This window comes from Leucoraja erinacea, unplaced genomic scaffold (genome assembly GCF_028641065.1).
Source record: "Leucoraja erinacea ecotype New England unplaced genomic scaffold, Leri_hhj_1 Leri_68S, whole genome shotgun sequence".
In the NCBI taxonomy this organism is placed as follows: domain Eukaryota; kingdom Metazoa; phylum Chordata; class Chondrichthyes; order Rajiformes; family Rajidae; genus Leucoraja; species Leucoraja erinaceus.
Window position 1 is genome coordinate 217,739 of NW_026576608.1, and position 134,762 is coordinate 352,500.

The 134,762-nt window shown below is 47.8% G+C and overlaps 1 protein-coding gene across 1 annotated transcript; it reads left to right on the forward strand.

Annotated features, from left to right (window-relative positions):
• The first annotated feature begins 5,549 nt into the window (after nt 1-5,549).
• Nucleotides 5,550-103,034, forward strand: LOC129694490 (INSYN2B protein-like). Its single transcript, XM_055631207.1, has 3 exons — nt 5,550-7,009; nt 30,081-30,155; nt 102,461-103,034. The coding sequence occupies exons 1-3, from the start codon at nt 5,550-5,552 to the stop codon at nt 102,645-102,647; spliced, it is 1,722 nt and encodes a 573-aa protein (XP_055487182.1). The 3' UTR covers nt 102,648-103,034.
• Nucleotides 103,035-134,762: the final 31,728 nt, after the last annotated feature.

Here is a 134,762-nt window from a genome sequence, read left to right on the forward strand (position 1 = left end):
AAAAATAAATTGGATAGGCATATGGATGAGAAGGGAATGGAGGGTTATGGTATGAGTGCAGGCAGGTGGGACTAAGGGAAAAAAGTTGTTCGGCACGGACTTGTAGGGCCGAGATGGTCTGTTTCCGTGCTGTAATTGTTATATGGTTATATGGTATTATGGTACCTCATAGGTACTGCCTTCCCCACCATCAAAGGGATTAATAGGAGGCGCTGTCTCAAAAAGGCAGCCAGCATCATCAGAGACCCACACCACATGCTTGTTTCACTCCTGCCGTCTGGAAGAAGGTACGGGAACCTGAAGACTACAAAGGTTGGGATCAGGAACAACTTCTTCCCAACGTACATCAGGCTATTGAATGCTACAGATAATGAAAGTCAATAGACAATAGGTGCAGGAGTAGGCCATTATTCCCTTCGAGCCAGCACCACCATTCAATGTGATCATGGCTGATCATCCCCAATCAGTACCCCGTTCCTGCCTTCTCCCCATATCCCCTGGCTCCACTATTTTTAAGAGCCCTATCCAGCTCTCTCTTGAAAGCATCAATAGAACCTGCCTCCACCACTCTCTGAGGCAGAGAATTCCACAGACTCACCACTCTCTGTGAGAAAAAGTGTTTCCTCGTCTCCGTTCTAAATGGCTCACTCCTTATTCTTAAACTGTGTGGCCCCTGGTTCTGGACTCCCCCAACATCGGGAACATGTTTCCTGCCTCTAGCGTGTCCAAGCCCTTAACAATCTTACATGTTTCAATGAGATACCCTCTCATCCTTCTCAACTCCACAGTGTACAAGCCCAGCTGCTCCATTCTCTCAGCATATGACAGTCCCGCCATCCCGGGAATTAACCTTGTAAACCTACGCTGCACTCCCTCAATAGCAAGAAAGGCCCTGAGTGGATGTGCAGAGGATGTTTCCACACCAGGGAGAGTCTAAGACCAGAGTGCACAGCCGCATAGTAAAAAGATATTCCTTTAGAAAGGAGATGAGGAGGAATTTTTTCAGCCAAGGGTGATGAATCTGTGGAATTCATTACTACACATGGCTGTGGAGGCCATGTCTTTGGGTATTTTTCAAGGGGATTAGTAAAGGGCCCGTACCACTTGCCGATTTTTTGCGGCATGATGCGGCAGTGACGTATTGACAAGTCTTTTGGCGACACTGATATGACGCCGGCAGTCGCCGAAGAAATCGCCAAGTGGGACAGGCCATTAAGGGTGTCAAAGATTACAGGGAGAAGGCAGGACGATGGGGCTGAGAGAGATAGATCAGCCATAATTGAATGGAGGAGTGGAGTTGATGGGCCGAATGGCTCAATTCTGCTCCTATGACTTATGAACTCCAACTAAATTCTGACCTATGAACTGGCTTGACTGCTCGAAAGATTTTTGGCTTTGTTTTGATTTTTCTTACACAAAATTGGGTTTAAAATTTAGTTATTGTATTTTTATTTTAATGTTTGTTTGTTATGTTCGACTGCAGTTGTACAGGGTCTTGGTGAGACCACACCTGAAGTATTGCGTACAGTTTGTTTTGGTCCCCTAATCTGAGGAAGGACATTCTTGCCATAGAGGGAGTACAGAGAAGGTTCACCAGACTGATTCCTGGGATGTCAGGACTTTCATATGAAGAAACACTGGATAGACTCGGCTTGAACTCGCTAGAATTTAGAAAATTCTGGTTAGGAGAGCCAGTGCTGACCCGTTGGGCCCGCTGCCCCAACGATATCTTCCACCAAACTGCGCGTGTGCGTGGCTGCCGCCTTCAAAGTTGTGCCGTTGACGGCAGAAATTAAGTTAAAGTTAATAAATTGAAGGGAAAAAAAACGCTCTTGACTCAAAATTTCTCCGAGATGGGACTTTAACCAAAACCTTCAAAGTCGAGGCTATCGCAAGCCAAGTCTTGGCTGAGACAATGTGCGCAATCATTCAGCCAACGATTTGATGTCCGTTTCAGGTTATTAGGTTTGCTTGTTCGCTGTGATTATATCACAGTGTTGTTGCAAAGGAATAAGTCCTGCTCTGCTCTACCACTGCCTGTGTCTTCGCCACAGAAAATAAAAGCCATCGATCTTGTGGCCATGTACTTAAAATTGTTCATCTCATGGAAACGTTCAAAGCTGAAACTGACTGATACTTAATTGGGGTATTGCATGCAGTTCAGGATGCCCCATTACAGGGAATGTGTGGAGGTTTGGACAGGGCGCAGATCAGGTTCACCAGAATGCCGCCTGGATTAGAGGGTTTCAGCGACAGGGAGAGGTTGGATAGATCCGGATCGTTTTCTCTGGAATGTCGGGGATTGAGGGCAGATGTGATGCAAGGGTACAAAATTAGGGGAGGCATAGTGAGGTAGTCAGAACCTTTTTCCCAGGGTGGAAGTGTCCAACAACAGAGGGCATGGCTATAAGGTGAGAGGAGGAAAGAAAGCGAATAGGCACGTTGGCCTTCATAACAAGAGGAGTTGAATATAAGAGCAAAGAGGTCCTTCTGCAGTTGTACAGGGCCCTAGTGAGACCACACCTGGAGTATTGTGTGCCGTTTTGGTCCCCTAATTTGAGGAAGGACATTCTTGCTATTGAGGGAGTGCAGCGTAGGTTTACAAGGTTAATTCCTGGGATGGCGGGACTGTCATATGCTGAGAGAATGGAGCAGCTGGGCTTGTACACTCTGGAGTTTAGAAGGATGAGAGGATATCTCATTGAAACATATAAGATTATTAAGGGTTTGGACACGCATGAGGCAGGAAATGTGTTCCCGATGTTGGGGGAGTCCAGAACCAGGGGCCACAGTTTAAGAATAAGGAGTAAGCCCTTTAGAATGGAGACGACGAAACACTTTTTCTCACAGAGAGTTGTGAGTCTGTGGAATTCTCTGCCGGTGGAGGCCGATTCTCTGGATACTTTCCCGATGTTGGGGAAGTCCAGGACAAGGGGTCACAATTTCTAGTTTCACAGTTTCGAGGGGGCACTAGTTCCTGCATCTCGCCTGTCCAACCCCTTAAGAATTTTGTAAGTTTCTATAAGATCCCCCCTCAATCATCCAAATTCTAGCGAGTACAAGCCGAGTCTATCCAGTCTTTCTTCATATGAAAGTCCTGCCATCCCAGGAGTGGGTGAACAGTAGTTATTTAGTATAATTGTAAGGATTGGAAGGTAGTTGGTGATTTTGTACTATGGTGGTGAGTGTGTTACCACAATTACATGATCGTAATTAAATTAATTATTCATGATTAATTAATTAAGGGACAGAAGTTTAGGGGTAACATGAGGGGGAACTTCTTTACTCAGAGAGTGGTGGCGGTGTGGAATGAGCTTCCAGTGGAAGTAGTGGAGGCAGGTTCATTGGTATCATTTAAAAATAAATTGGATAGGCATATGGATGAGAAGGGAATGGAGGGTTATGGTATGAGTGCAGGCAGGTGGGACTAAGGGGAAAAAAGTTGTTCGGCACGGACTTGTAGGGCCGAGATGGCCTGTTTCCGTGCTGTAATTGTTATATGGTTATATGGTTATATGTTATATGATACAAAGAAAAACAAGTTCCCTTTGCCTGGCTTAGAGAATGTCAATAAGCAGGTCTTATGACTGTCTCATTCAGTGGAGAATTGTTTCAGAAGGGGAAGATTAACTCCCACATGTCAGAAACAGCTGGCAGGGAAATACCCTGTTGTCTGCACAGCCTGTCCTACACAACTATAATTAGATGTATCTCTTCAATCTGGAGGGAGGTGCTAGGATAGAATAAAATGGGTTTAGGCATATTGTGTCGTTTGCCCTTCCGTTGTTTGTACTGCCCCTCCCCCTCTTCCCCGGACCCCACACGGACTCGCACCATTTCTCCCCGTCCCATTCCCCTTACACCGACATTCCCTCCCACGGTTTCACAATACACACCCAGTCTTACACCTTTCCTCTTTTCCATCTCCGGCCTTTGGCTAACCATCTGCAGATTAAAAACCTATCCTCACCTGTACCCGCCGCTCACTCATGACGCTCTGTACTGCCCCTCTTTGGAGAATGGTGAGTCTGTGGAATTCTCTGCCTCAGAGGGCGGTGGAGGCCGGTTCTCTGGATGCTTTCAAGAGAGAGCTAAATAGGGCTCTTAAAGATAGTGGAGTCAGGGGATATGGGGAGAAGGCAGGAACGGGGTAATGATTGGGGACGATCAGCCATGATCACATTGAATGGCGGTGCTGGCTCGAAGGGCCGAATGGCCTACTCCTGCACCCATTGTCTATTGAACTTCAGCGGCAACTTTTTCACTCAGAGGGTGATCTGTATCTAAAGGGATTGCCAGAGGAAGCTATGGAAGAGAATACAATTGTGGCTTTTAAAAGACAATTGGACAGATGCATGGATAGGAAGGGTGCAGAGGGCTAAGGGCGGATGCGGCTAGTCTTGGTTGGCATGGACAATGTGGGCCGAAGGGCCTGTTTCTGCACTGTGTCGCTCTATGATTCCACGACCCTGGTGTACTAATGCCTGTCATCTCCTCTCCCTGCGCAGGTCCTGACGAGGCAGCCCCAAGGAGTTGGAGGAAGAGGAAGGAGAAGCCGAGAGGGAAACAGAGGGAAGAGCCCGCAGATGGAACCGGAAGCGTAGCCATGGAGACGGTTTAGACCGCGATGCGTACCCGGGGCGGGGCGGGAGGGAGGGGAAGATGACACAGCACCTCCCGCCCAGCCAGAGCCGCCAGTTCGACGCCGAGTCACGCCGCCCGGACTACAGCGCCCGCCACTGCCCCGGACCACCCACCGCCCCAACAGGCCCGGAGCCTGGTGCCGTGCATCGGGTTGGACAACCCCTCACCCACTCCTGGCACGACGTGGACATCGGGGAGTGAGTCTGTTGGACATTACGACTGAGCAGAGTGACCCACTGCTCCCCCACCTTTCCTTTTTACCTCGCCCTGACTTTAATTTAACCCAAATTGACTTTTTTATCTCCACTCTTGAGGTTTTTTTTCACCCTAACTTTTATTTAACCTCTGCACGACTTTTTTACCTCACATTGACATTTTTTTTAACCTCGCTCTCTTTTTTAACTCTACCTTCACTTTTATTTTAACCCCACCCTGATTTTCCTTTACCCCCAACTGACTTTTTAAACATCATTTTGACTTATTTTTGCCTCCTTATTTATTTTTTACCTCACCTTAATTTTTTTTTTCCCTCACCTCTACTCTGACAATTATTTTTACCTCACCCCGCTTCCCGGTGGAAGACGCCATCGGACACCAAGGCCTCGTCTCCATCAGTGGTGATTGTCTCTTCCCGTCATTTTGGGGGAAAGAGTGGTCCGCCATTTTGCGGGGCCATCAACAACCCCCTCCTCCTCCCCCTCCACCCCCACCGCCAGGTCTTGTCCAGTTAGGCTCCATGCCTCGCCCGTCCCGTCAGAGGCCAAGCGAAGGCCTCTGAGGCCAAACGCGGGGGGGAAAGGAATCCAACAACAACAACAACAGTTAGGGCGCTGTCGGCGAGCCGACCTCCCTCCCACAAAGCCGTGGTTGTCCTTGTGAGGGAGGGAGGGAGGGAGGCGGGAATAATGGTCAGTCGGCAGGGCAACCGTCCACTGGCTTCCAACGCTCACTCCCACTCGGAGCCCGCCATGACGGTCAGGTCGGTGCTGTTGAAGCGCGACCCCGGGCGCTCGATGGAGGGCGAGAGGATTCACCACCGCCGGCGGCACAAGATGCAGCAGGTCCGCTTCAAGGACTTGGCCGACGGGCCTGAGGAGGTGGTGGTGGGGGGGAGGACTCCCGAGGGCAATTGCCAAGGGATGCCGGCCCTGCGGAACTGGTACCCGGCCCGGCCCTGCTCCCTCACCCTCCCCATCCCCCGCAAGGCCTGCATGAGCACTGCCATCCAGACCTCGCCCAGCCTCCAGAAACACTTCCCCGCCTGCCGCGCCCGCAGTAAGAGCGTCAGCGACCTGGGCGCGGAGGACGATAAGGACGAAGGAGGGGACCCTCTATCCGACCACTGCCCCGCCCCCGAGCTGGCGGAAGGCCAGGATGCGGAGGAGGAGGAGGGGGAAGAGGACCATGAAGGGGTGGTCAAGGAGCAGCAAGAGGCAGCGATGAATGGGAGGATGGTGGAGACAGTGGCCACGTCCTGCAGGGAACACTGTCCTTCCACCCAAGATAGAGAGAAGGTTTGTGAGAAGACCTCTGAGGAGGTCTCCGAGAAGGTATCGGAGGAGGTCTCCCAGAAGGTCCAAGACTCCAACTCCAACGGTTCTTCCGCATGCCATCGCGCTAAAGATCCCACCGTTCCCAAGGCGGTCCCAGATACCCTCTTGGAGGGCAACTTCAAAGCATTTATAGCCGGGCAGCACTGTGCAACTAAGGGTGTGAGAATCCTCTCCGCCAAACCCTGCTCTCCCATCTCCAAGGTGAGTCCGCCATCATCCAAAGACAATGACACGGACAGGTACTCACTGAGCCAGAGGCCGTGCCACAAACTGAAAGCTCCGCGGCACGATTTGGACGGGGACCTTTCCGACTACGGAAAGACTATGGAGCCTAGCCCAACGAGCCCCAACCACACGCTCGCCAAGGACCAAGTTTGCACCTTCCCCAAATCCTGCTTGAAAACTCCGCTCAATCCCAAACAGCCTGGCGTCTCCCATCGGACCGACCAATCTCAGCTCTGCATCTCGGTGGTGGACCACTCGCAGCCGACCGATGTCAAGAACCCACCATCCCAGCCTCTCGCCAAGTCTCCTGTCCGATCGGGAGGAGGCCACACGGGGCCGGCACTGAAGGCTGACGTCCGACTGGAACTCGTGCTGAGTGGGGGAAACCCTCAGGCCAATGCGACAGAGCCGGCCGCTGCCGCAGGGAGCCAAGGGCCTAAGCCAGGTCGGACTACTCAATATGAAATCACTTCTCTCCAGTCCAGACTACAGAACATGGAGGATGTCCTGCAAACCAGCCAGCAGACCATCAAGGTTCTACTGGATGTCATTCAAGACCTGGAGAAGAAGGAAGCTGTTAGAGATGGGTAGGTACCTGATCTTTTGTTGACTAAGTCCTCTGGATACTTTCAAGAGAGAGCTAGATGGGGCTCTTAAAGATAGCGGAGTCGGGGGATATGGGGAGAAGGCAGGAACGGGGTACTGATTGGGGATGATCAGCCATGATCACATTGAATGGCAGTGCTGGCTCGAAGGGCCGAATGGCCTACTTCTGCACCTATTGTCTATTGTCTAAGTTAATGAGTGATAAGAGCAGAATTAGACCATTCGGCCCATCAAGTCTACTCCGCCATTCAATCATGCCCTCTCAACCCCATTCTCCTGCCTTCTCCCCATAACCCTTGACACACCTTGACTAATCAAGAAATATCTATCTCTGCCTCAAAATTATCCATTGTCCTGCTGTACCAGCTATGGCTCAATGGGCATAGATATATGCAGCTCGGGTACAGGCCATTCGGCGCAAATTGTCCATGGTGGCTTCCAGAGATAGTCCAACTTGCCTGTGGTTGGTCCATGTCCCTATAAACGTTTTCCACCCATGGGCATGAAAGATGGGTCTTTCAAATGTTGTAATTCTACCACCTCTACCATTTCTGGCAACAGATACTTTTCCCCACCACCCTCTGGGTAAAAACTTAAGAGCTCTTTAAGCCATTCCCCTTTCACTTTAGATCCAGTGGCGCAGCTGGTAGAGCTGCTTTCTCGCAGCGCCAGAGATCCGGGTTCGATCCTGAGCTTGGGTTCTGGCCGTGCGGAGTTTGAATGTTCGTGCAGGTGCAGCAGGCAGTGAAGAAAGCGCATGGTATGTTAGCATTCATAGCAAAAGGATTTGAGTATAGGAGCAGGGAGGTTCTGCTGCAGTTGTACAGGGTCTTGGTGAGACCACACCTGGAGTATTGCGTACAGTTTTGGTCTCCTAATCTGAGGAAAGACATTCTTGCCGTTGAGGGAGTACAGAGAAGGTTCACCAGACTGATTCCTGGGATGGCAGGACTTTCATATGAAGAAAGACTGGATAGACTCGGTTTGTACTCACTAGAATTTAGAAGATTGAGGGGGGTTCTTATAGAAACTTACAAAATTCTTAAGGGGTTGGACAGGCTAGATGCAGGAAGATTGTGCCCGATGTTGGGGAAGTCCAGAACAAGGGGTCACAGTTTAAGGATAAGGGGGAGATCTTTTAGGACCGAGATGAGAAAAACATTTTTCACACAGAGAGTGGTGAATCTGTGGAATTCTCTGCCACAGAAGGTAGTTGAGGTCAGTTAAGGAGTGGATGTGAATGTGGGATAACATCGAACTATGAACGGATGATCGATAGTCAGCATGGACCTAGAGTCATAGAGTGATAAAGTGTGGAAATGGGACCTTCGGCCCAACTTGCCCACACCAGCCAACAATGTCCCAGCTACACTAGTCCCACTTGCCTGCGCTTGGTCCATATCCCTCCAAACTGTCCTATCCATGTACCTGTCTAACTGTTTCTCAAGCGATGGATAGTCCCAGCCTCAACTACCTCCCCTGGCAATTTGTTCCATTCACCCACCACCTTTTGTGTGAAAAAGTTACTCCTCGGATTCCTATTAAATCTTTTCCCCTTCACCTTGAACCTATGTCCTCTGGTCCTCGATTCCCCTACTCTGGGTAAAAGACTCAATGCATCTACCCGATCTATTCCTCTCATGATTTTGTACACTTCTATAAGATCACCCCTCATCCTCCTGCGCTCCATGGAATAGAGACCCAGCCCACTCAACCTCTCCTTGTAGCTCACACCCGCTAGTCCTGGCAACATCCTCGTAAATCTTCTCTGAACCCTTTCAAGCTTGACAATATCTTTCCTATAACATGGCGCCCAGAACTGAACATGATATTCTAAATGCGGTCTCACCAATGTCTTATACAATTGCAACATGACCTCCCAACTTCTATACTGAATACTCTGACTGATGAAGGCCAAAGTTGATACTTGAAGCAAAGGGCCAGTTTCAATGCTGTATCTCTAAACTAAACTAAATCGGGCTCTGCCATCTAGTTTTATACTCCCTTACCCTGAGGGAAAGACTGTCACCTTATTTATGTCCCTTATGAATGTACATACCTTCAGCTTCCTTCACACCAGGGAACATTTATTGTCACGTGTAGCGAGGTACAGTGAACAGCTTTTGTTGCATGCTAACCAGTCAGCAGAAAGACTATACATGATTACAATTGATACATTTACAGTGTATAGACACATGATAAGGGAATTACATTTAGTGCAAGGTCAAGGTCATATCTTTCTTCCATATAACCATATAATAACCATATAATAATTACATCACGGAAACAGGCCATCTCGGCCCTACAAGTCCGTGCCGAACAATTTTATTTCCCTTAGTCCCACCTGCCTGCACTCATACCATAACCCTCCATTCTCTTCTCATCCATATGCCTATCCAAATTATTTTTAAATGATACCAACGAACCTGCCTCCACCACTTCCACTGGAAGCTCATTCCACACCGCTAACCACTCTCTGAGTAAAGAAGTTCCCCCTCATGTTACCCCTAAACTTCTGTCCCTTAATTCTGAAGTCAAGTCCTCTTGTTTGAATCTTCCCTATTCTCAAAGGGAAAAGCTTGTCCACATCAACTCTATCTATCCTTCTCATCATTTTAAAGACCTCTATCAAGTCCCCCCTTAACCTTCTGCGCTCCAGAGAATAAAGACCTAACTTATTCAACCTTTCTCTGTAACTTAGTTGTTGAAACCCGGGCAACATTCTAGTAAATCTCCTCTGTACTCTCTCTATTTTGTTGACATCATTCCTATAATTGGGCGACCAAAATTGTACACCATACTCCAGATTTGGTCTCACCAATGCCTTGTACAATTTTAACATTACATCCCAGCTTCTATACGCAATGCTCTGATTTATAAAAGCTAGTATACCAAAAGCTTTCTTTACCACCCTATCTATATGAGATTCCACCTTCAAGGAACTATGCACGGTTATTCCCAGATCCCTCTGTTCAACTGTATTCTTCAATTCCCTACCATTTACCATTCTTCATCCTATCCTTATCTGCCTAAATGTTTCTTAATGTGATAGTACCTGCTTGAGAGAGAATAGGTTTTGAGGTGAGAGGGGCAAAGTTTAAAGGAGATGAGCAGGACATTTTTTTACTCAGAGGGTGAAAAGTGCCAGGAACACGCTGCTGGTGTTGGTTGAGGAAGATACGATAATGGCATCTGGATTGGCGCATGGACATGCAGGGATAGACTAGGAAAGCGGAGGTTTAGAGGGATACGGGCCAAAAGCGGGCAAGTGGGAAAGGTAAGGTAGACAAAAATGCTGGAGAAACTCAGCGGGTGCAGCAGCATCTATGGAGCGAAGGAGATAGGTAACCTTTAGGGCCTTCTTTAGATGCTGCTGCACCCGCTGAGTTTCTCCAGCATTTTTGTGTACCTTCAATTTTCCAGCATCTGCAGATCATAAAAACATAGAAATTAGGTGCAGGAGTAGGCCATTCGGCCCTTCGAGCCTGCACCGCCATTCAATATGATCATGGCTGATCATCCAACTCAGTATCCCGTACCTGCCTTCTCTCCATACCCCCTGATCCCCTTAGCCACAAGGGCCACATCTAACTCCCTCTTAAATATAGCCAATGAACTGGCCTCAACTACCCTCTGTGGCAGAGAGTTCCACAGATTCACCACTCTCTGTGTGAAAAAAGTTCTTCTCATCTCGGTTTTAAAGGATTTCCCCCTTATCCTTAAGCTGTGATCCCTTGTCCTGGACTTCCCTAACATCGGGAACAATCTTCCTGCATCTAGCCTGTCCAACCCCTTAAGAATTTTGTAAGTTTCTATAAGATCCCCTCTCAATCTCCTAAATTCTAGAGAGTTTCCTTCTTGAACAAGTGGGAAAGGTAGGCTGAGGTGCATGTTTTCCATGCTGTACGATTTAATGACTCTTATAAGTGGAGGGGGATAGATTATGTTGTTTACACAGAGGGCGGTGAGTTCTTAGAACGCACTGCTGGGACGGGTGGTTGTGGAGGCAGATTGAATAGTGGCTTTTTAAGCGGTTTTTGGATAGGCCCATAGATATGCAGGGAATGGAGGGAAATGAATAATATGTAGGCAGGCAAGAGTTGGTCTTCACATCATTAAGAGTTGATTTTATGGAGGTGCATAAAATCGTGAGCGGAATAGATCGGAGAGTCTCTTGCCCAGAGTAGGTGAATCGAGGACCAGAGGGCAGAGGTTTAAGGTGAAGGGGGGAAAGGTTTAATAAGAATCTGAGGGGTGACTTTTTCACACAAAGCTGCCAGGGGAGGTAGTTGAGGCAGGAACTATCGCAACATTTATGAAACAGTTAGTTAGACAGGTACATGGATAGGACAGGTTTGGAGACTTGGACTAAACGCAGGCAGGTGGGACTTGTTGGCAGGCGTGGGCAAGTTGGGCTGAAGGGCCTGTTTCCATGCTGTATCATTCTATGGCTGACATCATGTTCCGCCCGAACATTGTGGGCCAAAGGGCTTGTTCTTGTGCCAGAGTGATCACCACCGGAAATTGGAGGAGCAGCACCTCATATTCCGCTTGGGCAGTCTGCACCCATGCGGCATAAACATTGAATTCACCAATTTCCGGTAGCCCTTGCTGTCTCCTCCCCTTCTCAGCTCTCCCTCGGGCTACTCCTCATCATCCTTTTTCCTTTCTTCTCCCCGTCCCCCCCTCCCCACCCTGCATGTCTGAAGTAGGGTTTCGGCCCGAAACGTTGCCTATTTCCCTCGCTCCATAGATGCTGCCGCACCCGATGAGTTTCTCCAGCACTTTTGTCTTCCTTTGATTTTCCAGAATCTGCAGTTCCTTCTTAAACACTTGTGCTGTACTGTCCTATGTTGTATCTCGGAGAGAGAGAAGGTGGAAATATTAGTTTATCCATCACAGTGAGCAATGCTGATTCCCCTGTGATGGATGTTTGTGTTAAACTCTATGGTGTATTGTGTCCTTTTTTTACTTGCATGGCCGTAAGGTAACTGAAATATCACCGTACCTTAATTAGTGCATGTGACAATAAATGTGAACGTGAACTAGTAGCGTGACTCTCCCCCCACACTGCAATGTATGGTTGACTTTAGTTGCTAATGCACCCATTGAACAACAACTGAGAGCAGAATGGTGATATGGATATGTATCATTTACAATGATACATTTGGCTTAAAACATTTCTCTGTCCTAAACCCCTCAGTCCATAAATGATGCTGTGGGATATTAATGCTCAAACGCCTAAAGCGATGTTCTGAAAATTCAATGGCATTCAAATTGAGCAGCTTTACTGCACACTAAAATAATACATAAAAGATATTCTAATGTCGCCTGGATTTATTCTTATGACTGATTCATTTCAGGTGATTAATTGTTTTAAATGTGTGCCCTCTGATATCTGATACTCCCATCAGAGCACCAATTTTGCCCAGGTCGAAATTGGCCCAAATCCCATTTAAGCTCGCAGCTTAAAAGCTTCAATTAATCGTTCGGTGAAGGACATCGGTGTAAGATAAGGACATTGGAGAGGAAGTGATCACATGTTCACTGTCTGTTGCTAATAACACAGCAAACAGATTTACTAAAGCAGTGAATGAGACTGTCACAAAAGGTATCGTGGAACAAATCAAGCCGCTTGCCCAGGCTGTAAAGGGCCCTGTCCCACTTAGGGATTTTTTTCGGCAACTGCCGGAGTCATTGACCGACGCATCAGGGTCGTCCAAAGATTTTGAACATTTCAAGATCCAGCGGCGACAAAAAAAGGTTGCGAGACTTGAGGAGACACGGCGTGTCTATACGTCGGCACGCCGCGTTACCGCCGCATCACGCCGCGACTTTTTCGGTGACCCAACACGTCAGTCAATGTTGCCGACAGTCGCCGAAAAAATCGGCCAAGTGGGACAGGCCCCTAAGAGACGTCTGAACCAATAGTCAAGAGTCAATTTAATTGTCATTTGGACCCCTGGAGGTCCAAACGAAATGCCGTTTCTGCAGCCATACATTACACACAAATAGACCCAGACACAACATAATTTACATTTTACATAAACATCCATCACATAGCTGTGATGGAAGGCCAAAAACAAAACGTATCTCTCCACTGCACTCTCCCCCCCCCCCCCCCCCCCCCCCCCCCGATGTCAGAGTCAAAGTCAAAGCCCCCGGCTGGCGATGGCAATTGTCCCGCGGCCATTAAAGCCACGCCGGGTGGTGCGAGGTCGCACACCGGGTCTTGGTGTTAGAGCCCCCGGCGTGCGCTCGCAGAGTCCCGCGGCCATTCCAAGCCGCGCGGGGCAGTGGTGTTAGGCCCCGCTCCAGGAGCTCTTCAACCTCGCAACTCGGGCGGGAGAAGTCGCCGTTGCAGGAGCCCCGAAAAGCGGTCTCCCTCCAGGGAGCCGCCGTCCGCAGACCTGCCGTTGGAGCCTCCGACTCTCCACACAAAGACTCCTGACTGGGGCTGAGGGAAATTTACTACAATCTTTGTTTAATGTTTTCTCCCTCCCCCCACCCCCCCCCCCCCCCCCCCCCCCCCGCCCCCTCCCCACAAGGAGTGCAATGACAAAAACTTGAAGGCATGGTGTACGCGTGAAAGAAGGAAATTTAAAAGGAGATGCGCGGGCCAATATTTTTTTACACAGAGACTGGCACTGCCAGGGTGGTGGTGGAGGCAGATACGATAGTGGCTGTAATGGCAACTTCAAACTTTTCCAAGTTTCAGCTTTTCATTGCCGTTACTACGCAGGCAGGGAGGTCTGAAACTTAATTGATTCTGTATTGGTTGTGCAGACAAAGTAGTGAACGCACCAGATCCTCTTTATACATATACAAATTGTAGCTCTCCATTCTTACTATCTGATCTGGTAAAAACGGTATTCTTTCTCCCGTGCCTGCTCCAGTCTAATCTGACCACTCCCTGTGGTTTCACTATGTGTAACGTTCATCTACGTCTCAAAAGCCCACCTCCAGGTGTTCATAATAATTCTGCAAGCAATGTCTGGACAAAATAATAAAATGTGCTAACAGTATGTAGCCTAAGCATGAATGGCTCTGACACTGGTGTTTAAGAGGCTTTTAAATAGGCACATAGAAACATAGAAAATAGGTGCAGGAGTAGGCCATTCGGCCCTTCGAGCCTGCACCATCATTCAATATGATCATGGCTGATCATCCAACTCAGTATCCCATCCCTGCCTTCGCTCCATACACCCTGATCCGTTTAGCCCCAAGGGTCACATCTAACTCCCTCTTAAATATAGCCAATGAACTGGCCTCAACTACCTTCCAGAGATTCACCACTCTCTGTGTGAAAAACGTTTTTCTCATCTCGGTCCTAAAAGATTTCCCCTCTTATCCTTTAACTGTGACCCCGTGTTCTGGACTTCCCCAACATCAGGAACAATCTTCTTGCATCTAGCCTGTCCAACCCCTTAAGAATTTTGTAAGTTTCTATAAGATCCCCCACCCTCAATCTTCGAAATTCTAGCGAGTACAAGCCAAGTCTATCCAGTCTTTCTTCATATGAAAATCCTGCCATCCCAGAATCAGTCTGGTGAACCTTCTCTCTACTCCCTCTATGGCAAGAATGTCTTTCCTCAGATTAAGAGACCAAAACTGTACGCAATACTCCAGGTGTGGTCTCACCAAGACCCTGTACAACTGTACATGAATGTGCAGAGAATGGAGTGGTGCGCATTACATGCAGGCAGATGAAAGGAGTTGATCTTGGCATCATGTTTGGCACAGACATTGTGAGTTGAAGGGTCTGTTTCAACTGTACTGGTGGAAGAATTAGGCAATTGATCAGAAACAACCCTTTTCTACAGTAACCCATATGGGTTACTTGATCACATTGGATGGCGGTGCTGGCTCGAAGGGCCAAATTGCCTGCTCCTGCACCTAGTGTCTATTGTCTATTGATGGACTAGACTAGACCCATATCTGCAGTTGCACAGGGCCTTAGTGAGACCACACTTGGAGTACTGTGTGCAGTTTTGGTCCCCTAATTTGAGGAAGGACATTCTTGCTATTGAGGGAGTTCAGCGTAGGTTCACAAGGTTAATTCCCGGGATGGCGGGACTGTCATATGCTGAGAGAATGGAGCAGCTGGGCTTGTACACTCTGGAGTTTAGAAGGATGAGAGGGGATCTTATTGAAACATATAAGATTATTAAGGGTTTGGACACACTATAGGCAGGAAACATGTTCCTGATGTTTGGGGAGTCCAGAACCAGGGGCCAAGGTTTAAGAATAAGGGGTAAGCCATTTAGAACGGTGATGAGGAAACACTTTTTCTCACAGAGAGTGGTGAGTCTGTGGAATTCTCTGCCTCGGAGGGCGGTGGAGGCAGGTTCACCGGATACTGTCAAGAGAATGCTCGATAGGGCTCTTAAAGATAGCGGGGTCACGGGATATGGAGAAAAGGCAGGAACGGGGCACTGATTGGGGATGATCAGCCATGATCACATTGAATGGTGGTGCTGGCTCAAAGGGCCGAATGGCCTACTCCTGCGCCCATTGTCTTTTGTCTATTGGTTCATGTTGCTACTTATCAACACTCTTTTTTGCACTCTCATTAAATAATAATAATAATAATAAATTTTATTTATGGGCGCCTTTCAAGAGTCTCAATGACACCTTACAAAAATTTAGCAGGTAGAGGAAAAACATGTAAGGGGAATGAAATAAATAGTAGAGACATGACTAGTACACAAAGTAAATACAGAATTCAATACAAAACACAGTATGAGGCAATTCATGCACAGATGAAAAGGGAGGGGCACGTGGGGCTAAGGATAGGCAGAGGTGAAGAGATGGGACTTGAGGCGGGACTGGAAGATGGTGAGGGACACGGAATGCGGATCAGTTGGGGGAGGGAGTTCCAGAGCCTGGGAGCTGCCCTGGAGAAGGCTCTGTCCCCTAAACTGCGGAGGTTGGACTTGTGGATGGAGAGGAGACCGGCTGGTGTGGATCTGGGGGACCGTGAGGGTTGGTAGGGGGAGAGGAGGTCAGTGAGATATCGGGGGGCCAGATGGTGGAGGGCTTTGTAGGTGAGGATCAGGATTTTGTAGGTGATCCGGTGGGAGATGGGAAGCCAGTGAAGTTGTTTGAGGACTGGAGTGATGTGATGCCAGGATTTGGTGTAGGTGATGAGTCGGGCGGCTGCGTTCTGGACCAGTTGGAGTCGGTTGATGTAGGTGGAGCTGATGCCAAGGAGAAGTGCAATAGTCCAGTCGGGAGGAGATGAAGGCATGGATGAGTCTTTCAGCAGCGGGTGGCGTGAGAGAGGGTCTGAGTTTGGCAATGTTGCGGAGATGAAAGAAGGAGGTTTTAATGACATAAATGGCCTACTCCTGCACCTATTGTCTATTGTTATCACTCAAGTCCAGTGCTTCTTAATGGTGAATGGTTTAACCCAGGGGTGAAGAAATTATTTGGGGAATCGAATTAGTTAACAGAAAAGTTGGGATGTAATGTTGCAATTGCATCTAGGGATTGTGAGGGAAATTCTGGAGTTTCGGTGTACAATTTTCTTCAGACTGATCGGGGGGGGGGGGTGGGTGGGGACAAGAAAGAGAGTAAAGAGGAGAGTAGCTAGAATGTTGCCTGGGGAGGAGACAACTAAGTTACAGAGGAAGGGAGAACAAGTTAGGGCTTTATTCATTTGGAGCGCAGAAGGTTAAGGGAACTTGATAGAGGTTTTTAAAATGATGAGAGGGATAGACAGAGTTGACGTGGAAAAGCTTTTCCCACTGAGAGTAGGGAAGATTCAAACAAGGGGACATGACATGAGAATTAAGGGACTGAAGTTTAGGGGTAACATGAGGGGGAACTTCTTTACTCAGAGAGTGGTAGCTGTGTGGAATGAGCTTCCAGTGAAGGTGGTGGAGGCAGGTTCGTTTTTATCATTTAAAAATAAATTGGATAGTTATATGGATGGGAAGGGAATGGAGGGTTTTGGTCTGAGCGCAGGTATAACCTTCTAGGGGAGATTAATGTGTTCGGCACGGACTAGAAGGGTCGAGATGGCCTGTTTCCGTGCTGTAATTGTTATATGGTTATATGGTTTGTTTTTTGCTCATGTGACAAAATCAACCATATACAAAATTATACAGGCGAGAATAAGACAAATTTCCAAAAAACATAAGAAAATTTAGTCGAGGGTGAATGAAATTTTGTGCTAAAGACTCAAGGATGAATTACACTGAAATAGTTTAAGAAGCACTGCGTCTAGTCTATCAAGAATGTGTCTGGTATCACCCCATGTTTTTTGTTCCAATGTCTCATTCAAAAGATAGCAACTAAGGTGGACGTTTGCCCCACTTAGTGTGTGCCAACTCTTTGAAAGAGCTCTGCATTCAGTCTCACTCCCCTATTTCCTCTGCCTTTGTAGCCTCTGATTATGTATTTTTTTTGTTTTACTGAATGGTTTATGTGATTAATGCAACACGAGCAATGTCATTTATAGTCCACGAATAATTGCCCATATTTTACAACAGCAATTGCCTAAATGGCAATAAGAAACTGCGGGGATCCTGACAGGGACAATGCCTTTCAGTGTTTTCATTTTTGACGGAAATATCCATGGAATTAAAATTCCACATACATAATTTCACACAGAGGGCGGTGAGTGGAAGGAACGGGCTGCCAGAGGAGGTAGTTGTCGCAACATTTAAAATACTTTTGGACAGGTGCATGGATAGGACAGGTTTAGAGAGATATGGGCCTGAGGTACCTTAGGGGTAATAGGCAAGAGACAATAGGTGCAGGAGTAGGCCATTCGGCCCTTCGAGCCAGCACCACCATTCAATATGATCATGGCTGATCATCCACAATCAGTACCCCGTTCCTGCCTTCTTGGAACATAGAAAATAGGTGCAGGACCCAGGATGTGGTCTCACCAGAGCCCTATACAACTGCAGAAGAACCTCTTTACTCCTATACTGAAATCCATAAATGAATCAAGGGGATATGAGTACTGATTGTGGATGATCAGCCATGATCACATTGAATGGTGGTGCAGGCTCGAAGGGCCAAATGGCCTACTCCTGCACCTATTGCCTATTATAGATACATAGAAACATAGAAACATCGAAAATAGATGCAGGAGGAGGCCATTCGACCCTTCGAGCCAGCACCGCCATTCATTGCGATCATGGCTGAAATTCCCCCAATCAATAACCCGTGCCTGCCTTCTCCCCATATTCCTTGACTCCACTAGCCCCTAGAGCTCTATCTAACTCTCTCTTAAATCCATCCAGTACTTGGCCTCCACTGCCCTGGGCAGGGAATTCCATAAATTCACAACTCTCTGGGTGAAAACGTTTTTTTCTCACCTCAGTCTTAAATGACCTCCCCTTTATTCTAAGACCGTGGCCCCTGGTTTTGGACTCGCCCAACATTGGGAACATTTTTCCTGCATCTAGCTTGTCCAGTCCTTTTATAATGTTATATGTTTTTTATAAGATATCCCCCTCATCCTTCTAAACTGCAGTGAATACAAGCCTAGTTAATCCAAAAGCACTGTTGAACCCAAGACATGCTACGTTTTCACAGTGACCTGTTACAATGAGCATTTGTGGAGGTTTTGCCGGTGAAGAGAATCACTGTGTGGTTTGGTCTGACATTAATTCCCACGGGCTTTGAAGAGGAGATTAGCTTCGGTATGAAATGACCACTTTGACTTTGAGCACTTTGCAATTTGATCGGCTGAGGTATATGGGTCAATTTAAAGATCTTTTTCAGCCCAGCTGGCCTCCAATTTCCACGATGAGCAGGCGAGGGATAGAAAGGGATTTCAAACGCATCAAAAAGAGCAAAGAATAATTGTTACTCAGGGTTTTGACTGATTGAAAGATACAGCGTGGAAATAGACCCTTCAACTCATGCAGACCATCGACCTCCCATTCACACTAGATCAACGCTATTCCACCTTCTCATTGAATCTCTGCACAGCAGGAGCAATCTGTGGAGGCCAATTAACCTATAACCCCGCGCGTCTCTGGGATGTGTGGCTCAACCGGAGCCTCGGGGAGAACGTGCAAACTCCCCACAGATAGCATCCGAGGTCAGGATTGTACACGGGTCTCTGGTGCTGCGAGGCAGCGCTCCCACCAGCTGTGCCACTGTGTCGCAATGGTATTGAATTAAAGTCCTAATGCAGGCAGAGAGATGAGCAAAGAGAGCATATGGATTTTAGGTAGAAATCGAATGCAAGAGTCAACAAAATCATGATGCATCTCTCCAGGAGTTTGGTTAGGGTGCATTTGGAGTATGTTGTGCCGTTCTGGCTGCCCCATTACATGAAAGAGAGGGTGCAGAGTTATTGTACCAGAATGCTGCCTGGATTAGAGGGGTTCCATTACAGGGAGAGGTTGGATAGACTTTCCAGGAACAATACAGAAAGTGCAGGATCAGTTCATTCCAAAGATGAAGATTCCAAGGGGTGTAAGAGTTGACCGTGGCTGACAAGGGAAGTCAGGGACAGTATAAAAATAAAAGAGAAGAAGTATAACGTAGCAAAGATGAGCGGAAAGCAAGAGGATTGGGAACCTTTTATAGACAATAGACAATCGACAATAGGTGCAGGAGTAGGCCATTCGGCCCTTTGAGCCAGCACCGCCATTCAATGTGATCATGGCTGATCATCCCCAATCAGTAACCTGTTCCTGCCTTCTCCCCATATCCCCTGACTCCGCTATTTTTAAGAGCCCTATCTAACTCTCTCTTGAAAGTATCCAGACAACAGGCCTCCACCGCCCTCTGAGGCAGAGAATTCCACAGACTCACAACTCCCAATGAGAAAAAGTGTTTCCTTGTCTCCGTTCTAAATGGCTTACCCCTTATTCTTAAACTGTGTGGCCCCTGGTTCTGGACTCCCCCAACATCGGGAACATGTTTCCTGCCTCTAGCGTGTCCAAGCCCTTAACAATCTTATATGTTTCAATGAGATCCCCTATTGACAGAGCAACCTTTAGTCTCAGGGTGGAAATGTCAAAGACTAGAGCTTCATGGGCCTGTCCCACTTAGGCGACTCTTTAGGCAACTGCCAGGGACTAGTTTTAATGGAATTCACCTACAACACCTGGCCGCAACCTACAACAGCAAACATTGTCGCCATTGTTTCCGATACTTTTTCAACGTTGAAAATTTTGCAGCAGGAGCCTGTGGTCGCCCAAAATAGTGGGATTGGCCCTTTCAGGTGAAAGGGGCAAAGTTTAAAGGAGATGTGCAGAAATGTTTTTGTAAACAGAGAACGGTGAGTGTCTGGAACCCACTGCATGGAGGGTGGTGGTGGTGAAGCAGCTAAGATCAGCATTTTAGATGAAAATGGGCATTTAAGAAGATTTTATGCAGGCATGTTTTTGTTACACAGAGGGGGACTGGGTGTCACTTCAAGGCAGAGGAAGGTGTTTTTAACGGCATCATACTGGGCATGGGGACGTGGGCTGAATGGCCTGTTCTTGTGATGTACCATTCTGTGGAATGTCACCTCTCAGAAAATAGGTTGAGGTGGCCCAGTGGCGTGTTTTGTACAACTTCTGCCCCACAGCGCAAGAGACCCGGGTTCAATCCTGACCTTGAGTGCTGTCTGTGTGGAGTTTGCACATTCTCCCTGTGATCATGTGTAACTTGGTATCATGCTCAACTTGGTGATGGCGCACCAATGGACCTGTCCCTGTGCTGTACAGTTCTATATGCTATTTATTCCTGAGCAACTTAGAATCATCAATAACAGACTGAAGTTGTGGACACTGCACCTGGCAGGTCTACATTTCTGATAGGGATGGCTTGCTATTGTGATTAGGTGTTTGTCAGAGCTAACTTTTTATATTACACAGCGTAAGGTTCCTGTTCTCAGGTTTTTCCCACCCCTGACATTTAGAAACATAGAAACATAGAAATTAGGTGCAGGAGTAGGCCATTCGGCCCTTCGAGCCTGCACCGCCATTCAATATGATCATGGCTGATCATCCAACTCAGTATCCCGTACCTGCCTTCTCTCCACACCCCCTGATCCCCTTTAGCCACAAGGGCCACATCTAACTCCCTCTTAAATATAGCCAATGAACTGGCCTCAACTACCCTCTGTGGCAGGGAGTTCCAGAGATTCACCACTCTCTGTGTGAAAAAAGTTCTTCTCATCTCGGTTTTAAAGGATTCCCCCTTATCCTTATTTCTTCTTTGTTGTGCTCCCATTGGGCAGAAGGTACAGAAGCTTGAAAGCGTGCACCACCAGACTCAGGAGCAGCTTCTTCCCGCTGTTATCAGGCTTCTGAATGGTCCTTCCATAAGCTAGGGTACTGTCCGATTCACCTCCACCCCATTGAGGACATTGGACTTTGTCCTTCTGCTGTATTTTCTATGTTTCTATGCTTGCCCCACCCCTGACTCTCAGTCTGAAGAAGGGTCTCCGACCGAAACACCACCTGTCCATTTTCTCCAGAGATGCTGCCTGACCCGCAGAGTTACTCCAGCATTTTGTGTCTCTCTCCGTCTAATACAAGAGTGTCTACAAATGGGCACTGTAATTTTGTGAGGAAACTCGTGCCCATCTGAATACAAAGTGGAAACAATCTCTTCTCTCCAATCACCATCCCTCAACTTAACAAGCATAAAATCCATCAAAGGAAATTAAAAGCACTTTGCTTAAATATACACTGAAACACAACGTTAATGGAATCTATTATTGTTGTCTTTGGCAAGTGTGTGTGTGATGGAGTTACACAAGATGTCATTATGGTTGCAGATATCTCCCATACCAGATGAGAATTTCACCATGGCACCGTGGCCAAAATTAACTCACTTGAAGTTAGTTCACACAGAGAGTGGTGAGTCTGTGGAATTCTCTGCCTCAGAGGGCGGTAGAGGCCGGTTCTCTGGATACTTTCAAGAGAGAGCTAGATAGCGGAGCTTAAAGATAGCGGAGTCAGGGGATATGGGGAGAAGGCAGGAACGGGGTACTGATTGTGGATGATCAGCCATGATCACATTGAATGACGGTGCTGGCTCGAAGGGCCGAATGGCCTACTCCTGCGCCTATTGTCTCTGTATCTCTATGTATTTATGATGCTGTTATCAATGCCATTAATTGCATATCTTCCCCATTTATTTGACTTCACAAATTGCTGCACCTCACTTGTTTTGCATATTCTCTATCTGCCAAAACCCCATACATTTCTGTAGTTGATCTAATTCTCACTGCATACTTTGACAGCTCACCTCATAATCCGCAATCTGAGCAATCTCGGCGCCATCTGAACACAATTTAACAGCCAACCGGGCTACGCTGATGTCCAAGTCAGCTAAATCTATAGCCCAAATGGCAGAGGTCCCCAGCACACATCCTTGTGGAACCCCACTGATCACAGACATCTGGCCCGAATAGTATCCTTCCAGAAGTGTAGCCTAGTTCAGTATATAAGTGTCACATATACCGAAAATCAGTGAGAGAATAAGGGCCATTAAAACGGAGATGATGAAAGAAAATTGCACACAGAGGATTGTGAATCTGTCGAATTCTCGGCCGGTTCTCTGGATGCTTTCAAGAGAGGGTTACACAGAAAAGCTGGAGAAACTCAGCGGGTACAGCAGCATCTATGGAGCGAGGGAAATAGGCAACGTTTCGGGCCGAAACCCTTCTTCTGAAGAAGGGTTTCGGCCCGAAACGTTGCCTATTTCCCTCGCTCCATAGATGCTGCTGCACCCGCTGAGTTTCTCCAGCTTTTCTGTGTAATCTTCGATTCTCCAGCATCTGCAGTTCCCTCTTAAACACTGCTTTCAAGAGAGAGTTAGATAGAGCTCTTAAAAATAGCGGAGTTAGGGGATATGGGGAGAAGGCAGGAACGGGGTACTGATTGTCGATGATCAGCCATGATCACATTGAATGGCGGTGCTGGCTCGAAGGGCCGAATGGCCTCCTCCTGTACCTATTGTCTATTGTCTATTGTCTAAAGAGCTTTTGTTTGAGTGCCATCAAAGTCAAAGAAAAGATTGTAGATTAATATGTTGAAGAAGGAACTGCAGATGCTGGAAAATCAAAGGTAGACAAAAGTGCTGGAGAAACTCAGGGGGTGAGGCAGCATCTATGGAGCGAAGGAAATAGGCAACGTTTCGGGTCGAAACCCTTTCTCAAAGCGTCCACAGTGCACAGATAAAGGATATTGGGTATATGAACATTTAGTTCAAAGATATAACGCTTAGGTTTGATAAAGTCTGACGTTGTTGTCTATCAGTAAGCTAGTTGTGATTAATTACCCTCCTGGGGTAAATAAAGTTCTCCCGTATCGTATAGTGAATACACATGACCGGATCATTGTTCAGTTGTTCATTGTTCCATGTGTTATTGTGTGGAGTTTGCCAGTTTTTCTCTGTGACTACGTAAATATTATCTGGATGTTCCCGATTCTTTCCACATCCCAAAGACAAGTGGATTTATTTAGAACGGAGATGAGGAAACACTTTTTTAGAACGGAGACGAGGAAACACTTTTTTAGAACAGAGACGAGGAAACACTTTTTTAGAACGGAGACGAGGAAACACTTTTTTAGAACGGATACGAGTAAACACTTTAACATACAGAGAGTGGTGAGTCTGTGGAATTCTCTGCCTCAGAGGGCGGTGGAGGCAGGTTCTCTGGATGCTTTCAAGAGAGAGCTAGATAGGGCTCTTAAAAATAGTCAGGGGATATGGGGAGAAGGCAGGAACGGGGTACTGATTGGGGATGATCAGCCATGATCACATTGAATGGCGGTGCTGGCTCGAAGGGCCAAATGGCCTACTCCTACACCTATTGTCTATTGTCTAAAATGAACATGAGATCCTCGCCCAGACTATCTTGATTAGAAATAAAAACTCTATCAGGTTCTAGAAACATAAAAACATAGAAAATAGGTGCAGGAGAAGGCCATTCAGCCCTTCGAGCCATGATCACATTGAATTGCGGTGCTAGCTCGAAGGGCCAAATGGCCTACTCCTGCACCTATTGCCTATTGTCTATAGCAAGTAATTGGCCATGGTAAATTGCCTCCTTGTCTGCAGCTAAGAGGTACAATGTGGAAGTACAATAGATCTTCAGTAAAACACAAAGAGTTGGACTAACTCAGTGAGTCAGTCAGCATCTCGAGAGGGAATGGATGGGGAGACTTTTCACGTCGGGACCCAACAATTTGGGATGAGATGAAGGGACTGAGTAGTGTTTAGTTTAGAGATACAACGTGGAAACAGGCCCTTCGGCCCACCAGGGTCCACTGCCGACCAGCGATCCCCGCACATTAACACTATCCTACACCCACTAGGGACAATTGTTACATTTGCCAAGCCAATTAACTTGCAAACCTGTATGTTTTGTGGGAGGTTGTGGGAGGAAACCGAAGATCTCGGAGAAAACCCATGGGGAGAATGTACAAACTGCGCACGGACAGCACCCGTAGTCGGGATCGAACCCGGGTCTCTGGCGCTGCATTTGCTGTAAGGGGCTTGTTTCTGTATTGTGTATCTACTGTATATGACTCTATAAACTTAACCCGAGATAGAAAAACACCATTTCTGTGCCCTGGGCATAGGCTACGGATAAATGTTTCCAGAAGCCAGGCAAAATTCCTTGTTCCTCCTCCTCTACCCTAGTCGAAGGCTCCATTATTTCTAAACAACTGTAGGCCCTAAGGCATTTTATGTTCCCGCAGATAGTGTGAAGGACACACAGTTTTTATTTACTTTCCAAGAGAATGGGTCATGTCGTTGCTTTACAAGGAGGCAGAGTGCCAGAGTCCTACAGCATGGAAACAGGCCCCTTGGCCTAACCCCCTCACGGCAACCATTAAACGGGGACATGTTGGTCGGAGTGGGCAAGTTAGGCCCAAGGGCAGCTTTCCTCACAACAGGACCCTATCTAAGCCAACCTCCTTTATTGAATTTCCTTTATTGTCATTCAGACCTTACGGTCTGAACGAAATTTTGTGCCTGCAGTCATACATACAATGATACAATAATAACAACAATAAACACAAATTAACTTCCACCACAGTGAGTCCTCCAAACACCTCCTCACTGTGGTGGAGGCAAAAATCTTAGGGTTGCAGTCTCTCCCTCTGCTCCCTCTGCGCTGAGGCGATTCCCCACCGGGCGATGGTATAAACAGTCCCGCAGCTCACCGAACCCCGAGAACGGGCCGGTTCATTTGTCAAGGCAGCGCTTGTCACCCTGTCCAAATGGCGGGACTGTCATATGCTGAGAGAATGGAGCGGCTGGGCTTGTGCACCCTGGAGTTTAGAAGGATGAGAGGGTCTCTTCTTGAAACATATAAGATTATTAAGGGTTTGGACACGCTAGAGGTAGGAAACATGTTCCCGATGTTGGGGGAGTCCAGAACCAGGAGCCACAGTTTAAGAATAAGGGATAAGCCATTTAGAACGGAGATGAGGAAACATTTTTTCACACAGAGAGTTGTGAGTTTGTGGAATTCTCTGCCTCAGAGGGCGGTGGAGGCCGGTTCTCTGGATGCTTTCAAGAGAGAGCTAGATAGGGCTCTTAAAAATAGCGGAGTCAGGGGATATGGGGAGAAGGCAGGAACGGGGTACTGATTGGAGATGATCAGCCATGATCACATTGAATGGCGGTGCTGGCTTGAAGGGCCGAATGGCCTCCTCCTGCACCTATTGTCTATTGTCTATTGTCTATTGTCTATTGTGCTACTTGTCCACTGCAATAATGTGTCCAGTTTTTCTTCACTCCCTCACAGTCTATACGAAGATTGAAAAATAGACTCCCTCCTCTCATCTCCCACGCACCATGTATCTTAAACAATTTGAAAAAGGGTCCCAACCAATAACGTCACCTATCCATGTCCTCCAGAGATGCTGCCTGACCCGCTGAGTTACACCAGCACTCTGTGAAACGTCACCTATCCATGTTCTCCACAGATACTGCCTGACCCGCTGAGTTACTCCAGCACTCTGTGAAAAGTCACCTATCCATGTTCTCCACAGATGCTGCCTGACCCGCTGAGTTACTCCAGCACTCTGTGAAAAGTCACCTATCCATGTTCTCCACAGATGCTGCCTGACCCGCTGAGTTACTCCAGCACTCTGTGAAAAGTCACCTATCCATGTTCTCCCCAGATGCTGCCTGACCCGCTGAGTTACTCCAGCACTGTGTTCTACGCAGTCTAAGAGCTTACAGAACCTTTTTTCCAAGATAGACACATGGACATGGGGGGGGGGGGGGGGGGGGGGGAGAAGAAAGGAAAAAGGAAGAGGAGGAGCCCGAGGGCTGAAGGGGAGCTGAGAAGCGGAGGAGACAGCAAGGGCTACCGGAAATTAGAGAATTCAATGTTCATGCCACTAGGGTGCAGACTGCCCAAGCGGAATATGAGGTGCTGCTCCTCCAATTTCCGGTGGTGCTCACTCTGGCAATGGAGGAGGCCCAGGACAGAAAGGTCAGATTGGGAATGGGAGGGGGAGTTGAGGTGCTGAGCCACTGGGAAGAGGAGGTAGTTGAGGCAGGTACTAACACAACATTTGAAAGACATTTGGACAGGTACATGGATGGGAAAGGTTTAGAGAGATATGGGTCAAGCACAGGTAAGTAGGACTAGTATAGATGGGGCATTTTGGACAGAGTGAGCAAGTTGAGTCGAAGGGCTTGTTTGCTTGCTGTATGACAATGATTCTGTTCGGCGATCCTCCAACCAGCGATCCTCGCACACTAACACTATCCTACACACACTGGGAACGATTTCAGCCCACCTCGCCGAAGCGCTCAGATCCCCGAGGAAGTATTTAAGAGGATTAGTTCGGCCATTGGGAAAATGGGTTGGAGCTGATCCAGAACGCAAACCGATTAGGATGATGTGTCAGGACCGGATAAAGATGAATGGCTTCAAAACAGCTCTCTCTGATATTGAGGTTAATCCCCTCAGTTGAAATGACAAACAACAGGGCTGCTCACAATCCCAAAAGATCAGTACTTTTGGTCACACAAATCCCGCAGACATATTTTACCGAGGAATGGAAGTCATTGGTGCGTGGGTTAGGAAGAGGTGGCGGGATTTTGGAGAGAGTGCAGAAGAGATTTACCAGAGTGCTACCTAGATTAGAGGGTTTAGTTTAGCTTAGAGATATAGGCCCTTCGGCCCACCGGGTCCGTGCCGACCAGCGATCCACATACCATCCTACACACACTAAGGACAATTTACAATGATATCATAGAAACATGGAAACATAGAAATTAGGTGCAGGAGTAGGCCATTCAGCCCTTCGAGCCTGCACCGCCATTCAATATGATCATGGCTGATCATCCAACTCAGTATCCTGTACCTGCCTTCTCTCCATACCCCCTGATCCCCTTAGCCACAAGGGCCACATCTAACTCCCTCTTAAATATAGCCAATGAACTGGCCTCAACTACCCTCTGTGGCAGAGTTCCAGAGATTCACCACTCTGCGTGAAAAAAGTTCTTCTCAAGCCAATGAAACCTACAAATATCAAGCCAATGAACCTACAAACCTGCACGTTTTTGGAGTGTGGGAGGAAACCGGAGCTCCCGGAGAAAACCCACAGGGAGAACGTACAAACTCCGCACAGACAGCACCCGTAGTCACAATTAAACCTGGGTCTCTGGCACTGTAAAGGGCATGGCCCACTTGGGCGTCATTTGCGCATCATGTAGAAAATTGGTCAGCGCTTTGTGACACGTGGGTAACGCGCGCATAACGCATGGAGAGGCGTGGAATCGCATGTAGTGGCGCGCGGTATTGCGCGGCGCTCCAGGATTTCGGAGTGTACCAATATCCTTGTGCCCCACCTGCGTGACGTATCGCTTACGCACGCTGACGCATTGGCTACACGCGCTGATGCATTGGCGTGGCACGCTCACCGTCCGCCAACGTCCATAAACATGCGCCGCCGTGCGCCGCCCATACGCAGTCAGCCCGCCGTTTACACGTCATGTAACAACTAACCTCGTCCACACAGACCTCTTCCTGAGTTTCTTGCTAGCCTTTGTTGTTGTCCTCCTGCCTGGCTGACCTGCAAGTATGAGGGCCGCTGCTAACAGAAGTCTCTGTTGTTGCAGTAGCAATAAAATCTGTAGTCCTTCCATCATGGTCACGATGCAGAATAGGGAAGCAGGGTATTCTAATGATGCCACGAGCACCAGACGGATGTGTGACGCATGATGACCCGTGGCAGTCAATACCGGCCCGGCCCGTAAATGACGCGCAAATGTTCCCAATGTTGGGCGAGTCCAGAAATGGTCCCAATGTTGGGCGAGTCCAGAAATGGTCCCAATGTTGGGGCGAGTCCAGAACCAGGGGCCACAGTCTTAGAATAAAGGGGAGGTCATTTAAGACAGAGGTGAGAAAAAAACGTTTTCACCCAGAGAGTTGTGAATTTGTGGAATTCCCTGCCACAGAGGGCAGTGGAGGCCAAGTCACTAGATGGATTTAAGAGAGAGTTAGATAGAGCTCTATAGTCTAGTGGAGTCAAGGGATATAGGGAGAAGGCAGGCACGAGTTATTGATTGGGGACGATCAGCCATGATCACAATGAATGGCGGTGCTGGCTCAAAGGGCCGAATGGCCTCCTCCTGCACCTATTGTCTATGTTTCTAAGTTTCTATGATGAGAGACATAGGCAGGGTGGACAGTCAAAATGCTTTTCCCAGAGAGCAAACGTCAAAGAGATGGCATTGCTTTAAGGCGGGAGGTATCAAGTTTAAAGGAGATGCGCTGGGGGCAATTCTTCTTTACACAGAGGGTGGTGGGCGCCTGCAATATTCTATCAGGGGTGGTGGTGGTGGAGGAAGGTAGGATCGTGGCACTTGCGTGACTTTTAGATAAGCACGTGGACCTGCAGGGAATGGAGGGAAACGGATATTTGTACAGGCAGATGAGAATTAGTCTTGGCATCATGTTTGGCACAGGCATTGTGAGCCCAAGGGCTTGTTCTTGTGCTGTACTGTTGCATGTTGCATGAACCTGGCTCACTGGATCAGTCAGGCAGCAACTCTAGCAGCTGTGTCACACAGGGCTTGGCCTCTATCACTCTATACCTCAGGCGAAGACTTTATCCCTTGGAGCACGGGAAGAAGAGGAGTGATCTCATGGAGGTGAACAAAATCATGAGAGGGATAGATCGGGTTGATGGAAAAGGAAATAAACAATAGGTGCAGGAGTAGGCCATTCGGCCCTTCATAGAAACATAGAAACATAGAAATTAGGTGCAGGAGTAGGCCATTCGGCCCTTCGAGCCTGCACCGCCATTCAATATGATCATGGCTGATCATCCAACTCAGTATCCCGTACCTGCCTTCTCTCCATATCCCCTATCCCCTTAGCCACAAGGGCCACATCTAACTCCCTCTTAAATATAGCCAATGAACTGGCCTCGACTACCCTCTGCGGCAGAGAGTTCCAGAGATTCACCACTCTCTGTGTGAAAAAAGTTCTTCTCATCTCGGTTTTAAAGGATTTCCCCCTTATCCTTAAGCTGTGACCCCTTGTCCTGGACTTCCCCAACATCGGGAGCAATCTTCCTGCATCTAGCCTGTCCAACCTCTTAAGAATTTTGTAAGTTTCTATAAGATCCCCTCTCAATCTTTTAAATTCTAGAGAGTATAAACCAAGCTTCGACCCCAGCACCGCCATTAACTATGATCATGGCTCATCATCCCCAATGTTTGTGTGAATTGAATTGTTTGTGTGTCTTGTAGGAATTGTTTTGTTTGTATGGCTGTAGAAACTGAGTTTCGTTTGAGCCTCACTGAGGATTGTGGATAATTGTGGATGATCAGCCATGATCACATTGAATGGCGGTGCTGGCTCAAAGGGCTGAATGGCCTACTCCTGCACCTATTGCCTATTGTCTAGGAAACATTTGAACAGGTACATGGATTGGAGAGGTTTAGAGGGATATGGGCCAAACGCAGGTTGTAAATAGATTCAGATTCAATTTTAATTGTGATTGTCATTGTCATTGTACCTGTGTTTGTGTGTATGTGTATTTGGATGTGAAATTTTCACTGGATAGATGATTAATTGTGCGGTTTGTATTCCAGGAGGCAATCTTACCACACCGGTCAGGACATTGTGAACTGTGGGACATGTCGGGACTGTGCCTGCATTATCTACAGGTAAAGACAGCTTTTGCCTAACACCAGACTCTTGCCGAAGAGCCAAGACCCACTCTCCTCACAGGAGGGATAATGTCCCATTTAACCATGACAGCTCGTGCATGAATTCAGCTGCGTGTGGCTCTGTTCATTAGAGATATTTCGAAGGCTTAAACGTTATTAAGCCTATATGGTCTCTGTGGAGACAACCAATTCTCATCCATTAGTTGGCATTAATATATGTGCTTCATTAGGCAGAGCCATTATCATCTGATGGTTGCTGATTGCGTAATAATCATGTATAAATTATATAGGCACCAAGTTGACTGGTGAAGTAAGCAGAACTAACAAGAGATTTTGATAAAACGTCTTCCCTTGCATGAGGTTGGGGTGGGAGAGTGCAGTACAAAATCTGTCTCTGTGGAGTTGTAAAACACGCAGTAATCAGATCAGCCATCCACTTTGTGCTGTGTCTAATATTCACACTGTTTAAGAAAGAACTGCAGATGCTGGAAAAATCGGAGGAAGACCAAAATGCTGGAGAAACTCAGCGGGTGAGGCAGCATCTATGGAGTGAAGGAATAGGTGACGTTTCGGGTCGAGACCCATCTTCCGACTGATGTGCGGGTGGGGGGGGGGGGGGGGGGGGGGGGGGGGGGGGGGGGGGGGGGGGGAGGAAGAAAGGAAGAAAGGAAGAGGCGGAGAAAGTGGGTTGTGGGAGATCTGGGAAGGGGAGGGGAAGGAGGGAGAAAGCAGGGACTACCTGATATTGGAGGTCAATGTTCATACCGCTGGGGTGTAAACTACCCATGTTTCTAGTTGGTGATAGGATGGTTCAGTTGCCTGATAACAGCCGGGAAGAAACTGTCCCTGAATCTGGAGGTGTGCGTTTTCACACTTCTGTACCCCTTGCCGGATGGGAGAGGGGAGAAGTGGGAGTGGCCGGGGTGCGACTGGTCCTTGATGATGCTGCTGGCCTTGCCGAGAAGACCCGAAACGTCACCTATCTCCTTCGCTCCATAGATGCTGCCTCACCCGCTGAGTTTCTCCAGCATGTTTGACTAACTAATATTCAGCCTGATGTGTTTGCGATAGATGGGGTGGCTGAGCAGTGTGTGCTAATGGGCACCCCTCTATTACAATGTTGTGTGGGTTCAGTGTCAGAGCCCACGGCAAACTGCTACTTCCGAGCCTCTGGCAATGGAGGAGGCAATGGGCAGAGATGAAACGGAGATGGATAGGTATCAGATAAGCAAAGATTAGGACTTGCTCGGTGGCGCAGCGGTAGAGTTGCTGCCTCACATTGTCAGAGGCCCAGGTTCGATCCTGACTATGGGTGCTGTCTGTACGGAGTTTGTGACCGGGCCGGGTGCTCCGGGTTCATCCCACACTCCAAAGACTCCATGCACATTTCCTTTAAACGTTCCCAATCTCACCTCCTCCTTCTTCCCCTTTTGAGGCAGTCCTCATTCTCAAGGATAGCTCCAGTTCTGTGAGTTCCAGTATTACTGACGCGGTTGATGTGGGAAACCCAGACTCTGCTACAAGTGCGGCAGGAAGAATGGCTATCCAAGAATGGAAAATCAGCTCTTCTTCAGAGGCAAGAGTGTCTGATTGTGTAGGAAGGAGCTACAGATGCTGGTTTAAACCAAAGATAGACACAAAATGGCGTAGTAACTCAGCAGGACATGTTCGGCACGGACTTGTAGGGCCGAGATGGCCTGTTTCCGTGCTGTAATTGTTATATGTTATATGTTATATATGTTATGCAGGGTCGTAGGTTAATTAGCTTCAGTAAAACTATCAATTGTTCCAACTGTGTGGGATAGTGCTCATGTACTATCACTGGTCAGTACCGCTGGTCGGCGTAAACACGGTGGGCTGAAGGGCCTGTTTCCATGCCGTATATGTCAAGGCTAAAGTAAAGAGTACAGCACAGGAACAGGCCCTTCAGCCCACATGCCTGTGCTATACATGGTACCAAGATAAACTAACCTCCTCTGCCTGAATGTCAAGAGGCAAGAGTGTTTTATTGTCATATGTCCCAAACAGAACAATGGAATTCTTACTAGATAGGGCTCTTAAAGATAGCGGAGTCAGGGGATATGGAGAGAAGGCAGGAACGGGGTACTGATTGGGGATGATCAGCCATGATCACATTGAATGGCGGTGCTGGCTGGAAGGGCCGAATGGCCTCCTCCTGCACCTGTTGTCTATTGTTGGTCGCTTAAGACTTGGGTTTGCATTATGTGGTCCAATTACTCTCTGAGTGGCAAAATCTCAGCTGTGAACTGATGGTGAGCAATGTCCTACCTTGATTACAAAGGGTTAATGGACCAGAATACAATGACTCCAATTATAACTCCATCCCTGATAATAGTTGGGCCTCTTTGTTGCTTGATGTTTAACGTGGATCATTCTGCCAAAACTACTTGATCAGAAGCTAATCGGTTTATGGTATTTTAGGCACACACCATTTAACTATTATCTCTGCAACTGAATCCAAACTGCGGAATCCCATAAAATATTTTAGAATTATAAAATGTGTTCCCCACATACAAAGTTCACTCAATAATCATAACCTGCACTGAAGACATAGACACAAGACACATAGACACAAGACACATAGACCATAGACACAAAATGCTGGAGTAACTCAGCGGGACAGGCAGCATCTCTGGAGAGAAGGATAGGTGACGTTTTGGGTCAAGACCCTTCTTCATAGGTAGGGTAGCAAACTGTCCCGTATTAGCCGGGACATCCCGTATATATTGGGCTAACTTGGTTTGTCCCGTACGGGAATGCCCTTGTCCCGTATTTGACCGCTACTACTTGGGTCGAGGGGACTGTCGGGTCGGAGCGCCGCGTCTGGCCCCCGCCTCACCCGTCCCGACGTAGTGCAGCCCATGGAGTGCAGCAGCAGCGCGCCTCGCCCGTGGCTCCATTGGTCGGCAGCCGACACCACCACCCCCCCTCCTTCTCATGGCCCGATCATCGGTTCATGAGTTGGATGGGGCACCGGACTTTGCTCGCGACATCGCACGGCCCCCGGGCCAAAACTCCTCAGCTGGCCCACCGGCTGGGCTTTGTGTGCAGTCCAGCACCCGGGCCAACTCATCATTCACCCAGCCACGGCCCAGTCGGTCAACAAATTGCCGTGGGGAATTTGTCCCTTATTTTGACCTTTTGTCACTTATTAGGGAGTGAGAGAGTTGGCAACCCTATTCATAGGTGTTGCGATTCTCCTTGGAGGTTTCTACAATGCCTGGGCAAGATGGCCGATGCGCGCCTGTCAGAGTGACAATGGTTCAACAAAGCTTTTATTGGCGCATATATTTACAAAGTGATATTCCATTTTTTTGCATCCAAATCAGTAAATAATCTTGCTATGTACGGGCACAGTCATGCTTGAGTATTACAGTGGAAATGGTCAATTACATTGCGGTGGCACAGTAGCGCAGTAGAGTTGCTGCCTCTGTCGAGAGAACCCTTCTTCAGACTCGCCGACTACAGTTTTACAAGGTTAATTCCCGGGATGGCGGGACTGTCATATGCTGAGAGAATGGAGCGGCTGGGCTTGTACACTCTGGAGTTTAGAAGGATGAGAGGGCATCTCATTGAAACATATAAGATTGTTAAGGGTTTGGACACGCAAGAGGCAGGAAACATGCTCCCGATGTTGGGGGAGTCCAGAACCAGGGGCCACACAGTTTAAGAATAAGGGGTAAGCCATTTAGAACGGAGACGAGGAAACACTTTTTCTCACAGAGAGTGGTGAGTCTGTGGAATTCTCTGCCTCTGAGGGCCGTGGAGGCAGGTTCTCTGGATACTTTCAAGAGAGAGCTAGATAGGGCTCTTAAAAAATAGCGGAGTCAGGGGATATGGGGGGAAGGCAGGAACGGGGTATTGATTGGGGATGATCAGCCATGATCACATTGAATGGCGGTGCTGGCTTGAAGGGCCCAATGGCCTACTCCTGCACCTATTGTCTATTGTCTATTGTCTACTAACTCTCTGAGTTACTCCAGTATTTTGTCGACTCGTTGAATAAGTCCCGCATTTTTCTGTCCGTTTTCCGTGTAAACCAGCATCTGCAGTTCATTCCGGCGCAAACTGAACAAACAGCTATTCAACACAATATTAAATCAAAGAGAAACAAGGGAGACTGCGTTGGCAGGACCTTATTGATTTGAAAATGTAAGAGGCAACATTAAATGACCATCCACATGATATGTTGAGGATGTTTAACGATGAGAAGACCTGAATCAGTAACTTCAAGAGAAAATCTGAATCTCCCATCAATCCGTGCGGCATGATGTTACAATTGTATAAAACCATGAGGGACTTGATAGGGTGAATGCACAGAGCCTTTCTACCCAGGGTTGGGCTATCAAAAATCAGAGGACAGAGGTTTAAGATGAGAGGGGCAAGATTTAATGGTGACCTGAGGGGCAACATTTTCCACGCACAGGGTGGTGGGTCTATGGAATGGGGTCTATGTACCTGTGTATCTTGTGCAGGTGCATCTGAGTATGTATGGGTTGATGTGCAAGTAAATGTGAGCAAGTCTGTTTGCATCTGGGGGTGTTTGGGCGAGCGTGTGTGTGTGGGAGAGAGTGTGTGTGTGCATGCGATCGATTGTGTATGTGTGCGAGAGAGAGTGCATGTATGCGTGAGTGTGTGTGTGTGTGAGTGTGTGAGTGTGCGTGAGTGTGTGTGTGCGAGTGTGAGTGTGTATGTGTGCGAGTGTGTAGGTATGAGGAAGTGCATGTACCAGCGACCGCATATGTGTGCAGGTTTATGTGTGTATGTGTGTGTGTGTAAGTGGGTGAGTGTGCGTGCGGGTGTGTGCGAGTTTGTGCATGTATGTGCGGGAGTGTGTGTGTATGTGAGTGAGTGTGCGTGCGTGTGTGTGTGTGTGTGTATATGGGTGAGTGTGCATGCATGTGTATGTGTGCCAGTTTGTGTATATGCGTGCAAGTGTGTATGTGTATGTGGGTGAGTGTGCGTGCATGTGTATATGTGCCAGTTTGTGTGTATGCGTGCGAGTGTGTGTGTGTGTGGGTGAGTGTGCATGCATGTGTATGTGTGCCAGTTTGTGTGTGTGCGTGCGAGTGTGCGTGTGTATGTGGGTGAGTGTGCATGCATGTGTATGTGTGCGAGTGTGTGTGCGTATGCGTGCGAGTGTGTGTGTGAGTGTGAGAGTGTGAGTTCATCTTGTACTAGAAAGTAATGACTTCAGCTGGTCCAATATCTCTTTCATCTAACTGCTGCCTGGCAGAATTGCTCAGTCAGCTGCCTCATGATGCAGTAATGCTTCATTCAAGCACATAAGGTTGTACATTGGGAGAGTTCCACCAAGTTAACTTTCAAATTGATACACTCTCTCATCAGGTAAAATATAAATACAGGGCCCAGACACCACTGGTCTCTCCGACATCGAAAACATTGCAACCAACTCAATCAGTCAGCGGTTAGCATCCCAGACAGAACCCCATGGAGAGGTCCAGGCACAATGCCACAGACCATGCAATATATATTGGCAACTGAATCATCCTACCACAACCAGAGACAGTGCTGAACTACTATCTACCTCGAAGATGACCCTCGGACTGTCCTTGATCGGACTTTGCTGGATTTATTTTGCACTAAACGTTATTCCCTTATCATGTCTCTTTACACTGTAAATGGATCGATTGTAATCATGTATTTCTGCTGACTGGATAGCATGCAACAAAAAGCTTTTCACTGTACCTCTGTACACGTGACAATAAACTAAACTGAAAGTGAAATTATATAAATGAGTAGGAAGGAACTGCAGATGCTGGTTTACATCGAAGATGCAAGTGTCTTTTAAATGTTGTAGTAATACCAGCTTCAGCTATCTCCTCTGGCAGCTCGTTCATTACACCCGCCACCCATTGTGTGAGAAGGTTATGCCTTTTGAAGATGATTTTTATAAACCTCTATAAGGTTATCACGCTGGCCTTCCTTGCTTCATGGAGGGAAGCCAGAGCCAATCTAGTTTCTCCTTGTAACTAAAGCCCCTCCAATCCTGGCAACAGCCTGAAAGTTATTTTTTTAAATAGTTCCTACGAATAAATAATTTATCAAGAGTCAAGAGTCAAGATTGTTAAGGGCTTGGACACGCTAGAGGCAGGAAACATGTTCCCGATGTTGGGGGAGTCCAGAACCAGGGGCCACACAGTTTAAGAATAAGGAGTAAGCCATTTAGAACGGAGACGAGGAAACACTTTTTCTCACAGAGAGTGGTGAGTCTGTGGAATTCTCTGCCTCAGAGGGCGGTGGAGGCAGGTTCTCTGGATGCTTTCAAGAGAGAGCTAGATAGGGTTCTTAGAAATAGCGGAGTCAGGGGGTATGGGGAGAAGGCAGGAACGGGGTACTGATTGGGGATGATCAGCCATGATCACACATTGAATGGCGGTGCTGGCTTGTAGGGCCGAATGGCCTCCTCCTGCACCTATTGTCTATTGTCTATATTGTCTTTGATCGGACTTTACTGGCTTTTACTTGCATGGATTGTCTAGTGTTTTATTGTCATGTGTCCCAGATAGGACAATGAAATTCTTGCTTGCTGCAGCTCAACACAATATGTAAACATAATACAGAACAGGAGAGTAGAAAAGTTCAATGTGTATATATACACACATGCACACATACTCAATAAATAAACAGATATAGTGCAATATTAATAATAATCTATTGTAGTTCAGAGCTTATTTGTTGTTGTGTTTAATAGCCTGATGGCTGTGGGGAAGAAGCTGTTCCTGAACCTGGACGTTACAGTTTTCAGGCTCCTGTACCTTCTTCCCGATGGCAGTGGTGAGATGAGTGTGTGGCCAGGATGGTGTGGGTCTTTGATGATGTTGGCTGCCTTTTTGAGGCAGCGACTGCGATAGATCCCTTCGACGGTGGGGAGGTCAGAGCCGGTGATGGACTGGGCAGTGGTCACTACTTTTTTGCAGTCTTTTCCACTCTTGATCATTGAGCCAAAAAGAGTGCAGCGAAGAGTTACAAGAATGCTGTCAAGACTCGAGGGCAGGTTTGGAAGGATATGGACCAAACACAGGCAGGCGGGGGTAGTGTAGATGGGGCATCTTGGTCAGCGTGGGCATGTTGCTTCCCTGCTGTCTGACTCCAACACTGTCCTCCTCCTCTCAGTTTCAGCCACAGAGTACAGGCGTTCCATCCTGGAACACCGGACCTAGGCAGGCTGCAGAGGGACTTTGGTATTTCACCATGCACAGTCGATGAATAACAAGGGCTCTGCCTGACATTAATCTTAGCCTTCATCACTCTCTTGTCTGCACCTGTTCCCAGGACACTCCTCAGCGCTCTCTGTTCTACAAGAGCCAAGCTGTAAGAAAATAGTTGCATCATTAACCAGCAATTCATCACACCCACCAATGCTCGGCTGGTTTTTTCCCTTCTTTCCCCCTTCTCTCCTATTTTCCATCCATTTCTTTCTTTACAGACCTTTTCTTTTCTTTCCTTCCCCCTTCCCTTTCTCCTTTCCTTCCTTTCTTTCTTTCTTTCTTTCTTTCTTTCTTTCTTTTTTTCTTTTTTCTTTTTTTTTTCTTTTTTTTTCTTTTTCTCTCTCTCTCCTCTTCTTCTCTCACTTTCTCTTTCTTTCTTTCTTTCTTTCTTTCTCTCTCCCCCACACAATCTCACTCACTCTCTTTCCCCTTCCCTCTCTCTCTCCCACACAATCTCACTCTCTCCCTCTCTCTCTCCTCCACTCCCTCTCTCTCTCTCTCTCTCTCTCTCCCTCTCTCCCTCTCTCTCTCACCCACTCTCTCTCTCTCTCTCTCTCTCTCTCTCTCTCTCTCCTCTCTCTTCTCTCTCTTCTTCTTCTCTCTCCCTCTCTCTCTCTCTCCCTCTCTCTCTCTCTCTCTCTCTCTCTCTCTCTCTCTTCTCTCTCTTTCTCTCTTTCTCTCTCCTTTTCAAAGTCGCTTAAACTTTATCTCGCTCTCATTCCCTCTCCTCTCCCTTCCTTCCTTCCTTCCTTCCTTCCTTCCTTCCTTCCTTCCTTCCTTCCTTCCTTCCTTCCTTTCCTTTCTCTCTTTCTCTTTTCTCTCTTTCTCCCCCCCCCCCCCCTCTCTCTCTCTCTCTCCTCACTACCTCCCTCCCTCCCTTCCTGTAGAAGATTGGTTGGCATGTTGTTCAATCACAACTTGACGTGGTTTGAGGATTCGATGGCCTTAGCTACAGGGGGAGGTTGGGCAGGCGAGGCCCTTATTCCTGGAGCACAGGAGACTGAGGGGTGATCTTATTGAGATGTATAAAATCATGCAGGGAATAGATAGATTGAATGCCCAGTGGCTTTTACCCAGGGTTGGGGCGTTAAGAACCAGAGGACATAGATTTAAGGTTAAATGGAACAGGTGACAGGAACGTGAGGAGCAACTTTTTCACACGGAGGGTGGTGGCTGTGTAGAATGAGCTGCCAGAGGAGGTAGTTGAGGCAGGTATTATAGCAACATTTAAAAGATGCATGCAGGCACATGAAAAGGAAAGAGATCTGTACCAAATGCGAGCAGCTGGGATTAGCATGGTCAAATTGGGCCTGGTCCGTGCTGTAGTCCAGAACCTGCCCGGTTTTGTCCCACCGCCAAGTCTCTTCCAGCTTTCTCCCCCCTGTTACTGCAGTCAGTCGGAAGAAGGGTCCTGACCTAAAGCATGGCCTATCCGTCCCGTCTAGAGATGCTGCCTGACCCGCTGAGCTGCTCCAGCATGTTGTGTTTGACACAAGAATCCAGCACCAGCAGCTCCTGATATCTCCATCGTTTCACATTGACTGAGGCAGAGTTGAATGTGCCGTGATTCACTGGCCCCATCCACCTCATCAACGTCATGCCTTCTGATCTTCACTGCTTCGTGCAAAGTTTGACATTGCTCCTCCTGGCTGGGTGCCCAAGTCATTGTTAGACACAATGCTCAAGCAAGGGAGAATCAATTATTATTTTTTTGTTAAATGGCTTATGTCACAATGACATGACTTGATGGGTCTCTGCCTGGCCCTGCCAAGTCATGTTAATGCACACTGTATATCTCCAGAGGAGTAAAACAACATTGTCTTTCCAGCTTGCTAACCTTCCTTCGATTTGACTTAGTACATCGAGCAGTGCATGTGTAGGAAGGAACTGCAGATGCTGGCTTACACCGAAGACAGACAAGAAAATGGTGGAGTGACTCAGCGGGACAGGCAGCATCTGTGGATAGGAGGAATGGGTGACGTTTCGGGTCGAGACCCTTCTTCAGACTGAGAGTCAGGGGGGAGATAGTCTAGAGATATAGGTGAGAAAACAACAAATCAAAGAGAAATGACAATAGACAATAAACAATAGGTGCAGGAGTAGGCCATTCGGCCCTTCGAGCCAGCACCGCCATTCAATGTGATCATGGCTGATCATCCCCAATCAGTACCCCGTTCCTGCCTTCTCCCCATATCCCCTGACTCCGCTATTTTTAAGAGCCCTGTCTAGCTCTCTCTTGAAAGCATCCAGAGAACCGGCCTCCACCACCCTCTGAGGCAGAGAATTCCACAGACTCACCACTCTCTGTGACAAAAAGTGTTTCCTCGTCTCCGTTCTAAATGGCTTACTCCTTATTCTTAAACTGTGTGGCCCCTGGTTCTGGACTCCCCCAACATCGGGAACATGTTTCCTGCCTCTAGCGTGTCCAAGCCCTTAACAATCTTGACTCTTGACTCTTGATAAATTATTTATTCGTAGGAACTATTTAAAAAAAAAATCTTTCAGGCTGTTGCCAGGATTGGAGGGGCTTTAGTTACAAGGAGAAACTAGATTGGCTCTGGCTTCCCTCCGTGAAGCAAGGAAGGCCAGCGTGATAACCTTATAGAGGTTTATAAAAATCATCTTCAAAATGCATAACCTTCTCACACAATGGGTGGCGGGTGTAATGAACGAGCTGCCAGAGGAGATAGCTGAGGCTGGTATTACAACACCATTTAAAAGACACTTGTGGCCCCTGGTTCTGGACTCCCCCAACATCGGGAACATGTTTCCTGCCTCTAGCGCATCCAAGCCCTTAACAATCTTACATGAGGTAAAGAAATGTAGAATGGTTCACCGTTAGCTGAGGGGAAGATGACAATCAGTAATATTCATACGGCTTTGTTGTAAGATGCCCAAGCAAGACTCATGTGATATCCAGATTGGGAAACACTTTAACTCCCCCTCCTATTCCCACACTGACCTTCCTGTCTTGGGCCTCCTCCATTGTCAGAGTGAAGCCCCAAGCAAATGGGAGGAACAGCACCTCGTATTTCGCTTGAGCAGCTTACAACAGTACATCACATGAATGGACCTTCTGATCTCATCTGCCTGTCCCGCTGAGTTACTCCAGCATGTTGGGTCTACCTTGGATTTGAGAGAGAATGGTTCACAAGCAAATAGGTGGCGGAGTGGTACAGATGGGAATGTTTAAAGAGCCAGAATAGAGTTAGTGGGCTGAATGGCCTCCTTCGCAGTTGCAAGAAGAAAATACAAAAAATGTGCAGATGCTGCAATCTTGAGTAAAACCTGAACTGCTGGAGGAAGGCAATGGGTCAGGCATCACATCGGGATGCATCACAGCACGGTTTGGGAACAGCTCCATCCAAAACCTCAAGAAATTGCAGGGAATTGTGGACGTAGCCCAGACCATCGGACAAACTGACCTCCCTTCCATTGACTCCATCTACACCTCACGCTGCCTCGGCAAGGCCAGCAGAATCATCAAGGACCAGTCTCACCCCGGCCACTCCCTCTTCTCCCCTCTCCCATCAGGCAAAAGGTACAGAAGTGTGAAAACGCACACCTCCAGATTCAGGGACAGTTTCTTCCCAGCTGTTATCAGGCAACTGAACCACCCCACCAACAACTAAAAAGCAGTTTCCACCTCATTGGAGACCCTTGGACTATCTTTGATCGGACTTTACTGGCTTTAACTTGCATGTAAACGTTATTCACATTCGTCCCTTTATTCTGTCCCAAATCCTGTAAAAGGATTTGAGTATAGGAGCAGGGAGGTTCTACTGCAGTTGTACAGGGTCTTGGTGAGACCACACCTGGAGTATTGCGTACAGTTTTGGTCTCCTAATCTGAGGAAAGACATTCTTGCCATAGAGGGAGTACAGAGAAGATTCACCAGACTGATTCCTGGGATGTCAGGACTTTCATATGAAGAAAGACTGAATAGACTCGGCTTGTACTCGCTAGAATTTAGAAGATTGAGGGGGGATCTTATAGAAACTTACAAAATTGTTAAGGGGTTGGACAGGATAGATGCAGGAAGATTGTTCCCGATGTTGGGGAAGTCCAGAAGAGGGGGGTCACAGTTTAAGGATAAGGGGGAAATCTTTTAGGACTGAGATGAGAAAAACATTTTTCACACAGAGAGTGGTGAATCTGTGGAATTCTCTGCCATAGAAGGTAGTTGAGGCCAGTTGATTGGCTATATGTAAGAGGGAGTTAGATGTGGCCCTTGTGGCTAAAGGGATCAGGGGGTATGGAGAGAAGGCAGGTACAGGATACTGAGTTGGATGATCAACCATGATCACATTGAATGGCGGTGCAGGCTCGAAGGGCCGAATGGCCTACTCCTGCACCTATTGTCTATGTTTCTGTGTTTCTAACTGTACACTGTAGTGTGTGCTTTCCGCTGACTGGTTAGCACACAACAAAAGCTTTTCACTGTACCTCGGTACACGTGACAGTAAACTAAACACAAATGATCTGGAGAGTGAACGGACATATGACATTTCAGGTCAACACACTTTTTCAAGGTAATCATATTAAACGATCTAGATAGATAATGGAGAAGCTTAGACCATTGGCTTGTACCCGTGACTTCAAATACCACTGCAGCAGATGGAGAATTTACATTCACGTAATGAAATAAATCTGGAATAAAAAACGCATAACGATGATTATAAAACTATTGGATTATCATGTGGTGCGTGACCAAGAAAAAGGACTCTGCTGCTCTCATTGGGCCTGCCAGATGTACAGCTGTACAGTTAACCCTTCCATGATTGTTCTCCTGAATGGGCTGAGCAAACCTATCCATGGGATCTTAGCGGTGGAGAGTCAGAGAGTGACTCAGGCCTTTCGTGGAAACAGGCCCGTCAGGAACGTTTACGTCAATGCTCGACAGGAACGTTGTTGAGAGCACTTCACTGGATTATAGACAATAGACAATAAACAATGGGTGCAGGAGCAGGCCATTCGGCCCTTCGAGCCAGCACTGCCATTCAATGTGATCATGGCTGATCATCCCCAATCAGTACCCCGTTCTTGCCTTCTCCCCATATCCCCTGACTCCGCTATCTTTAAGAGCCCTATCTAGCTCTCTTTTGAAAGTATCCAGAGAATCTGCCTCCACCGGCAGAGAATTCCACAGACTCACAACTCACTGTGTGGAAAAAGTGCTTCCTCGTCTCCGTTCTAAATGGCTTACTCCTTATTCTTAAACTGGTTCTGGACTCCCCCAACATCGGGAACATGTTTCCTGCTTCTAGCGTGTCTAAACCTTTAATAATCTTATATGTTTCAATAAGATATCCTCTCATGCTTCTAAACTCCAGAGTGTACAAGCCCAGCTGCTCCATTCTCTCAGTATATGACAGTTCTGCCATCCCGGGAATTAACCTTGTAAACCTACGCTGCACTCCCTCAATAGCAAGAATGTCCGTCCTCAAATTATGGGACCAAATCTGCACACAATACTCCAGGTGTGGTCTCCCCAGGGCCGTGTACAACTGATGGTGATCGGACCGTACGCTGACTTTATTTGGACGATGAATATAGGACATGTATTGCATTGGAACGGGCACAGACTGGTTATTAAATAAGAATGGCACCATGCTGTCATTTGCATCGATGGACCAGAACATCATCCAACTAGCAGCTCAATTTGGCCTATTAAGTATCGACTTGGTTTTTAAAGTTACGGTTCGAGATACAGCATGGAAACAGGCCCCGCCGAGTCCGCGCCGACCATCGGTCACCCGTACACTAGTTCTTTCCTACACATTTGGGAAAATCCACAGAAGCCAATTAACTTACAAACCTGTACGTCTTTGGAGTGTGGGAGGAATGCAGAGCACCCGGAGAAAACCCACGCGGTCACGGGGAAAAGGGACATACTCAGAACAGACACAGCCGTAGTCAGGATTGAACACAGGTCCCTCGACGCTGTGAGGCAGCAACTCTACCGTTGCGCCACTGTGCCACCCCCTGCCTCCCTGGACATCATCCAAGTTTCTCCGTTCCCTGCATGCCTGTGCTTCACCAAAAGCCTCAAGAGCCCCTTTCAAGTTCTAGTGAGTTTATTGTCATGTGTCCCTGATAGGACAATGAAATTCTTGCTTTGCTTCAGCACACAGAACATAGTAGGCATTTACTACAGAACAGATCAGTGTGCCCATATACCATGATATAAATATATACACACATGAATAAATAAAATGATAAAGTGCAAATTAACGGATAATGGGCTATTAATGTTCAGAGTTTTGTCCAAGCCAAGTTTAATAGCCTGATGGCTGTGGGGAAGTAAATATTCCTGAACCTGGTTGTTGCAGTCTTCAGGCTCCTGTACCTTCTACCTGAAGGTAGCAGGGAGATGAGTGTGTGGCCAGGATGGTGTGGGTCTTTGATGATACTGCCAGCCTGTTTGAGGCAGCGACTGCGATAGCACTCCAAAGCAAGCGCTGTCTGCGGAGGGCGCTCAGCATCGCCAAGGACTGCTCTCACCCCAACCATGGACTGTTTACCCTCCTACCATCCGGGAGGCGCTACAGGTCTCTCCGTTGCCGAACCAGCAGGTCGAGGAACAGCTTCTTTCCGGCGGCTGTCACTCTACTCAACAACGTACCTCGGTGACTGCCAATCACCACCCCCCCCCGGACACTTATTATTATTTATTCAAATCGTTTGCTATGTCGCTCTTCAAGGGAGATGCTAAATGCATTTCGTTGTCTCTGTACTGTACACTGACAATGACAATTAAAATTGAATCTGAATCTGAATCTGAATCTGATAAATCCCCTCGATGGAAGGAAGGTCAGAGCCGATGATGGACTGGGCAGTGTTTACTACTTTTTGTAGTCTTTTCCTCTCCAGGGCGTTCAAGTTGCCGAACCAAGCCACGATGCAACCGGTCATCATGCTCTCTACTGTGCACCTGTAGAAGTTAGAGAGAGTCCTCCTTGACAAACCGACTCTCCGTAATCTTCTCAGGAAGTAGAGGCGCTGATGAGCTTTCTTGATTATTGCATTAGTATTCCAGCACCCACCACCCTGTGTGAAATAACTTGTCCCGCATATCACCCTTATAAGAGGATGGGAACCATTTGGGTCCATAATGGTAGGGAGCAGCTGGGCTTGTGGAATTTAGAAGGATGAGAGGGAATCTTATTGAAACATATAGGATTATTAAGGGTCTGGACACGCTAGAGGCAGGAAACATGTTTCATGGGGATAAGGCAGGATTGGGGATGATCAGCCATGATCTCAGTGAATGGCGGTGCTGGCTTGAAGGGCCGAATGGTCTCCATCTACACCTATTGTCTATTGTTATTCCCGAATGTGAATCAAGTGAGAATCCTAAATAAGCAGACACGGCAGATGCTGGCCAATACACAAATGGACACAGGAGTGCTGGCGTAACTCAGCGGGTCAGGCAGCATCCCTGGAGAACATGGATAGGTGATGTTTTGGATCAAGGCTCGTTTTCAGAATGTAGAATTGCAGAAACCACTAGTCAGTTTGGAGCAGGAGGATTTAAAAAAATAAAAATAATGATGAACTTTCTTCGAAGAAAGAAAATAACTACTTTGGAAAGCCCAGGCGCTGTATCAACAACAAAAATAACAGCACGGGCGGAAAAATCAATTACTTGTTTAAATGCAAAACGGCCTGCAATTGAAAAATCTAATTCACAGCTCCAATACTGACAACTGAAGCACTTCGATCAGAGTGCAAGTGTAGAAGTTCCATTGAAGTATGTATTTGGCAGGTTGTGTTACTGATTGTGGGCAGTAGTCCATGTAGTTCACCAGTCGATCAGAACTGATTTTTTCATACATTATTCACTGTCAGGCTGTGGATGATACCTGCAAGGCCAGCGTTTATTGTCTGTCCAGGGGTCATGTCCATTATTGGGTCTGGCATCACATCTGGTCATGATCGAATTAAGTTTTAAAAGAAAAAGGACACAAAGTGCTGGGGTAACTCAGCGGGTCAGGCAACATCTCTGGAGGTGACATTTCAGGGTCAATAGACAATAGGTGCAGGCCTAGACCATTCGGCCCTTCGAGCCAGCACTGCCATTCACTGTGATCATGGCTGATCATCTCCAATCAGTACCCCGTTCCAGCCTTCTCCCCATTTCCCCTGACTCCGCTATCTTTAAGAGCTCTATCTAACGCTCTCTTGAAAGCATCCAGAGAACCTGCCTCCACCGCCCTCTGAGGCAGAGAATTCCACACTCATAACCCTCTGTGTGAAAAAGTGTTTCCTCATCACAGTTCTCAATGGCTTACCCCTTATTCTTAAACTGTGCCCCCAGGTCCTGGACTCCCCCAACATCGGGAACATGTTTCCTGCCTCTTGCGTGCCCAAGCACTTAATTATCTTATATGTTTCAATAAGATCCCTTCTCATCCTTCTAAATTCCAGCGTGTACAAGGCCAGCCGTTCCATTCTATCAACATATGACAGTCTCGCCATCCCGGGAATTAACCTTGTAAATCTACACTGCACTCCCTCAATAGCAAGAATGTCCTTCCTCAAATTAGGGCACAAAACTGCTCCAGGTGTGGTCTCACTATGGTCTTGTACAACTGCAGAAGGACCTGTTTGTTCCTATACTCAATTCCTCTTGTTATGAAGGCCAACATGCCATTTGCTTTCTTCACTGCCTGCTGTACCTGCATGCTTACTTTCAGTGACTGATGAACAAGGACCCCCAGATCTTGTTGTACTCCCCCTGTTACCCAACTTGACACCATGCAGATAATATTTCCAAACTTGTCACCATTCAGATAATAATCTGAATCGTGTCAAGATAATAATCTGATTGGTGTCGGGACCCTTCTTGAGACTGAGGGCGGGGTGGGGGAACAAAGTGGAAGAGAGGTGGGGCAGAAGAATGGAGGGGCAGGACAAAGCTGGAGGAGAGGAGGGGCAGGACAAAGCTGGAGGAGAGGAGGGCAGGAGAGTCCAAAGGGATAAAGCAATACATTTCCTCAGGTAGTGAAACTGTGATTGAGTGTGACTGAGTACCCATCATCCTGCGAGCAAAGGAATCCCAAGAGAGATGGAATTGAAGAAGGCTCTCCATCCGAAATATCACCCATTCCTTCTAACCGGCATTTGATGTCTATCTTCAGTGTAAACCAGCATCTGCAGTCCCTCTGACACATGGAATTAATGTAGGATTCGTGCAAATGGACGGTGGATGCTCAGTGCAGCCTCTATGGGCCGAAGGTCCTGTTCCCGTGCAGTATCTCCCCATGTTATTCCCATCTAAATACATTCCTAGCAAAGGGAATTCAAGAACCAAAGGGTATAGGTTCAAGGTGGGAAAGAGGGGGGAAAGATTTAATGGGGACCTGAGGAGCAACCTTGTCACTTGGAGGGTGGTGGGTGTATTAAACAAGCTGCCAGAAGAGTGAGTTCAGGCAGATTCTATAAGAACATTATTTATTCCTTATCTCCAGTGCTGTATGGGTGAAAAGAAAGCGCTAGTGTGCATGGTTAAAGAACATATCTGCCCTGAAAACAAGACTGCCATTTAGATTTCTAGAGGGGCCAGTATGTCATAGCAAAAAACATTATTTAATGTGACTAGTTTTTGTCATTCTTTGCATAACCATGTCAGGGCTAAGAAGGATGGACATTTGGACTTCAGAAGGAGTGGGTTGAAGGGAAGAGTACAGGGAGCAGGATCATAAATTCACAAGTCATTGGAGCAGATGTAGGCCATTCAGCCCATCGAGTCTACTCTGCCATTCAATCATGGCTGACTTATCTTTCCCTCTCCACCCCATTCTCGTGCCTTCTCCCCATAGCCTTTGACACCCTTAAGGCCCTGTCCCACTCGGTGATTTTTTCGGCAACTGCCAGCGTCGTTGATTTTTGGACATTTCAAAGTCCAGCGGCGACAAAACAAATGTTGCGACACCCGAGCAGACACCGCGCGCCAATACGTCGTCAATCCGCGTTACGCCGCATCACGCCGCGATGCGCCAGTGGATGATACCGACAGTCGCCCGAAAAAAATGAGCCAAGTGGGACAAGCCCTCTACCAATCAAGTATTTGTCATTCTCTGCCATAAAAATGCCCATTCACTTGGCCTCCACAGCCGTCTGCGGCAATGAATTCCACAAATTCACCACCCTCTGACGAAATAAATTCCTCCCCATCTCTTTTCTAAAGGAACGTCCTTTTATCCTTTCAGTCTACTCCCTGCGGTTCTGGACTCTCCCACTGGCGGAAACATCCTCGCCAGCCGTGATTTCGAACGGCACCAGGGTCTCGAGGGGCCACGTGGCCAATTGTACCTGATAGTTAAAAGCAATCTCCCAACGTGTGGCTTTTAGTATGCCCTCGTAAATTATCCAGATACTGTATTCCAAAAATGTCATTTTCTGAAAGAATGCTGCCTAATTTGCATATAAATGAACGAACACAACGAACTTGCACTGTCTCCCCGGAGATTCCAGTGCGTAGATTTGAAACCGGTTCACTGAAGCAAACTCTCAACAGATGAGCTTAGTATTTTGCCCATCTTTCTGCCTTGTGGTCCCACCGTTCCATGAAAGGTGAGACAGCGGGGCTTACATAATGTAAAGGGCGTGTCCCACCTTGGGCGATTTTTTTTCGGCGACTGCCGGAATCATTGACTGACATATCAGTTCACCGAAAAATTTGCGGTGATGACGTATTAACGCGCGGTGTTTATTCAAGTGTCTCAAAAAATGTTTTTGTTGCCACTGGATTTTGAAATAGACAATAGACAATGGGTGCAGGAGTAGGCCATTCGGCCCATTGAGCCAGCACCGCCATTCAATGTGATCATGGCTGATCACCTCCAATCAGTACCCCGTTCCTGCCTTCTCCCCATATCCCCTGACTCCGCTATCTTTAAGAGCCCTATCTAGCTCTCTCTTGCAAGCATCCAGAGAACCGGCCTCCACCGCCCTCTGAGGCAGAGAATTCCACAGACTCACCAATCTCTGTGAGAAAAAGTGTTTCCTCATCTCCGTTCTAAATGGCTTACTCCTTATTCTTAAACTGTGTGGCCCCTGGTTCTGGACTCCCCCAACATCGGGAACATGTTTCCTGCCTCTCGCGTGTCCAAACCCTTAACAATCTTATATGTTTCATTGAGATATCCTCTCATCCTTCTAAACTCCAGAGTGTACAAGCCCAGCTGCTCCATTCTCTCAGCATATGACAGTCCCGCCATCCCGGGAATTAACCTTGTAAACCTACGCTGCACTCCCTCAATAGCAAGAATGTCCTTCCTCAAATCAGGGGGCCAAAACTGCCCACAATACTCCAGGTGTGGCCTCACTAGGGCTCTGTACAACTGCAGGAGGACCTCTTTGCTCCTATATTCGATACCTCTTGTTCAAAATCTTATGGCGGCACTGGTACGACGTCGGCAGTCGCCGAAAAAATTGCCAAGTGGGACAGGCCCTTAACACCTTTCCCTCCCCCCATTGTGTAAAATGGCAATCTAGACCTCCGCATTTTCAATTAGACACTCCCCAAACTGCACAAAGTCCCCTTCCCTTTAGCTCGCTCACTCACAAAGGACACAGGAGGACGGCCAATTATTCAGAGCACAGACAAAAAGTGCTGTATTCACAAAGAAGCTCAAATTGTGCAGAGAAGGGTAGTTTCGTAGCTGAGCAGTCTACAGCCAGATGAGCCAGTTCTCCCCTGCTCTTCACTCCGACAGAGAGGCGTCTGGTCACACGTTACAACTCTTAAAGGATTAGACGCAGAATATTATATAAACTGCACACGTCATACACTTTGTACCTTCGGTGGTGAACCAAGACAACTGTTCACACCGTAGAAACAAAGAACTGCTGGTTCACAAAGAACTGCTGGTTCATGCACAAAGGGCCACACAGTGCTGGAGTGACTCAGCAGGTCAGGCAGCATCTCTGGATAGGTGGGGTTTGAAACATATAAGATTGATAAGGGCTTGGACACGCTAGAGGCAGGAAACATGTTCCCGGCAGTTCAAGAATAAGGGGAAACATGTTGTGGACTTCTCTGATCAGTTGCGGGGAGGCCGGTTCCTGGAGCTTTCAAGAGAAGCGAGGGGCCACAAATAGCGGAATCAGGGGATATGGGGAGGGCAGGAAGCCATTGTGGATGATCAGCCATGATCACATTGAATGGCGGTGGAAACCTACTCCTGCAGAGTGTCTATGAGTCTGTGTCTATTTTCCGAGATGCCTCAGAGGGCGCAGGGTGGAGGCAGGAGAGCTGGATAAGGGGATGCTTTCAAAGAGTAGAGCGATAGGTCAACATAGGCAAGGGTGGGTTTTGAAAGTCTAGTTTCATCCTTTCAGATAGCGTTGCTATGTCTTTAAAAAAAAGTGAAATGTGGGCGACTAGGCTGTCGAACGCCGGGATGTCACCTGATTCGTGAGTGTCTCCTCAGAAAGAGTCGTGCATGGTCACGTGGGTTTTCAACATGTTCAAAAATGTGGCGACAGTCGTAGGTGGACCTCGTGACTAAGTGCTGTCGTAGGTTGTCACCAGGTGATGTTGGTTGTCGCCGGGCGCTGACTTTGGTGAATTCCATTGGCGACTACCTACGTCAACCGGCGACGGGTACCGGCGACTGAATTGTCTTCCGTTGTCGCCGACAGGGTCGTTGCTTGTGGTAGCTTGCCGCGGGTGGACGTAGGTTGACTTTGGTTGTCATTGGCTGTCACCTGTGTGGACGTGGGTTGTCACCTGTGTGGTCGTAGGTGGACGTCCTAATGGGTCGCCGGTTGTCGTTAGCTTGCCGTAGCTTGCCGTCAACTAGGTGGGACGTTGTTGTAGCTTGTCGTAGACATTGTTGTAGGGGGGGGGTCCAACCTGCTACGACTGTGACGGTCGCCGGCAGTCACCTAAAAATCGCCTAAGTGGGCCGGGCCCTTTAGCGTTAACATCCAACAATTTTTTTAACATCTGCCAGGTTCTTCCCCTTTGTTATCAGGCTTCTGAACGGTCCTTCCATAAGATATGGAATAGTGGAGGCAGATATACGACAGTGGCATTTAAGATACTTTTGGATCTGCATTTGGACTTGCAGGGAAAAGAGGGATATGGATTATTTCAAACAGCCACATGTTGGTTTTGACATCATTTCAGCGGGTTAGGAGGGAGAGATAGATCAGCCAATGGCAGAGTAGACTTGGTGGGCTGAATGGCCTAATTCTGCGTCTATTACTTATGGACCGGAGGGCCTGTTTCCACGCTGTACTCTTCTATGTTCTATGTTCTGCCAATGGTAGATTGGGGATCACACGAAATGCAAATTAGATTCATTTGCCTTGGCATAATGTTACACACGAACGGTGTGGACCGAAGGGCCTGTTCCTGTGATGTACTGCTCTATGTATAGAATGATTTGATTTGACCAGACAGCAGGCACACAAAAAGCTTTTCACTGTATCTTGGTACAGGTGACAATAATAAATAATATAGGGCAGTACTACAGCACGCGTTGTGAACATTTCCTTACGTTCATTTAAATCTTACCCCCCATAAGGGCGGCACGGTGGTGCCTTACAGCCTAAAGGATCTGTCCCACGAGCATGCGACTGCATACGGCGGGCGCGACCAAACCGGAAGCGGGGGCCGCGCGGAGGGCAAGTGATCCCGTATGAGTTGACGTGAAGTTGGAGCAAAGTCCGCGGGAAGTTCACGCTAGGCGTACGCTGTCAAGACGCTGCGTACGGCGTCAAGACGCTGCGTACGCCCGTCGTGGCGGTGCGTACGGCCTCAATGCGGCTGCGGGCCGGCAGGCGGTCTTTTTGAACACGGTCAGTTTTTCGGAGCCCCGCGCGATGTCGGGACCAGCTCCGCACAATTCCATACGGCTCCGGCGATCGAAGTGGGACCGGCCCCGCGAGGCCGTACGGCTCAAGCGACCACATTAGGTCGCGCTTGCCGCATGGAGTCGCATGCTGGTGGGACAGGCCCTTTACACGCATTGCTGCCTTACAGCTCTTGCAGCGGCTGAGACCCGCGTTCGATCCCGAGTACGGGTGCTGTCTGTACGGAGTTTGTACGTTCTTCCCGTGATCTGCGCGGGTTTTCTCTGAGATCTTCGGTTTCTTCCCACACTCCAAAGACGTGCAGGACTGTAGGTTAAATGGCTTGGTGTCAGTGTAAATTGTCCCTGGAGTGTGTTAATGCGCGGGGATCGCTGGTCGGCGCAGACTCGGCGGGTCGAAGGGCCTGTTTCCGCGGTGAATCTCTAAACTAACAAAAGAAAAATCGACCGAAATAGTTTCTCATCCTCGGTGTTGTATCTTGCTGAATCAGATCCTCTGTATGTAAGTCTCCAGAAGTGATTGTGTCTCCCTAAATACCTGGGGTTCTGACTGCTCCAGCAGTCCTACTGCTTGTAACACAACATACATCACATACAAGGAAAATACTCTAAACTCCTTCCACGCAGAGCTCAGAAATAGGCCCATGCCCTCTTCAATCCCTTGGTAGCTTTTGGAAAAGAGCTATCCTAGAATGTAGAAACAAAATATTTTGCCACAAAAGCTTTTCACTGTGTTTAAGAAGGAACTGCAGATGCTGGAAAATTGAAGGTACACAAAAATTCTGGAGAAACTCAGCGGGTGCAGCGGCATCTATGGAGCGAAGGAAATAGGCAACGTTCTGAGAATGCTGCTCCGAATTAAATATAGTCCAAGGGGCCCCCAATGAGGTAGATGGTAGCTGCAGAGTTACCCCAGCTCTTTGTGTCGTTCGATGCATTATACATTCTGTTTTCGAGAATGCTGTTCGTCAATTAGTCTAGTTCAGGGATACAGCATGGAAACAGGCCCTTCGGCCCACCGAGTCCACACAGACCCGTACTTCACTCCCTACACACTAGGGGCAATTTCCAAAACCCATTTGACCGGCAAACCTGCACGTCCATGGGAAGTAGGATGAAACCGCGGTACCCGGAGGCAATCCACGCGGTCACAGGTAGAAGGTACAAACTCCACACAGATAGGGCCTGTGGTCAGGATTGAACCCGGGTCTCTAGCTAGTACCAGCTGGGCAACCCTTAGAGATGAACGCAGTAACTGGTGCTCAGAAAAGTTCAAAGTGTCAGTTGGAGGGGCCACGCCACCAACGCCCAGCTGTATGGGGAGATTCCACCTCTGACCGAGAAGATCAGGCCATGCCACCGTCACCCAGAAATGGTCAGCAAACAAGGTGGTGCTGCGGCCACCCATACGAATGGTATGTTAGCATTCATAGCACAAGGATTTGAGTATAGGAGCAGGGAGGTTCTACTACTGCCACACCTGGAGTATTGTACAGGGTCTTGGAGCAAAGACCACACCTAGAGGGAGTATTGCGTGTTCAGTTTGGGATGTCAGGGCTCATCCAAGACTCGGCTGTAGCTAGAAGAGAAGATTGAGGAGGGATAGAAACATAGAAACCTAGAAACATAGAAATTAGGTGCAGGAGTAGGCCGTTCGGCCCTTCGAGTCTGCACCGCCATTCAATATGATCATGGCTGATCATCCAACTCAGTATCCTGTACCTGCCTTCTCTCCATACCCTCTGATGCCCTTAGCCACAAGGGCCACATCTAACTCCCTCTTAAATATAGCCAATGAACTGGCCTCGACTACCCTCTGCGGCAGAGAGTTCCAGAGATTCACCACTCTCTGTGTGAAAAAAGTTCTTCTCATCTCGGTTTTATGGATCTTATAGAAACGTTCAAAATTCTTAAGGGGTTGGACAGGCTAGATGCAGGAAGATTGTTCCCGATGTTGGCGAAGTCCAGGACAAGTGGTCACAGTTTAAGGATAAGGAGGAAATCCTTTAGGTCCGAGATGAGAAAAACATTTTTCACACAGGGAGTGGTGAATCTGTGGAATCTCTGCCACAGAATGTAGTTGAGGCCAGTTCATTGGCTATATTTAAGAGGGAGTTAGATGTGGCCCTGTGGCTAAGGGGATCAGGGGGTATGGAGAGAAGGCAGGTACTGGATACTGAGTTGGATGATCAGCAATGATCATATTGAATGGCGGTGCAGGCTCGAAGGGCCGAATGGCCTACTCCTGCACTTATTGTCTATGTTTCTATGTTTCTAACCCACCATGGAAGATGTGACCCGGGACGGCCAATCAAGACGATAGACAATAGACAGGAGTGAAGGAGTAGGCCATTCGGCCCTCCGATGTGATCATGGCAGATCATCCACAATCAGTACCCCGTTCCTGCCTTCTCTGCACACCCCCTGACCGCTATCTCCGCTATGCTGAAGACCTTGATGGAAGACCCTTGTGTAGAGACAAAATGAGGAGCTTGCCAGCTGCGTGGAGAACAGGGATGTGTGGTGTGGCCTTCACCGTGCCTGTCGGAAAGCATAACCACTGCGTCGCTATATGTTTTCAATGATTTAATAATAATAATAATAATAATAATAATAATAATAATAATAATAATAATAATAATAATAATCATATTAATATTAATATTAATATTAATAATAATAGGTGTTACGAGCCCATCCCTGGCCTTACTTGGAACCCTTTGGGTCCAGAGCCTGTGCCAAATATAATGCAATATTAAAAGTATAACTTCTGCTTGCACATCATATGACACACGGCACAACTGATCCTTGCTGACCAAGATTCATCAATAGATACATTATAAATTCTCCCGAGAGTGAACGGGGCGATTGCTGGTTTGTAAAGGGCCTGTCCCACTTGGAGATTTTTTTGGCGACTGCCGGCATCATTGACTGATGTATTGGGTCACCGAAAAAGTCGCGGCGTGATGCAGCGGCGATGTGGCGGTGACGACTTATAGACGCGCGGTGTCTCCTCAAGTGGCGCAACATTTTTTGTTGTCGCCGCTGGATTTTGAAATGTTCGAAATCTTTCGGTGACCCTGCTACGTCAGTGAATGACGCCGGCAGTCGCCGAAAAATATCGCCAAGTGGGACAGGCCCTTTAATTGGCCCGAGTGGTGCAAAAATGGGATAATCAAAGGTCGGCGTGTACCAAGAGCCTGCTTCTACGTTGTATCTCTAAACTAGGTGTTCCCAGCATTCTGGGCCAGGACCCTCCATCAGAAACATATAAGATAGTTAAGGGTTTGGACACGCTAGAGGCAGGAAACATGTTCCCGATGTTGGGGGAGTCCAGAACCAGGGGTCACACAGTTTAAGAATAAGGAGTAAGCCATTTAGAACGGAGACGAGGAAACACTTTTTCTCACAGAGAGTGGTGAGTCTGTGGAATTCTCTGCCTCAGGGAATAGTGGAGGCAGGTTCTCTGGATGCTTTCAAGAGAGAGCGAGATTGGGCTCTTAAAGATAGCGGAGTCAGGGGATATGGGGAGAAGGCAGGAACAGGGTACTGATTGGGGATGATCAGCCATGATCACATTGAATGACAGTGCTGGTTCGAAGGGCCAAATGGCCTACTCCTGCACCTATTGTCTACTGACTGCGTGTAGTGGCGGCTGGAGACGAGGTGGGGACACGACAATGCTTGGCAATTTTCTCAAAGTAGATGCAAGATGCAGTAAACTAAACTAAACTATTCCCTCGGCTTCTGATGCCCCAGGCAGAGGTAGCTGCAGGCAAAGCTTTCTCCAGACCTTGGGCATCCTCTGGGCTCTGACTGCGACATCCTTAAGGAATTTCCATTGCAGTTCGAGAACCGTAGCCACAAAGGCACCATGCTGCAAATAGAGCTGTCACAGCGCTAAGTGCACCCGCAGGCTCTGTGCTTATACTGGGGTGGATTCCCAACATGAGATAGTGTCCCCTTCAGCACGACAAACCTCTCCCTGCCGCAATGTGCCGGGGAAGAAAAATCAATAGATCTCCCGTCCCAATGGACCTCGCTTCCCCCTGCAAGCGCCAGCGAGGAGCGCAAAGCAGCGGGTCTGTTCATCACACGAAGCTACGCTTGCCATGATTAGTATTCCTCGGAGTGATGCTGGCTGTGAGAGAGATTGCTACTGATGAATTCCCCACAGTCCTCCACACACACACACACACACACGCAGCTCTCTGCCTTGTGAGAGGAATCCAAAACAGTTAAAGTCCTTTGACATGAAAAGATTTGTTGATTCCATCAACGTATTTTTGGCTCCGTTTTGAGTCTTCAGAGGAAAGACATTTTTTTTTTCGCTCTGTGTTAATAGGAATGACATGAAGAAATGTCCCGATTTCTCCCAATTGTCCCCATGGAGTCAGAGCCCTGAAGTTGGCTGTGGTGTCAAATGTAGAACAGTTGCCACGCAGGAACAGGCCATTCGGCCCACAATGTCTGTACCGAACATGATACCAAGATAAACAAACTCATCTGCCTGCATATAGTCAGCGAGTCATAGGGACAAAAGCATGGAATCTGACCATTTGGCCTGACTTCCCCATGCTGACCAAGATGCCCCATCTACATCTTCCACCTGACAGCAATTGGCCCATCTCCCTCTAATTCAGGGGTGGGCAACCTTGTTGTGTATAGGGGCCGGGACGCATGTCTGTGAGCGGATGGCGGGCCACATCTATCACGTGTACACGTGGATCCCGCCCCGGATGTCAGGCATCAAATCACGTGTTCACATAGATCCCACCAACATGGCGTACCTATGGACCATTACCTTGTCTCTGTCCTGAATACTCACACTCACTTGTCCCCAGCCTATTGACAACCCCGATCCCCACAGTGACGCCCAGACACAGAAGGTGCACGTCTGTGCCGGCGGCTTTGCGCAGGATGCGGAACGGCCAGAGCTCGCCGCTGCTCGCCGCTCAGTGGTTCCGCCAGGCCTCCTTGCGTCCTTGCATCACCGCGTCTGGGCCCCGCGGCCTCGGGCCCGGAAGGTACCGGAGATGTCTGCGGGCAGGATGATTACGGGGGAACAAATACGACTGCAGGCTGGATGATTTTGGATTACGGGCCGCATTCGGCCCCGGGGGCCGTAGGTTGCCGACCCCTGCTCTAAATATTTCCTATTAAAAGGCCCACATCCCTCCATACCTTGGATATCTTGTATCATTGATGCATAGTCTCAGCCTAGAGTTAACACAGCACAGGAACAGGCCCTTTGGCCCATCATGTCTATGCCAAGTTAAACTAATCTGCACGTGATCTATATCTCTCCATTCCCTGCATATTCAAGTGTCTATCTAAAAGCCTCCTAATCCCTCTACCATATCTGCCTCCACCACCATTAAGTAAGTAAGTAAGCAAATTTATTGGCCAAGTATTCACATACAAGGAATTTGCCTTGGTGCTCCGCCCACAAGTAACAACATGACATACAGTGACAGTTACGAATGACTCAGAAAACACTAAACATTAATAATAATAAAACATGAATGATAAAACACCATTGATCAAGCATGTGAACCAACAAAATACCAGATCAAAGGAAGGCTACAGATTTTTGGCTGTTGAGTAGAGCAACTACTCGTGGATAAAAACTGTTTTTAATGTCTGGCTGTGGCAGCTTTGACAGTCCGGAGTCGCCTTCCAGAGGGAAGTGATTCAAAGAGTTTGTGGCCAGGGTGAGAGGGGTCAGAGATGATCTTGCCCGCTCGCTTCCTGGCCCTTGCAGTGTACAGTTCATCAATGGAGGGAAGGTTGCAGCCAATAATCTTCTCTGCTGATCGGACGATTCGCCGGCGAGGCATTACAGGCACCCACCATTGTAAAAAAATACACCCCCACTCTTCCTTTAAACTTTACCCCTTTCACCTTAAAACTCTTCTCTCGAGTCTTTGACTTTTCCATGGGCAAAAAAGTTCAGCATAGAAACAGGCTCTTCGGTCCACGATAAATGTGAATACAGTTTGCTAACTGTCCCGTATTAGCCGGGACATCCCGTATATTGGGCTAAATTGGTTTGCCCTGTACAGGACCGCCCTTGTCCATTATTTGACCGCTACTACTCGGGTCGAGGGGACTGTCGGGTGGGAGCGCGACGCCCGGCCCCCGCCTCACCCGTCCCGACGTAGTGCAGCCCATGGAGTGCAGCAGCAGCAGTAGCAGCGCCTCGCCCGTGGCCCCGTCGATTGGCAGCCCGGCCAGCTGTCCGACCTTCGGACCTTGGCTTTCCGCCGACACCACCACCCCTCCTTCTCACGGCCCGACCATCGGTTCATGATTTGGATGGTGTGCCCAGAGTAGGTGAATCGAGGACCAGAGGACATAGGTTTAAGGTGAAGGGGAAATAGTTTCATAGGAACCCGAGTGGTAACTTTTTCACCGGAGTGGGTGTATGGAACGGAGTGGGTGTATGGAACAAGCTGCCAGAGGAGGTAGTTGCGGTTGGGACTAACCCAATGTTTAAGAAGCAGTTAAACAGGTACATGGATAGGACAGGTTTGGAGGGTTATGGGCCAAGCGCAGGCAGGTGCCAATAGACAATAGACAATAGACAATAGGTGCAGGAGTAGGCCATTCGGCCCTTCGAGCCAGCACCGCCATTCAATGTGATCATGGCTGATCATCCCCAATCAGTACCCCGTTCCTGCCTTCTCCCCATATCCCCTGACTCCGCTATCTTTAAGAGCCCTATCTAACTTTCTCTTGAAAGCATCCAGAGAACCCGCCTCGTCCGCCCTCTGAGGCAGAGAATTCCACAGACTCACCACTCTCTGTGAGAAAAAGTGTTTCCTCGTCTGTGTTCTTAATGGCTTACTCCTTATTCTTAAACTGTGTGGCCCCTGGTTCTGGACTCCCCCAACATCAGGAACATGTTTCCTGCCTCTGGAACTCCCGTCGGAGTTCTATCTTTACCGGCGAGCGGGCCTGAACGTAACGGCGACTACGGAGGGCTCGGGAGGCCCCGACCACGGGTGAACAACAGAGGTCTACAGAGGAGGAGGACTGAACTTTGGTGCCTTCCCTCGCAGTGGGAAACTTTGATCCCGCTGTGTGGGGATGTGTATGTTAAAGTCTCTCGTGTCTGTGCTCTTTATTTTATTCCTATGGCTGTACTGTACCAATTGGTACATGTGACAATAAATGTCTCTAGTCTTGTCTCTTGACCTTCTGCCCAACTCGCCCACACCAGTGGCCAGCAATGTCCCAGCTACCCTAGTCCCACTTGCCTGCGCTTGGCCCATAACTTGTAAAAAACTTTCTCCGCACATCTCCTTTAAAGTATCCAAGAGCCTGAAGAAATGTTTCGGCCCGATACGTTGCCTATTTCCTTCACTCCATAGATGCTGCTGCACCCACTGAGTTTCTCCAGCCTTTTTGTCTATCTTCCTTTAAATTATCCCCCGCCTCATTAGCACGACTTTTCATAGAGCCATACAGTGTGGTTACCAGCCCAGCAACCTAACTTGCCAACACCAATCAACCATGTCCCATCCACACTAGTCCCGCTTGTCTGCGTGATATAAAAATGCGCGATAATGATCCCAAATGTCAATCCTTCTACTGGGGATTCATCGTCATGGAGATAGCAAGTTGGAGAGGGGGCAACGATGCTTATATCCCATCAATCATCAGATCATAAGTGAATGGAGCAGAATTAGGCCAATCAGTCCATCAAGTCTACTCCGCCATTCAATCATGGCTGATCTATCTCTCCCTCCGAACCCCATTCCCCTGCCTTATAGACAATAGACAATGGGTGCAGGAGGAGGCCATTCGGCCCTTCGAGCCAGCACCGCCATTCAATGTGATCATAGCTGATCATCCCCAATCAGTACCCCGTTCCTGCCTTCTCTCCATATCCCCTGACACCCATACTAATCGAGAATCTATCTATCTCAGCCTTGAATATATCCACTGACCCGACCTCCACAGCCTTCTGTCGCAAAGAATTCCACAGATTCACCACCTTCTGACTAAAGAAATTCCTCCTCATCTATTTGCTAAAAGAACCTCCTTTAATTCTGAGGCTGTGCCCTCTAGTCCTAGACTCTCCCACTAGTGGAAACATCATCTCCACTTCCACTCTATCCAGGCCTTTCACTATTCTGTTTGTCTCAATGAGGTCCTCCCTCCCCTCATTCTTCTAAACTCCAGCGTAAAGATAACCACCCATAAGTCCTCAATCGTAGGTGAGAGGGGGAAAGTTTATTGGGGATGTGCCACAGAGAATATCAGAGGTCTAGAACACATTGCCGGATCCAGTGGTGGAGGCAGCTACAAGAGTATTTTGGCCTCTTAAAGACCACTATCCTATTGTACCACTATCTTATAACACAATGGATGCCCAGGGAATAGAGGGATATGGATCATGTACAGGGAGATGATAACAGTTCATCGAAAATCTGACCGCACTACTCTATATGTGGCCTTGCCAACATCTCGCACAACTCAACCAGACGCCTACATTACTTTCACGTGGTGTGGTCGTTAACACTACTGAGTGTTGTTGTCCATCACTAATTTCCCATAGAAACATAGTAAATAGGTGCAGGAGGAGGACATTCGGCCCTTCGAGCCAGAAACGCCATTCATTGTGATCATGGCTGATCGTCCCCAATCAATAACCCGTGCCTGCCTTCTCCCCATATCCCTTGACTCCACTAGCCCCTAGAGCTCTATCTAACTCTCTCTTCAATCCATCCAATAGACAATAGGTGCAGGAGTAGGCCATTTGGCCCTTTGAGCCAGCACCGCCACGTTTTGGGTCCGAAACATCACCCATTCAATGTGATCATGGCTGATCATCCCCAATCAATACACCGTTCCTGCCTCCTCCCCATATCCCCCAACTCCGCTATCTTTAAGAGCTCTATCTAGCTCTCTCTTGAAAGCATCCAGCGAACCTGCCTCCACCGCGTTCTGAGGCAGAGAATTCCACAGACTCACCACTCTCTGTGAGAAAAAGTGTTTCCTCGTCTCCGTTCTAAATGGCTTACCCCTTATTCTTAAACTGTGGCCCCTGGTTCTGGACGCCCCCAACATCGGGAACATGTTTCCTGCCTCTAGCGTGTCCAATCCCTTAACAATCGTATATGTTTCACTGGGAATTATTCAGAGAGATACGAGGCAAACGAGGGCAAATGGGACTAGCTTAGATGGGGTATCTTGTCCGGCAACGACACGTGGTGGTAAGAATGAATTGTAACACTCTGCTTCAGAATACATTCAAGTGCAGTAAAACTCTGATAATCCAGCATGTTCAGGACTTTGCGTGACAGGCAGCATCTCTGGAGAGAAGGAAGGGGTCACGTTTTGGGTCCGAAACATCACCCATTGCTTCTCTCCAGAGATGCTGCCTGTCCCGCTGAGTAAAGGGCCTGTCCCACCAGCATGCGATTCCAAGCGGCAAGCGCGACCTAACATGGTCGCTTGAGTCGTACGGCCTTGCGGTACTTCGATAGCCGGAGCCGTATGGAGTTGTGGCCAGCTTTGTCCCGACATCGCGCGAGGTTCCGTAAAACTGACCGTGTGTTAAAAAATTCCGCGCGGCAATGGCCTGCCGGCCCGCAACCGCATTGAGGCCGTACGCACCGCCTCGACGGGCGTACGCAGCGTCTCGACGACGTACGTCACGCGCAAACTTCCCGCGGACTTCGCTCGAACTTCACGTCACTCACTCGACCTCCGCGCGACCCCCGCTTCCGGTTTGGTCGCGCTTGCCGCAAGCAGTCGCATGCCCTTAACTTTGGCTTTTTATGTCTATCTTCGATTTAAACCAGCATCTGCAGTTGTTTCCTACACATGTTCAGGACTTTGTCATTTGATGTTTATGTTGGCAGTAGGTTTTGGAGGTGTCAGTAGGTTTATTTTAGGTTTATTAGTATCACGTACCCAGGTACAGTGAAAGCCTTTGTTTTTCAGGCTAACCATGCACGTCAGATAATACTTTACAGAAATACAACCAAGTCAAACACAAGTACATTAAGATGAGCAAAGGGAAACATACAGAGTGCAGAATATAGAATATAGCATCATAGCGCATCAGTTCCACAACAAAAGTCCTATGTCAACAAAGAGGTTGAAATGAATCAGATAGTACTCACCACCCTACAAGTAAAAAAACACATCTAAACTTTGCCCCTCTCTTACCCCATACCGCAAAGCCTGGCCCTTTAGTCAATATTCAATAGACAATAGGTGCAGGTGTAGGCCATTCGGCCCTTCGAGCCAGCACCACCATTCATAGAAAACATAGAAACATAGAAATTAGGTGCAGGAGTAGGCCATTCGGCCCTTCGAGCCTGCACCGCCATTCAATATGATCATGGCTGATCATCCAACTCAGTATCCCGTACCTGCCTTCTCTCCATACCCTCTGATCCCCTTGGCCACAAGGGCCACATCTAACTCCCTCTTAAATATAGCCAATGAACTGGCCTCAACTACCCTCTGTGGCAGAGAGTTCCAGAGATTCACCACTCTCTGTGTGAAAAAAGTTCTCCTCATCTTGGTTCTAAAGGATTTCCCCCTTATCCTTAAGCTGTGACCCCTTGTCCTGGACTTCCCCAACATCGGGAACAATCTTCCTGCATCTAGCCTGTCCAACCCCTTAAGAATTTTGTAAGTTTCTATAAGATCCCCTCTCAATCTCCTAAATTCTAGCGAGTATAAACCAAGTCTATCCAGTCTTTCTTCATAAGACAGTCCTGACATCCCAGGATTCACTGTGATCATGGCTGATCATCCACATTCAATACCCCGTTCCTGCCTTCTCCCCATATCCCCTGACTCCGCTATCTTTAAGAGCCCTATCTAGCTCTCTCTTGAAAGCATCAGAGAATTGGCCTTAGATTTTTATCCAGTTCTATCATGTCTGCCCACAACCTCCGGCACTAACAACAAAAACAATCCCAGCCTGCTCGACCCGAAACGTCACCCATTCTGTCTCTCCAGATATGCTTGCCTGTCCCGCTGAGTTACTCCAGTATTCTGTGTATGCCTTCGATTTAAACCAGCGTCTGCAGTTCTTTCCCACATATTCTGTTGAACTGCTTATGGTTAATGCCCTCTAATCTAAGCAGTAAACCTCTTCTGCAGTTAATAATGTCACACACAGTACATCAGGGATATGAAAATACCAGTGTTCAGAATGGGGTCTTACAGTATTACTAGAAAGTTAAAATTACAGAGATATTGTGGAGAAAATAAAATTGCCTAGTCTGTAAAGAGGTAGATTGGATGATCAGGAGTACATAGAAACGTAGAAAGTAGGTGCAGGAGGAGGCCATTCAGCCCTTCGAGCCAGCACCACCATTCATTGTGATCATGGCTGATCGTCCCCTATCAATAACCCGTGCCTGCCTTCTCCCCATATCCCTTGACTCCACTAGCCCCTAGAGCTCTATCTAACTCTCTCTTAAATCCATCCAGTGACTTGGCCTCCACTGCCCTCTGTGGCAGGGAATTCCACAAATTCACAACTCTCTGGGTGAAAAAGTTTTTTCTCACCTCAGTTATAAATGAGCTCCCCTTTATTCAAAGACTGTGGCCCCTGGTTCTGGACTCGCCCAACATTGGGAACATTTTTCCTGCATCTAGCTTTTATAATTTTATATGTTTCTATAAGATTCCCCCTCATCCTTAAACTTCAGTGAATACAAGCCTAGTCTTTTCAATCTTTCCTCATATAACAGTACTGTTCACTAGTCTGATAACAGCAGGAAAGAATCAGCTCCTGAATCCGGTAATGCTGCCGGTCCTGCTGTGTTACTCCAACACTTTGTGTCCTTTTGTGTATTAACCAGCATCTGCCGTTGTTTGATTCTACACTTTACACAATACACACTATACACAATACAATTTATTTGTCACTTGAACCCCATTGGGGTTCAAACGAAATGTTGTTTCTGCAGTCATACACACAAGAAAGACCCAAGACACAACACAATTTACACAGACATCCATCACAGCGCATCTCCTCCTCGCTGTGATGGAAGGCAAAAACTTATCTCTCCCCTGCACTCCCCATTCCCCTCCCGATGTCAGAGTCAAAGTCAAAGCCCCCGGCGGGCGATGGCAATTGTCCCGCGGCCATTTATGCCGCGCCGGGTGATGCAAGGCCGCGCTCCGGGTCTTGTTGTTGGAGCCCCCGGCGGGCGCTAGCAAAGTCCCGCAGCCGTTCCAAACCACGCGGGACGGCGATGTAAGACCCCGCTCCAGGTACTCTTCAACCCCGCTACTCGGGCGGGAGAAGTCGCCATTGCGGAAGCCCCGAAAAGCGGTCTCCCAGCAGGGACCCGCGGGCTCCCGGTGTCACCGTCCACCGGACCCGCGTTTGGAGCCTCCGAATCTCCGGGGGTCAGGTCGCAGCAGCGCGCCACCACCGCTCCACCCGCTACGAACTCGGCCAGCTCCGCGATGGTGAGTAGCTCTGCAGGCTCCGCGACTAATGCCCCCAGGTCGTTCCTGCTGGAGGCCGCTCCACGTTGCAGCCCCAACGACAACGGAGACCCAACAGGGAAAAGGTCGGGTTCTCCGTGCAGGGGATAGATTTTTTAAAGTTTCCCCCCCACCCCCCCGCTCCCCACACACATAGCCACACACACACACACATACACACACACATACACAAAAAATAAAAATAAAAACTACATTCAAACGAGACAAAAAATAATAAAAATACAGACGGACTGCAGAGGCCGCTGCAACGTGAGTGTTTGACTGCTCCACTACAAAATCTCCTCAACAGATGCCAACTTTGAAGGGGTTTTCCCCCTCTATCCTACGGGAGTTTTGTGAGACCCTCTCTCGCTGCTCAACAGTCAGAAGGAGGGTCTTGACTCGAAACCCTAATCTGAGGAAAGACATTCTTGCCATAGAGGGAGTACAGAGAAGGTTCACCAGACTGATTCCTGGGATGTCAGGACTTTCATATGAAGAAAGACTGGATAGACTCGGCTTGTACTCGCTGGAATTTAGAAGATTGAGGGGGGATCTTATAGAAACTTATAAAATTCTTAAGGGGTTGGACAGGCTAGATGCAGGAAGATTGCTCCCGATGTTGGGGAAGTCCAGAACCAGGAGCCACAGTTTAAGAACAAGGGGTAAGCCTATTCTCTATTGTCTATTATCTATTGACCAGGGTTAATGTGGTTTATCATTATATTGGCTGCTTTACTGAGGGCAGTTTTCCTCTGCATTGTGCCATAACATTTTCCCAGTGCAAGAACACCATGTTGAATTGGATCAAACTAATGTCTGAAGAAGTGTCTCGAACAGAAACGTCACCTAAACCTCTGGTGACTTTGCTGCCCCACCCAAGATTTCCGTGCGGTTCCCGGAGGTTGCAGGTGGTTGCCGGAGGTTGCAGGTAGTGGAAGCCGGTAGGGAGACTGACAAAAACCTCCGGGAACCGCACGGAAACCTTGGGTGGGGCGCAAAGTCTCCAGAGGTTTCCGTTCAGGTTTCCTAAGTGGGACAGGGGTATAAGATGCTACCTGACCCTCTGAGTCAGCACTTGGTGTTTTTCCTTGGTAAACCAGCATCTGCAGTTCCTTGTTTCTACATATTGGATACTGATTAGCGCGGTTACCTCTCTATCCCACGGGTGCTGTCTGTACGGAGTTTGCACGTTCTCCCCGTGACCATGCGGGTTTTCACCAAGATCTTCGGTTCCCTCCCATACTCCAAAAACGTACAGGTTTGTAGGTCTTGACCCTGTGCATTGACCCTGGTGTGTGTCGGAGTGTTAATATGCGGGGGGAGGTAGTCGGCGCGGACTTTGTGGGCTGAAGGGCCTGTTTCTGCGCTGTGTCTCTAAATGAAACTAGACTCAAGACTCCCAGGGCATGGACATCATGGGTTATATATATAGAGTAACCCACCACCTTCTACGCTGCTGTGGAAAGTCTCTTTGGCATTTACTTCCTAATGTTATTTATAAGTAAGTTTTCTTGTGTTATTGCCTGAGGGACACATGGAGAAAGGCGAGCTGCTGGATCTGCCACCAGATAGTGGCTTTTTGGTCACCCACTGATCTCAAGCACGATGAATTACAATTTCTCTGACAGCTTGATATGAAAACAACTAAGGGATATGTATGTGAAAGCAAGCTACATTTAAGCTCCTCTGGCACATGGATATGCAGGGATGAGGGGGGGAGAGGAGGGGGGGGGGTAAAAAAAATGGGGTAGAGATGAAAGGTACACATTCCAATTGCTGTAGAAACCCAGCGGGTGGAGCAGCATCTATGGAGTGAAGGAAATAGGCGACGTTTCGGGCCGAAACCCTTCTTCAGACTGATGGGGGGGTGGGGGGGAGAAGGAAGGAAAAAGGGAGGAGGAGGAGCCCGAGGGCAGGGGGATGGGAGGAGACAGCTCGAGGGTTAAGGAAGGGGAGGAGACAGCAAGGGCTAGCAAAACTGGGAGAATTCAACGTTCATGCCATCCGGACGCAAGCAACCCAGGCGGAATATGAGGTGTTGTTCCTCCAATTTCCGGTGTTGCTCACTCTGGCAATGGAGGAGACCCAGGACAGAGAGGTCGGATTGGGAATGGGAGGGGGAGTTGAAGTGCTGAGCCACCGGGAGTTCAGGTAGGTTATTGCGGACTGAGCGGAGGTGTTCGGCGAAACGATCGCCCAACCTCCGCTTAGTCTCCCCTGACATCTAGGGCAGCGGATGCAGTAGATGAGGTTGGAGGAGATGCAGGTGAACTTTTGTCGCACCTGGAACGACTGCTTGGGACCTTGAATGGAGTCGAGGGGGGAGGTGAAGGGACAGGTGTTGCATTTCTTGCGGTTGCAACGGAAAGTGGCCGGGGAGGGGGTGGTGCGGGAGGGAAGGGAAGAATTGACAAGGGAGTTGCGGAGGGAGAGATGATGTTGGTTTAGATATCGGACGTCACAAAGGAACTTGGGAGTGCTGGTGAAGGATTACCAAGAGGTCAATTTGCAGGTTGAATCAACGCTTGTCGTGGTGGTGGCTATCGCTCGAGGTCGAGGATGATGGTTTACGACTTTCTGTTGTTTTTATGGACTCTCAGGTGGATTATGACACCAATCCTGGCTTTGAAAGTTCTTCGGCATTCAGGACAGGTAATTCCAGACGGCAGATCGGGCTTTGGTTGTTGCTGCCTCTCTTTCCCTCCTCTTCTCTTTTCTTCTAACTCTGCGCATCTCTTGGCTTCGAGAGGTCGCTGTTCCTTCTTGGATGATGGCTCGCTAGAGTTTCCTGTCCTTGGCATTGGTTTCCCAATTGTGGGTGTCCATTTCACATTTCATCATGCTGGCTTTTAAGGCGTCTTTGGTCCGCCTCGTTTCCGTTTGCCTTCTTTAAGCTGGGAGTAGAAGGTTTGCTTTGGTAGACACTCGTCTTTATAGAAACATAGAAACATTGAAATTAGGTGCAGGAGTAGGCCATTCGGCCCTTCGAGCCTGCACCGCCATTCAATATGATCATGGATGATCATCCAACTCAGTATCCCGTACTTGCCTTCTCTCCATACCCTCTGATCCCCTTAGCCACAAGGGCCACATCTAACTCCCTCTTAAATATAGCCAATGAACTGGCCTCGACTACCCTCTGAGGCAGAGAGTTCCAGAGATTCACCACTCTCTGTGTGAAAAAAGTTCTTCTCATCTCGGTTTTAAAGGATTTCCCCCTTATCCTTAAGCTGTGACCCCTTATCCTGGACTTCCCCAACATCAGGAGCAATCTTCCTGCATCTAGCCTGTCCAACCCCTTAAGAATTTTGTAAGTTTCTATAAGATCCCCTCTCAATCTCCTAAATTCTAGAGAGTATAAACCAAGTCTATCCAGTCGTTCTTCATAAGACAGTCCTGACATCCCAGGATGAGGCAGCAACTCTACCGCTGTGCCACCATGCCGCTCTTATGCCTACTCCAAAGTGTCTGAAATGTTCATGTTATAGGAGCAGAGTTAGGCCAATTGGCCCATAAAGTCTACTCTGCCATTCAATCATGGCTGATCTATCTTTCCATCTCAACCCCTGACACCCGTTCTAATCAAGAACCGGACCCTGGCTACAAGGGACGTTCTACTGGTTCCCCCCCCCCACCCTATGATCCTGTTGTGCAGGACTATTCCACGTTCTGCGTATGCTTTCACCTGTCCAAATGATGTCCAATTGAGGCCAAGCAGATTATCCAAGAACCAACATGGTGATTATGGGCCAAATGGCTTCCGTCTGCTCAAATACCATTGAAAGGTAGTGATGCCAGCATAACATTGCAACATTGACACCGACACTCCAACAAGCCTGTTGGATGGAATCCTACTCAGAGGAAGCCTTTCCCAGTCTCTGTGTTTAGGCTTCAGAAGCCCAGCTATTGTGCCGATCCCAGAAGCTGCCCACCGCAGTGTCCACATTGGCATCCGGTGTTCTCGATGCCCCTCGTACACATCGGTGAGACCAAGGGCGGGACACGGCAATCGTTTCGCTAAACACTTGCGCTCGGTCCGCCAAGGCCTGGCTGGGTCTCCGGGTTGCCGACCATTTGAACTCACCTTCCCATTCTCATTCTGACCGTTTTCCCTTGTCCTGGGGCCTCCTCCATTGCCAGAGAGAGGTCACCGTGAGCAAGCCAGAGAATCGGGCACCGCGTACTTCACTTGGGTGGTGGTGGCCCGTCGGTAACGATGATGGCGGGATGTGCGGTCTCTATTCTGGCTTGGGTAGCTTACAACCAAAGAGTATGAACACTAAATTCTCCAATATTAGGTAGCCTCTAACTAACCACTCCAGTCCCCCCCCCCCCAACCACCCCCCTCTTTTTCTCACCCCCCCCCCTCCCCCATCCATGCCCCACCTGGATACCCCTATTCCCCCCCCCCCCCTCCAACCCCCTGCCCCTTCTGTTACAATCTGGCTTCACAATCTGCAACTCTTTAAACCAGTCTCACGCCTTCTGACCTTATTCCGAAAAATGTTCCCAATGTTGGGCGAGTCCAGAACCAGGGGCCAAAGTCGTAGAACAAAGGCAAGGTAATTTCAGACTGAGGTGAGAAAAAACTTTTTCACCCAGAGAGTTGTGAATTTGTGGAATTCCCTGCCACAGAGGGCAGTGGAGGCCAAGTCACTGGATGGATTTAAGAGAGAGTTAGATAGAGCTCTAGGGCCTAGTGGAGTCAAGGGATATGGGGAGAAGGCAGGCACGGGTTATTGATAGGGGACGATCAGCCATGATCACAATGAATGGCGGTGCTGGCTCGAAGGGCCGAATGGCCTCCTCCTGCACCTATTTTCGATGTTTCTGCTCTAATATCTGGCCTTTTTTCCAACCTTCTTCTCTTCTTGCGAATGAAACATAAATAAACTAAAGGAATAGTTAGATCTCGTGCCGGGTGGGCGTTGAGCAGCCAGGTTGTTGTCTCTCTTGGCGTCAATGCCTGCCAGGCCCTGACACAGCTCCATTGGGTGGGTGGTAGAGCGGGCACCCAGAGATGACATGGTTGGCTGGCTGTTGTTCTGCTCCACATTCACAGGCTGGGCTCTGGCGGAGGGAGTCTCCATCTCCACACGCTGGCATTGAAACGCCCAACTCCAGTACCAAGCCTGTTGGGCTTCACCCATCCACGCTCCTCTGGGGAGGTCAGACCCGGGACAGCTTCTATCTGGTGTTTTAATCAACCATCTGACCCTCAACCGCTCACACCCCCCACCCCCCTCACCGTTGTCCACCTGTTATCTGCCATGATGGACACAAAATGCTGGAGTAACTCAGCAGGTCAGGCAGCATCTCTGGAGAATTGGGAATAGGTGACGTTTCGGGTCGAGACCCTTCTTCAGACTGTTACCTTCCATACTTTGCCTTGTTTCTCCTCCAGCGTTCTTCTGCCCCCCCCCCCCCCCCCCTCCCCACCCCCTCCGCCACTCCTACCTTCAGTCTGTAGAAGAGTCTTGACCCAGAACGTCACCGATCCATGTTCTCCAGAGATGCTGCCCGACCCACCGAGTTACTCTGTCAGTTTGTGAATCCAATCTTTTCCATACCAATCTCCAGAGATGCTGCCTGACCTGCTCAGTTACTCCAGCATTTTGTGTCCATCCTGGGAGATTTATTCAGAACACGCAGCATACTCTAGGGTTGAAATTTATCCTGCCTGATATTAATAATGAGCAGTTTGAACGTCTACCTATGAAGATGCTTTGTCCGTGATTTTAATGAATGCAAGCTCATTTAAAATAAATGACCTTGGTTAAAAACTGCAGGCAAAGACAGGCGAGGATATGTTGATGTTAATAACGTCTCCATTCCTTCAGTGTTCTTTGTGAGGTCTGTTTCGAGTTCGCACCTCAGCTTGTTCAATTCCACGCGTTGCTCGTGTGGCAACGTGCCGATAAACTGTAAACATCACAGACCTCTGGCAACTCTGGGCAGGAGTGCGAAGTACACTTAAGCCCCTGTCCCACTTTCCCGAGTTACTCACGACTTCTCCCGAGTTTCACCCTTGCTTCAAACTCGGAGAATGTTCGTAGCGAGTCCGTAGGGGGCCGTAGACGTCCGTAGATGTTTCGTAGCGGCTCGTAATGCCAACCGTAGGGACTCGGGGCATCAGGTAAGTCGGGACGTTTTTTTTCATCGGGTAAGTTCATGTTGAAAAATGTCCACGAGTAAAACAAATAGCCCCGAGTACATACGGCCGGCTATTGCCGTAATTCTCCCAGTTTAAATCACGGGGAAAACTCGGGAGAGTTCGAGAGTAACTCGGGGAAAGTGGGACAAGGACTTTAGACAGCTGCTTTAATTTAGTTTGCAGACGTAGCAGATGCAGGTGCAGCCACAGCCAGACAACTTATATGTTTCAATGAGATCCCCTCTCATCCTTCTAAACTCCAGAGTGTACAAGCCCAGCTGCTCCATTCTCTCAGCATATGACAGTCCCGCCATCCCGGGAATTAACCTGTTATGTAGTAAATGCCTACTATGTTCTGTTGTGCTGACGCAAAGCAAGAATTTCATTGTCCTATCAGGGATACATGAAAATAAACTTACTTGAACTTGAACTTGAACATAAAAACTGCTTTTTTCCACGAGTAGTAGCTCTATTCAATAGACAATAGACAATAGGTGCAGGAGTAGGCCATTCGGCCCTTCGAGCCAGCACCGCCATTCCATGTGATCATGGCTGATCATCCACAATCAGTACCCCTTCTCCCCATTTGCCCTGGCTCTGCTATTTTTAAGAGCCCTATCTAGCTCTCTCTTGAAAGCATCCAGAGAACCTGCCTCCACCGACCTCTGAGGCAGAGAATTCCACAGACTCACAACTCTCTGTGAGAAAAAAGTGTTTCCTCGTCTCCATTCTAAATGGCTTACTCCTTATTCTTAAACTGTGGCCCCTGGTTCTGGACTCCCCCAACATCGGGAACATGTTTCCTGCCTCTAGCGTGTCCAAACGGCCTACTCCTGCACCTATTGTCTATTGTCTATTGTCTAAGAGCTCTCCCGATTTAAAAAAAAAAACAAACTCGTGGTAAGTACATAGAATGTGCGTAGTGGGTACATTGGAGCTCGGGGATGTCTCTTAGCGGCTCGTAACGCTAACGGCAGGTACTCGGGAAGACTCGCTAACGGCAGGTAAGCACGGGAAGACTCGTGAAGATTTTTCAACATGTTGAAACATGTACACGAGAGCCCCGAGTACCGACGAGCGGCCGTTACCGCAAATCTCCGAGCTCGAATCAGGGGAAACTCGGGAGAACTCTTGAATGAACTCGTACAGTGGGACAGGGCTTTAACGCAGCACTCAATGCTTGAGTGACTCATCACTTGAGCAGGGAACGATTATGGCGAACGTTTTGGGTTGGGACCCTACTTCAGATGAGTTCAGTTTAGTTTAGAGATACAGTGCGGAAACAGACCCTGGGGACAATTGGCAAGTATGCCAAGCCCATCGACCTGCATACAAACCTGTACGTCTTTGGAGTGTGGGAGGAAACTGGAGCACCCGGAGACAACTCACACTGGTCACGGGAAGAAGTGACCAGCCACGCACCCGTAATCAGGACTGAACCCGGGTCTCTGCCGCTGTAAGGCAGTAGCTGCACCACCATGCTGCCAATATTGAGATCGAGTATCAGTTATCCCATTACTGTAATGCACATGGAACTCAAGGGACCTAGTGGACTGCACTTCTTCCTATTTCTAATTATTCTCTACTCCCATGCAAATGAGATTTTGAAATTTAAAACCATTTCAGACCACACAGGTTACCAGTAATATAATTCTCCTTGTTCCTTTTCACCTGAGGAGCAGACTGGTGCAATCGTGCCAAATACTAATGCATCTCCTGTTTTAATAGTAGGCATTATTTTAGTACCTCCTGAATTATTTAACTTCCTGAGATCAGCGGTAATATCTCCAAATGACTGAAACATTAGGTAACTATGAGTCAGGGAGTAAGTTTAAGTAAGTAAGTAAGTTTATTGGCCAAGTATTCACATACAAGGAATTTGCCTTGGTGCTCCGCCCACAAGTAACAACATGACACACAGTGACAGTTACGAATGACTCAGAAAACACTAAACATTAATAATAATAAAACATGAATGATAAAACACCATTGATCAAGCATGTGAACCAACAAAATACCAGATCAAAGGGAGGCTACAGATTTTTGTCTGTTGAGTAGAGCAACTACTCGTGGATAAAAACTGTTTTTTATGTCTGGCTGTGGCAGCTTTGACAGTCCGGAGTCGCCTTCTAGAGGGAAGTGATTCAAAGAGTTTGTGGCCAGGGTGAGAGGGGTCAGAGATGATCTTGCCCGCTCGCTTCCTGGCCCTTGCAGTGTACAGTTCATCAATGGAGGGAAGGTTGCAGCCAATAACCTTCTCAGCTGATCGGACAATTCGCTGCAGCCTCCAGGTGTCGTGCTTGGTGGCTGAGCCAAACCAGACCATGATGGAGAAGGTGAGGGCAGACTCTACGATGGCCGTGTAGAATTGGACCATCATTGCCCGTGGCAGATTGTGTCAAAAGACCTTCACATTGTAAGCATGTTCTTCCACCTGTGACTCTCACCTTTACCAGAAGAGCTAACTAACTCTGCCTTGTGATTTCACCCAGAGACTGGGGAACACCTTTGGAAGGTTAATCACGTCATGTTGGATTGCACAGGTGGTGCAGCGGTAGAGCTGCTGCCTCTCAGCGCCAGAGCCCCGGGTTCGATCCTGACTTCGGGTGCTGTCTGAGCGGTGTTTGCACGTTTTCCCTGTGACCATGCGGGATTTCTCCAGGTGCTGCCGTTTCCTCCCAAACCCCAAAGGCGTATGGGTTCGTAATTCTCGAAATTCTCGAGTGTGTAGAATGGGAAAGTGGGATAAGAAAGAACGGTGTGGGCTGTCGGTGGTCGGTGCAGACTCGATGGGCCGAAGGGCCTGTACACACACAAGGATAGGCCCAGGTTGAGGTTGAGGTTTGTTATTGCCACATGTACCGAGGTACAGTGAAAAGCTAACCTCGGCTAACAAAATATATTATATATACCATGCATAAATACAATCGAGTCAAAATCAAGTACATCTGTAGATGTTGGTGAGATGTGTTGAGGACATGTTGAACTCCCTGACCCTTCTAAGGTAGTAGGTGCTTTCTTGGTCTATATTGTTCTATAAAAGAGCAGCTCTGTTGAGAGATACAACATGGAAACAGGCCCTTCAGCCCACCGAGTCTACGTCTACCTGTACACCAATTCTATGCTAACCCACTCGTGCATCCTGCACACTTGGGGCAATTTGCCGAGACCAGGTAACGTGCAAAACCCGCGTGTCTTCGGAGTGCGGGAGGAAACCGGAACGCCCGGAGAAAATGGTCACAGGGAGAACGTGCAAACTCCGCACAGGAAGCACCCGAGGGTTGAGATCGAAGGCAGCTCTCCGATGCTGTGAGGCAGCAGCTCCCGCACGTCAAACACATTTCACTGCTCCAAATAGATGTGGAGCAGCCTGAGCATTTGATAAGATGTTCTATGCAAGGAACCTTTCCTTTCTTTCCCTTGTTATTCTCTCGCAACACATTCAAAGCCGCCTCCATAATTCTGTTGGTGAAGAATAGGCTGTCAAATGAAGCTATAAATCTCGACGGGGAAAAAAGCCATATAAATGAAAGACTGTCAGAGTGCCATGGAGCTAAACAAGCCCTTCAGCCCACCTTGTCAATGCCAACCATGTCGATGCATTTGCCTGCATTTGGCCCAGGGCCCTGCAAGCTCTTTCCATCCATAAATCTGTCCAGACGTCATAAAAAAGTTGGAATCGTATCCGTTATATAACTTCTTCTGGCAGCTCGGTCTGGATACGAACTACCCTCTGTGGAATTCTCTAACTCAGAGGGCGGTGGGGGCAGGTTCTCTGGATACTTTCAAGAGAGAGCTAGATAGGGCTCAAAAATGGCAGAGTCAGGGATATGGGGAGAAGGCAGGAACGGGGTACTGATTGGGGATGATCAGCCATGATCACATTGAATGGTGGTGCTGGCTCGAAGGGCCGAATGGCCTACTCCTGCACCCATTGTCTATTGTCTATTGTCTATTGTCTATTGTAGGTAGTTGAGGCAGGTACTATCACAAGATTTAAGAAACAATTGGGCAGGCACATGGGTACGGGACAGGCTTGGAGGGACATGGGCCAAATGCAGGCAGGTGGGACCAATGTAGATGGCACACATTGGCCAGTGTAGGCAAGTTGGGCCGAAGGGCCTGTTTCCGCGCTGTATCACTATAGAATGGTGGAGCAGACTGGATGGACCGAATGGCCTCATTCTGCACCTTCTGGTTTTATAGAAATAAATGTCGCCATTACCGGTGGCACCCACTCTAAAGTGAAGTTCAGTTGAAAAATTAACTCAGTCAGCGAGCTGTATAGCTCGCAGCTGCATTGGAAACAAAGGAGACTGGACACTAGAATTTGGAACAAAAAGCAAGTTAGCGGAAGAACTCAGTGGTCCGGGCAGCATCTGTGGAGCCACAGAGATGGTCGAGGGGTCTAACCGGCCAACCATTTATTTGACCACAAATGCTCTGAGCCCGTGCAGCAGTTTTTTAAACTGCGGAGGCACTGTGGAGCAGCGGTAGAGTTGCTGCCTCACAGCGTCAGAGACGCGGGTTCGATCCCGACTACGGGCGCTGACTGTACGGAGTTTGCACGTTCTCCCCGTGACCTGCGTGGGTTTCCTCCGGGTACTCCGGTTTCCTCCCACACTCCGAAGTGGCAGGCACAGGTTGATAGGTTCATTAGCTTTGGGAAAACTTTGCAAATTGTCCAATTGTAAATTGTAAGATAGTGTTAGAGTGCGAGGAAACACTTTTTCTCACAGAGAGTTGTGAGTCTGTGGAATTCTCTGCCTCAGAGGCCGGTGGAGGCCGGTTCTCTGGATGCTTTCAAGAGAGAGCTGGATAGGGCTCTTAAAAATAGAGGAGTCAGGGGATATGGGGAGAAGGCTGGAACGGGGTACTGATTGGGGATGATCAGCCATGATCACATTGAATGGCGGTGCTGGCTCGAAGGGCCGAATGGCCTCCTCCTGCACCTATTGTCTATTGTCTATTGTGGGGATTGCTTGCCGGCAGGGACTCGATGGGCTAAAGTACCTGTTTCCAGGCTGCATCTCAAAACTAAACTAAGCTAAACTCAATTCTTTCCACAGCTTGATGCTACAATTCTATTTCTCCCTGGTTCCCTGGCCAACACTCTTTGATATCTCTCTTTGATGCATTCCTCTGGCATCCTCTTATCTATCATGATTGAATCATCTTTGTCGACTCTTGTAATGCATTTAGTATAACCACTGGCATGCAACATGACATAGCAACGCCTCGAAAACAAATTATTTACACAGCATCACCTTCGCTGTTTGCAGACATTTAGTTTAGTGTGAAAGATCCTCAGCGATGTGCCCTGGGGTCATCGGGTGTTTCGGGTCTCACAGCATCAGACACCCTCGACCAGGCGACCCAGCCGGGGTTGACCAAGCCCCGACTTGTGTCCCAGCAGCAACCGCCCACGGATCAGCCCTCTTAATCCAACACCACCTAGTGGCTTTCTCTGCGGCTTGGCTTGCGGATTGAATGGCCCTCTTCTTTGCCAGCCCCGTAATGCCCCACTGGTTGAGGACTTTGCAGAGTGAGGGTCCTACAAAGCCTCTACAGCCCACCTCTACGGGCTCATAGCATGTCTCCCATCCGCTGTCCTGGCACATCTCCACCAGTTCCTGGTACCTCTCGCTAGCCTCTTCAATACGCTCTCCCCAGGGCACTGACAACTCCAGAATGATCAGCTGTTTTGTCACTTCGGAGGTGAAGATCGTGTCTTAGAGATGCAGCAAGGAGACAGGGACTTACAGCCCAACGAGTCCAAGCCGAGCATCGATCACCCGTTCATGCGTGCTCTGTCATCTGCTCCCCTTTAATTAGCCTGCAAACCCGCACGTCTTTGGGTTGTGGGATGAGGCCGGAGCACCCGGTGGAAACCCACGTGGTCACAGGGAGAAGGTACCCGAGGTCAGTATCGAACCCGGTTCCCTGGTGCTGTGTGTTGAGGCAGCAGCTCTACCAGCTGCGCCACCGTGCACAAATTGCCTGCCCCATTTCTGAATGTGACATTCTCACAGCGCCGGAGACCCGGGCTTGATCCTGGCCACCAGTGCTACCTATCTGTGTGGAGTTTGCACGTTCTCCCTGCCAAGCCTGGGCTTTCTCCGGGTCCTCTAGTTTCCTCCCACGTTCCAAAGATGTGCAGGTTTGTAGGTCAATTGACTTCTCTAAAGCCCCCAATGTGCGGTTGGATGAAATACAACTAGTGTATGGGTGATCGATGGTCGTCATGTACAATATACAATAGACAATAGGTGCAGGAATAGACCATTTAGCCCTTCAAGCCAGCACCATCATTCAATGTGATCATGGCTGATCATCCCCAATCAGTACCCCGTTCCTGCCTTCTCCCCATATCCCCTGACTCCGCTATTTTTAAGAGCCCTATCTAGCTCTCTCTTGAAAGCATCCAGAGAACCTGCCTCCATCGCCCTCTGAGGCAGAGAATTCCACAGACTCACCACTCTCTGTGAGAAAAAGTGTTTCCTAGTCTCCGTTTTAAATGGCTTACTCCTTATTCTTAAACTGTGGCCCCTGGTTCTGGATTCCACTCGGTGGGCCAAAGCTGTATTTCAAAACTAAACCAATTAGAGATACAATTGGTCACTCCAGCAAATTGGTGGAGCAGCACCTCATATTTTGCTTGGGTAGATTACACCCCAGCGGTGTGAACATTGACTTCTCCAATTTCAGGTAGTCCCTGCTTTCTCCCTCCTTCCCCTCCCCTTCCCAGCTCTCCCACAGCCAACTGTCTCCGCCTCTTCTTTTCTTCTTCCCAACCCCCCCCCCCCTCTCCCCCTACCTCGAAAACCTCCACACCAGTCTTAAAAAAAATCTCGACCCGAAACATCACCTATTTCTTCTCCATAGATGCTGCCTCACCCGCTGAGTTTCTCCAGCATTTTTGTCTACCTGATTTTACCAGCATCTGCAGTTCTTTCTTAAACAATCGGTTACTTTAATCAGGTACCAAAGAAACAGAACATCTCAAGAAAGTTGGTTGAATATATTCAGCGAGAAGGAGAAAATTAAACAAAGGCTGCGTGGGATTTTTTCTTCCCTTGTTAATTTGAAGCGCATGGAACTGTAAGCAGGCTACTGAAGACAATGGCAGAGATAGAACGCTGTTTCTAAAGAAATGAAAAGATTCAAAACCATCGCGTAAAGATCGAATTTGATAAGATCGCCACAGACAAATGGAACACACAAAAGGCAGGCAGCCTCTTTGTCAGCTATTCCATTTTGCATTGCACACACTGAACTCAACAAGCGAGGTGCAGCAGTAGAGTTGCTGCCTTACAGCGCCATGACCCGCGGATTCGATCCTGACGGCGGGCGCTGTCTGTGGAGATACAATTGGTAATCTGAGGAAGGACATTCTTGCCATAGAGGGAGTACAGAGAAGGTTCACCAGACTGATTCCTGGGATGTCAGGACTTTCATATGAAGAAAGACTGGATAGACTCGGCTTGTGCTCGCTGGAATTGAGAAGATTGAGGGGGGATCTTATAGAAACTTACAAAATTCTTAAGGGGTTGGACAGGCTAGATGCAGGAAGATTGTTCTCGATGTTGGGGAAGTCCAGGACAAGGAGTCACAGCTTAAGGATAAGGAGTAAAAGAATATGTGTGTTATGATTGTGTTTATAATTTGTTTGGTTGTTTTGTTGTTTGTCTTTTGCACAAAAGTCCACGAGCATTGCCACTTTCATTTCTCTGCACATCTCGTATGTGTATGTGACAAATAAACTTGACTTGACTTGACTTGAGGAAATCTTTTAGGACCGAGATGAGACTTTTTTTTTTCACACAGAGAGTGGTAAATCTGTGGAATTCTCTGCCACAGAAGGTAGTTGAGGCCAGTTCATTGGCTATATTTAAGAGGGAGTTAGATGTGGCCCTTGTGGCTAAGGGGATCAGGGGGTATGGAGAGAAGGCAGGTACAGGATACTGAGTTGGATGATCAGCCATGATCATATTGAATGGCGGTGCAGGCTCGAAGGGCCGAATGGCCTACTCCTGCACCTATTTTCTATGTTTCTATGTACGGAGTTTGTACGTTCTCCCCGTGACCGGCGCCAATTTTCTTCGGGTTGTCCGGTTTCCTCCCACACAACAAAGACGCACACGTTTGTAGGTTAATTGGCTTGGTGTAAATGGAAATTGTCCCTAGTGGGTGTAATGGGCCTGTCCCACTTAGGCGATTTTTTGGGCAACTACAGGCAACTGCCACAACATTTTCAACGTTGAAAATCTTTGGGCGACAGCGGCGACAATTTTTTGCTGTTGTAGGTTGTCGCCAGGTGTCGTAGGTGTCGTAGGTGAATTCCATTAAAATTGGTGGCCCAAAGGGCCTGTTTCTGCACTTTTTCTCTAAACTAAACTAAACTAAACTAAACTATGCAAGACTGTGAATTGCCCTGATCAGATGAGGGAGCACTGCTTTTACCAATACAACTTCAGATTCAGATTCAGATTCAGATTCAATTTTAATTGTCATTGTCAGTGTACAGTACAGAGACAACGAAATGCATTTAGCATCTCCCTTGAAGAGCGACATAGCAAACGATTTGAATTAAAAAAAAATAATAAGTGTCCGGGGGGGGGGGGTGGTGATTGGCAGTCACCGAGGTACGTTGTTGAGTAGAGTGACAGCCGCCGGAAAGAAGCTGTTCCTCGACCTGCTGGTTCGGCAACGGAGAGACCTGTAGCGCCTCCCAGATGGTAGGAGGGTAAACAGTCCATGGTTGGGGTGAGAGCAGTCCTTGGCGATGCTGAGCGCCCTCCGCAGACAGCGCTTACTTTGGACAGACTCAATGGAGGGGAGCGTGGAACCGGTGATGCGTTGGGCAATTTTCACCACTCTCTGCAAGTTGTATAGGGCTCTGGTAAGACCAAATTAGGAGAGCAAAACTGTACACAATGCTCCAGATGAGTATTGTGTACAGTTTTGCTCTCCTAATTTGAGGAAGGACATCCTTGTGATTGAGGCAGTACAGCGTAGGTTCACGAGATTGATCCCTGGGATGGCGGGACTGTCATATGTGGAAAGTTTGAAAAGACTAGGCTTGTATTCACTGGAATTTAGAAGGATGAGGGGGATCTTATAGAAACATATAATATTATAAAAAAACTGGACAAGCTAGATGCAGGAAAAATGTTCCCAATGTTGGGCGAGTCCAGAACCAGGGGCCACAGTCTTAGAATAAAGTGGAGGCCATTTAAGACTGAGATGAGAAAAAAACGTTTTCACACAGAGAGTTGTGAATTTGTGGAATTCCCTGCCACAGAGGGCAGTGGAGGGCCAAGTCACTGGATGGATTTAAGAGAGAGTTAGATAGAGCTCAAGGGGCTAGTGGAGTCAAGGGATATGGGGAGAAGGCCGGCACGGGTTATTGATAGAGGACGATCAGCCATGATCACAATGAATGGCAGTGCTGGCTCAAAGGGCTGAATGGCCTCGTCCTGCACCTATTTTCTATGTTTCTATGTTTCTAGAACCTGATAGAGTTTTTATTTCTAATCAAGATAGTCTGGGCGAGGATCTCATGTTCATTTTAGACAATAGACAATAGACAATAGGTTTAGGAGCAGGGCCATTTGGCCCTTCGAGCCAGCACCGCCATTCAATGTGATCATGGCTGATCATCCTCAATCAGTACCCCGTTCCTGCCTTCTCCTCATATCCCCTGACTCCACTATTTTTAAGAGCCCTATCTAGCTCTCTCTTGAAAGCATCCAGGGAACCTGCCTCCACCGCCCTCTGAGGCAGAGAATTCCACAGACTCACCACTCTCAGTGAGAAAAAATGTTTCCTCGTCTCCGTTCTAAATGGCTTACTCCTTATTCTTAAACTGTGTGTGGCCCCTGGTTCTGGACTCCCCCAACATCAGGAACATGTTTCCTGCCTCTAGCGTGTCCAAGCCCTTAACAATCTTCCAAGCCCTTAACAACCCACCGATGGCAGGTTGCAGACTATTCCAATCCTTTTGATAGCTATAACTTTGGTTCCGGTGAGGAAGTTTCTCTCAGGTTAACACAAGTCTTTTTTTGTAACTTTTGCCTTTAAAAGGCTTAAACAAAAGATTTGCATACCTGCCATTCAGCTACGAGAAATATACTTGGACTAAATCTTCTTGCAATTAACCGTAAGTGATTCAGGCAAGCTCGCTGGTGGAACTTGATGGGCAAAAATACCACTCGCGTTCATATGCATTTTATGCACGGATGTGCATTTTTCTAAAGTTCAAATTACAGATTCCTTTTTTTTTTGAAGGAAAGAGCAAAGGGAGTAAAAATCAGAGCCCTGCCTTGAAACAAAACCTTGAAAAGCCTCACTGAAATTGGAGTTACAATGGTGATTTAAATTGACATGCCATTCGGAAGATAGGGGTGGGAGAACAGCTTGTAATAATGAGAGCTGAAGGTTTACCTTCCAATATAAATGTTAAACACCTTGCTGGATGAAAGGAAAGTGAAACGGACTTTCAATATCAATGAGGTATGTTGTATCTATAGAATCTATATCATGCTTCTCACATAATACATATTTTAAGGCTGCTGGTCTTATTTTATTTTGGGAATGCAGTTTCCATCAGTGTCTGTTTCTCATGAAACATAGAAACATAGAAAATAGGTGCAGGAGGAGGCCATTCGGCCCTTCGAGCCAGCACCGCCATCCATTGTGATCATGGCTGATCGTCCCCTATCAATAACCCGTTCCTGCCTTCTCCCCATATCCCTTGACTCCACTAGCCCCTAGAGCTCTATCTAACTCTCTCTTAAATCCATCCAGTGACTTGGCCTCCACTGCCCTCTGTGGCAGGGAATTCCACAAATTCACAACTCTCTGGGTGAAAAAGATTTTTCTCACCTCAGTCTTAAATGACCTCCCCCCTTTATTCAAAGAGATCAGAATATGAAATAATTGGAGATAGACACAAAGTGCTGGAGTGATGGGCCTGTCCCACTTACGCGACTTTTTCGGCAACTGAAAATCCAGCGGCGACCAGAACAAGGTACGACTCTTTGGGCGACTACTCACGACCATACAGGCTTCACCCCGCGACATGTCGCCAGGATTTGAGTATAGGAGCAGGGAGGTTCTACTACAGTTGTACAGGGTCTTGGTGAGACCACACCTGGAGTATTGCGTACAGTTTTGGTCTCCAAATCTGAGGAAGGACATTGTTGCCATAGAGGGAGTACAGAGAAGGTTCACCAGACTGATTCCTGGGATGTCAGGACTGTCTTATGAAGAAAGACTGGATAGACTTGGTTTGTACTCGCTAGAATTTAGGAGATTGAGAGGGGATCTTATAGAAACTTACAAAATTCTTAAGGGGTTGGACAGGCTAGATGCAGGAAGATTGTTCCCGATGTTGGGGAAGTCCAGGACAAGGGGGCCACAGTTTAAGGATAAGGGGGAAATCCTTTAAAACCGAGATAAGGAAAACATTTTTCACACAGAGAGTGGTGAATCTCTGGAACTCTCTGCCACAGAGGGTAGTTGAGGCCAGAGACTACCCAGGTCTCGCTGCATCTCCCCCTTTCCCAATCGGCCACCATTTAGATAATCTCTGGAGAAAGCTCACATTGAATGGTGGTGCTGGCTCGAAGGGCCGAATGGCCTACTCCTGCACCTATTGTCTATTGTCTATAAAGATGTTGTTAAGCTGGAAAGAGTGCAGAGAAGATTTACGATGTTGCCAGGACTCGAGGGCCTGAGCTATAGGGAGAGGTTGGGCAGCCTCAGACGCTATTCCTTGGAGCGCAGGAAGATGAGAGGTGATCTTATAGAAGCATACAAACGCACGAGTGGAACAGAAAGGGTACACAGGCACAGAATCTTTTACCCAGAGTAGCGGAATCAAGAAGCCGAGATCATAGATTTAAGGTGAGTGGGGAAAAAATGTAATAGGGACCTTAGGGGCTTTAGTGGGTGTATGGAAAGAGTCACTGGTCAATGACGAGGTAGTTGAGGCAGGTACTATCACAAGTGCATGGACAGGATAGGTTTAGAGGGATATGGGCTAAACGCAGGCAGGTGGGTCTAGTGTAGATGGGGCAAGTTGGGCCGAAGGGCCTGTTTCCATGCTGTACGTCTATGACCCAAGAAAGAGAGGAAGAATGATATACAATAGACAATAGGTGCAGGAGTAGGCTATTCAGCCCTTCGAGCCAGCACCGCCATTCAATGTGATCATGGCTGATCATCCCCAATCAGTACCCCGTTCCTGCCTTCCCCCCATATCCCCTGACTCCGTTATCTTTAAGGGCCCTATCTAGCTCTCTCTTGAAAGTATCCAGAGAACCTGCCTCCACCACGCTCTGAGGCAGAGAATTCCACAGACTCACCACTCTCTGTGATAAAGGTCTTTACGATTCCAAAAGTGGGGAGATGGCCTCTACAACATGCGGGGCATCTAAGGGTTAAAGATGTGATTCGGCCATTAATTAGTGGGATAATCCGTGAGCGTGGGGAATGTGGAGCCTTGATGGGTTGTTTATTCCACAGAGTTGCAGATGAGGGGAGAACAAGTTGAAGTGTATAAAATTTGGATAAATATATACTGCAGATAGAGGCATACATCGGGTAAGCAGTCAGAACCTTTCTCCCAGGATGGAAATGTTATGGACCAATAGACAATAGGTTCAGGAGTAGGCCCTTCGAACCAGCACCGCCATTCAATGTGATCATGGCTGATCATCCCCAATCAGTACCCCGTTCCTGCCTTCTCCCCATATCCCCTGATTCCACTATCTTTAAGAGCTGAGGTGAAAAAAAACTTTTTCACCCAGAGAGTAGAGAATTTGTGGAATTCCCTGCCACAGAGGGCAGTGGAGGCCAAATCACTGGATGAATTTAAGAGAGAGTTAGATAGAGCTCTAGGGGCTAGTGGATCAGCCATGATCACATTGAATGATGGTGCTGGCTCGAAGGGCCGAATGGCCTACTCCTGCACCTATTGTCTATTGTCTATTGTCTCTCCAGGGTTTTGATTCACACAGATTTACCTGGCCTTGTGTGCAAACCAGCAGAAACAGTCCAACACGACAACGCTCGGGTTTTTTCACATATAACATAGAACAGTGCAACATCAATGTTCAATGCAGTTTCTCACTGTAGCTGCTCCCATCCAAACATGCAGGGCATCCCGCCACACTTCCAGCTCAAGAGCAACTGAGTGCACGGTGCCCAGGCAGAAAGGCCATCAAGAGACTTTATTGTCATGTGTCCCAGATAGGACAATGAAATTCTTGCTTACATCCGATGTTTACAAAAGTGTCTACATCTGATGATTCTGACCCTCTCTCTCTCTCTCGCTCTCGCTCCTCCCTCAGCTTTCGTGTTAACATGTGCTGTTTCCTTTATAATGAGCAATAATCTAATGGAACATATTTTGTTTACACCTTTAGATGTCCAAAATATGATTTAAAACTCTATTCCATATGTAAGGAGCTATTCAGCAATGGAAGGGCTTATTTAAGCTTATTAGTGCCTATTGGCAACAAAGAGAGCAATTTTCTACCGGCCTCCCATTGTGTCTGAGCCAAATACATTCCGAGCACGCATTGGACATTGGCGCTGTACTGTAATTACCCAATGTGAAGTCTCTTTTCCATATTATAGATTGATCTCAATTCTCTTGCTGTTTTAATTGCACTAAAAGCAATTTGAGCACATTTTTTTTTTCCAAACACTTGCAGCAGAGTAGCAGATTTAAAGAGTGGGTGACGAGTAGGCGTTGTCTCTCTAGGGTTTTAATTTACACAGATTTACCTGGTCTTCCGTGCAACCCAGCAGTAAAAGTCCAACACAGCAACGCTCGGCTATTTTCATGTACCACACAGAACAGTACAGAGCAGGGGCAGGCCCACAATGTCCGTGCCGAACATTCAGATTCAGATTCAGATTCCAGATTGAATCTTTATTGTCATTGTGCAGTGTACAGTACAGAGACAACGAAATACAGTTAGCATCTCCCCCAGAACAGTGACATAGAATATGAGCAGTAAATAATATATATATGTACATACAGTAGTAGTAATGCAATTATTCTGGGGGAAGGGGTGTCCGGGGGGAGGGGGGGGTGGTGATTGGCAGTCACCGAGGTATATTGATAAGTTAAGTAATGTAACAGCCGCAGGGAAGAAGCTGTTCCTGGACCTGCTGGTTCGGCAACGGAGAGACCTGTAGCGCCTCCCGGATGGTAGGAGGGGAAACAGTCCATGGTTGGGGTGAGAGCAGTCCTTGGCGATGCTGAGCGCCCTCCGCAGACAATGCTTGCTTTGGACGGACTCAATGGAGGGGAGCGTGGAACCGGTGATGCGTTGGGCAATTTTCACCACCCTCTGCAATGCCTTCCGGTCGGAGACAGAGCAGTTGCCATACCATACTGTGATGCAGTTGGTAAGGATGCTCTCGATGGTGCAGCGGTAGAAGTTCACCAGAATCTGAGGAGACAGATGGACCTTCTTCAGTCTCCTCAGGAGGAAGAGACGCTGGTGAGACTTCCTGACCAGAGTTGAGGTATTGTGGGTCCAAGAGAGGTCATCGGAGATGTTGACCCCCCAGGAACCTGAAGCTGGAAACACGTTCCACCTCCGTCCCGTTAATGTGGATGGGGGTGTGCATGCCGCCCATAGACCTTCTGACGTCCACAATGAGCTCCTTGGTCTTCTTGGAGTTAAAGGCCAGGTTGTTGTCAGTGCACCATGCTGCTAGGAGCTGGACCTCCTCCCTATAGGATGTCTCCTCTACATGCTGCAGAATATATTTGCAGCATCATAGGGTCAGACAGTGGAAACAGGCGTCCCTTGTAGCCAGGGTCCGGAGGGCAAGGAGCACCGTCACTTGTAGGGGGAGGAGTGGCTCTGCTGTCAGTCAGTGACCGAAGGACTGGTGACGGGATCGACGGAGTGGGCTGGCCTGGTTGGGTTGCTCCTAGGCCTGGCCTAGCTGGCCATCCATGACTAAAGGCGCCAGGCGGAAGAGGGCTTTGCCCGAGCCAGATGCTTGCCCCATTACCGGGGTTATGTCCACGCCAGGGTGCTATTAGAGAGGGTGGTGTCATTAGACAATAGACAATAGGTGCAGTAGTAGGCCATTTGGCCCTTCAAGCCAGCACCGCCATTCAATGTGATCATGGCTGATCATCCACAATCAGTACCCCGTTCCTGTCTTCTCCCCATATCCCCTGACTCCGCTATTTTTAAGAGCTTTATCTTGCTCTCTCTTGAAAGTATCCAGAGAACCGGCCTCCACCGCCCTCTGAGGCAGAGAATTCCACAGACTCACCACTCTCTGTGAGAAAAAGTGTTTGCTCGCCTCCGTTCTAAATGGCTTACCCCTTATTCTTAAACTGTGGCCCCAGCTTCTGGACTCCCCCAACATCGGGTATATGTTTCCTGCCTCTAGAGTGTCCAAACCCTTAACAATCTTATATGTTTCAATATGTCAAGGATTGATTCAAGGATTTATGGACAGGACGGTGGCGTAGTGGTAGAGTTATTGCCTCACAGCGCCAGAGACCTTGTTTCCATCCTGACCACGGGTGCTGCCTGTACGGAGTTTGCACGTTCTCCCCGTGACCTGCGTGGGTTTTCTCCAAGACCTTCGGTTTCCTCCCACACTCCGAAGATGGGCAGGTTTGTAGGTTAATTGGCTTGGTATGAATGCAAAATTGTCCCTAGTGTGTGTAGGATTGTGTAAGTGTGCGGGGATCGCTGGGAATAGGCGGGACTCCAGGTGGGGCTCAGGGGAGAGGAGCATGGGAGGTGGGAGAATAGGGGTGGGGGAGGGAGGATTGGTTAGATGTTACCTAACTGATATTCTCACAAAACGAGCATCTCATATTCCACTTGAAGGTCGACAAAAATGCTGGAGAAACTCAACGGGTGAGGCAGCATCTATGGAGCGAAGGAAATAGGTGGCGTTTCGAGTCGAGACCCTTCTTCAGACTCGACCCGAAACGTCGCCTATTTCCATCGCTCCATAGATGCTGCCTCACCCGCTAAGTTTCTCCAGCATTTTTGTCTACCTTTGATTTTCCAGCATCTGCAGTTCCTTCTTAATCATATTCCACTCAGGTAGCTGACAACCCAATGGTATGAACACTGACATTTCCAATTTTAGATAACCTCTAACTAACCCTCCCCTCCCACCCCCCTCCCCTTTCTTCAACCCCCCCCCCCCCCTCTCTGTTTCCACGCAGACTCCCACCTAATTCTCCCCTCCTGCTATTTTCCTCCCTTCTGGCTTCACAGTTTGCAACCCCATAATCTGTCTCGCACCTTCTGTTTTTATCCCTGACCATTGTTCTAACCATCTGCCTAACGCTTTCAAGAGAGAGCTAGATAGGGCTCTTAAAAATAGTGGAGTCAGGGGATATGGGGAGAAGGCAGGAACGGGGTACTGATTGGGGATGATCAGCCACGATCACATAGAAACATAGAAATAGAAATTAGGTGCAGGAGTAGGCCATTCGGCCCTTCGAGCATGGACCGCCATTTAATATGATCATGGCTGATCATCCAACTCAGTATCCCGTACCTGCCTTCTCTCCATACCCTCTGATCCCCTTAGCCACAAGGGCCACATCTAACTCCCTCTTAAATATAGCCAATGAACTGGCCTCGACTATCCTCTGTGGCAGAGAATTCCAGAGATTCACCACTCTCTGTGTGAACAAAGTTCTTCTCATCTCGGTTTTAAAGGATTCCCCCCTTATCCTTAAGCTGTGACCCCTTGTCCTGGACTTCCCCCAACATCGGGAGCAATCTTCCTGCATCTAGCCTGTCCAACCCCTTAAGAATTTTGTACGTTTCTATAAGATCCCCTTTCAATCTCCTAAATTCTAGAGAGTATAAACCAAGTCTATCCAGTCTTTCTTCATAAGACAGTCCTGACATCCCAGGAATCAGTCTGGTGAACCTTCTCTGCACTCCCTCTATGGCAAGAATGTCCTTCCTCAGATTTGGAGACCAAAACGGTACGCAATACTCCAGGTGTGGTCTCACCAAGACCCTGTACAACTGCAGTAGAACCTCCCTGCTCCTATACTCAAATCCTTTTGCTATGAAAGCTAACAAGTTGTCCAACAACTTTAGGCTGTGCACGCCACACGAGAGAAGAAGGGGAGGGGAGGGGAGGGGAAGGAGGGAAAAAGCAGGGACTGCCTGAAATTGGAGAGGTCAATGTTCATCCCGCTGGGGTGTAAACTAACCAAGTGAAATATGAAGTGCTGTTCCTGTTCCTCCAATTTGTGCTGGGCCTCACACTGGCAATGGCGGAGAGACCCAGGACAGAAAAGTCGGATTGGGAATGGGAGGGGGAGTTGAATTGTTGAGCAACCGGGAGATCAGGTTGGTTATTATGAACTGAGTGGAGTTGGCGGAGTGAACCGAACTGTGCCAGACCAGAGCAATGTCTTGCACAGTTGCAAAAGAACATTGCAACTTCTATACTTCACATATTTACTACATCCACTGTACCCGATGTGGCCTCCTGTACATCAGTCAAACCAAGGGCAGACTCGGCGACCATTTCAACAAACACTTATGCTCTGCCCACCAAAGCCTGTCAGATATCCCGGTCGCTGGAGGATGCTTCCACTAGTGGGAGAGTCTAGGACCAGAGGACACAACCCCAAAATAAAAGGATGTACCTTTAGAAAGGAGATGAGAACAAATGTATTTCATCAGAGGCTCATGAATCGGTGAAATTCATTGCCAAAGAAGGCTGTGGAGGCCAAGTCAATGGATTTTTGTAAGGCAGAGACAGATAGGTCCTTGATTAGAGGCAGATGTCAGGGATTATGGGAAGAGGGCAGGATAATGGGGTTGAGAGGAATAGATCAGCCATGATTGTGTGGCAGAGTAGACTTCATGGGGTTGTTTTTCTTAAGGGGTTGGACAGGCTAGATGCAGGAAAATTGTTCCCAATGTTGGGGAAGTCCAGAACAAGGGGTCACAGTTTAAGGATAAGACGGAATTATTTTAGGACCGAGATGAGAAAAACATTTTTCACACAGTGGTGAATCTGTGGAATTCTCTGCCACAGAATGTAGTTGAGGCCAGTTCGTTGGCTATATTTAAGAGGGAGTTAGATGTGGCCCTTGTGGCTAAAGGGATCAGGGGGTATGGAGAGAAGGCAGGTACGGGATACTGAGTTGGATGATCAGCCATGATCATATTGAATAGCGGTGCAGGCTCGAAGGGCCGAATGGCCTACTCCTGCAACTATTGACTATGTTTCTATGTATCTATGGCTGATAGCTTTCTCCTTGTATCTCAGCAGAGATCCAATTATTCTCATAAGCCTCTGCTCACAACTACCAACGGGCCTTTGTCTTTGGTCCCAGATACACAGTGGGAGGAGATAATCCAAGGAAGGGTTCATCCTTCAATGACCTTGATATTCATTCTTCGGGTTACACCATGGCTGCGTGAATCCTTCAGCATCGATTATCTATATATCTCAACACTATAATCGGCACGATGTACACCTCTCCCTGCTCAACGTCAATAAATAAATCTTTACATATTTCTGAGGCAGAGAATAAAAAGCTCGGCTATAGGCCCCTGGTTGGTTATTAAAAGCTGATTCCAGCATTCTCTGAGCTGTGTAGACACTGCATGCCTTGCAGTCAGAAACTCTGCAACTTGTGTAATCTCATTTATTTTTATGTGCAATAAAGTGGAAAATGGCTGGAACATCATTTGAAATAGCTGATAGACGAGGTTAGGTGTTATTAAAATAAATTAAAAATTGATTTCTGCCCAATGCACGGGCAATAGCGATTTCATGGACTTTTAGATTTAATATTTCTGCGATTTAATAATACTGATATAAGGTAGCCTGTTTTCTGTCTCCCGTGATGTGCCGGCTTTAGTTACTGCCTGTCCGTGAATATGGAAGAGGGATCTTGCTCTTTTATTGGGCAGTGTAAGACAAGGAGAGTTACGCAGGAAGAAAAGAGAAGTCATTTTGTCCTTCACATCTAGACCCACAGGAAAATAATCCCACGAGGCCGGCTTTGATCACGATACGATGCGATAGAACTTTATTCATCCCAGGAGGGAAATTGGTCTGCCAACAGTGGTAAAAACACAACATGATGCATGAAACTGGAAATGAAAGTGACGAGGGGAAAGTCCAGGACTGGGGACGTGCAAAGATACGGAATGGTACCATTCGGCGCTGCCGTTTACGCACAGCCGGTTCGCCTTTTCGGGGCGTAAGGGTTAGGGTTTCAGGGTGTTACAGTTAGGGTTTCAGGGTGTTAGGGTTAGGGTTTCAGGGTGTTAGGGTTAGGGCTAGGGTTAGGGTTAGGGTTAGGGTTAGGGTTAGGGTTAGGGTTAGGGTTAGGGTTAGGGTTAGGGTTAGGGTTAGGGTTAGGGTTAGGGTTAGGGGTTAGGGTTAGGGTCAGGGTCAGGGTTAGGGTTAGGGTCAGGGTTAGGGTTAGGGTCAGGGTTTAGGGTTAGGGTTAGGGTTAGGGTTAGGGTTAGGGTTGGGTTAGGGTTAGGGTCAGGGTTAGGGTTAGGGTCAGGGTTAGGGTTAGGGTTAGGGTCAGGGTTAGGGTTAGGGTTAGGGTTAGGGTTAGGATCAGGGTCAGGGTCAGGGTTAGGGTTAGGGTTAGGGTCAGGGTTAGGGTCAGGGTTAGGGTCAGGGTCAGGGTCAGGGTCAGGGTTAGGGTTAGGGTTAGGTTTAGTGTTAGGGTTCGGGTTCTGATGAGTACAGATATTATAAACGGAGGCGCTAAAACGGCGGCGGCGAAATGTACCCGACCCCAAAGATGGGGGGGGGGGGCGAGGGTAGTCAGTCTACCCCACAGTAGATGGTGTAGATGGTGAACAGGAAGGGAGAGAGGACTCTGAGTTGCTTGCCACCATGTCCCAGACACAGTTCTGTAGCCTGACATACTGTGGGCGTCCAGTCAGGTAGTTGGTGATCAATGGAGCATCCACTCGCATCGTCCAAGCATCTTCAGTGCAGGCTAGATGGTATTAAAGGCACTCACAAAATGTAGACTTTCAACCCCTTAAACATAGAAACATAGAAACATAGAAAATAGGTGCAGGAGGAGGCCATTCTGCCCTTCGAGCCTGCACCGCCATTCAATATGATCATGGCCCGGGTGCTGGACTGTACACAAAGCCCAGCTGGTGGGCCAGCTGAGGAGTTTTGGTATCCAACTCATGAACCGATGATCGGTCATGAGAAGGAGGGGTGGTGGTGGTGTCGGCGGTAAGCGAAGGTCCAAAGGTCGGACAGCTGGCCGGGCTGCTGACCGACGGGGCCACGGGCGAGGCGCTGCTGCTGCTGCTGCACTCCATGGGCTGCACTACGTCGGGACGGGCGAGGTGGGGGCCGGACGCGACGCTCCGACCCGACAGTCCTCTCGACCCGAGTAGTAGCAGTCAAACACGGGACAAGGGCGGTCCCGTATGGGACAAACCAATTTAGTCCAATATACGGGATGTTCCGGCTAATATTAAGGCAATTAAAAACTGCATGGATGAACTACAACAATTGTTCATCCCAGTTTGGCAAAAGAAAAATCAGGGAAGGTAGTGCATCCGTGGATAACAAGGGAAATCAGGGATAGTATCAAAACAAAAGATGAAGCGTACAAATTAGCCAGAAAAAGCAGCCTACCAGAGGACTGGGAGAAATTCAGAGACCAGCAGAGGAGGACAAAGGGCTTAATTAGGAAAGGGAAAATAGATTATGAAAGAAAACTGGTAGGGAACATAAAAAACTGACTGCAAAAGCTTTTATAGATATGTGAAGAGAAAAAGATTAGTTAAAACAAATGTTGGTCCCTTTCAGTCAGAAACGGGTGAATTGATCATGGGGAACAAGGACATGGCAGACCAATTGAATAACTACTTTGGTTCTGTCTTCACTAAGGAAGACATAAATAACCTGCCGGAAATAGCAGGGGACCGGGGGTCAAATGAGATGGAGGAACTGAGTGAAATCCGGGTTAGCTGGGAAGTGGTGTTAGGTAAATTGAATGGATTAAAGGTCGATAAATCCCCAGGGCCAGATAGGCTGCAACCCAGAGTACTTAAGGAAGTAGCCCCAGAAATTGTGGATGCATTAGTGATAATTTTTCAAAACTCTTTAGATTCTGGAGTAGTTCCTGAGGATTGGAGGGTAGCTAATGTAACACCACTTTTTAAAAAGGGAGGGAGAGAGAAAACGGGGAATTACAGACCAGTTAGTCTAACATCGGTAATGGGGAAACTGCTAAAATCAATTATTAAAGATGGGATAGCAGCACATTTGGAAAGTGGTGAAATCATTGGACAAAGTCAGCATGGATTTATGAAGGGTAAATCATGTCTGACGAATCTTATAGAATTTTTCGAGGATGTAACTAGTAGAGTGGATAAGGGAGAACCAGTGGATGTGTTATATCTGGACTTTCAGAAGGCTTTCGACAAGGTCCCACATAAGAGATTAGCATACAAACTTAAAGCACACGGTATTGGGGGTTCAGTATTGATGTGGATAGAGAACTGGCTGGCAGACAGGAAGCAAAGAGTAGGAGTAAACGGGTCTTTTTCACAATGGCAGGCAGTGACTAGTGGGGTACCGCAAGGCTCAGTGCTGGGACCCCAGCTATTTACAATATATATTAATGATTTGGACGAGGGAATTGAATGCAACATCTCGAAGTTTGCGGATGACACGAAGCTGGGGGGCAGTGTTAGCTGTGAGGAGGATGCTAGGAGGCTGCAAGGTGACTTGGATAGGCTGGGTGAGTGGGCAAATGCATGGCAAATGCAGTATAATGTGGATAAATGTGAGGTTATCCACTTAGGTGGCAAAAACAGGAAAGTAGATTATTATCTGAATGGTGGCCGATTAGGAAAGGGGGAGATGCAACGAGACCTGGGTGTCATGGTACACCAGTCATTAAAAGTAGGCATGCAGGTGCAGCAGGCAGTGAAGAAGGCGAATGGTATGTTAGCATTCATAGCAAAAGGATTTGAGTATAGGAGCAGGGAGGTTCTACTGCAATTGTACAGGGTTTTGGTGAGACTACACCTGGAGTATTGCGTACAGTTTTGGTCTCCAAATCTGAGGAAGGACATTATTGCCATAGAGGGAGTACAGAGACGGTTCACCAGACTGATTCCTGGGATGTCAGGACTGTCATATGAAGAAAGACTGGATAGACTCGGTTTGTACTCGCTAGAATTTAGAAGATTGAGAGGGGATCTTATAGAAACTTACAAAATTCTTAAGGGGTTGGACAGGCTAGATGCAGGAAGATTGTTCCCGATGTTGGGGAAGTCCAGAACAAGGGGTCACAGCTTAAGGATAAGGGGGAAATCTTTTAGGAAACCGAGATGAGAAAAACTTTTTTCACACAGTGAGAGAGTGGTGAATCTGTGGAATTCTCTCCCGCAGAAAGTAGTTGAGGCCACAGTTCATTGGCTATATTTAAGAGGTAATTTGATGCGGGCCTTTGTGGCTAAAGGGATCAGGGGGTGTGGAGAGAAGGCAGGTATGGGATACTGAGTTGGATGATCAGCCATGATCATATTGAATGGCAGTGCAGGCTCGAAGGGCCGAATGGCTTACTCCCTGCACCTATTTTCTATGTTTCTATGTTTATAATGGCGGGACAGTTGGCAACCCTAATGCCGCCATATGGAGAACATGCAAACTTCACACAGACAACATCCAAGGTTGGGATTGAACCAGGGTCTCTGGCCCTGTGAGGCAGCAGTCCACCCGCTGAGCCACTATGTCACCTTAACAAAGAGAAATTGGGGCAAAATGTGATCTCCAACTTGGCAGATGGTGGCCATTTTCCGTGGCCACGCCAAAAGGTCTTCCTCCGATTAGTTAGTAGATCATGCGTTTGGATGAAGCCACAGATAAATAATGAGGAGAAAAACTGCTGACGCTGCTAAATCCACCAAGAGCAAAACGCAACTGCGCATTTTACATCTCCGCAAAACATTGTCACCTGAAAGCTTTCCTGACATCAGACCCATCATTTGTAAGGTGGCACGATTTATCAAAGGAGAGCAGGAGGAAGGGGGAAAGAAATGTCCTTGATGTGTGCAAGTTAAGAAACAGAATGGTAATCCTTCTTTGATCAATTTGCTGTTGAGACGTGTGCGCCTTTGGCAAGACGAACATTTATTGCTCACCCAGCTTCTTCAATGCTCTGGTTGCCACTGGGCATGCTGAGCTTCAATAGCTATTCCTTGGCATCTGTAGTGTGTGATCAAAATCACTGCGCTGCCACGCCGTTAGGTTGAAGCTTATTATTGCACTGTGCCAAAGAACAGTGAAAAGCTTCATTTTGCATGCTGTCGAATCAGATTTGATAATACTGTATATAAATACAGTCACATTGGGTGGTGGGTGTATGGAACATAGACACATAGAAAATAGGTGCAGGAGGAGGCCATTTGGCCCTTCGAGCCAGCACCACCATTCATTGTGATCATGGCTGATCGTCCCCAATCAATAACCCGTGCCTGCCTTCTCCCCATCTCCCTTGATTCCATTAGCCCCCTGGGCTCTATCTAACTCTCTCTTCAACATGGAAACATAGAAGCATAGAAAATAGGTACAGGAGTAGGCCATTCGGCCCTTTGAGCCTGCACCGCCATTCAATATGATCATGGCTGATCATCCAACTCAGTATCCTGTACCTGCCTTCTCTCCAGACCCCCTGATCCCTTTAGCCACAAGGGCAACATCTAACTCCCTCTTAAATATAGCCAATGAACTGGCCTCAACTACCTTCTGTGGCAGAGAATTCCAGAGATTCACCACTCTCTGTGTGAAAAATGTTCCACAAATTCACAACTCTCTGCGTGGAAAAGGTTTTTCTCACCTCAGTCTTAAATGACCTCCCCTTTATTCTAAGACTGTGGCCCCTGGTTCTGGACTCGCCCAACATTGGGAACATTTTTCATGCATCTAGCTTATCCAGTCCTTTTATAATTTTATGTTTGCATAAGATCTCCCCTTATCCTTCTAAACTCCAGTGAATGCAAGCCTAGTCTTTTCAATCTTTCCTCATATGACAGTCCCGCCATCCCAGGGATCAATGTCGTGAACCTACGCTGCACTGCCTCAATCACAAAGATGTCCTTCCTCAAATTAGGAGACCAAAACTGTTCACAATACCCCAGATGTGGTCTTACCAGAGCCCTATACAACTGCAGAAGAACCTCTTTACTCCTATACTGAAATCCTCTTGTTATGAAAGCCAACATTCCATTAGCTTTCTTCACTGCCGTCTGTACCTGCACAGTCTGAAGAAGTGTTTCAGATTCAGATTCAGATTCAGATTCAGATTCTGCCCGAAACGTTGCCTATTTCCTTCGCTTCATAGATGCTGCTGCACCCGTTGAGTCTCTCCAGCACTTTTGACTACCGCCAACTTTCAGCGACTGGTGTACAAGGACACCCAGGTCTCGCTGCACCTCCCCCTTACCTGACCTAACCCCATTGAGATAATAATCTGCCCCCTTGTTTTTGCCGCCAAAGTGGATAATCTGGAACAAGCTGCCAGAGGAGGCATGTGTAGGAAGGAACTGCAGATGCTGGTTTACACAAACTGCTGGAGTAACAGCAGAACAGGCAACATCTCTGGATACAAGGAATGAGTGACATTTCGGGTCAAGACCCATCTTCAGACAGGCACACATACGATAACATAATTTAGAAGATATTTGTGAGTAGGAAGAAACTGCAGATGCTGGTTTATACCGAAGATAGACACAAAGTGCTGGAGTAACTCCACGGGTCAGGCAGCATCTCTGGAGAAAAAAGGGTGGGCGACATTTCGGGTCGGAACCCTTCATCAAACTCTTAGGAGACATGACATTTGGACAGGTGCATGGATAGGAAATGTTTAGAGGGATGTTGGGCATACGTGGGAATTTGGGGCTTGCTTAGATGAATGTCTTGGTCCACATAGTTGAGATGGGCCAAAGGGCCGTATCTGTGCTGTGTGACTGTATCACCAATCAAACTCGTGCAATAGAGTTGAAAGTAAAGATACAGAGTGCAGAATATAGTTCTCAGCATTGACAAATCGGATGCGCATCAGTTCCATAGACAAAGCCCAATGTCCACAATGGGGTAGAGGCGAATCGGTTAATAGTCAATAGACAATAGGTGCAGGAGGAGGCCACTCGGCCCTTCGAGCCAGCACCGCCATTCAATGTGATCATGGCTAATCATCCCAAATCAGTACCCCGTTCCTGCCTTCTCCCCATATCCCCTGACTCCGCTATCTTTAAGAGTCCTATCTAGCTCTCTCTTTAAAGCATCCAGAGAACTGGCCTCCACCGCCCTCTGAGGCAGAGATTCCACAGACTCACCACTCTCTGTGAGAAAAAGTGTTTCCTCGTCTCCGTTCTAAATGGCTTACTCATTCTTAAACTGCGGCCCCTGGTTCTGGAGAGTGATTTGAATGAGCAATGAGCGTTTCGGGTCGAGACCCTTCTTCAGACTCTTCCTTCTCTCCATTGTCCCATTCCTTCTCTCCAGAGATGCTGGCTGTCCCGCTGAGTTACTCCAGCGTTTTGTGTCCACCTTCGATTTTGAACCAGCATCTGCAGTTCTTTCTTACACATTGAAGCATTGCATATGGATATGCAGGGAATGGAGGGAGATGTATTAAAAGACAAATATTATTCTAAAACAAAGCGTCTTCGCTCAGTGACTCTTCGATCAAACCACTTCAGCCATCGTGGGAGGACATTGCAAGAATCAATATTGCTACAATCAGTTTAACTGGAGCTGTTGGCAAGAGTCTTGGCCAAATGGTGGTGTTTATATCAAGGCCAGGTGATTGAAGATGTACTATTCAGTGAAACACAATTTTGAGCTTTTGTAGGTTGCTCTCAAGACTGGAAATTTGATTGGTCACCTTAGAGCACGAGTGGGCTGGTATCTGAATCCGTGCTGAGGAAGTCAATCTGTGCATTAAATTACGAGAGGCATTGAGGGTTGAAACTTATTCCCAGTGCGGAAATGGCAGAGACTAGAAGATATTGCCTGAAGGTGGGAGAGTGAATATCGCCTGGTTGAAACCCTTACTCATCGAGTCATAGAGTGATACAGTGTAGAGAGAGGCCCTTTGGCCCAACATGCCCACACCAGCCAACAATGTCCCACCTACACTAGTCATAGAATGATACAGTGTGGAAACAGGCCCTTTGGGCCCATCATGCCCGCACCGGCCAACAATGCCACCTAATAGTCCCACCTGCCACTTATTCATCCCTCCAGAATGTCCTACAGTACCTGTCTAACAAATGTTTGGATAGGCAATTACTCCTCAGGCAGCTTGTTCCATACATGCTCAGATCACACAGTTTTGGCTCCAATCTGAGGAAGGACATTATTGCCATAGAGGGAGTGCAGAGACGGTTCAACAGACTGAATCCTGGGATGTGTCTTATGAAGAAAGACTGGGTAGACTTGGTTTATACTCTCTAGAATTTAGGAGATTGAGAGGGGGTCTTATAGAAACTTACAACATTCTTAAGGGGTTGGACAGGCTACAGGAAGATTGTTCCCGATGTTAGGGAAGTCCAGGACAAGGGGTCACAGCTTAAGGATAAAGGGGAAATCCTTTAAAACCGAGATGAGAAGAACCACACAGAGAGTGGTGAATCTCTGGAACTCTCTGCCACAGAGGGTAGTTGAGGCCAGTTCATTGGCTATATTTAAGAGGGAGTTAGATGTGGCCCTTGTGGCTAAGGGGATCGGGGGTATGGAGAGAAGGCAGGTACGGGATACTGAGTTGGATGATCAGCCATGATCATATTGAATGGCGGTGCAGGCTCGAAGGGCCGAATGGCCTACTCCTGCACCTAATTTCTATGTTTCTATGTTTCAATTTATATACAACTCCCTGACAGTAGTTTATTAAATAATGACGTTTCTTGGCCCAGTGAAACCCGATAGAAGTATTGTCATATGTGAAAAGGAGTAGAATTAGGCCATTCAGACTATCGAGTCGACTCCCCCATTCAATCACGGCTGATCATGGCTGATCTATCACTCGCTCCAAAGACCCCATTTTCCTGCCTTCTCCCCATGAGAGGCATGGAGAGGGTAGACGGTCACAACGTATCCCCAGGGTGGGAACGCCAAAGACCAGGGGGCATGGCTTTACGATGAGAGGGGCAAAGTTTAAAGGAGATGTGTGGGGCAAGTTTCTTTACACAGTGGGTGCCTGGAACTCGCTGAGTGCATGGGTGGAGGAAGTTGATACGATAGGCACATGGATATGACAATAGACAATAGACAGTAGGCCATTTGGCCCTTCGAGCCAGCACCGCCATTCAATGTGATCACGGCTGATCATCCACAATCAGTACCCCGTTCTTGCCTTCTCCCCATATCCCCTGACTCCGCTATTTTTTAAGAGCCCTCTCTTGAAAGCATCCAGAGCACTGGCCTCCACCACCCTCTGAGGCAGAGAATTCCACAGACTCACCACTCTCTGTGAGAAAAAGTGTTTCCTCGTCTCCGTTCTAAATGGCTTACCCCTTATTCTTAAACTGTGGCCCCTGGTTCTGGACTCCCCCAACATCGGGAACATGTTTCCTGCCTCTAGCATGTCCAAGCCCTTAATAATCTTATTTGTTTCACATGTCTTGTGTTTGCCCATCATTGAGCTCTTCTGAAGCCACCAGTGTTTAGTACATTAGCATCACCTGCAATCCCCATGAGACAGGTCGTCAAGTCAGGAGAGTTTATTGTCATGTGTCCCAGATAGGACAATTAAGTTCTTGCTTTGCTGCAGCACAACAGAATATTGTAAGCATAAATACAGAACAGTTCAGTTCAATATACACATAAATGAACAGATAAAGTGCACTAGGCTGTTACAGTTCAGAGTCTGTTTGTTGGTGAGTTTAATAGCCTGATGGCTGTGGGCAAGTAGCTGTTCTTGAACCTGGATGTAATAGATTTCAGGCTCCTGTACCTTCTTTCCGATGGTAGTGGAGAGATGAGTGTGTGGCCAGGATGGTGTGGGTCCTTGATGATGTTGGCAGCCTTTTTTGAGGCAGCGACTGCGATACATCCCCTCGATGGTGGGGAGGTCAGAGCTGGTGATGGACTGGGCAGTGGTCACTACTTTCTGCATCCTTTTCCGCTCCTGGGCGCTCAAGTTGCCGAACCAGGCCTCCATTAGTTTCCTTTTACTCTTCAATCTTATGCCTTCCCACTACCAAACTGACTGCAGTCTTCTCATTGCTGAGGGAACCAACCACCTATCTGAAAGCATATCTGAGGAAGGATGTGCTGGTGTGACAGAGGGATCAGACGAGAATGATCCCAGGGATGATTGGGTCCATGATGAGCGTTTGACGACACTGGGCCTCTGCTCGCTGGAGTTTTGCAGGATAATGAGGGACCCTGTGGCGGCGCCTAAGGGTCGTGCCATTATACTGCTGAACCCCTTCGCACGGGAGTGGTGCAGTCCGGAGGCGGCCCTCAGCCGGAGGGTTTAAAAGGCAGGGGTTTGGGTGCCATCTTCCTCTGGTTTCGTCTTCCCTTCAACCGGGAGGAATAAAATAAAGGTGCTTCTCAAAACACTGGACTTCGTGCCTCCTTTCGAGACCCACGCGCCACATTGGTGACCCCGACGTGATGCGTGGGTCTCGAAAGGAGGCACGAAGTCCATTGAAACTTACCGAATAGTGAAAGGCCTGGATAGAGTGGATGTGGAGAGGATGTTTCCACTAGTGATGGAAATATAGGTCCAGAGGTCATAGCCGCTAAATAAACGGACGTTCCTTTAGGAAGGAAATGAGGAGGAATTTCTTTAGTCAGAAGGTGGTGAATCTTTTGAATTCATTGCCACAAAAGGCTGTGGAGGCCAAGTCAATGGATATTTTTTAGGTAGATTCTTAATTACATAGAAACATAGAAACATAGAAATTAGGTGCAGGAGTAGGCCATTCGGCCCTTCGAGCCTGCACCGCCATTCAATATGATCATGGCTGATCATCCAACTCAGTATCCCGTACCTGCCTTCTCCCATACTCTGATCCCCTTGGCCACAAGGGCCACATCTAACTCCCTCTTAAATATAGCCAATGAACTGGCCTCAACTACCCTCTGTGGCAGAGAGTTCCAGAGATTCACCACTCTCTGTGTGAAAAAAGTTCTTCTCATCTCGGTTTTAAAGGATTTCCCCCCTTATCCTTAAGCTGTGACCCCTTGTCCTGGACTTCCCCAACATCGGGAGCAAATCTTCCTGCATCTAGCCTGTCCAACCCCTTAAGAATTTTGTAAGTTTCTATAAGATCCCCTCTCAATCTCCTAAATTCTAGAGAGTATAAACCAAGTCTATCCAGTCTTTCTTCATAAGACAGTCCTGACATCCCAGGAATCAGTCTGGTGAACCTTCTCTGCACTCCCTCTATGGCAATAATGTCCTTCCTCAGATTTGGAGAACTAAACTGTACGCAATACTCCAGGTGTGGTCTCACCAAGACCCTGTACAACTGCAGTAGGACCTCCCTGCTCCTATACTCAAATCCTTTTGCTATGAAAGAGTGGATGTTGGGAGGATGTTTCCACTAGTGGTGGAATCTAGGTCCAGAGGTCATAGCCTCTGAATAAATGGACGTTCCTTTAGGAAGGAAATGAGGAGGAATCTCTTTAGTCAGAAGGTGGTGAATCTTTGGAATTCATTGCCACAAAAGGCTGTGGAGGCCAAGTCAATGGATATTTTTTAGGTAGATTCTTAATTAGTATGGGTGTCAGGGGTTATGGGGAGAGAGCAGGAAAATGGGGTTGAGAGGAAAAGATAGAGCAGCCATGACTGAGTCAGGGGATATGGGGAGTAGGCAAGAACGGGGTACTGATTGTGGATGATCAGCCATGATCACATTGAATGGCGGTGCTGGCTCGGAGTGCCGAATGGCCTCCTCCTGCACCTATTGTCTATTGTCTATTGTCTATTGTCTATTGATGCCGGGCGGAGTAGACTTGGTGGGCTGAATGGCCTAATTCTGCTCCTATCACTTAATAATTTGTGAAGCCAAAATATATAAATTATTTTCTCTCTGTCGCTCTTCGACCAAATTCCTTCACTCACTGTGGGAGGATATAAACGTGCCTCAAAGAATCAATATTGCTAAAAGCAGTTTAGCTGGAGCTGATGGCAAGAATCTTGGCCAAATCGTGTTGTTTATATTATTGCCAGAAGAGTGAGGATGTGTTATTAAGTCAAATATGATATTGACCATTTCATGGTTGTTCTCACCACTGGTAATTTGATTGTGCACTTTCGAGCAGAAGGGCTTTTCGAGTGGTCAGTGTCCGACACAAGACACGCTAGAGGCAGGAAATATGTTCCCGATGTTGGGGGAATCCAGAACCAGGGGCCACAGTTTAAGAATAAGGAGTAAGCCATTTAGAACGGAGACGAGGAAACACTTTTTCACACAGAGAGTTGTGAGTCTGTGGAATTCTCTGCCTCAGGGGGCGGTGGAGGCCGGTTCTCTGAATACTTTCAAGAAAGAGCTAGATAGGGCTCTTAAAAATAGCAGAGTCAGGGGATATGGGGAGAAGGCAGGAACGGGGCATTGATTGTGGATGATCAGCCATGATCACATTGAATGGCGGTGCTGGCCTGAAGGGCCGAATGGCCTACTCCTGCACCTATTGTCTATTGTCTATTGATACAGGAGCTAGAAAGGGTCCACCACCAGACTCAGGAACAGCTTATTTCCTTCTGTTATGGGGCTTCTGAACGGGCCTTCCATAAGCTAAGATACTGTCTAATTCACCTCTACCCCATTGCCGATATTGGGCATTATTTCTGGAACTGTTGCGTTACAATGCTGAGAACGATATTCTGCATTGTAGCTTCCCCTCTGCTCTACCTATTGTGTTTGAGTTTGACTTGATTGTATTTACGTATAGTATTATCTGATCCGATCGGACAGCGTGCAATACAAAGCTTTTCACTGTACTTTGGTGTACGAGAAAAATAATAAGCTGAAGCCAATGGATTGCTTGAAGAAAATGTCAAGACAGCCATATGGATAGGAACGTTTTGGAGTGATATAGACAATTCAATTGCGGGCAAATGGGATCAGCTTGGATGGGGTATCTGAGTTGGCATGGACGTTGGGCTGAAGGGCCTGTCCCAGTGTAAGATGTCCCTGCATGATATGAATTGCATGCTCTATGATGATACAACAACAGGTAAAAGATATTTGAACAGGAACATGGATAGGAAAGGTTTAAAGGGATATTGGTCAAATTTGGGAAGAATAGAATAGAATAGAATAGAATAGAATCTATTTGCCCCGCAACCAGGGTTGGTGGTATTTGGGTTTGGTACATGATGGTACACTGCTTTAGTTACATACCACTAATTACACAGATCACCGTAGCAACTATATTCGATTGTAATTGAGTATGCAGCAGGAGGAGTTTTTAACATAGAAGGACAAAAGCGCGTAACATATAAGCAGGGCATGTACCGGCACGCGCCTCAAGGCCGCCATTTTCTCACCTCCGCCATTTTCTCAAGGTGAGACTAGTTCAGGGATGGCGCAGCAGTAGAGTTGCTGCCTCACAGCGCCAGAAACCTGGGGTTGATCCTGACTGCGGGTGCTGTCTGCACGGAGTTTGTACGTTCTCTCCGTGATCGCGTGGCTACGGTTGCTCCGGCTTCTTCCCACATTCCGAAGACGTACAGGTCTGCAGGTCAATTGGCTTCCGTAACTCGGCACCTCGTGTGCAGGATAGTTCTAGCGTGCGGGGATCGCTGGTCGGCACCGAACCGGTGGGCCGGAGAACCTGTTTCCATGCTGTATCTCCAAACTAAACCGGCTTGGTCAACAGACAATAGACAATAGGTGCAGGAGTAGGCCATTCGGCCCTTCGAGCCAGCACCGCCATTCAATGTGATCATGGCTGATCATCCACAATCAGTACCCCATTCCTGCCTTCTCCCCACATCCCCTGACTCCACTATTTTTAAGAGCCCTATCTAGCTCTCTCTTGAAAGTATCCAGAGAACCGGCCTCCACCACACTCTGAGGCAGAGAATTCCACAGACTCACAACTCTCTGTGAGAAAAAGTGTTTCCTCGTCTCCGTTCTAAATGGCTTACTCCTTATTCTTAAACTGTGTGGCCCCTGGTTCTGGACTCCCCCAACATCAGGAACATGTTTCCTGCCTCTAGCGTGTCCAAGCCCTTAACAATCTTATATGTTTCAATGAGATACCCTCTCATCCTTCTAAACTCCAGAGTGTACAAGCAAAGCTGCTCCATTCTCCCAGCATATGACAGTCCCGCCATCCCGGGAATCAACCTAGTGAACCTACGCTGCACTCCCTCAATAGCAAGAATGTCCTTCCTCAAAGTAGCAGACCTAAACTGCAAACTGTTCGGTGTGAGCAAGTCGGGTCGAAGGGCCCATTTCCGCGCTGTATGACTCTGTATGCCGCTGTCGAAAGAACGATGAACTGATGCAGAAAAACAGGGGTCAGACAAAAACTAATGAGCTCTTTTTTCTCTCTCTCTCCCGCTTGCAGTGTGGAGCACGACTTCAGACAGCAGGAAGGCAGGTTTCATCGAGTCCTGAGCTCCCTGGAGACAGAGGCGGGCCAAAGCGCCGAGCTCCCTTCCACACCCAGTAAACAGGACGACTCACCCAAGCCTCGGTTGGCAGCTAGGACTGAGCCGAAAAAATCTAAAAGGAAATGCTTTTGGTTCTTGTGAACTTCGGAACTTACCGCTGACGGACTGATGTAGAGGCCAGTGCAGAAGTCGGCTCCCTGTTTCCCACCTGACCACCACGAGCTTGGAGCCTCCTGCACCGTTGAAGCCAGTGAAATCCATGAGGTGACCGTTTTCGGAACACCAGCTTTTTTGAATTATCAGACAAATTTCCGCAACGGAGAAACAAAAAGAAACTATGCAAAAAAAAAAGTGTTCTACACATCTGCAGGGTGTCATTTAAGAATGCTCTATTTCCAACGTTAAATGTAATTGTTTAACATTGCTATTAAACACGTTTGTACAAAGGGGTCGGAGGGGAGGAGGTGAAGGAAGCTTGAGATGAAGACCGTCGAGCTCACCAAACATAGAGACATAGAAATGATAGGTGTAGGACTAGGCCATTCGGCCCTTCAAGCTAGCACTGCCTTTTCAATGGGCAATAGACAATAGGTGCAGGAGTAGGCCATTTGGCCCTTCGAGCCAGCACAGCCATTCAATGTGATTATGGCTGATCATCCCCAATCAGTACGCCCGTTCCTGCCTTCTCCCCATATCCCCTCACTCTGCTATCTTTAAGCCCTATCTAGCTCTCTCTTGAAAGCATCCAGAGAACCGGCCTCCACCGCCCTCTGAGGCAGAGAATTCCACAGACTCACAAATCTCTGTGAGAAAAAGTGTTTCCTCATCTCCATTCTAAATGGCTTACCCCTTATTCTTAAACTGTGGGCCCTGGTTCTGGACTCCCCCAACATCGGGAACATGTTTCCTGCCTCTAGTGTGTCCAAGCCCTTAACAATCTTCTATGTTTTCATATGATCATGGCTGATCAAAATCAGTATTCCGTTCCAGCCTTCTCCCCATATCCCTGATTTCCTCAGCCCTAAGAGCTAATTCTAACCCACTCTTGAAAAAGGTGGGTAAAGGACAGTTCAGTCACGAAACATCACCCATCCTGTTTCTCCAGAGATGCAGCCTGAAGGTCCTGTCCCACTCACATGGCCTTTTCAGTGACTGCCAGCACCAGTCAGTATTCAGTATTGTCATTTCACTGAGTACTTACACACACAGAAGAAACGAAAACATTGTTTCTCATCAGTTACAGTCAGTGCAGTTAATAAAAACAGAATAATTACATACGACTTTAAAATTAACATATCTAAAATAGGCCTAAAATTGAGTTAAAAACAGAAAACATAGACATAGACAATAGGTGCAGGAGTAGGCCATTCGGCCCTTCGAGCCTACACCGCCATTCAATATGATCATGGCTGATCATCCAACTCAGTATCCCGTACCTGCCTTCACTCCATACCCCCTGATCCCCTTAGCCACAAGGGCCACATCTAACTCCCTCTTAAATATAGCCAATGAATTGGCCTCAACTACCTTCTGTGGCAGAGAGTTCCAGAGATTCACCACTCTCTGTGTGTGAAAAAAGTTCTTCTCATCTCAGTTTTAAAGGATTTCCAGCTTATCCTTAAGCTGTGACCCCTTGTCCTGGACTTCCCCAACATCGGGAACAATCTTCCTGCAACTAGCCTGTCCAACCCCTTAAGAATTTTGTAAGTTTCTATAAGATCCCCTCTCAATCTCCTAAATTCTAGAGAGTATAAACCAAGTCTATCCAGTCTTTCTTCATAAGACAGTCCTGACATCCCAGGAATCAAATTCGGCCCTTCGAGCCTGCACCGCCATTCAATATGATCATGCCTGATCATCCAACTCAGTATCCTGTACCTGCCTTCTCTCCATACCCCCTGATCCCTTTAGCAACAAGGGCCACATCTAACTCCATCTTAAATATAGCCAATGAACTGTGACCTCAACTACCCTCTGTGGCAGAGAATTCCACAGATTCACCACTCTCTGTGTGAAAAATTAGTTTCTCATCTCGGTCCTAAAAGATTTCCCTCTTATCCTTAAACTGTGACCCCTTGTTCTGGACTTCCCCAACATCAGGAACAATCTTCCTGCATCTAGCCTGTCCAGATATTCAGACTGAACAGTGGCTTTGCTTTGACAGGTGCCTAGCTGTCAAAGTATAGGCGAGGTTAGATGTGTCGGTGTATGATATATAGGGAGGGGACACAGTCCGTTAACCAGTCTTATTGCCTGTGGGGAAGAAGCCGTGTAGCATCCTGCTGGTTCTGCATCTGATGCTCCTGTACCTCTTCCCAGATGGCAGAATGGAGAAGATGTGGTGTGAAAGGTCGCCGAAAACTTTCCACAAGTTGAAAATTCAGCGGAGACCAGAAAGACGTTACGACTGTTTGGGTGACCTCTCACGACCATACAGGCGATGCCTGGCGACATGTTGCGGGGTGTTACCAGGGGGCATGTGGTCATGAGAGGTCGCCTGTACGGTCGTGAGTGGTCTCCTAGTCACCCAAACAGTTGTAAGCGTCTTTCTGCTCGCCGCTGAATTTCCAACATGTTGAACATTTTCGGCGACCTGTGACGGGTGCCGGCAGTCGCCGAGAAGGTCACGTCAGTGGGACAGGCCCTTTATTTACTCCAGCACTTTGTGTCTATCATCGAGTGTACTGTCGGTTCAGAATACAGATTGCTTAGGTCCATGAGGAACCATGAGTAGAAGTGAGACACAAAATGCTGGAGTAACTAAGCGGGACAGGCAGCATCTGAGGAAGGACATTATTGCCATAGAGGGAGTGCAGAGACGGTTCACCAGACTGATTCCTGGGATGTCAGGACTGTCTTATGAAGAAAGACTGGATAGACTTGGTTTATACTCTCTAGAATTTAGGAGATTGAGAGGGGATCTTATAGAAACTTACAAAATTCTTAAGGGGTTGGACAGGCTAGATGCAGGAAGATTGTTCCCGATGTTTGGGAAGTCCAGGACAAGGGGTCACAGCTTAAGGATAAGGGGGAAATCCTTTAAAACCGCGATGAGAAGAACTTTTTTCACACAGAGAGTGGTGAATCTCTGGAACTCTCTGCCACAGAGGGTAGTCGAGGCCAGTTCATTGGCTAGAAACACTCGGCAGGTCAGGCGTGTACGAGTTGGGCCTGTTTCCGTGCGACATGACTCCATGACACGTTAAACCTGCCTGATGAGACAACAGGGGCCGTCCCACTTGGAGGATTTTTTTTGGCGACTGCCGGCATCATTGACTGACGTATGAGGCGGCGCGATGGCGCATTGGCGCGCGGTGTTTTTTCAAGTGTTTTCGCAACGTTTTATTTGTCGCCGCTGGATTTTCAAAAATTCAAAATCTTTTGGCGACACTGATATGATGCTGGCAGTTGCGGGGAAAAAATCCCCAAGTGGGACAGGGCCTTACCTCTCAAACATGCACACTCAAGGGTGCCGATGAAGGGAACTTTAGACGTGATTACTACGAGAGAGCTAGATAGGGCCCTTAACATTAGCGGAGTCAGGGGATATGGGGAGAAGGCAGGAACTGATTGGGGATGATCAGCCATGATCACATTGAATGGTGGTGCTGGCTCGAAGGGCTGAATGGCCGACTCCTGCACCTATTGTCTATTGTCTATTGTCTATTGACAAGTGCACCACACTGAGTAACTTAACCACAGAGGATAGCGGGAAGCACTCACTTTTCCAGCCTCTTCAAATGAGCCACGTCCCTTTGTTCTCTGTGAGAGTCAATGACGTACTGAGAGGTTTTTAGTATGGAGAAGCTTCCCCGCTGACCACTCTCCTCAGCTGATGCATCCGCTATAAATCTCTGTGTTGCCGTGCGGTCGCTGAGAGGAGGATGGGTGAAGGTTAATGGATAGGCAGACATAGTACAGGGGACAGAGGAGCTGGTGTCAGGCAGAGCAATCGTTTCAAAAATCGATGAAAGGACACAAGGATCAAGTGCTTCTTCCGCCAAAGTTAGATCCGCGGATTGCAGGACAAAGCAGGCGGCTTGATTTGCCCGGGTCCACCGCCCTCGATATTTATCCCCTTCACTGCCTGCTGCAGAGTGTGTTCCATCTCCAAACTGCACTGACAATAGCCAATAGACAATAGGTGCAGGAGCAGGCCATTCGGCCCTTCGAGTCAGCACCGCCATTCAATGTGGTCATGGCTGCCTGCGACACCTACCTAATCACCACCCTCCACCGCTGGGAAGGACAAAGGTGGGGACACATCACTGGCAGGTTCTCTTCCAAGTTGCAGGAAAGATATTGTTAAATCGGAAAGGGTGCAGAGTGGATTTACAAGAACGTTGCCAGCACTCGAGGATCTGAGCTGTCTATCTCTATAGACAATAGACAATAGACAGTTGCTCCGGCTTCCTCCCACTTTCCAAAGATGTACAGGTTTGCAGGTCAATTGGTTTCCCTAACTTGGCACCTTGTGTGCAGGATAGTTCTAGCGTGCGGGATCGCTGGTCGGCACCGAACCGGTGGGTCGAAGAGCCTGTTTCCATGCTGTATCTCCAAACTAAAGATTGGTAAATAGACAATAGGCATACTTTTTCATCGGCCTTTGGACCTCTTTGAGAGGAGGATGGGTGAAGGTTAATGGATAGGCAGACATAGTACAGGGGACAGAGGAGCTGGTGTCAGGCAGAGCAATCGTTTCAAAAATCGATGAAAGGACACAACAATTTATCAAGTCCTTCTTCCGCCAAAGTTAGATCAGCGGATTGCAGGACAAAGCAGGCGGCTTGATTTGCCCGCGTCCACCGCCCTCGATATTTATCCCCTTCACTGCCTGCTGCAGAGTGTGTTCCATCTCCAAACTGCACTGACAACAGACAATAGACAATAGGTGCAGGAGCAGGCCATTCGGCCCTTCGAGTCAGCACCGCCATTCAATGTGGTCATGGCTGCCTGCGACACCTACCTAATCACCACCCTCCACCGCTGGGAAGGACAAAGGTGGGGACACATCACTGGCAGGTTCTCTTCCAAGTTGCAGGAAAGTTGGACATGACTTCAGAATTAAGGGACAGAAGTTTAGGGGTAATATGAGGGGGAACTTCTTTACGCAGAGAGTGGTGGCGGTGTGGAATGAGCTCCCAGTGGAAGTGGTGGAGGCAGGTTCATTGGTATCATTTAAAAATAAATTGGATAGGCATATGGATGAAAAGGGAATGGAGGGTTATGGTACGAGTGCAGGCAGGTGGGACTAAGGGGAAAAAAATTTGTTCGGCACGGACTTGTAGGGCCGAGATGGCCTGTTTCCGTGCTGTAGTTGTTATATGGTTATATGCAGGAAAGATATTGTTAAATCGGAAAGGGTGCAGAGCGGATTTACAAGAACGTTGCCAGCACTCGAGGATTTGAGCTGTCTATCTCAATAGACAATAGACAATAGACAATAAACAATAGACAATAGACAATAGACAGTTGCTCCGGCTTCCTCCCACTTTCGAAAGACGTACAGGTATGCAGGTCAATTGGCTTCCCTAACTTGGCACCTTGTGTGCAGGATAGTTCTAGCGTGCGGGATCGCTGGTCGGCACCGAACTGGTGGGCCGAAGAGCCTGTTTCCATGCTGTATCTCCAAACTAAAGATGGGGCCGGCTTGGTCAATAGACAATAGACAATACACAATAGGTGCAGGAGTAGGCCGTTCGGCCCTTCGAGCCAGCACCACCATTCAATGCTATCATGGCTGATCATCCCCAATCAGTACCCCGTTCCTGCCTTCTCCCCATATCCCCTGACATTGAATGGCGGTGCTGGCTCGAAGGGCTAAATGGCCTCCTCCTGCACCTATTGTCTATTGCCTATTGTCTAATATGAGCCACGCAGTCATAAGCAAGCATTAATTGACCTTATTTATGTATGTTGGTTCCAGGGACTCATTGATGGCTCTATAAGCTTGAAGAGGCTGAGAGATGGAATGTGTCGGAGGGAACTGCAGATGCTGGTTTACATGGAAGATAGACACAAAGCGCTGGAGTAACTCGGCGGGTCAGGCAGCATCTCTGGAGAGAAGGAATGGGTGACGTTTTGGGGTGGAGACCCTTCTTCAGACCCTGCCGAGAGATGGAATGTATGCTCCACTGAATGTATGCTTCCACCGTGAGGACTGAGGTGGGAGAGGTACAGGGCGCTTCTCTCCAGGCTTACGCCGTTCCCGACAATCAAAGCAGGACGTCCTTAACTTTGCCGGCCTCTGCTCCACCAGAAGAACGTGGGTCCGAGCCTCGCGGCGGATACTCACCCGCGGGAGGCCCCACCGTACTGCCGGGGCGCAGACGGGCTGCATTGTCCGGAGTACAACCTTTTTGCAATCGGACGATGAACAGAAATTTATTTTTTTTTGTTAAAAAAAAAATCGCAACGGCGCTATCTTAAAGAACTGCAAAAACGTTCTCGCGAATGGGTCTCAGCTAATGCTTATCCTTCCGTCAACACCGCCACGTTCCATCACCTCCAGTGGCGATCCAGGGCCCACCCTGCTGAAGTATGAACATGTCTTCGGAGGTGTTGGGGAGACCTGGTCGAAGTATATACAATGATACGAGGCATAGACAGGGTAGACAGTCAGAACCTTTTTCCCCCCAGGCTGCAAATGTCATGCTCCATAGGGCGTAGCTTTAAGATGCGAGGGGCAATGTTTAAGAGGCCTGTCCCACTTGGCGATTTTTTTCAGCGACAGCTGGCATCATTGACTGACGTACCAGGTCACTGAAATATTTGCGGTGTGGTGCGACGTGACGTGGCGTGATGACGTGTTGACGTGCGGTGTTTTTTCAAGTGTCGCAACGTTTTTTTTGTCGCCGCTGGATTTTGAAATGTTCAAAATCTTTGGGCGACACTGGCACGATGCCGGCAGTCGTCGAAAAAATCGCCAAGCGCAACAGACCCTTAAAGGAGATGTGCAGGGGCAAGTCTGAACCTTTATCTCCAAGGTGGAAATGTCACGGTCTAGAGGGTGCAGCTTTAAGATGAGAGGGGCAAAGTTTAAAGGAGATGTGCGCGGGGCAAGTGTGAAGCTTTCTCCCCAGTGTGGAAATGCCTGACACTAGAGGACATAACTGTGAGGTCAGAGGGGGAAAGTTTCATGGAGATATGCGGGGTGAGTCCTTTCACACGGAGGGTGCTGAGTGCCTGGAACATGCTGCCTGGGGTAATTGTGGAGGCAGATACAATAGGGGAACTTAAGAGGCTTTTACGCTCTATGTTCGATATTACAATTGGCCTCCCCTTATTCTCAAACTATTTCCCCTGCTCCCAAAACATCCATCCTCATCTCACCTTTCAGCGGACAATAGACAACAGGGGTCGGGAATACAAATTCCTGAGCTGCGGAATAATCGCTTGAGGAGCATTTGAGCCGAAGGGTTTGGGAGTGGGGATAGATGTGGCAGGTGGAATACAGGGGAGCAAAGTGTACAGTCATGCACTTTGGTAGAAGGAATAAAGGCGCAGACTACTCTCTTAAAGGGGTCTGAAGAAGGGATCTCGGCCCGAAATTCTTAAACTGTGGCCCCTGGTTCTGGATTCCACTCGGTGGGCCAAAGCTGTATTTCAAAACTAAACCAATTAGAGATACAATTGGTTACTCCAGCAAATTGGAGGAACAGCATCTCATATTTCGCTTGGGTTGTCTACACCCCAGCGGTATGAACATTGACTTCTCCAATTTCAGGTAGTCCCTGCTTTCTCCCTCCTTCCCCTCCTCTTCCCAGCTCTCCCACAGCCTACTGTCTCTGCCTCTTCTTTTCTTCTTCCCAACCACCCCCCCCTCCCCCTACCTCCACACCAGTCTGAAGAAAAATCTCGACCCGAAACGTCACCTATTCCTTCGCTCCATAGATGTTGCCTCACCCGCTGAGTTTCTCCAGCATTTTTGTCTACTTTCTTTAAGGGGAGTGGATTTAGAAATCGGAGGGGCGAAGGAATTCGAGAGCGCTGGTGCAGGATTCGCAGAAGATGGATTTGCAGGTTAAGTCAGTAGTAAGGAACGCAATGGCAATGTTGGCATTCATTACGAGAGGACTACTATATAGAAGCAAGGTTGTCTTGCTCAGGATTTCGTTATAAGGCCACATTTGAAATATGGTGAAGATAGACATAAAAATGCTGGAGTAACTCAGCGGGTCAGGCATCATCGCTGGAGAGAAGGAACAGTTGGCGTTTCAGTGGAGATATTTCTTCGGGCTCGGAGGGACACAAATATTGTGAGCAGTTTTGGGCCCAGTATCTGAGGGAAGAAGTGCAGGTTATGTAGAGGGTCCAGAGGAGGTTCACAAGAATCTTCCCAGCGATGATTGGTTTAGCGTCGCGATAAAGGAGCGATTGGAGCCTTCCAGACGTCAGTCGAGGAATTTACTCTGGAATTTAGAAGGATGAGAGGGTTTCTTATTGAAACGTATAAGATTATTAAGGGTTAGAGGCAGGAAACATGCTCCCGATGTTGGGGGAGTCCAGAACCAGGGGCCACACAGTTTAAGAATAAGGGGTAAGCCATTTAGAACGGAGACAAGGAAACACTTTTTCACACAGAGAGTGGTGAGTCTGTGGAATTCTCTGCCTCAGAGGGCGGTGGAGGCAGGTTCTCTGGATGCTTTCAAGAGAGAGTTAGATAGGGCTCTTAGGGTTAGCGGAGATAAGGGATATGGGGAGAAGGCAGGGACGGGAATGGATGATCAGCCATGCTCACATTGAATGGATCGAAGGGCCGAATGGCCTACTCCTGCACCTATTGTCTATTGTCTATTGAACCGAGAACGTAGAACAGCACAGGGCAGGTACTGGCCCTTCAGCCCACAAGGTCCATGTTGAATATGATGCCGTGTTAAAACAATCTCCTCTGCCTGCAAGTGCTCCAGGTCTTTCCATTCTCTCCATATCCACATGACTCGCTAAAGGCCTCTTTCAAGTTAGGACTGAGATGAGGAGAAATCTCTGCTCTCACGGGGTGGTAGGTCTCCGGAATCCTCGAACTTGGGAAGCTATGGAAGTTCAATCCCTTTTCATTCAATCCTACAATCAATACATTACTGGGATGTAATGTTAAAATTGTACAAGGCATTGGTGAGACCAATTCTGGAGTATGGTGTACAATTTTGGTCGCCCAATTATAGGAAGGATGTCAACAAAATAGAGAGAGTACAGAGGAGATTTACTAGAATGTTGCCTGGGTTTCAGCAACTAAGTTACAGAGAAAGGTTGAATAAGTTAGGTCTTTATTCTCTGGAGCGCAGAAGGTTAAGGGGGGACTTGATAGAGGTCTTTAAAATGATGAGAGGGATAGACAGAGTTGATGTGGACCAGCTTTTCCCTTTGAGAATAGGGAAGATTCAAACAAGAGGACATGACTTCAGAATTAAGGGACAGAAGTTTAGGGGTAACATGAGGGGGAACTTCTTTACTCAGAGAGTGGTAGTGGTGTGGAATGAGCTTCCAGTGGAAGTGGTGGAGGCAGGTTCGTTGGTATCATTTAAAAATAAATTGGATAGGCATATGGATGAGAAGAGAATGGAGGGTTATGGTATGAGTGCAGGCAGGTGGGACTAAGGGGAAAAAAGTTGTTCGGCACGGACTTGTAGGGCCGAGATGGCCTGTTTCCGTGCTGTAATTGTTATATGGTTATATGGTTATACAGGGAGTCAGGAATTATGGGGTATAGTGCTGGAACATGGCACTGGGGTGGAAGACATGTTAAGATTTTGATGAGCGGTAGACCAGACTCAAAGGGTCGAAAGGGCCACTCCTGACTTTATATCATATCTCCCAATGTTCATCAACAATATGCTCTACACTATGGTCTCTTCATAAGTTTATAAGATCTAGGAGCAGAGTTAGGCCATTCGGCCCATCAAGTCTACTCTGCCATTCAATCCTTTCATATCTTTCCCTCTTAACCCCATTCTCCTGCCATCTCCCCAACCCGACACCTTAATGCCCCTGCCACACTTAGGAAACCTGAACGGAAACCTCTGGAGACTTTGCGCCCCACCCAAGGTTTTCATGCGGTTCCCGGAGGTGTTTGTCAGTCTCCCTACCTGCTTCCACTACCTGCAACCTCCGGAAACCACCTGCAACCTCCGGGAACCGCACGGAAACCTTGGGTGGAGCGCAAAGTCTCCAGAGGTTTCCGTTCAGGTTTCCTAAGTGGGACAGGGGCATTACTGATCAACAATCTGACAATGCCCGCCTTTAGAATACCCATTGACTTGGCCTCCACAGCCGCCTGTGGCAATGAATTCCACAGATTCACCACCCTCTGAAATACATTCCTCCTCATCTTCTTTCTAAAGGTACGTCCATATAGTCTGAGGCTGTGACCCCCTGGTCCTAGATTCTCATACTAGCGGAAACATCCTCTCCACATCTCCCCTATCTAAGTCTTTCACTATTCGGTAAGTGTCAGTGAGGTCTCCCCCTCATCCTTCTGAACTCGAGCGAGAACAGGCCGAGTGCCGCCAAGCGGTCAAGATTTCAGCGCCTGTCCCACTTGGCCGTCATTTGCGCGTAATTTACGTGACATCATTTACGTGTCACGGCATGACATGCACGTGCTGCGCGCATGGTGCACGGTGACATAGGCGGTGAAGCGCGGTCCCGCGCGGCTCCCCAGGATTTTGTGATGTACAAAATCTTTGCTCGCCATCTGCGTAACGGGCAACTGACGGCCAGGTGGGACAGGCCCTTTACTTCTTTCCCCGACCTTCTCAGTTCCCCTCTTCCCCCACACATCTCTGGCTTGCCCCTGCCGTTTGTTCCCTCCGCCTCTCACCCTAATCTACACTGGCCTTTGCATCTGCCAGCCTTGGTGGCATTCTGCATTGTGCGCTCTCCGGTGACTGACTATCTCTCCCCTCCCTCCCCCTCTCTCCACGACTAAACCTCCCACCTCCTCCCCTCCCCTGCCCCTCCCCCATCCATGTTTCTTTATCTCCCCATCACCTCAGCCTTGAACCGAAGTCCATCAACAGTATTGTCAGCTCTGACAACCTCAGCACACAGTTACGGGCGAGATTTACAATCAAAGGGCGAGATTGATCCTTGCTTCATTTCAACGTACGTGGCACTACTTACTTATCAGAGTGAGTTACGTTGAAGAGAGACCCGCTTTTTTATGCTGGGCTCTGATGAGAAAAGAATGCTATTTTTACATCGGGTGATTGAAGTCAGCAACTCATTTTGTTGGCAGGCAGTTTCCTTCAGCGCGGCACTTCATGTTATTTATGGCCAGCGACAGTGGGGACGAGGGGAGGGAGACAGGCTGAAGCGATGGAAGGAAATAGTTTCATACTGGAAGTTAACAGGTTTAATATTAATTTAATGGTTTCATATTGGAAGTGGAAGCCCAGAGTCTCTTGCCCGGAATGGGTGAGTCGAGGACCAGAGGCCATAGGTTTAAGGTGAAGGGGAAAACAAAATTGATAGGTAACTTTTTCATACAGTGGTTGAAGCTGGGACTATCCCAAAGTTTAAGAAGCAGTTATGGGGCTGTCCCGCTATTAATTCAAGAGTTCTCCCGAGTTTGCCCTGATTCGAACTCGGAGATTTACGGTAATGGCCGCTCGTAGGTACTCGGGGCTCTCGTGGATATTTTTTAACATGTTGAAAAATCTTCACGAGTCTTCACGAGCTTTCCGCGTTTCCCGAGTACCTGCCGTTAGCGTTACGAGCCGCTAAGAGACGTCCCCGAGCTCCGACGTACCCGCTACGTACATTCTAAGTACTTACCACGAGTTTGATTTTTTTTTTTTTTTAACTCGGGAGAGCTCTTGAATGAACTCGTACAGTGGGACAGGCCCTTGAGACAGGTACATGGATAGGACAGGTTTGAATGGATAGGGATGAAACGCAGGCAGGTGGGACTAGTGTAGATGGGATAGGTTGGCTGGTGTGGGCAGGTTGGGCCGAAGGGCCTGTTTCTATGCTGTATCACTCTGTGACTCGATTACAGAGGATCTTAGCGCCGGCTCCAGGCGTGAGCCAATCTCAAGGTTTCCGAACAATTTCACACGGAATCATTGGCATATTAAAAACCTGGAAGGTTTGGGGGAAATAAGAGGCTGGGCTTAGACGAGGCTCGGCTATTTGTCACGGGAGAGATCAGGCTTATGTTCATGAGTGATAGGAGCAGAATTCAGCCCATCAAGTCTACTCCACCATTCAATCATGGCTGATCTATCTCTCCCTCTTAACCCCATTCTCCTGCCTTCTCCCCGTAACCCCTGACACCCGTACTAATCAAGAATCTATCAATCTCCACCTTAAAAATATCCATTGATTTGACCTCTGCAGCCGTCTGTGGCAATGAGTTCCACAGATTCACCACCCTCTGACTAAAGAACTTCCTCCCCATCTCCTTTCTAAAGGTACATCCTTTATTCTGAGGCTATGGCCTTTGGTATAAGACTCTCCCACCAGTGGAAACTCATGGAGATGGGTTGAGAGGGAAAGATAGGCAATTGAATGGCGGAGTAGACTCGAAGGGCCGAATGTCCTAATTCTGCTCCTATGACTTCTGAAGGTGATCAGACAATTTGATGAGTAGCAACCTCGGGGTTTTAGAAGGTCGGGGAACCTTCCTACCCCTCCAACGCCTCCATCACCATTATGTGGGAGCGTGTAAACCATGACGTGAGATCGCATGGCCGATGCGGTCCCTGGAGCCCTTTGTCGGAGTGTGATGTTGCTCGTTTGTCCATCGCGAGTTAGACTGAGATTGCCTGGTCATTTGTTAAAATTGTACAAGGCATTGGTGAGGCCAATTCTGGAGTATGGTGTACAATTTTGGTCGCCTAATTATAGGAAGGATGTCAACAAAATAGAGAGAGTACAGAGGAGATTTACTAGAATGTTGCCTGGATTTCAGCAACTAAGTGACAGAGAAAGGTTGAACAAGTTAGGTCTTTATTCTTTGGAGCGCAGAAGGTTAAGGGGGGACTTGATAGAGGTTTTTAAAATGATGAGAGGGATAGACAGAGTTGACGTGGAAAAGCTTTTCCCACTGAGAGTAGGGAAGATTCAAAGAAGGGGACGACTTGAGAATTAAGGGACTGAAGTTTAGGGGTAACATGAGGGGGAACTTCTTTGCTCAGGGAGTGGTGGCTGTGTGGAATGAGCTTCCAGTGAAGGTGGTGGAGGCAGGTTCGTTTTTATCATTTAAAAATAAATTGGATAGTTATATGGACGGGAAGGGAATGGAGGGTTATGGTCTGAGCGCAGGTGTATGGGACATGGGGAGAGTATGTGTTCGGCACGGACTAGAAGGGTCGAGATGGCCTGTTTCCGTGCTGTAATTGTTATATGGTTATATGGTTATTTTGGCCAGCAAAAAGAGGTGTCCGCATCAAATCAGGGCTGGACCTTGGCAGTGAATCGTAGAGCCCTGGGCAGTGTCGTGGAGCAGAGGGATCTAGGAGAGCAGGAACACAATGTACGTTGCCCTTCGTCAGTCACCCTTCGTTGGAGTAGGATCAAAGAACTGCAGATGCTGGTTTACGGAAAAAAAAGACACAGATGCTGGAGTAACTCGGCGGGTCAGACAGCATCCCTGGAGATCATGGATAGGTGGACGTTCGTAAAGGGTCTCGACCCGAAACGACACCTGTCCACGTTCTCCAGAGATGCTGCCTGACCTGCAGAGTTACTCCAGCACTCTGTGTCTTTTTTTTTTGGTTACAACCTCAGTTCAAAGATTCGTATATCAGCACTAGCTTTTCACAGCAATAAAGCAGCCTTTTCCACCATGATATCACAGCCAGCGATGAATTAAAAGATAAGAGAGTGAGTGCCAAAACAAGTATCTACACCTGTCACACCCTCAGGACTTCTGAGAGATAGTTGAAGGATTTATAAAGTGTCGTCACTGTCGGAATAAAAACAAGTGTCAAACACAAGGAAGGTGAGATCAAAGCAGTTAAAGGTGATTCTTTGTTCTATGCTCTCGTGCCATTGATATCTTTCCAAACTGTCTCCGAGACCTGACACTTCCCGTTAATTTAAAATTACATTCAAAATCCCAAATAGCTGAGGTTATTGATGAGTGTTTGACGGCACTGGGCCTGTACTCGCTGGGGTTTAGAAGAATGGTGGGAGGACCTCATTGAAACGTTACCGAATAGTGAAAGGCTTGGACAGAGTGGATGTGGAGATGATGTTTCGACTAGATGTCACAGCCTCAGAAATCAAGGACATTCCTTTAGGAAGGAGATGAGGAGGAATGCCTTCAGCCAGAGGGTGGTGAATCTGTGGAATTCTTTGTCACAGACAGCTATGGAGGCTGTTAATGGATATTTTGAAGGCAGAGATAGATAGATTCTTGATTAGTATGGGTGTCAGAAGTTTATACCCACTTATACCCTGTCCCACTTAGGAAACCTGAACGGAAACCTCACCCAAGGTTTCCGTGCGGTTCCCGGAGGTTGCAGGTGGTTGCCGGAGGTTGCAGGTAGTGGAAGCAGGTAGGGATACTGACAAAAACCTCCGGGAACCTCCGGGAACCGCACAGAAACCTTGGGTGGGGCGCAAAGTCTCCAGAGGTTTCCGTTCAGGTTTCCTAAGTGGGACAGGGGCATTAGGAGAGAAGGCAGGAGAACGGGGTTAGGAGGAAGACATAGATCAGCCTCGATTGAATGGCGGAGTAGACTTGATGGGCCGAATGGCCTAATTCTCCTATCTCTTATGACCGTATGTGATTATGGGATCTCTGGATTACCTCTGCAGTTAAAGAATAACAGTGCACTAATGATTTCATCATCTATCCTTTACTCTGGGGTGGTGGGGTGGGAGTTAGTTTTACTTAATATGTATGAACCAAATGCTGTATTTAACACCACTGAGAGACAAGGTTAATGTCAAAATGACACCCGAACAACATGTACATACACCGATTACACAGAAACCTCTTTATTTAAAAAATACTGTTTTACTAAAAAATTACAGTACATTCTGCCGGATTTCTGTCTCTTTATTTGATCGAATGGATTGAAATTGTCGGCGCGGAAACAGGCCCTTCGGCCCATCGCGTCCACGCCGACCATCGATCGCTATGTTATCCCACATTCACATCCAGGCCTTACACACTGGGGGCAACTTACAGAGGCCAATTAACCGAGAAACACACCCATCTTGTGGGAGAGTCCAGGACTAGCGGTCGTAGCCTCAGAATTTATGGAGGTTCCTTTAGGAAGGAGATGGGGAGGAATTTCTTTAGTCAGAGGGTGGTGAATCTGTGGAATTCTTTGCCATTGATGGCTGTGGAGGCCAAGTCAATGGATATGTTTTAAGGCAGAGATAGCTAGATTCTTGATTAGGACGGGTGTCAAGGGTTATGGGGCGAAGGTAGGCAGGAGAATGGGGTTAGGAGAGATAGATCAGCCATGATTGAATGGCGGAGTAGACTTGATGGGCCGAATGGCCTAATTCTACTATCACTTATGATCTTATGATCTTTGGGACGTGGGAGGAAACCGGAGTACCCTGAGGAAACGCACGTGACAATAGACAATGGACAATAGACAATAGGTGCAGGAGTAGGCCATTCGGCCCTTCGAGCCAGCACCGCCATTCAATGTGATCATGGCTGATCATCCCCAATCAGTACCCCGTTCCTGCCTTCTCCCCATATCCCCTGACTCCGCTATCTTTAAGGCAAAGATTACAGGGATCACGTGGTTACAGGGAGAATGTGCAAATCCCACACAGTCAGCGCCCGTAGTCAAGATCGAACCTGGGTCTCTGGTGCAACTCTACCACTGTGCCACCATGCCGCCCTTGTTTAGTTTAATTTATTGTCACATACACTGAGGTGCTGCGGAAATACTCCACCTGATTAGAATCAAACCGTACACAATGTGCAGATGAAGGATAAAGGGGATAACGTTTAGTGCAAGGTAAGTAAGTAAGTGAGTTTATTGGCCAAGTATTCACATACAAGGAATTTGCCTTGGTGCTCCGACCACAAGTAACAACATGACATACAGTGACAGTTACGAATGACTCAGAAAACACTAAACATTAATAATAATAAAACATTAATGATAAAACACCATTGATCAAGCATGTGAACCAACAAAATACCAGATCAAAGGGAGGCTACAGATTTTTGGCTGTTGAGTAGAGCAACTACTCGTGGATAAAAACTGTGTTTATGCCTGGCTGTGGCAGCTTTGACAGTCCGGAGTCGCCTTCCAGAGGGAAGTGATTCAAAGAAGTGATTCAAAGCTACAGTCCAGGGAAGATAGTGCGAGGGTTTTTAATGAGGTAGATGATAAGCTAAGGACCTAGAGGCAGGAAACATGTTCCCGATGTTGCGGGAGTCCAGAACCTGTTTCCATCCTGTACCACTCTATGACTCTACAAACTAAAATATCTGCAGTTGCTTCCTACACATCCCGCGGGGTCAGAATGGACATGCTGGGCCGAAGGGCCCGTTTCAGAGCTGCGAGACTCCCTGACTCCCTCTAGTACAGCACGGAGGGAGAACCTTGACGGGGAATGAATGCAGCCGTCCAAGACCCAGCCTCACCACCGCCTTCTCAATGGCAATTAGGGATCAGCAATAAATATCGACTTTGTCAGAATTGCCCGCATTGTACGAATGAATAAAAGAACACCGCTAATCAGTTGATTCAGGAAAGCGGTGATCCATGGATTTAGAAATCACAAACCTGTGGAGGTCCCAATAAAGCAAATGGGAAGTCGATGATTCATGGAATGGATTCAGTCAACGTGGCACTTCTGTTAAACAGGCAACGTGGGCTAACTCATGTCTCAAGGGCATCTGGCTACAAGAGAGAACAAAACGTCCTAACCTTGAGGTCACACTTTGAATAGTATTTATACACTTATGCTTCTCACCTTCAAAATGAATTGTAAGATTTCTAGCAGAATCCTGGACTGCCCGATAATATATACTTTTTAATGGGTCATTATTAAATTCAGTTTTAGTTTATTGTCACGTGTGCCGAGGAACTATGAAAAGCTTATTTGTTGCTTGCTAGCCATTCAGCGGAAAGACAATACATGATTACAATCGAGCCGTCCACAGTGTACAGATACATGATAAAGGGAATAATGTTTAGTACATGGTTGCCAGGGCTTGAACTATAGGGAGAGCTTGCGCAGGCTGGGACTCTGTTCCCTGGAGAGCAGGAGGATGAGGGGTGATCTTATCGAGGTGTATGAATGGGTGAATGTTTATTAGCCAAGTAGAATAGAATGCCTTTTATTGTCCTTCAAACAGACAAGGTTTGAACAAAATTACATTTCTACAGTCATGACATTACAAAAAAAAAACAAGACACACACTTAACTAAACTAAAACTAAACTATTCTCTCACTCATGTGCATTAACTTCCCCCAGATTCCTTTACCACTTGCTTACACAAGGGATAATTCACAGCAGCTAACTAGCCTACCACCCCGTGCATCTTTGGGAGAACGTACAAACTCCAGGCAGATTGCAGGGGAGGTCAGGATAGAACCTGGGTCAGTGAAGCTATTTGGCAGCAGTCCAAACCGTTGAGCCACTGTGTTTAACTTAATAAACCTACTCATCATTCAGAATACCATCTTCCCCATTAACCTCTGTTGAAACTAAGCATTTGCTGGCTTCTAGAATGGGATGTGACAGTGCAGGTCAATGGTTCTTCCATCTGTACATCCACTTACATGCAAAAACAACTACATGTTTAGTTTAGTTTAGAGATACAGCGCGGAAACAGGCCCTTTGGTCCACCGAGTCCGCACAGACCAGCGATCCCCGCACATTAACACTATCCAACACACACTAGGGTCAATTTGCACTTACACCAAGCCAATTAACCTGCATACAAGGACGTCTTTGGAGTGAGGAAGATCGCGGCGCAAACCCATGCGGTTGCGGGGAGAACGTGCAAACTCCGTACAGACAGCACCCGTAGTCGGGATGGAACCCGGGTCTCCGGCGCTGCAAGTGCTGTTAAGGCAGCAACTCTACCGCCGTGCCACCATGCCCACAACGAGAGGAGCACTTTGTTACTGCTCCCCGATTGCCTTAGTTGCCATCATAGTTACACAGCACAGTAACAGGCCCTTCGGCCCAACTTGCACATGCCGGCCAAGATGCCCCGTTTACGGCAATCCCACCAGTCCCTCTTTAGACTTTAGAGATGCAGTTCAGTAACAGGCCCTTTGGCCCACCGAGTCCGTGCCGACCAGCGATCTCCCAGTACACTAGCACTATCCTACACACAATTTACAATTTTTTACCAAAGCCAGTTAACCTACAGATAGAAAAGCATAGAATGACATAGAAATAATATATATATATGCCCCATTAGGTGCAGGAGTAGGCCATTCGGCCCTTCGAGCCTGCACCGCCATTCAATATGATCATGGCTGATCATCCAACTCAGTATCCCGTAACTAGGCCTGCCCTTCTCTCCATACCCTCTGATCCCCTTAGCCACAAGGGCCACATCTAACTCCCTCTTAAATATAGCCAATGAAAAATGGCTTCGACTACCCTCTGCGGCAGAGAGTTCCAGAGATTCACAACTCTCTGTGTGAAAAAACGTTCTTCTCATCTCGGTTTTAAAGGATTTCCCCCTTATCCTTAAGCTGTGACCCCTTGTCCTGGACTTCCCCAACATAGGAGCAGTCCTGACATCCCAGGAATCAGTCTGGTGAACCTTCTCTGCACTCCCTCTATGGCAAAAATGTCCTTCCTCAGATTAGGGAGACCAAAACTGTACGCAATACTCCAGATGTGGTCTCACCAAGACCCTGTACAACTGCAGTCGAACCAGCCTGCTCCTATTCTCACATCCTTTTGCTATGAAAGCTAACATACCATTCGCTTTCTTCACTGGACACAAAAAGCTGGAGTAACTCAGCGGGGCAGGCAGCATCTCTGGAGAGAAGGAATGGGTGACGTTTCAGGTCGAGACCCTTCTTCAGTGGTTAAGGATAAGGGAAACAAAAGATATATATGGTCATGCGGAGATATAAAGAACAATGAATGAAAGTTGCAAAAAAGTAACGATGATGAAGGAAACGCCATTGTTCGCTGTTTGTTGGGTGAGAATGAGAAGCTGGTGCAACTTGGGTGGGGGTGGGATAGAGAGAGAGGGAATGCCGGGGCTGCCTGAAGTGAGTGATATTAATATTCATACCACTGGGCTGTAAGCTGCCCAAGCGAAATATGAGATGCTGTTCCTCCAATTTGCATTTAGCCTCACTCTAACACTGGAGGAGACCGAGGACAGAGAGGTCTGTGTGGGAATGGGAAGGAGAATTAGTGTCCAGCAACCGGAGATCAGGTTGGTTCAGGCGGGCTGAGCGAAGGTGGTCTATCAAACGATCGGCCAGTCTGCGTTTGGTGTCGCTGATGTATAAGAGTCCACATCTTGAACAACGGATACAATAGATGAGGTTGGAGGAGGTACAAGTGAATCTCTGCCTCACCAGAAAGGACTGTCGGGGTCCCTGGACAGAGTCGAGGGGGGAGGTAAAGGGACAGGTGTTGCATCCCCAGCAGTTGCAGGAGAAGGTACCTGGGGAGGGGGCAGTTTGGGTGGGAAGGGATGAGTTTACCAGGGAGTTGCGGAGGTAACGGTCTCTGCGGAAGGTGGAAAGGGGTGGAGATGGGAAAATGTGGCTAGTGGTGGGATCCTGTTGGAGGTGGCGGAAATATCGGAGCATTATGTGTTGTATGCGACGGCTGATGGGGTGGAAGGTAAGGACTAGGGGGACTCTGTCTCTGTTGCGACTAGGGGGAGGGGGAGCAAGGGCGGAGCTGCGGGGTACTGAGGAGACACGAGTGAGGGCCTCATCTATGATGGGAGAGGGGAACCCCTTGTTCCCTAAAGAATTAGGACATCTTGGATGTCCTAGTATGGAACATCTCATCTTGAGCGCTGATGCTGCATAAACGAAGGAATTGGGAGTAGGGGATTGAGTCTTTGCAGGAAGCAGGGTGGGAAGATGTGTAGTTGAGATAGTTGTGGGAGTCAGCGGGTTTATAATAGATGTCAGTCACTAGTCTATTTCCTGTGACGGACACTGTGAGATCAAGAAAGGGAAGGGGGGGGTGGAGGTGGGCCAAGTGAATTTGAGTGCAGGATGGAAATTGGTGATGAAGTTGATAGTGATGAGTTCTACATGGCCAGCTAAACTACATGCCTGTATGTCTTTGGAGTAGGGGAGGAAACAGGAGCACCCGGAGAAAACCCATGTTGTCACGGGGAGAAGGTACAAACTCTGTACAGACTAGCATCTGTAGTCAGGATTGAACCGGGGTCTCTGGCACTGGGTGGCAGAGAATCTACTGCTATGCCACAGTGCCGTCCCATGTTGAAGGTGCTGCCACAAGTTAGTTGGGTCGGGGGTTCCTAGATTTAGATCCCAGACTTGAGAGCTTGAATTACAAGGACAGACTGGATAGGCTGTGGCTTTTGTCCCCTGCGGCACGACCTTATCAAAGTTTATAACAACATGAGGGGCTTAGATGGTGGTTACCAGGGGAGGTAAATATAGAAACATAGAAACATAGAAAATAGGTGCAGGATAGGCCATTCGGCCCTTCGAGCCTGCACTGCCATTCGATATGATCATGGCTGATCATCCAACTCAGTATCCCATCCCTGCCTTCTCTCCATACCCCCTGATCCCTTTAGCCACAAGGGCCACATCTAACTCCCTCTTAAATATAGCCAATTAACTGGCCTCAACTACCCTCTGTGGCAGAGAGTTCCAGAGATTCACCACTCCCTGTGTGAAAAAATATTTCTCATCACGGTCCTAAAAGACTTCCCCCTTATCCTTAAACTGTGACCCCTCGTTCTGGACTTCCCCAATATCGGGAACAGTCTTCCTGCATCTAGCCTAGCCTTAAGAATTTTGTAAATTTCTATAAGATCCCTCCTGCATCAAGAAGTTGAGGCAGGCACGATAGGTAGGGAATTGAAGAATGCAGGTGAACAGAGGGATCTGGGAACAACCGTGCACAGTTCCCTGAAAGTGGAATCTCATGTAGATAGGGTGGTAAAGAAAGCTTTTGGTGTGCTGGCCTTTATAAATCAGAGCATTGAGTATAGAAGTCGGGATGTAATGTTAAAAATGTACAAGGCATTGGTGAGGCCAATTCTGGAGTATGGTGTACAATTTTGGTCGCCTAATTATAGGAAGGATGTCAACAAAATAGAGAGAGTACAGAGGAGATTTACCGGAATGTTGCCTGGGTTTCAGCAACTAAGTTACAGAGAAAGGTTGAACAAGTTAGGGCTTTATTCTTTGGAGCGCAGAAGGTTAAGGGGGGACTTGATAGAGGTTTTTAAAATGATGAGAGGGATAGACAGAGTTGACGTGGAACTAGCCTTTCTCACTGAGAGTAGGGACAGATTCAAACACTCATGACTTGTGAATTAAATGAAGTTTAGGGGGGTAACATGAGGGGGAACTTCTTTACTCAGAGAGTGGTGGCTGTGTGGAATGAGCTTCCAGTGAAGGTGGTGGAGGCAGTTTCGTTTTAATCATTTAAAAATAAATTGGATAGTTATATGGCCGGGAAGGGAATGGAAGGTTATGGTCTGAGCGCAGGTATATGGGGCTAGGGGAGAATATGTGTTCGGCACGGACTAGAAGGGTCGAGATGGCCTGTTTCCGTGCTGTAATTGTTATATGGTTATATGATAGCAATATATTAAAAATGCATTTAGACAGGTCAATGGATAGGAAAGATTAGAGGGATGTGGGCCATTCGAAGGCAGGTGGGACGAGGTGTCAAGGGTTGCGGGGAGAAGCCAGGAGAATGGGGTTGGGCGGGAGAGATAGATCAGCCATGATTGTATGGCGGAGTAGATATGATGGGCGGAATGGCTTCATTATACTCCTATTCCTTCTGACCTTAGTGTAGATAACACAGTGTGCTCAAATCTTGCCTGAAGCATGTTGATGAAGATCTTGGCATGGAAGCACTTAGTACCATCTAACAACCCATGGCTGAGATCAGTATTTACTTCCAGAATAGCAGGAACCCAGCTGGGCCTTTCCCATTGAGTTACGTTTTCCTGACCTTCAAAGTCTGACACCTCATTATGATCTGAGCATTCCCTTTACACTTGTCCACATGAAGGATCTTTTTTTTTTAACAGCAATTATCTTCTCAGTACAAAGGAACTGAGCAGACAAAACATCCTTCACCTTAATGGTGGAGATCCATTTTGATGACTCAGTTGTCAAGGCATTCCAAAGGTGTTTTACAACCCATGGACTGCTTATTATTTTAGAACGTAGAAGATTACAGCACAGGATCAGGCAGCACGGTGGCGCAGTGGTAGAGTTTCTGCCTTACAGCGCCAGAGATCCGGGTTCAATCCTACGGGTGCTGTCTGTATGTTCTCCACGTAACCAACGTGGGTTGACTCTGGATGTTCGCAAGTGACAGGAGCAGAATTAGGCCGTTCGGCACATCGATCTGCCATTCAATCATGGCTGATCTATCTGCCTCAGAGGGCGGTGGAGGCAGGTTCTCTGGATGCTTTCAAGAGAGAGTTAGATAGAGCTCTTCAAGATAGCGGAGTCAGGGGATATGGGGAGAAGGCAGGAACGGGGTACTGATTGGGGATGATCAGCCATGATCACATTGAATGGCGGTGCTGGCTCGAGGGGCCAAATGGCCTACTCCTGCACCTATTGTCTATTGTCTATCTCTCCCTCCTAACCTCATTCTCCTTTCTTCGCCCCATAATACCTGACAATACTTTTACAATCATAATAATACTTTATTAGCCAAATATGTTTTGCACCATACAAGGAGTTTAATTTGCCAAGTCAGTCATGCAAATAAAAAGCAACAGAACACACAAAATTGAACATAAGCATCCACCACAGTGACTCCACCACATTCTGCGCTGTGATGGAAAAGTTCACCGATGCTAATCAAGAATCTATCTCTTCCTCAAAAAGATCCATTGACTTGACTTGCCCAGGCTTCTGTGTGTCCTCCGGAATCCTCACACACCCCAAAGACGTGCAGATTTGGAGGTTAAATGGCTTTGATAAAATATAGTAAATTGTCCCTAGTGTGTGTAGGATAGTGTTCATTTGCGAGGCGATTCACTGGTCAGCCTGGACTCGGTGGGCCAAAGGGCCTGTTTACGCTCTGTATTTCTAAACTTTAAACTCTAAAAGGGTACTTCAGCCCACAATGTCTGTCAATAGACAATAGACAACAGGTGCAGGAGTAGGCCATTTGGCCCTTCAAGCCAGCATCGCCATTCAATGTGATCATCCCCAATCAGTACCCCGTTCCTGCCTTCTCCCAATATCCCCTGACTCCGCTATTTTTAAGAGCCCTATCTAGCTCTCTCTTGAAAGTATCCAGAGAACCGGCCTCCACCGCCCTCTGAGGCAGAGAATTCCACAGACTCACCACTCTCTGTGAGAAAAAGTGTTTCCTCGTCTCCGTTCTAAATGGCTTACTCCTTATTCTTAAACTGTGACCCCTGGTTCTGGACTACCCCAACATCGGGAACATGTTTCCTGCCTCTAGCGTGTCCAAGCCCTTAACAATCTTATATGTTTCAAAATTGGTGGTGAAAGGGATCAGGGGGTATGGAGAGGAGGCAGGTACGGGATACTGAGTTGGATGATCAGCCATCATCATATTGAATGGCGGTGCAGGCTCGAAGGGCCGAATGGCCGAATGGCCTACTCCTGCACCTATTTTCTATGTTTCTGTGTTTCGATCCCAGAGTACTTAAGAAAGTAGCCTCAGAAATAGTGGATGCATTAGTGATAATTTTTCAAAACTCTTTAGATTCTGGAGTAGTTCCTGAGGATTGGAGTGTAGCCCGGGTGCCACTGACCACTCAAAGTGCCGCCGGGCAACCTAAACGGCGAGTCATTTTGCCCGGCTTGGCAACTTGGTTTATACCGAAGATAGACACAAAAAACTGGATTAATTCCGCGGCCCGGCAGCATCTCTGGAGAAAAGGAACGTGACGTTTTGTGCCGCCCCGCACAACAGCAGCGGCGGCGGCTCCATCTCCTCCTCCTCCCGCATCCCGCCCGGCCTGTTTCTATGTTTAACACACAATGCTGAACTATGTTTATTTGTCTTAGGCAGGTAATAAACCAGCTGGAGATAGGCACAAAACGCTGGAGTAACTCACCGGGACAGGCTGCATTTCCAAAGAGTGTGAAGAAGGGTCTCGACGTGTAACACCACCCATTCCTTCTCTCCATAGATGCCGCCTGTCCCGCTGCGTTACTCCAGCGTTTTGTGTCTATCTTCGGTTTAATCCAGCATCTGCAGTTCCTTCCGAAACGAGCTAGCTGGGTCTAGCCAGAAGCTGGGCCCCAGGACTCAGTGTGTGTGTGAGTCAGTGCAGGAAGCCGATATGAAGGAGGTGGAGGCATATTTGCTTTTAAGTAAGATGTGAGGATCAATAACACGATCATTAATGGGGAATTTATTGCTGTTTTCAGAAGGAGAACATCTTTTGGAATTTTTTTAAGTCTCCCAGGTTGTGATTTAATCATTAACAATTCATTGACGACCACCATCACTTTCTCAAGGGCAGTTCGGCATTGGCAATCAACCCGAGCCTGGCCAGCAATGAAAATACATTAAGTGTAAATAATCTGGCAGCTCTCCCATCCTCCAGTTAGGCTGATTGAGTTGCGATCAGTCTAATATCTCCTGAGACCTTACAATGGGATCTGGGTGTCCTTGTTCATCAGTCACTGAAAGTAAGCATGCAGGTAGAGCAGGCAGTGAAGAAAGCGAATGGCATGTTGGCTTTCATAAGAAGAGGAGCATAGAGGTCCTTTTGCAGTTGTACGGGGCCCTAGTGAGACCAAACCTTGTATTGTGTGCAGTTTGGGTCTCCAAGTTTGAGGAAGGACCTTCTTGCTATTGAGGGAGTGCAGCGTAGGTTTACAAGGTTAATTCCCGGGATGGCGGGACTGTCATATGTTGAAAGAATGGGGCGGCTGGGCTTGTATACACTGGAATTTAGAAGGATGAGGGAATCGTATGATATATATAAGATTATTAAGGGATTGGACACGCTAGAGGCAGGAAACATGTTCCCGATGTTGGGGGAGTCCAGAACCAGGGGTCACAGTTTAAGAATAAGGGGTAAGCCATTTAGAACGGAGATGAGGAAAACCTTTTCACCCAGAGAGTTGTAAATTTGTGGAATTCTCTGCCTCAGAAGGCTGTGGAGGCCGATTCACTGGATTTTTACAAAAGAGTTAGATTTGGCTCCTAGGGCCAAAGGATTAAAGGGATAGAAACATAGAAACATAGAAATTAGGTGCAGGAGTAGGCCATTCGGCCCTTCGAGCCTGCACCGCCATTCAATATGATCATGGCTGATCATCCAACTCAGTATCCCGTACCTGCCTTCTCTCCATACCCTCCGATCCCCTTAGCCACAAGGGCCACATCTAACTCCCTCTTAAATATAGCCAATGAACTGGCCTCAACTACCCTCTCTGGCAGAGAGTTCCAGAGATTCACCACTCTCTGTGTGAAAAAAGTTCTTCTAATCTCGGTTTTAAAGGATTTCCCCCTTATCCTTAAGCTGTGACCCCTTGTCCTGGACTTCCCCAACATCGGGAGCAATCTTCCTGCATCTAGCCAGTCCAACTCCTTAAGAATTTTGTAAGTTTCTATAAGATCCCCTCTCAATCTCCTAAATTCTAGAGAGTATAAACCAAGTCTATCCAGTCTTTCTTCATAAGACAGTCCTGACATCCCAGGAATCAGTCTGGTGAACCTTCTCTGCACTCCCTCTATGGCAAAAATGTCTTTCCTCAGATTTGGAGACCAAAACTGTACGCAATACTCCAGGTGTGGTCTCACCAAGACCCTGTACAACTGCAGTAGAACCTCCCTGCTCCTATACTTAAATCGTTTTGATATGGGAAAAAAAAGCAGGAACGTGGTACTGATTTCAGGTGATTATCCATAATCATGTTGAATGGCAGTGCTGGCTCGAAGGGCTGAATGGCCTACTCCTGCAACTATTTTACTATGTTTCTAAGGACCATTCAGAAACCTGATAACAGAATGGCAGAGACAGAAATGAGCCAAATGTGGGCATTGGGACCAGCGTAGATAGAGGAGTTTGCTCAGCCTGGGCGAAATGGGCCACAGGGCCTGTTTCCGTGCTATATGAGTCCTATGACCACAGGCAAGGAGACGAAATTAATGAACTATTCTTACCGATTTATAATTAAGGCCCCCTTTGCTCTGGAAGGATCTGTGAAGATACAACTAGGAGGGGCGGCTCGGATGTCCACCTGGACGAAACATGGCGCCATCTTACTCCAAAGTACCACCCTCGGGGCAGCACAGTGGCACAGCGGTAGAGTTGCTGCCCCACAGTGCCAGAGACCCGGGTTCGATCCTGACTATGGGTGCTGTCTGTACGGAGTTTGTACGTTCTCCCTGCGGCCAGAGGAAGTAAACATAGAAACATAGAAACATAGAAAATAGGTAGAGGAGTAGGCCATTCGGCCCTTCGAGCTTGCACCGCCATTCAATATGATCATGGCTGACCATCCAACTCAGTATCCTGTACCTGCCTTCTCTCCATACCCCCTGATCCCTTTAGCCACAAGGGCCACATCTAACTCCCTCTTAAATATAGCCAATTAACTGGCCTCAACTACCTTCTGCGGCAGAGAGTTCCAGAGATTCACCACTCTCTGTGTGAAAAATGTTTTTCTCATCTCGGTCCTAAAAGATTTTCCCCCTATCCTTAAACTGTGACCCTTGTTCTGGACTTCCCCAACATCGGGAACAATCTTCCTGCATCTAGCTTGTCCAACCCCTTAAGAATTTTGTAAGTTTCTATAAGATCCCCCCTCAATCTTCTAAATTCTAGCGAGTACAAACCGATTAATTTGTAGGTTAAAGGTACACAAAATTGCTGGAGAAACTCAGCGGGTGCAGCAGCATCTATGGAGCGAAGGAAATAGGCAACGTTTCGGGCCGAAACCCTTCTTCACCCTTCAATAATTTGTAGGGTAATTGGCTCCCGTAACAAAAAAATGTAAATCGTTCCAGCGGCAGGAGAGCGATCAAGAACTCGTGGCCGCGGTCGAAGCACTCACTTCCCGATGGATGGCCCATTTATTGATCGCTTGCAAGGGCATCGGGACAGTAATTGAGAGATATGGCCATCATAAACCACGGGAGCAGTGAAGTGACCTGTCACACAGTGACCGTTGAGAGGATTATGCTGTTATTTTAAGCATGAATTTACAAGAGTGCATCGAGATGACTCACAGCTTATTATATCATAAAATTATTAATTCCCCCTGAGGATCCCCTGATGGGTTGCTATTGAAAGAATGAGCTCATAAAACATCTACATCATGCCTCTGCTGAATCCGTCTTTGCGTTTCTTTAATGGGATGTTACTTGGAGCGTTCATCAGTCGGTGTTTGCGGCACCACCCGTATGGCAACCTCCAGCATTACGGACACGCGTATAGAACGAGCTGACGGAGCAGGTAGTTGAGGCAGGGGCTATCGCAACATTGAAGGAACAGTTAGACAGGCACATGGATAGGACAGTCACAGGATGGTCTGTTGCCCAGTGGAGGTGAATCGAGGACCAGAGGATATAGGTGAAGGGGAAAAGACTCAATAGGAATCCGAGGGGTAACTTTTTCACACAAAGGGTGGTGGGTGTATGGAACGAGGTGCCGCAGGAGGCAGTTGAGGCTGGGACTATCCCAACATTTAGGAAATAGTTAGACAGGTACATGGATCGGATACAAAAAAGCTGGAGAATCTCAGCGGGTGCAGCAGCATCTATGGAGCGAAGGAAATAGGCAACGTTTCGGGCCGAAACCAAGGGTTTCGGCCCGAAACGTTGCCTATTTCCTTCGCTCCATAGATGCTGCTGCTCCCGCTGAGTTTCTCCAGCTTTTTTTTGTGTACGTTCGATTCTCCAGCATCTGCAGTTCCTTCTTAAACACATGGATCGGACAGTTTGGAGGGATATGGACCAAGCGCAGGCAAGTGGGACTAGTGTAGCTGGGACATGTTGGCCGGTGTGGGCGAGTTGGGCTGAAGGGCCTGTTTCCACGCTGTATCATTCTATGACTCTATGACACAAAAAGCTTGAGTAACTCAACAGATCAGCCAGCATCTCTGGAGAAAAGGAATAGGCGACGTTTCGGGTCGAGACCCATCTTCAGACTGTGATTAGGGTTAGGGTTAGTCTGAAGAACTGGTTTCTGGACTCCCCCAACATCGGGAACATGTTTGCTGCCTCTAACGTGTCCAAACCCTCAATAATCTTATATGTTTCAATAAGATCCCCTCTCATTCTTCTAAATTCCAGTGTATCCAAGCCCAGCCGCTCCATTCTATCAACATATGACAGTCCCGCCATCCTGGGAATTAACCTTGTGAACCTACTCTGCACTCCCTCAATAGAAAGATTCCTAGTAAATCTTTCTTCCCTCACCTTGAACCTTTGTCCTCGTGTTCTTGATTCTCTTACAAGGGTAAAAGACTGTGGGCATCTACCCTATCTATTCCTCTCATGATCTTATATACCTCTATAATGTTACCCCTCATCCTACTGTGTAAGGAATACAGTCCTGGCTTGCCCAACCTCTCCATATAGCTCAAGCCCTCGAGTCCTGGCAACATCCTTGTGCATCCTAAGATTTCATTGTAAAGCTTAATGCCATTTACAAATACTTAACACCATTTTTCTTTTAACATGGTACCCAGAACTGAACACAATAGTCAAACTGTGGTCTCTCCAGCACCATGTCCAACTGTAACATGATATTGCAAAGATAGACACAAAAAGATGGAGTAACTCTTTTGGTAAGCTTCCCCGATATCAAGGGGCTCTATAAGGTGCTGGTCAGGCTGCATTTTGAGTATGTGAGCAAATTTGGGCACCATATCTGAGGAAGGATGTGCTGGCTCTGAAGAAAGTCCCGAGAAAGTTTACAAGAATGTTCCCAGGAATGAGTGGGTTTACATATGATGAGCGTTTGACGGCACTGGGCCTGTACTCGCTGGAGTTTAGATGGATGAGGGGGGGACCTCATTGAGACTTACCGAATAGTGAAAGGCCTGGATAGAATGGATGTGGAGAGGATGATTCCACTGGTGGGAGAGTCTAGGACTAGAGGGCACAGCCTCAGAATTAAAGGAAGTTCCTTTAGGAAGATGAGGAGGAATTTCTTTAGTCAGAGGGTGGTGAATCTGTGGATTTCTTTGCCACAAAAGGCTGTGGAGGCCAAGGCTATGGATATTTTTAAGGCAGATACAGATAGTTTCTTTACTATGGATGTCGGGGGTTATGGGGAGATGGCAGGAGAATGGGGTTAAGAGGGAAAGATAGATCAGCCATGATTGAATGGTGGAGTAGACTCGATGGCCTAATTCTGCTCCTATCACTTATGGCCTTATGAACTCAACGGGTGAGGTTGTGGAGAAAAGGAATAGGTGACGTTTCGGGTCGAAACCCTTCTTCAGATTATATATATGAAGGCACGATATACACACTCACATATATATATGCACACACATGCACACGCATACAAACACGCACGGCCACACACACACAGATCTATACACTCACATATATACGCACAAACATGTACACTCACACGCATACAAACACGCATGGCCACACACACACACAGATCTATATACACTCACAATATACGCACACACATGCACACTCACACACATGCACACGCATACACAAAGATCAACACACACTCACGTATATACGTGCATGCACGCACAACTACACACACTTGCATCTTAAAGGACCTGTCCCACTTACGTGTCCATGGCACGGTTATTACACAACCTGGGCGTCGCGTTGAGGTGCACGGGCATCGTATGGCCGCGCGGGGCCGGTCCCACTGAGAAGCGTGGAGGGGTATGTAGTTGTGCGCGACATCACGCGGGGCTCCGAAAATTTTTGTAGCGAACCAAATCCTTGCGCTCCAACGGCCGGTCGCGAAACTGACGGCCAGAAGCGTGCTCTATATTTCCATTTTCATTTGTATCCTTGTCAAAGCCAGCTCCCACTCTTCCTCAATCACAATGGGGAGCATTCAGTCTGATAACAGAATGCTGTTACAGGCAACTGAATCATCCCACCATAGCCAATGAGCATTACTGAACTACTATCTACCTCATTGATGACTTGATCGGACTTTGCTGGCTTTACCTTGCACTAAACGTTATTCCCGTATCATGTATCTGTACACTGTGAATGGCTCGATTGTCATCGAGTATTGTCTTTCCGCAGACTGGGTGGCACGCAACAAAAGCTTTTCACTGGACAATAAACTAAACTGAAACTATATACTATACACTGCAGATGCTGGAAGATCGAAGGTACACAAAATTGCTGGAGAAACTCAGCGGGTGCAGCAGCATCTATGGAGCGAAGGAAATAGGCGACGTTTCAAGCCGAAACCCTTCTTCAGACAAAGGGTTTCGGCCCGAAACGTCGCCTATTTTCTTCGCTCCATAGATGCTGCTGCACCCACTGAGTTTCTCCAGCAATTTTGTGTACCTTTGAAACTATTCTTGCCTGCCTGTTGTGAGTGAGTGAGAAAACCCAAGCAGGTCACGGGTATAACGTGCAAACTCCTTACAGACAGCGCCCGCAGGGCTAAGGGGAGGCCAAATACAGTCCGCCCTCATGGCTGCAGCTCACAAACTCGCCACATTGCCATTCCCGCAGAGGCAAACCGGTCTCGACATTAGCATGCAGAAGCAGTTTAATCATCAGCTAATGCTTAATAGAATTTTGCAAAACTTTGAAGCACTGAAGATGTGGAAGAGGCTCGTTTAATGGAATTGTTTGATTTGCATTCAAATGATAAATGAAGAGCCTTCTCAACAAGGACCCTTCATGTGAATTGAATTTAATTTTCATTAATTCACCAGCACAACCTCTTCTCAAATGCAATACATTTTCCCAGCTATGGCTATAGCATATAACAACTATTTAAATGATATTGATAGAGGCCTTAATTAATACTCAGTGCTTGTGAGTACGGCTCTTGGTGTGCGAGTAGGCTGGTGAATTATAAATACATCAACAACGCAAGAGGAGGAGACCATCTTCATTCTCCAACTGAAGAGAGGATGTCTGAATCATGCCAGGGCAATTTTAACGTTTCAGAACGGCATTCATTTTCTCCATACGTAGAGTGATACAGCGTGGAAACATGCCCCTCGGCCCCATTTGCCCACACCGACCAACATATCCCATCTGCACTGGCACCACTTGCACCTTGTAGAATTTGCCTGGACATTTCTCCTGCACATTGTTACTGAACTACAGACAGCACAGTGGCGCAGCAATAGTTGCTGCCTTACTAAAAACATAGACACATAGAAAATAGGAGCAGGAGGAGGCCATTCAGCCCTTCGAGCCAACATCGCCATTCATTGTGATCATGGCTGATCGTCCCCTATCTATACCCCGTGCCTGCCTTCCCCCCATATCCCTTGACTCCATTAGCCCCTAGAGCTCTATCTAACTCTCTCTTAAATCCATCCAGTGACTTGGCCTCCACTGCCCTCTGTGGCAGGGAATTCCACAAATTCACAACTCTCTGGGTGAAAAAGTTTTTTTTCACCTCAGTCTTAAATGACCTCCCCTTTATTCTAAGACTGTGTGGACCCTGGTTCTGGACTCGCCCAACATTGGGAAAAATTTTCCTGCATCCAGCTTGTCCAGTCCTTTTATAATTTTATATGTTTCTATAAGATCTTCTCCCCTCATCCTTCTAAACTCCAGTGAATACGAGGCTAGTCTTTTCAATCTTTCCTCATATGCCATCCCAGGGATCAATCTCGTGAACCTACGCTGCACTGCCTCAATCACAAGGATGTCCTTCCTCAAATTAGGAGACCAAAATTGTTCACAATACTCCAGATGTGGTCTCACCAGAGCCCTATACAACTGCAGAAGAACCTCTTTACTCCTCTGCTGAAATCCTCTTGTTTTGAAGGTCAACATTCCACTAGCTTTCTTCACTGCCTGCTGTACCTGCACGCCAACTTTCAGTGACCGGTGTACAGGGACATCAGGCAGTGAGGAAAGCTAATGGAATGTTATCCATCATAACAAGAGGATTTCAGTATAGTCAGGATCGATTCTGGGTCCCCGGCGCTGTAAGCGCTGTAGGATACCAACTCTACCGC

What these genes read in the sequence shown, in the direction of transcription:
- LOC129694490 (XM_055631207.1), top strand. Translation starts at nt 5,550, where the DNA reads ATGGTCAGTCGGCAGGGCAACCGTCCACTGGCTTCCAACGCTCACTCC. An exon ending in AAGGAAGCTGTTAGAGATGG is followed by an intron (nt 7,010 to 30,080) that starts GTAGGTACCTGA and finishes TTTGTATTCCAG; the next exon opens with GAGGCAATCTTACCACACCG. An exon ending in TGTGCCTGCATTATCTACAG is followed by an intron (nt 30,156 to 102,460) that starts GTAAAGACAGCT and finishes TCCCGCTTGCAG; the next exon opens with TGTGGAGCACGACTTCAGAC.